The sequence below is a fragment of the Chlorocebus sabaeus genome, chromosome 10 (assembly GCF_047675955.1).
Source record: "Chlorocebus sabaeus isolate Y175 chromosome 10, mChlSab1.0.hap1, whole genome shotgun sequence".
Lineage (NCBI taxonomy): Eukaryota > Metazoa > Chordata > Mammalia > Primates > Cercopithecidae > Chlorocebus > Chlorocebus sabaeus.
In genome coordinates, this window is record NC_132913.1 from 124,842,143 (window position 1) to 124,986,321 (window position 144,179).

The window sequence follows — 144,179 nt, forward strand, 5'->3', positions numbered from 1 at the left end:
CTCCCAGATAAACCACTCACACCCATATCCTTAGTCCCAGGGGCTGCTTCCAGTGGAACCCAAAAAGGGAAACCAGACTGCGATGCTCATGCTCATTTTAGGTCCATAGCAGATCAAGTCAATACGGGGGGATCCCTTGGGAAGTGCAGCACTCGGTCCATCACTATGGGAGCTGGGCCCAGAGCCCTCTGCTGCTCAAGTTCCTGTCAGAGGCTGGTGTTGGGTGCCTGGCGGATTCCACTTTCCCAGGGTTGGTCACCAAGGGCCACCGCTCGGAGCACACTGACCTGAGCACACCATGGTAGCTGCTGAGATAGAAGAGGACTGGGGAGGAGGTCATGGCGGCCTTGTGAGGACTTAGTGGCGCTTCTGAAAAGGACCACACTCCTCTCTCCTTTCCCAATAGACCAACTGGCAAATTCATCCCCTGATTTCACATAAAACAGTTTTGCTGACACCCAAGTTTCCTGTAATTCTACCCTCAGCACTTGTCAGGACATATGTATTTTATCCAATAAGTTGTTTCCTTCGTACGTGGAACTCAAGTGCCACCTGAACATGCATTTGTTGGTTTCTTGTATTATTTCTGAAGACAGAAAAAGAAAAGTCTTTAAGAAAAACAAAAAAATGAAAGATCTTGTGCTTTGTCTTTGAGACTCCAGGAAAGGGGTGGGGGGTCGTGGGGAAACACTGAATCTCTCAGCCACTGCAAGAGGGAGCAAATCAACCCCCTGGGAAAGGATCACTGTGGAGAGGAAGAAGGGAGGAGGCTGAGGCTCTGGGGGCAACCAAGAGTTAAAGGAAAAGATGGAAGCCAGCCTGGCTCTGAAAATCAGAAACACTGCCGGGACTCAGCAGCAGGAACACCTTCCACTCGGCCATGGAGCACTGGAGCGTGTGGGGCTGAATCCACAAAGCGGGGGATGCTTGTCTCCACCTGGTCTCTTTGCACACTGGCTCACAAAGCGGGGATGCTTGTCTCCGCCTGGTCTCTTTGCACACTGGCTGATAAAGCTCTTTTGCCTCCTCCACTGGAAACAAAAGGGTGTTGCCCAGGTCCATGGGACCAGAACCAAGCCCAGTGTCCCCAGCCTAGCGGTGATTCTGACAATCGCTGCTATGGAAACAAGACAGCCAAGAACGCCACACTCAGGAGACTTTCAATATACTTTATTTAAAAGTTTCTTTGTATAAATTTCCTAAAAATTTTAAAATTAAAATTAAATCCCCTTCCCCCTGCACACACACAAAAAAAACACACACACACACACAACATTAGAGGAATGCCAAAAATACTCTCTATTACAACTTTTTTAAATTCTTTAATTGAGGCATTGGTCCCAACGGTGCACATAGATTAAGGGATTTTGCTTCCTTCTGAACTAGATCATTTGTTAGAGGCTTTAGAAAAAGAAAATTAGCTTGAAATCTAATCCAGGAAATTGGGGGCAGGGAATGAAAAAGTTGGCCTCTTGTGTCTCCACGATACACAGGCTTCCCATCTAAAGTCATGCTTAACTAAAAGGGAAAAAAATGAACCAAGCAAAAGTATATAGAGTAGCCGTGACATCTGCGTTATTTTCTAGACTTTACATTTGCCTGCAACAGGCATAACATGAAACTCCAGAGGGAATTTGAATTGATAGGAATGTTCACATAAACACCAGCAGTGGCTAACTGTTACACAACATCCAAAGTATTCGAGAGAACTGCCTGGAGACGGAGAGCGAGGGTCCACAGACACATTAGCACCATACTGATAGGTCATGCAGCAGGATGTTCCCTCCCCAGTTCGAGTGTAAATCAAAGCATGAAATGATACAGTGCAAGGGCATCTACACCCGGAGCTTCTGCAGAGACGAGTTGGCGACGGCTGACTCCTTCTTCTTCAAGAGGTATATGATGTTGACCAGCCACGCTTAGGTTCCCATCACATTGATGACTCCGGGTTTGGCGAGCACTGAGCGTCGAGAGAGGGGGTGGGTGGGGTGGGATGAGGTGAGGAGTCGAGAGAGGAGAAAAAAAGCCACATTACTGACCCAAAAGGGCACTGTCATTATCATGACACAGTCCCGCAGCCTCTGGTTTCCATCACCTGTCTCACTTTTCTACTCAGTACCATTAATGGTCCTCTGTGACCTTCTTGGCCTGGGGCCTGGGGATGTCTGTGAAATCTGATTCCATTCTTTTGCCCTGCACCATCTACCAGGCCTTTATACGAACTGAACTCTCCCCATTCTGGCACTGACCCCAGGGTCTGTTCAAAGTGTTTATTTTATTACCAGTTGAACTGCACAATATAATGGAGATATTGGCTGGCCCCAGTGACAACATTGTTATTTATAGGAAGCAAAATTATTTAAAGATAAATTTGTGGGGGTTATTGATCTTTGGTGTTATCTGTCATTGTTCATTATATTATTTTCACAGGAATCATTTTTGGTGCAATATTTTACAAATAACAGCAACTTAATAACATTTCTGAAGAATGACAAGGGGCAAGTATGTTTTTAGAAACCCAAAATAGGAATTCAAAAAGAAATGTCGTGGGTTGTATTTGTACCTCTTACTTAACTGAGGATACAATTTATCTTCTTTTTCATATGTATTATAATTGCACTTCTACTATTTTTCAAGGTGACTTATTGCCCAGAATCTCTTATCTTATTTGCAAAAGCCGTAAACACAAGGAAGAATCACTTACCAGGAGCGCAAACCTTTTCACATTCTGTCTGTGATCCAAATTTGTTTTCGTTTCCACCACAACCTCCATACCAGAATCTTGCACAGCTTTTGGTGTTTGGATCATAGTACCATTTTAATATGAAATCCCTGCAAGTTCCTTCATCTTTTGGCAACTTGCATATATCTTTAATAACAACATGAGAAAAGGACATTAATGAGAACATGCGTGTTACTCTGCTCCCAGTGCCGGGGCTGATAGTTTGATGAACCTACTGTGGGTAGAAGGAGAAAAAGGAAGAGCTTCCTTCCAGGTGAAAACTCCCTAAACCTGCTCGAATTTCCATTTCCTCACTGCCATATGGACATAGGAATCACTTACAGCATTGTGAGAGATAGATGAAATTGTATCAATGAAAGGACTTCATAAACAGCACTCAGAATCCCAAATGTTGGCAACAGTTATTGAATAATTTTAAATGAAATGAATTGTTTTTCTCCTTTCCAATCACTGGGCCATTTGCCCTCCAAATCCTTCCATGTTAAATCCCCAGAAAAGAAACCGAATTTTAAAACCTCAGGGTTTTATATTTCTTGGCAAAAAGGAAATTCGATTCTGTCGGAATATAGTTCAAAAATAAGGTTCTACCTTTCATTACAAGCCAAGTAGACTGAAAATTAAAGGTAAAGCACAAAAGAAAATCCTTTATGAGTGTGTGTGTGTGTGTATGCATGCATGTGTGGTAGCCAAGGGCCTTTGTGACCTGCCAAATGAAACACGTAAAACGAAGAGCTAGCACTGATGTAAAATTCATGACGGCAAAAATGTCACAGAGCAGAGCTATTCTGAAGAAGAGAAGCATTCTTTTTCCAGTTAAGGAAGTTTGTGTTTTAAATGCACATGTCTGATGTAGCCCAGCTGCAAAGTAAAGCGAAGGTCCCCTCGACACCCGGAGAGAAAAGTTTACAGTTCACACACAGCGCGACTCCTGTTTACAGAGTTTTCTGGCAAACTCCAGATTGTTCTGGGAAAGAGAAGCATTGATGTCAACTGTTATCTGTAAGTTTGAAAACGTAAACCTTCTTTCTCCAAAACTCCCTGGAGCCAATAATTCTGCATGTTCCTGTGAGTAGCTAACAGGCTGGAATTATCCAGCTCTCCCCACAAAGGGCTACTTCTCCACCTCCTTTGTCCCCAGCGAGGCAGGCTGCTCACAGCTGCGGAGGTGGTGAGCATCTGTGCTTCAGATAGACACCAAAAAGGACAAAGAAAACCTAAGTCTTCAGTGGATAATCATAGCTTGGATCACCCACGATGGACTAGACTCAAAGGTGCATAGGACTGAGGCTCAGAATTGGTCTAAAACATTTCCTGGGTGCTGCTGTCACCCAAATGCCAGGCTGGTGGCTGGTGGTTCCACAGTTACAACATCTCCTAGTCGCAGATCCCCTCAGGGCCCAGAAAGCCAGCGGTCCCCCAGAGAGCCTTTGAAGACTCCAGGAAGTCAGAATAAAATGAAGACGATTTACAAAAACAACGTTCTTTCTCTCAAATATGCCAATAACTGAAGGAAAATGCCTGGCTTTCAAGGAAGGTCCTGGAGGGAACTGACAAGGCAAGGTTATTTAACCATCAAAACTTATTCCTCATTTACCTGTGGGTTCCCTGTTAGAGTGTGGCCCGCGTCAGATGATCTCCCTATTCTTCCTTCCTTCCCAGAGTGTTGGCCAATGGACCCTATTTGCTCTATTTTATTTGTTTCAGGTGCACTTCAGTCCTGATCATCTGTGTTTAACTGTTCGGTTCCCAGTCCCCTGGGCTCTGCTGAACCAGTCACAAGAGGTCTGCCCAGACCCTTGGACACTCAGCCTGTGGACGGCCTCGCGGCAGCGTGCTCCACTCCCAGTCTGATGGGCTTTTCTAGCCTCCTTGGATCTCCACCCTAACCCTCTAGTTCCACACCATGGCACTGGCGTTTTCTGCCCTTATTTCAGTGGGAGTCACTGCTGAGACTCTAAGATTTACTAGTGGAAAATAAGGACACTGTTACTGTCGACAAGCAGATATTTGGAAAACCAAGAGAAATATATTAGTGAAGTGAGAACCCAACACTATTCAGAGACAAAAACCTGGACTTCTCCACTTCTAAAGTATGAAAATGGGGGATTTCATGTTCTTAAGAAACCTTCTAATGCAAACTCCACATCATCTTGACTTCTGAGACCCATCGTTTTGGCTGGACTCTCCTCAGCTATGAATGCATATGTTAAAGCAACTGTTTTAAGCAAAAAGAAAAAAAAGAAGAAGAAGAAGAAGAGGAAGAGGAGGAGGAGGAAGAGGAGGAAGAGGAGGAAGAGGAGGAGGAAGAGGAAGAAGAAGAAGAAGAAGAAGAAGAAGAAGAAGAAGAAGAAGAAGAAGAAGAAGAAGAAGAAGAAGAAGAAGAAGAAGAAGAATTATTATTTACGTGTCCTGGAGTACAAAGGGAGATGGCTTGCCCTCGTTGAACTTAACCTGGACTTTTCCCTTGAACCACCTGTCTTTGGATGCAATGGCTGTTCATCTTTTCCCTCTGAAATGAGTTTGCCCCCCAGGCATAACCTGTAGGAAGCTAGAGCCTTCTCTTTATCTGAGAGGAGTGCTTGGCTGAGTCTTCCTTAATTTGCTCTTCCTTACTATTGAGAACCTAGTGGGAGCCTAAAAGACAATAGGGACTGAAAAATATCCACAACTTTCCCCAGTTTCCTAACCTAGAATAACAACGTACATAAGTTTGCTTGGAAAACAGAGAGGTAAAAGGCTGCCTGACTCAGACTACTGTCCACTGAAACTTCCTTACTATTGGTCATTGGGCTTCAGGAAAGCATCCAACTAGAAGAGAGGAAATGGAGGCAAGCACAGTGTTAGGTTAAGACCCTGTTCTGGGAATCCCACCTGTTCCCAGAAGCCACAGGTGCCTGCCTAGAACATCCAAACAACAACCATTCAAAAACAGTGGGGTGCAAGGCACCCTAAGCACCACCGCCCATTTTTGCAATAAATATTTGTGGGAGTGGATGCACCTGTGCAATGCATGCACCTTCCCATGAGCAATAATATTCATAGAAAAAAAAATAGGAAGGCTATGCACTGGGTCACTATTGGTTTTCATCAAAAGCCAGCAATGCTGTCACAATGAGAATCGTGTAACATATCTCTCTGTATGTCCTGAATGCTTTACAATATGTATCTATTAACTTTATAATCAGCAAGAAAATATGTATCCTTCAAAGTGGAAAACATATTGATTGGCAAATCTTGTCTTTTTCATAGTTTGATACTCCCATAGTGTTTCAATGCATTTTTAAAGGCATCAGCTTTGACATTTCCCAAACATATTGATTTCCAAATCACTACGTAAGTACTTCCTTGAGCAAACTGAAGGAAGGCAGACTGAGAGGTGTTTACACTGCAGTCATCAACATGTTCCTCATCAGTTTAATGGTGCCCAAAACAAGAAAATTCAATCACCTTCTCACTAGGCATTGGTGTTATGGTATAAAGTGCTTCCAAACCTTGGATGCAGGTAAGATTTGCCTGAACCAAAACACTTTCTGCCGTCTACATTTTGAGCACTGGTCAGTTCAAAGGGTACCAAGGAAACTTACTAAATTTTTAACTTACTTAATGTATTTATTTATTTAGAGACGGAGTCTCACTCTGTTGCCCAGGCTAGAGTGCAGTGGCATGATCTCAGCTCACTGCAACCTCCGCCTCCCAGGTTCAAGTGATTCTCCTGCCTCAGCCTCCAGAGTAGCTGGAATTACAGGCATGAGCCACCACGCTCAGCTAATTTTTGCGTTTTTAGTAGAGACGGGGTTTCACCATGTTGGCCAGGCTGGTCTCAAAATCCTGACCTCAAGTGATCCTCCTGCCTCGGCCCCCCAAAGTGCAGGGATTATAGGTGTGAGCCATCACACCCGGCCCATTTTTAACAGCTACGGAATGTAGCTGTGGTTAACTTTTGGACCCTTTACTCTTTCAGATCTTGACCAACAGACTTCTATTTTTTAAGACTTCAGGATAAAAAACATCCCTTTGGTCTCATTGTAACCCCCACCCGGCAACTAACCAGAAAACATCCTTACACAGCAATGAACAACAGACAGCCTGGAGAGGACCATTTCCCAAATCCCTGTAGCTATTAACTTACTTCAGCCATGGGATTAGTTTGTTCTTTAAATTATTATTAACATAAAGTCAGATATTTTCCCCAAATATACCATTTTATGCTAATCAGTGATATATATTCACATGGAAATGGAACATGGCTAACCAAATACTGTATTCCATCCAATATAAGATATCTTAATTGTATGGTGCACTATTATTTTATGTTCCACTAAGTAACACAAAATACTACCAATAAACCATGATATGTTGTTGTCAATTCTAAGTCACATTTCAGTTTCAGAAGTGTCCCAATGGGAAAAAAAAAAATGTGCATCTTAGAATCAATAGGTAAAATGTTAGTAAACACAAAATGATGGTTCCTTCAGGGGTATACAATTGGTCCGGTCATGTCTACTTGGACAAAATGTGATCAGTTCTACAGATTGCTAATTTCAAGAATAAATAATAAAGGACATGATGATTTTGTTAGTTATTTTGTCTAGTTTCTGCATTGAAACTTCTTTAACACATGTGATTAAGCCAATAATTTAGGATTCATTTTGTAATATTGCAAAAAGTAAATTTTAACTTAGATTTTTGTTGTTGTTGTTTAGAAACTTCAGAGAGTCTTATCTTTAGTAGTAACATGCATAGAAAATATCTATCCAAAGCTTCCTTAGCTAAAAATGAGAAGAGAGAAGAGGGAGGCGGTAACAAAAGCCTAAAACCAAAATTAGCAACCACATAGCACTGTCAAAATCAGCAGCGGCAAAGCCGGTGGTAGAAAGGCCCAGCACACCCACGCTTTCAGGAGGCCATGGTAATGAATGAAAGATCCATTGCTGCTCCGTGCCATTTACAGGCAGCAGATGTGTGACAGAAAAGCGGCTGGAGTATAATTCTTTTAGATGCTGAGCAAAGCAAAAAGCGGAGTGAGATATTTTTGTGGGGGTTCATTTGGTTTTATTTTTTAAAAATACAAACATTAAGCATTTAAAATCAAATCATGTAATATGGCAAAGCTGGAATCCTGAGTGGTTGCCCTCAGTATATGATGCCCTAGGTATATGAACGGAATCAAGGTCTGTTAACAGAATCAACCTTCATGTCATGTGTGTGTCTCCTTGCCACACAGCAAACAGGGCCAGACCTTGTCGGGGACAAAAAATCCCCTAACCAGACGGCCCTCGCATTACCTGCCTGACTCAAATTCCTGATAAACAAGCGTCTATTCAATGTGATTGTCAAAATGGGCACACATTAACATATGCAAATGAAAACCAGTGGTAACACTGGTCCTCTCCTCTTCCCCTGCCTTAGGTGCCCAGGACTAGGAACCTTTCCATTTCAGAGTGTTTCTGCCCACAAATTCCTTCACAGATTCAAACACAGGTCACCAGGTTCCCAAAATCCAACGTGATAAACTATGAAAAATACGGGTTCTTAAGACAGCATCTTTTATTCGCAGAAGTAAAAAAGCAAACGATAGTGCCTACTATTTAATACTAAGAAATGGACCCATCTCTGTCAATGTTTCTAATTAATAGATGCTGCAGAAAGTGAGAGGAATTAAAATGCACACATGTAAATATAAAAAGTATATTTGTAAAACTTCGTTTTGCCTGAATGGTCTGGAAAATGTATATTTGGAGAAATAATGCATATTGTGGTCATTGGAATACAGATGTAAAATACACATGCAACTCCTGAGTGAGCATGCAGTTACTGTTTTTTTAGGTTATTTAATAAAGAGTGATTCATTGTCACTCCTTTTGCTATATCCAAAAATATATAAACCATTAAAAGATTTTCCCCCCGCCCCAGGGGAAATGGTTAAAACGACAATTACAGGAGACTGTGAGGAGGGGAGGGAGACAGGGTGGTAGGGGGTGGGGGGGATAAGCATTCCTCTCCTAATTCTGGTTATCCATTTTGAATTTTAGACATTTTTAAGTAAATGTCCCATTTATTAGGTCGGTGCAAAAGTAACTCCGGTTGTCACCATTACTTTCAGTGGCAAAACCGCAATTACTTTAGCACCAACCTAATAATTCAAAAAGAGCTCTCAAAAATGGCATGCCTGCGTGTACACCAACATGCATTCATCAGGCCGAGGTATGTTAAGTGCTTGTTTTGTTACTATGAAGTAATTAAATTTAAGAGATCAGAGATCAATTATGCAGGGCCTTGTTCTTTTTTTAAAAAAAAGTAATTTATGTCTTCACTCTGGGCGGGAAAACACACATATGCACGTGTACACACATACATACACACACACACACACACACACACACGGGAAATGGTGAGAGGACATTCACATCCTGGGTCTGAGGGTTTTGCCCCAATTAGTATGAAGGAGAAAGGTTTTATTTAGATTCATCTGTATCAACTACTTGTAGCCCTGAAAGAAACACAAGCCCCAATTTCAAAAACTCTTTTCTCTCTATCACAGGTAGACAGGCGATCTCAGTGTTAAAGGTCTGGATCAAAAGCAACTCGATCACAACTCAATATTAAAAAAAAAAAAGAAAAGAAAAAAAAAAAACCAGCCCAGCCAGACCCTTGCTTAAAGATTTTGTTGTTTATATTAACTAGGCACTTTTTATACAATCTTGTCCCTTCTGGACCACACATAAAAGAATCAAAAACATCCCCAAATCTTGCTGTCTAGTTTACTCAGTATTGATCTCTGATCTCTAGTTTACTCCAAGTCATTTTCTCTCAATGAAGCATTAAATTGGCTAAAAATTTTATATTTCCCACACCGTATTCAGGGTGAAGTTAACCATTGAGTGAGAAATGACACACACAGATTTCAGCAACTTTGAAGTTAGAGTTGAATCTGTCCTGACCCACACCTTTGGGGGAAAACTACTTTGTTCTTTGTGGCTTGTTCTTTGAGCTCAAGCACCATGGTGGGGTCGCCTAACAGGCTCACTCAGCAAACGCCTTTAAAATCAATTACAGAAATGAGCATTGTGAAGAGAAATGCTTTCCTCCTCCTGATGGTAGATGATACACCAGAAAATAATGAACTGTCCCCTCGTTAGCAGAAAGTTTTTGCTTCAGGTCTATAAAACAGTATTGTATCTAAATTCCCATGCAATCTCCATTTTTTATGCTAGTACCATCATTCTTTGCTGACCACTCTTTAACAAAGCCTATCAACTCTTTTAATAATCAGTTTCTCACGGATGAACAAGCCAAGTCCACATTCTGCTGAATGAGAGATTCCAGGCCTCTCAGAGTTTCACTGCCCAAGAACAAAAGCAAGTAACAGCTGTCAGTTCCTGAATTACACTAACCAGTCACTAACTTAGCGCAGACCATGCACACACTCTGGGGCTCAAGCACATGAGAGAGGGTATCACAGACTCACACACTAAGCTGGGGTGTGTGCTTAGGATGTTAGGATCAGAACACCCCGTGGGTCAGATTCAAACCCATGCATTTCATGGATTCCAGCCAGATTTGTCTTGTGTTCTTCTAAGCAGGTTTTTAAACTTAGATTAAATCACTGAGTAAATGAAACGTCAATCTTCACAGCATCACAGACCACAGATCAACTCGAGTCCCAGTATGAGGCACAGGAGAAATGACTAACGGATACATGAATTCTAGTGATAGCCCCAAAAGCACCTCCCATCAATTTTTCACTGAGTCTGGTCACAGGTAAAGTAAGACTCCATTTACACCTGGGATCTTGCAGAATAAGATGACGTTGGGCTGCACAGAGCTGATGTGGACCTTTTCCCCACAGAAGTCATGCCTGGGCTAAAACTTAGAACCCAAGAAGGTAAATTGGAATCAAGTCTTCCAAAGCTTTAACATTTTTGGATGGGTATTTTCTTAGTGCCATTAATGGACCTAATAGTTTCACAACTCACCTGTTTCAGTGAGAGCCAATGGTTCTGTGCTCACCATTAGATTGATGGTTGAACTAGAAGCTGACCTTGCTGGCTGTGGAGGTGGGGGCTGAGATTTCTCTATAAAAGAAAAATACATGCAACTCGTAGGTAAATCAGAAACTGGAGGGCTTGGGAATCCTTAGTGACTGATACAAGGTTGCCTGCTGTGATTAATGTCTTATGTGGGGGAGGGTGATTGAAAGACAGAGATCCAAGACATCTCTACATCCACCACTTATGCTGTGGGCTGCAAGTTGGATCCACATGCTAATAAGCAGCTGGAGGGGATCCCTGCACCTCCGAACAAATCCTCTCCCCTCCCACACAGCCTCTTCTGCTGCTGTCCAGGAAAATAGAGCCCTAGGGTTGACTGGGTCTTTGGACTCATATCTCTATGGGCCTAATCCAGGGCACTGGTGGGAATTCCCTTTCCTCAAGCTGGTTCCTCGATCTGAATAGCATTGGCCTGAAGAAAAGAGGAGGCTTCCCCTTCACATTCCTGGAGCAGTGGGGGTCAAGAAGAATGGGAAGGGGGAACCCAGAAGAATTTAGAAAGATGAGAGAGGGTACCATGAATAATTAAGAAAAGCTGAGACAGCACTCAAATGCAGGCCTCAGTGAAATGGGGGAGCCCTGGGGACAAGAGCCAGCCAAGGGCAGAGCCCAACTATGGTGAGATCAGGGCAGGGAGACTCAGCTATGGACATCCTCCACCCATGGGGCGGTGAGACTTCAGGTACACCTCCATTACTCCCTAAGGGGCCAGTGACTGACTAGTGTTTTCCTGAACATGGAAACCCGGACAGGGTGGTGGGCAGCCAGGAGCCCTTGCCTGGAGACGTGGCCATGTTTCCCGGGTGCAATGTTGGAAAGGGCTGTGCTCAGGTGACACGGATCTGGCTTCCTCCATAAAGTAGCCCAGGACCCAGAGGACTGCATTCCATATGGAATCCCATTTTCCATTCTGTGTTTTATAAAGTTAGGGTGCCACCAAAGCACCCAGGCTGAGTTGTTTCGGTTTTTTGTGTTTTTTTCCTAATTTGTGTTTATTTCAGAATAGATTCAATAAGTAAGTGTCTCCTTTGTGTCCTATTTGATACTCTACATAGAAATCAGGTACTGACTTGTACCGATCATGTACTTACTTGTACTGAAACTTCCGTGGTAGGTGGCTCTGACCTGAGACCTCAGGTAGCAGACCACGGCCACGTGGTACATCTGCCCAGCGAGCAGGCCTCCGATGACGCGGTCCGTGACTGTGAGATTCTGCTTCAGAACCAGGGACTGATCATGGGCTGAGGTGATGGTGAGGTCATAAAAATAAGGACTGGGGGGCTCAGGCCTCTCCCAGTGGAGTCTGGCGCTGTTCTCTGTGATCTCAGACACCTGGACTTCTCGGGACACCTTAACTGGAAGATAGATCAGAGTGTGAAGATAAAAAATAAAACCCTCCACGACTGTTGTGCATGAGCGAGAGAGGAAATCTGAAAGGGGTGTGTTAACAGACAAATTGACTTGAAATTTAGGTGAGGTGGGGAACTAATTTCTTGTTCAAGCCCCTAAAGAATACTGCTCTTATAATCTATCAGCATACATGAAATGTGCAATTCACAGTAATGAAAAATCTCATCATTCATCAACTATCTTTTTTTCTATTAAAAATCTCCACTGTTAAGAAGATACTTTGGAAATACAAGGCCCGCATACTAATCATAAGTTGTGTTTGCTACAAAATGAGCCCCATAATTTAAAATGTATTAAATCATAAAATGTTAGGATATGACATGAAATTCTTTTAAAGGAATTCTGCTTTCTGTCTTTCATACTGCTCATAAAATGAAGATAATTTCCATTTTATCATGGGCCTTCCTTTACAGCTTGTGACATTCGGTAGTGTCTTCCAGTGTCTTCTTTAATAAAACGATAAAATAATATACTCTTGGTCTCATTAGAGCCATCTACCTTTTGTGTCTAATTCAGTCTGAAATATATTAAGTTGGTGCAGAGTACTTGTGGGTTTTGCCATTACTTTCAATATTTTTCTCATGGTCAGTATGCGCATAGATTTCAGCCTTGGGGAACGACTGATGGTCCAGGCTCTCACTTTTCAGGCTACTGGACTGAACACCCAACATTGCCACAGCACACAGCTTAGGGCCCCTTTTCTGTGGGTATGAGGCAGGGACAACATTTGCAGTTGCAAAGGGCTCCCCCAGACCTTTTCAAGTCATATTCTAAGGTAGGCGAGTCCGGCTCCAAACACCAGCCCAGAAACAGCTGCCTTGCTGCCTAAGAACCAACTGCAGGCTTTTTCTTTCTGTCTCTCCCACTCCCTAAATAGGGGTTAAAACCCTATTTTGACCTGGAACATCTTCCCTTTAGTTTAAGACAACTCAGTTTCCAGGTGAGGTGAGCTGTGCCCCCACTGACATTCCAGAGAGAATGAGAGCTTCCCATCCCTACCCCAGGACAGGATTGAGGGCACAGGATGGGGCGTGGGAGAAGGGAGGCGGCAGAGGCTGGAATCCCTAACCAACACCTCTTAAAATACATCATCCAGATGTCCAAGCCCAGATCAAGGCCTGTATTCTGAGTGTGTTACATGCAGGCTTTGAGGAACACACGCTGGAGCAGTAAATGAGGACGTCACAAGACCGCAGCCCTAGCAAGGGCTTTCTTACCCACGGGCTTAGTGGTGGCTGGCTTGGTGGCAGCTGGTTTGGCTGCCTGTGGCCTAGGGGCCTCAGGCTTGGCTGCCACTTGTTTTGTGGCAGCAGCAGCAGGGGGTCTCACAGCTGCTGGCTTTGCTGCTACAGGCTTCGCTGCCGTTGCTGGCTTCACCACCACCGGGGGTCTAACAGTGGCCGTCTTTGTGGCCACAGGCTTGGCAGCCACAGGTTTTGCAGGGGCTGGTTTCGCAGGGGCCGGCTTTGCAGCAGCTGGCTTCACAGATGGCTGATTTACAATAGTTACAGGCTTTGTTGTGGTGGTCACTGGCTTCGTTGTAGTTACTGGCTTCGTGGTCGTCACTGGGTTGGATGTAGGACTTGAAGTAACATTATTTGGAACATTTCTGTTAAGATAAATTAAATATTACCTCTACTTTTGCCTGCTATGTAAAATAAACAAAGACATAACCCCATGAACTACATTAAATTTGTTTTAGCAAAATGCATGCAATAGTTTTTATAGATTATGTATAGTAATGCATATATTAAATTCCTTCTTTTAAGGATCTGTGCCCCCCTAAAAAAATATATGGAACAGCATATTGAAAAATAGAATCATTAAAAATGAAGCTTATATTGTTCTACAAAAACATCTTTCAATTTATAAAATAAAGGCAGAGAGAAAATAAGAGACAATAATAAATAATACCCAACAATGTTCTCATTATAGCAATTAACCAACCAATACACCAAAAATTAAATGAAATCAGTAGTTAGCTACTTACAATATAAGAAAATATCCACTCAATCAAATGCTATGTTGAGCTGGAAAATTATGAAGTTAGCATGTACTATTTTGCTCCATGGCTTATTATTGGGAGTATATATATATATTTTACTTGTCTTAATTTTTGTGTATGTGTGTTTCTTTTTTTTACAATTTCTTGATCCATTACCAATATCTAGAGAGAATAGCAACCTAATCAAACAGACACAACAACATGGACCCACACTTCATAGCTTTCTTGATCTTAAAAGAAAATGTATTATTTTAGAATCATATCTTGCTACATGTCCTAGGAAGTAATAATATATTTTCAAGTTAATATCATAAGACTTCAAATACTAGGTTACTTCATTCCTTCTGTTTTCCAAAAGATGAAAAGGTTAAGTCAATTTTAGGGAATGTTTCAGAGAAATAATAGGAACCATTAAAGCCTAGAAAAATAGAGGCTACAAAGCTAAATGAAGCATCCAGTGCCACGATACAGGTCCTAGTTGCCTTAGCAATGATATTCATTCTTGCTATGCTGAGATTTAAAGCCACTTCTTCTGAGGTCAAAGGAAAGAGCTGAAGGACTTAAGTGGTGATAGAGAGAAGGGTCTGCAGTAGGAAGAGATGGGCTCTCTTTCCCCATCTTGAGAGTCAGCCAGTAGTAAGCCAGATAGTAATTTTCCAAGGATCATTTGCATTCACATCTCATCTGTGCATGAAGTCCAGAATCTGCAGAATCTGCACTTCCCTCCAAAGCATGACCCACTGTGACATTCTCTTAAGGAGCACACGTTGCTGACACACTACAGGAGCTCAGTTTCTGTGGCCACACCGCCCCAGTTAGCCCTTTGTCACATGGCCCCATTGCCCTCTTTGCTCCTAGAGTTGGCACCCGAGATGGAGCAGGGCATGAACCATGGCACATGGGCCAGGCAGCAGCATCAGCATGGGTGCCACAGTCCTGCCCAGTCCCATCCCTCCCTTCAGTCTTCACAGTAGAACATGCACATGGCTTCCTATTATTACCATTATTACATGTTATCACAGCATTAACAATTTTAAGAAGACATGGAGTCCATTTTTTGACATATCCAATCCTTCTTTTATGTAACCATTTCACACCAGATACAGCAGATTGTTTGGACATACGGTCTCAATTACCTACCTTCTCTCTGCCCATGCCCTTTACAATGTAATGTGACAAGTCCTTCAATCAAGTCTAGTTTTCCACCCTTAAATCTAGGTTAGCCTTTGGACATGCTTTGGCCAATAGAATGTGGCAGAAGTAACAGTGTGCCAGTTCTAACCTAGGTCACAAGAGGCCTTGCACACTTCTGTCTTCTCTCAGGGAACCCTGCCAGGTCACCTTGTGAACAAACCCAGGCTAGCCTGCTGAGAATGAGGGACCACATGGAGCAGAGGTGAGCCAGCCCAGCTGAGACCATTCTAGACCAGCAGCTCTATAGCTGACAAGCAGCTGACCACAAACATAAGGGAGCCAAGTAGAAAACAGAAGAACCACCCAGTTGAGCCCAGACAAAAATTGCTAATCCACAGAATTATAAATTAAATAAGTGGTTGTTGGCCAGGCACAGTGGCTCATGTCTATAATCCCAGCACTTTTGGAGGCTGAGGCAGGCAGATCATTTGAGTTCAGGAGTTCTAGATCAGCCTGGACAACATGGCGAAACCCCATCTCTACTGAAAAAAATACAAAAATTAGCCAGGCATGGCAGCATGCACCTGTAGTCCCAGTTACTCGGAAGGCTGAGGCACAAGAATTGCTTGAACCCAGAAGGCAGAGGTTGCAGTGAGCCAAGATTGCACAACTGTACTCCAGCCTGGGCAACACAGCAAGACTCTGTCTCTAAATACATTAATTAAGTAAATAAATAGGTGGTTATTGTTTTAAGCCACTAAGTTTTGAGTAGCTTGTTATGTGGCAAAAGCTAACTGATAAAACAGATTATTTGAGAAGCACGACCCACATTACCTTTGAGAAGTCACATTTTCTGGATTTCAAGGTCCTCATCCCATAAAGTCAGGAGTTGGTTGGAGGACCTGGGCAATCCCTGCAGCACTATAATTTTTAAGACAATAATTATAATCACTTACATTTGTTTGTGACCAAACTTCACAAGATTCTTTGTGGGTTGGTCCCCTTGGAACCAATCACACTGTTTCCTGATATCTGGGGACAAGTAAAAAGCATTTTCGCCTAAAGAAAAAAAAAAAGAAAACAATTGAACTGCATGCTAATAACATGAAAATTAAAAATAATCTGTTAGCGAGTTAAATGAATCACATAACATTTATTTAGCCCATAATCATTGTTGAATTAACCATAGCAGACAAACTATGTCCAGTGATTTTAAACATAAAGTATGATGGCATTTGATCCATAAAACATGGTAAGCCGATATGTTCTATTTGGCAATATTTGGGTGATTAAGTTAAAAATATATTTATTCAATGTGAGGGAGAAGACAGGGATAGAAGAAAAATCAAGTGGAGAGTTTGACAAGTTCTAGTCTCTTGAACATCAGATCATAATCCAACTGCTTTCATATTTTCTCAATGCTTTGTTGAACAAAGCTTCTGTTTTTAATCTTAGGAAGACAGGAATAGTGACCCGTGGGTGAACCTGCTGGCTTACCTTTGCTTCACATTTTTCCCTGAGTCTTTTGGGTGCCAGACCTTCACAAATGTGAATACTGTTTTCATAGACCTCAACATTCCCTTAAATAATAAACATTCAGTATATACATGTTTATTTATACTTTATAAATCTCCCTCATTTGTTCCAAGCCTTGCCTGTACTGACCCTAGGCTGCACACTATACACAGGCTCTGGAAACTATAATGGGCTGCAGCTCCTCAAAGAGCAGTCGAGGGGACCACAGACCCACAAACGAATGATCCACAGGCCAGGTAAAGATGCCCTAAGTAGGGTGTCCGGATTAACCATGAGCAGGCCTTGGGAGCAGGAGCCTCCACGGCGAGCAGAAGCCATTGGAAATGAGCTTTGAAGATGAATATGGGTTTGCTGCTGAAGTGCGGTGGACAGCATTCCAGCGAGGGGGAGCCCCATGAGCAAAGGCCCACTGGTATCCAAGCACAGGACTGGTAGCTAAGCCCAGATCAAAGCAACTCTTTCTAGCAGCTTTCCCCAGTGCCCCCAACAGAAATCACTTTTTTTGCAACACGCCAGCCTATTATGTCATGCATAATAAATGTGCATTTGATCCATTTGCCCACCCTCTTGTAAACTGTTAAGGACACCAAGAGTGCCTTATGGCTAGGAGGTGCTCGGTCAAATGTGGTGGGATAAATGAGTCAATGAGAACAAGGAGTCTGTCTGCATGTTCCCTGCTTACTCTGGCTCCTAAAAGCATTTGTGGCATATGGCAGGTGTCAATATATGTTTGTTAAATGAATGAACCAGTTCCAGTCAACACATCGGTTGTCTTTTCCATGACTGTTCCCACACTCCTCCCGGCCCAAGCATAAAGCCAGGCCAGGGCACATGCTGTGCCACGCAGGACTTACTGCTGACGAAGGATGGCAACAGCCTCCCGAAGCGCATCAAAGGCTCCTCGTTAAGCTCAGTGGACTTGTCCACTAATTTGAAGAAGACATCATTTGGCTCACTGGCGAAGGTGTATACCTCCTTGATGTTCACCTTCCTGCCAATGCCCAGGACCACGAAGAAGTAGCCCTTGCATTTGGCCTGCAGGATGACTCTCTGGGCCTCCTCCAGCTGCTCCTCCTGCACCTCGCCCGTCAGCATCAGAACCACAATTTTCAGGTCCCGTGGGTTTGGAGCACTTTCAAAGACATTCTCTATGGTGTATTCAATGGCACTGCCCAAGGCCCTGGTTCCCTGCAACTGTGTCATTCCCCTGCTGAGGAAGTCCACCAGCTTCTCCTTGGAGCCATAGTCAGTCAGGGAGAATTCCACCTTCACAGGCGACATGCTGGCATTGCCCATGGACTCATAGGGTGCATGCTGCACAACGGCCACTCTGGCAAAGTGCTGGGAGGCCTTGGGGTCTGGGCTCATGTCCAGTTGTCTGACCAGGTACGCTATGTACTTCTTCATCTCATTGAACTGGAACAGGGTGGTGGTCTCAGCGCTGTCTAAGATGAAAGCCATGTCGATGTCCACATCGCTCCCTGCCGCTCTCCTGTCCCTGAAGGAAGGCCTCCAACTGCCAAACCCGCAGGATGGGTCAATGTTGCAGATGTCTAGAAAGAAGCACGTCAGCCCATTTATTCTGTGACACCCACAGCAGGATACACAACTCATCAATCTGCTGGGAGCCTTGGGTGATTAAAATGATCCCATAAGATCAAAAGCGGGCTGGGCGCAGTAGCTCACGCCTGTAATCCCAGCACCTTGGGAGGCCGAGGCAGGCGGATCACGAGGTCAAGAGATCGAGATCATCCTGGACAACACGGTGAAACCCTGTCTGTACTAAAAATACAAAAATTAGCTGGGTGTGGTGGCAGGTGCCTGTAGTTCCAGCTACTTGGGAGACTGAGGCAGGAGAATTGCTTGAACCCAGGAAGCGGAGGTTACAGTGAGCCAAGATTGTGCCACTACACTCCAGCCTGGGCGACAAGAGCGAGACTCTGTCTAAAAAAAAAAAAAAAAAAAAAGAAGCAAAAAGGACCAAAACCAAAACCAATTTATATCTTGCTGCCTTGATTTGATTATGGCCAGATTTCAGTTTCCACCACCTAATACTTAGTAGATGAAACAAATCAGTAACATAAAATCTTTGTAGTACGCCACGTGCTGGCATTTTTAAAAGAAAAGAAACATTATCTTACTTTGCCACTCTTTGAAGCAATATGTTCTAGAATGTCACTAGTGTCAAATATTTTCATTCTAAATTCTAATGTCAAAACTTAAGCAGAACCCACCTCCTCCTTTGTTAACTATAAAATGAATTATCCCCCATCAAAGAGAAGCTCCGTCTTGGGAGGTCCATTTTTAATACAGAAACTGCTGCAGTAGTATTTACACTGGTAAATAGGAGGCTTTGTGAATCAACTGAACTCAAGCTCTTTTTACAGATCATCATTATTCTCTCACTCTCCTATGGATATTATGTTTTGCAATTGCAGCTGAGCAGATCTTCCTGTTAGATAAACAGCTTACCCAAGCAAACATGACACGTGCGGACATTCTCCAGGAAGTCTGTGAGGTCTCTCCCCGCAGGCAGGACAAGCGCATGCCCCACTGCTGTGTTATTGATCTGGTTTAAACAAAAGAACAATTTTAGTAGGGGCGTACATGATCAGTAATATCTGAAAATATGGCAGAGGAGTAAATCAGAGCCACATCAATAAGACAGATTAACTTCCCAACAGGGCAGTATTGGGAATATCTTCTCATGTGGGGTGGGGCTAGACTCTGAGTATAACAGAAAGACATAGGTTTTATTCTAATAGGGTGAGCTGGAGTTCATATCCCCTTTAAATGGGGTTCAGCTTTTTTCAGACATAAAATGGGGGGTAATACCTTCCTAATGGTGTCATTTGGAGGGTTAAATTAGATAATAAATGTTAGTACCTGGTGTACCCTCTGGCAAATAGTAGGAACTTAATCTTATCGTTATTTTTAGCACCAATGTGGGAACTCCATCCCTTCCCACCCTCTCAGGTGTGGTTAGAGCAAGTAACAAAATCACTCCCAGTGGATGCAAAGAGTCCTGTCTATCGCAGTACCTGGCACACGATTAGTAATTATTCATTTAACAAATAGCTAGTCTGAATGAATGAGTGAATCGTTATGAACGAATGAACGAATAATTTTTTGATCTTGTTGAAACCATGCTAAGAAACTCATGTGGCTCTGAGTCCCTCAGCCCACACAAGGACAGATTTATGTGAATGAACCCCCCAGCAAGAGTACACAGCCAGTAGCCCAACTTCAACACTGGATTCCCAATGAACACCCAATGTGGAAGGAAAGACATTAGCAATCATCTTGCCCCAGCCTCAACTTACAGGTGACAAATCTGAGATGCAGGGAAACTAAGTGGCGTGCACATTACTTTAAAAGGGTGGAGGGGAGTGTGGAACCAGGCCAAGGCCTCCTGACTCCTGGCTGGACTCCTTCCTATCCATCACCCATCTGTCTTGAACAGTATCACCAGAACTGCACTGAATAAATATTAATTGATATAACAATTAAACCAGTCAGCCAGGCATGGTGGCTCATGCCTGTAATCCCAGCATTTTGGGAGGCCAAAGCAGGCAGATCACAAGGTCAGGAGTTTAAGACCAACCTGACCAACATGGTGAAACCTCGTCTCTACTAAACAAAAAAAAGAAAAATACAAAAATTAGCCAGGCATGGTGGTGAGTGCCTGTAATCTCAGCTACTCAGGAGGCTGAGGTAGGAGAATCACCTGAACCTGGAAGGTTGAAGTGAGCCAAGATCACGCCACTGCACTCCAGCCTGGGTGACAAAGCAAGACTCCCTCTCAAAAAAACAAAAACAAAAACAAAAACACACACACACAATTAAACCAGTTATTTAATAGAATTACAAGGGACGCTTGGCCTCTCTGTGGGCTGCCCTTGGGGCCTGGCTGAAGAAAGCTTTGCACAGTGGTGTAGATCGGCGTTGCTGAGTTGGCATAATTTTGGGGACCTTACTAAAAGACTGCAGGCCTCCAGGGCCACCCTGGATATTCACCTTCAGAGCTGATTGGGACAGAGTGGAATGGGTATTACCAGCACATGGGTTTCAGAGTCTAATGGACTAGGGTCCTAGCCTCTCACGAGCACCTCACTAACAGCAGGATCGTCCTTTTCCATGAGGTGAAACGGATGACACAAACCTCACCAGCCAGTTATGGGAAGCAAATGCCCAGTACACAATACAGTAAGACACAGCTCAGAGTGTGCACATGGGGCCATCTTGGGAGGAGACAGGACTGATCCAAACGTCCAGGTCCTCCTCACATGTTGAATAAAGCAAACAAGCCACACCACCTTGTTAGTAGACAGAGGGTGTCACTAACACTAGCATCACTAACCGGCAAGAGCTGTCAACCTGTGAGGAGGAACCTGGGGGCAGTGCTACAGGCATGTAGGCGTCCCTGTAGTGCTGGGGCCACGAGGCTGTCCTGGAGACCTCACAAGAGAAGTTCTCAGGCAGATGGCCTCATTGGGGACCTTGTAGGAGCTATGTGACATGAAGCCACCGAGGAGCATGGGCGTGTCTGAGAACCTCCTCAGAGCCCCAGAAGAAAGGGAGATGGCAATAGCACCGACAGAGCACAGACCTGCAAAGCGTTGACGAGCTGCCGGTCTTCCTGGCTCGTAAGGAACAAGGGGGTGATCCCCGCATCTGAGAGCTTGAGCACAGCCTCTCTGAGCTGCGGGGATGCTCTTGTGGGCCTGTTGCTGAAGAAAACGGCCACTTTCCTCATTAGGAATCCGTTCCGCACACGCTTAAATGTGTTTCTGGCCACAAATGACATGGCGGTCTCCAGACTCTGCTGTTTGGATGTCAGAGCCACCTGAAGGTTCTTAATCTTGTCCAGGAGGACCGACTTCCTCTTGGAGTCAGCAAACCGGATCTCTGTGGTCACCTCGTTGTTGTAGGTGACCACGGCCACCCGGGCCCCCCGTGGGCAGTTGCTCTCAGCAATGGTCAGGTCATTCACAATACTCAAGACCACATCTCGCATCCGGCTGAACGTGTCTTGGTTGACCCCCTCGGAGGTGTCTAAAGCAAAGGCTAGTTCTGTCGGGAAGACGGGGCACTCCAGGGGCCCTATGGAAAGTGAAGGGTGGAGGGTTAAAGACAAACCATACTTACTACAAAAGGGAGGCTTCCTTTCCTTAGGAAAAAGTCACCAAAATCAACTTACCATAGCAGCAAGCTAGAAAAGAAACAAAGAGAAGAAAGGGTGAGAGACTGCTCTATCATGTGAGAATTTCAAATGTAAAAATATGCATTGTCAGACAACAGAAAATCGTGGACTTACGACATTTATCTTTGATGCTTTGGATAAGGGCACATTGCTTTAAAAGAAAATGAAAGAATATGTAAGGAGAGCAAATCAAAGGCTCATGAGGTAATGAGTCATTCTGGATACATGCAACTTACATCGATGGAGTCACCTCTGTTGCCCTTGGGACCCTGTAAAACCAAGGAAGGAAAGACTGAGAGGCACAATAGATGGGGAATTTGAAAAAACAGCCTTTGCCCGCCCCCCAAGAAATACACAGAGCAAAACAAAGGGGCCCCTGGATAATCTTGATTATTTACAGCCTCTCCCTATAAACCTGATTTTTTTCTGTTGCAAAACAAAAGAGAAAAGATTCTCAGAGCAAATGTGTTTCCCTGGGAGGTCATTTGGTTTTTGAAATAGCCTCAGGTCCTGAAACCAGGAAGCTCACCACCAATCCATGTAAAGCCCACTAGTGAGCTTGGGTCTAGATTCTCCTTCTCTTGAGAAAAGAGCTCCCTTGCTTGATACGCCCCTGCCGAAGGGGCACTGAGAGATCATTGAGCTGTCCTGGTTCCCTCCGTGTCTAATGCATCCCAGCTTAATTCCACCCCAAGGAGCTCTAGGGACTGACTCAAGGCTTCCCTCAGCATCCTATCCTTAAACCTCACCACCCTGACAGTCCAGCAGGCATCTCATGGGCCATTAGTTGTCTTTCCGGGGGCCATTTCTGCCTGCTTGGTCTTCTGCAGGAACTGGCTTAATGTGCTCCCCGCAACACTTCATCTACTTAAAGACAGCAATCAGACCCACCTGACCAGCCTTCTTTTCCCTAATTCATCTAAACTAAGCCCTGAACCTTTCCTTCTAGGAATGATTTTCCAACTCCTGAATTATCTTTTCCATTATTTTCTGAAACTCATCAATTTCAATATTGAGGGACAATATAGGGAGAAATTCAAATAAGAAAACAAAGGTATTAGCAATAAAGAGATTTGGAAGGGCTATGGGAGGATGCCCTCCTGGCTCCTGGTGGCGGCATGACTAGTGGGCTTTAACCACAAATCAGGAGCTCCCCTGGGGATTTCATAGACCAAAGGAAGCATTGCCAAACCAAGACCTGGCATAATTGCACTGCTTCTGCAAGATGCGAGCCAAAGGCATTCAGATTTCTCCTCTTTGGTTTCTCCTCTATACAAACCTCAAATGCACCTATGCCAGGAAACTATAAATTACAACACTCCCTAGATGACAGGATCCCATGAAACCTATTTTTTTTAAGTTTCTTGTTACTCTAAAATTCAAAATCTCTTTGCTGCATCATGATGTCAGAGAGTTGGTCTGACAACCAAGCAAATACACACAGAGCACACTTTCTTGTGAGCAAAGCAGTGGTGGGAAGTTTTCAGGGACCATGTGTAAAGCACCCAGCCCCAGGTGGCTGGGTCAGAACTGGATAAATACTTACAGCTGGTCCTGGGTAGCCAGGGTCTCCCTTCTGTCCAACTATCCCTGGAGGTCCCGAATTTCCCTAGAGGGAGCAGAACAAACATGTTCAATTGTGTCAGAAAGTGGAGAGGTTAAGGCTCCTATAGTTGGAAGGGATGGTATAAGTGATCTAACCCAAGGTACTCCATCACCAAGAGAAATCTCTCACTTTAAGGGAGCTAAAAAATGTCTCTTAAATTCAAGTTTAGGGACAAACAACCTCAACAAAGCCAATGGGAGTCCCCCACCAACTATGGAGGGATTATGTTCTCTGCCAGGCTAAGGTAAGACAGATGCTTTCTCAAGAACCATTAATATGATTACTAAGGACTCCCAGGAGAATAGGTAACAGACAATGAATTAGCTAATGTGTTCAGTGTAGATAATCATCCAATGTTTTAAAGCTCTTTGGGGTATTAAATGATCTGGTTTGACTGTTTTCACTGATCAAATTAATAGGATAATTATGTTTCTTTTTAAACTACATTTCAGGCTGAAAATAACTGTTAGCAATATTTACCCAGATCTAGGCCACAATTTGCTAATTGAAGACTCTGCCATTTTAGGAGAGTGAGTATACATCCATTGAAAAGAGTAATCTGTCCAGGTGTGGACATGCATGTAATCTCAGCACTTTGGGAGGCTGAGGTGGAAGGATTGCTTGATCCCAGGAGATGGAGGTTGCAGTGAGCCAAGATGGTGCCACTGCACTCCAGCCCAGATGACAGAGCAAGACCTTGGCAACAGAGGGAGACCTTGTCTCTCCCTCTCTCTCTCTCTCTCTCTCTCTCTCACACACACACACACACACACACACACAGAATAAAAAGAAAAGAGCTATCAGGGCCAAAAGTAGCTTAAGGAAGGGGAATCTCAGCACCAATAGGCTGAAAAGCCCATGGCCTTGGCCTGACTCGCTTACAAGCCCAGAGGCATCGGAAGCAGTTTCCATGCCTCATTCACTCCCATTGCCTGACCGTCTGGGTGGGCATGGCCCAAAGTGACTGCACAGACTTCCCAGTCACCCATAATGAGACTGGAGACTGTAGGTGGGTGCTGTGCCTGGAGTGAGCTGGGCTGGCGACCCTGGAGGTGAATTGGAGGAAGAGGAATACACCTGCAGGAGGACAGCCATGGACCACAGCCATGGCGGTGCCCTGAGGACCTTGGTCTGGGGCTCAGGAGTCCCTTCCTTCCACTCTGTGCTATCCCTGGCCAGGGTGCAAGTGAAGGATAATTGTCAAAGCCTCAGCAGTTAATCACGTTGAAACATTCATTCTCATTCCTCACCTGCAGCCAAGGCCCAGGTAAACTTACCCTTCGGCCTCTGATGCCTTTGGGTCCTGGTGTTCCATTTAGCCCAGGCTCGCCGGGGTTACCCTGGGAATAAAGCCGAGAAGTGGCACAGTAAGCTCTGGAACAGAAGATCTCACTGAGGGTCCGTGGGGCAAGACATCCAGAGGACGTGTGGGCCACACTTTTCCAGGGCAACCAAGTGGTTGGCTTTGATTTACTTTTCCGGTGGGTCACTAGTATATTTGTGGTATTTGCAGATAGTCTTCATTTATTTAATCAGTAATGATACTATCATATAGGTTATAGCATTTCACAGCTTACAGAGTACTTTGATTGCGGTATATATTATTTAAATCTCATAAGCACCAGGACAAGTATGTATTGTGACCTCCACTTGACAGATGAGAGAGTGTTTTAGGGGAGGAAGGGTCTTTCTCAGGGTAGCCCAGTTAACTGAGTGGCTGACCCATGCCTAATGCCAAGATATTCTGACTCTCAGTCTGTGGACATACCAGAGCTGAATCGTGATGCAGATTTAAACCAACCGGGGATTATTTACCTTTGGTCCTGGGTAGCCAGGGAATCCTCTTTCTCCCTATAAAAGATAAATACATTATTGAATACTCGGTTCTAATTTAAATTCATCTAAAATAAATTGACCTTGAAAGAAAGAAATGTCTGCAGAGTCATCAAAAGAAAACACTCAAATACAAAGACAACTTTTACAGAAATAATTCTTTTAAAACACAACACATCAGAAGTTGTCCTTGGAGCCTCCTGGCAACAAGGACTCTTGGAAAATCCTCAGCAGATACGTACTTTTCTGCCTCTGCGTCCTTCACTGCCAACTCCGTCTCTCCCGTCATCCCCCTAAGAGTGAGAAAGAGATGTGACTGCAGGTTGCCATGCATGGCACGCCATAACCACCGTCTCTGCCCTACTGCTGCCCTGGGAAGTGGATCTTGAGCTCCTGAAATGTTTCCAGACTAAGGTACGGGAGTAGACACACTTCCTGCTCCTATCCTATCCTCCAAGGGTGAACAAGACCATTTCTGTAGGTGATGGCTCAAAGGACTCCCGTACCAAAATGGCGCTGGCAGACTAACATAGAGAGAACTGCTGGGAGCTTTGGGTAAAGATTCTGTTTGGATGTAGAATCAAAGACTCATCAACCCTGAGAATCTTAGAATTGACAGGAATCTTGATGGTAACTTTGATTCTATGTATCCATGAGTCTTTGATTCTACTTCAAAACAAGAACCCTGAACTCCATCTCTCAGGCCCAGGTCATATTCCCCCTCCCCATATCCCTTCCCTTCCTTCCAAGTCATCACTCCTAGACCCCCTCCTTTCCAACACCTCCCCCGAGCATGCTCAGATCTGTTCCTGTTGCTCTCTCATGTGGAGCATTCAGAACTGGACTTCATTAATTATTTCAAAAGAATCAGAAGAACTTCTGTGAATTGTCCATTACTATCTCTAACATATGTAGGAACTTGCCACTTAGTTGATTTACAGTTTTCAACAGATATCAACAACTAGAGATCTGTTGACCCAAATTAATAGAAACAGAATCAGGAAGAGATTTCCTTCAACGGTTTGAATAGATTTTAAAGTCTGATTTTTTTCCCTGTGCTTCTGAGATTAAAAGTAATACAAACAGATTTGCTTTTAAACTTCAGTTAGTTGAAAAGGAAAAAATGCAAGAAAGAAAAATATTTTAAAGCTTGGGATTAAAACAGTCAGATCAACCTGGTCCTTTTATATGGTGTTTAGGTGTCATGATTCCTTTTGCAAAAAGTCACAACAGACCGTAGATTTCTGTATTCTTTTGTAACGTAGAAATGTACATTACAAAATTATTGTTGGTGAATTGTTGGGGCGTTTTTAAATAGCATTTGAAAAATGAGTTACTGGGGTAATAATTTCTATTCCTAAGATGTCTCGTTCAAAAGAAATTGTTTCCCTCTAGATTGAGACCTAATCAAATCCAATTCCATTTTAACCCAAATGACATTTACTTCTTTGTAGAAAAGCTTCATCTAGTTATGCTTGCGAAGCATTTGCGGGACCTCAGATGAAGGTGATTTAAGCTTCATTAGCCTCTACATTCCCTTGTATCAGGAAAAACACAGGGGAAAAATACATCTCTACCCACTGCCCACACCACCTCTCTAACCCTGCCGATAAAATAAAACTTGTTAATTCGCCATGAATAAGCAGCAAGTTTCACTATTTCCAGCCATATCCCCAATGACACAAGAAGCAAGGCTAATCTTTATTTGGAACCCTCTCCTAGCTTCCTGCACCTTCGAGCAAAGAGTCAGCGACAACCTCGCCCCGAGCGTGCTGTGACCTTACCGTCTCCCCACGAGGGCCCCGGTTTCCAATTCCTCCTTTTGGTCCTGGCTCTCCGGGCTCACCCTAGACATGAGAAACATGGCTGAGACCCTGTGGCCTAAGGCTGGCTTACACTGTGATGCCAAGCCCTGCTTTTACTCTAGGTAAGGGTGCTGCAACATGCTGACTTTACCTTTGAGATTTCAGTGAAATGATTTTCTAAATTGCAACATTCATGTGCAAACTCCTGGAAAAGAATCCAGGAGGGTTTGTGTTTGTCCTTTTCACCAGCGTGGCATGGGGGACAGGCTGATGAGAAGAGAGAGTAACAGCTGGGAGAAGAAGGCACAGAACGCGGCAGACATTGAGCCCAGCATGAAACCTGGCAACACCCTCCAGGCAGAGACCATCGTGGATTCACAGGAACTCATTTCTTTTACAGAAAACATGCAGTCTTTCAGACTGGTCATGACAAATCGTAATTTATCTCAAAGCTGATAGAAAGGAAGTTCTCAGGTAGCCTTCATATAGCAGACTTGCTGTTATCCAGAACAGTCAGGGTCGGGGCTCTTGGATGATCTAAATGTGACTAGCTGAGCCGCTGTGCGTGCACTGCCTATGTTTAAAGACTGCTCATTCCATATTATACTGAAACTGTGCCAAGCACTGCCCGGCTGCTCTGATGGCTCAGAGGGTGCTGCACTATCAGCACAAGCCAAGCAAGAGAGGAGCAGAAATGCTGGCCACTGATGGAGGGCTGTGGCCAGGAGAAAGCCAGACCTCTGAGCAGGGATGGGAGGTGGCAGGGATGGTAGTGGGGATTATGGTGGGAATTGTTGGGGGAGAATAATCCCACTGGCCAAGCCGCAATCAACAGGGGAGGCTGGAGTGGGAACCAGTAGTACTGAAGAGGAGGGACAGACAGACTGACAAAAGAGGGAGAGGGGGCATGTGTGCCTGGCTGGTCCCTGTCCTCAGGAAAGCTCTACCTTTCTCAAGACAAACCTTTCTTCCCAGGGGACCGGTTCTGCCTCGTTCTCCAGGAGCACCTGCGGCACCTCCGCTTCCCTGGAGCAGGAGGGGAGGAATGTGTCAGTCAAGTGGTCAACCATCCAAGCAAAGTTGTCTCTGAAACCTGACTCTCCCCTGCATGGAGGTCAGAGCCCACCAGGGGCATGGGACCTGTCCCGCCTGCAAATCCCAAGCACTCAGCTCTGAGCACAGGAGTACAGACTCAAATATAAACATGCACAGAAATGGCGTGCACAAATTTAAAACATGAGTATTACCTCTCAGTGCCAGTTTTCACAAATTAACGCATGTTGCAGTTATTAATATACACATCCTAGGTTCCTGACTGGATAGCAAGCTCCCAGATTTTATGTGACTTTATCCTGCCTCCCTTTTCACACTCACAATGAGCACCTGGTGCACACAGGTTTGTTAAAGCCTGTTAGGTGAGTGAATAAACTGATCAAAGAAATTGACTCTTAAAATGTGGTACAGTCTACCTAGCCCAGAAATAACTTAAAATAGGTGGTGAAACAGTGCAAATCAATACTTTCTGGAGCTATTGGATAACTATTTCAATAGCTTTGCATCTATACCATCTTAAATTGTTAATGAACTACAAGTTAAGTAAATGTTTTTTTAAAAAACCTCTAAAAATATGTATTTATCAGCTTTCAAGCTAGAGAAGGACTTTCTAAGCAAGTTCCTGCCCCCTTCCACCGTAAAATATCTTTGTGCGTTTATGTAGCAACATATTGAGCTTGTTATCAGTTTATTAGTCATTTTTCGGTAACAAATGATAGGATACCTCCCTCAATATCATCTCAGACATGAGGGAAACTCGAATATGTAGTTCCATGACACCTGATCCTAGCCCAGCAATGACAATGTGTCTCTGCTCATCATTGCTGATAGCTACAATGCATGATAACATCCGCAGTCACAGTAAGTTTAAGGACCATCTTCTGTGCTGAACTCAAGGGTGAACTTGAGGCATTCACTATACAAAATACATAAGCACAAGGGGCTGTCGCCAGGGACCGAAGGTGAAATACCTTGCATAATCTAAGTATGTTGGGGGATTTAGATTTTCCATGATTCCATCTCAAGCACATCCCCTGATTTCCACCCAGAGGCCTACACTTGGAGGGAGCAGAACTGAGACTTAGAGGCCCCTGGAGCACCAAAAAAGGAAACTCTTACTTTCTTGGGGTGAAGTATCCAGTCACTGCAAGGCCTGAGGTTAAATCTGGGGTTTGTGTTGCCAAAGAGGAGAGCTAAAGGGAGGTCTGTCTACAATAGCATCATCCGAGACACTCTCAGCCTGCCTGGCAACGTGCCCTCTGTTCAGCTAGCGAGGGGCCTGGTATTGGGACAGGCTTACCCGAGGTCCAGAAATGCCTTGTTCTCCTATCAGCCCTGGAGGACCAGCAGGACCAGCTGGGCCCTGAGGAAGGAAAAGGCCAACATGAGTGCTAATGAGGTGACTTTCCGTGAGAAGCCTCTGCATGGCATCTGCCCGTCCCAGAGGACCCGGAGCCTCACTTCTGCCGGCCAAAAAAGGCCACCCAAACCCACAATTCTCCATCTCAGCTGCAGTAGCAGCTGCCTCAATCCAGAATGTGAATAGACAAGTGAGCTTAAATGTATACAAGCAACAAGCATTCAAAAAAAAAAAATGTGGGGGAGAATCTTCACAGAAGCATCATTCACAATTGCCAGAAGGCGGAAACAACCTAAATGTCCATCAACCAATGAGTGGATAAACAAAGTGTGCTGCAGCCACACAACGGAGTATCCTTCCACCATGAAAAGGAATGAAGTGCTTCTATGTGCTGCAACGTGGATGAAGCTCAATGTGGAACATGAGCTTCCTTGTTCTCGATCAAGAACATGATGCTCCGTCAAGCCACACACACAAAGCTGCCTAGCAAATCATTCCATTTATACAAAATGTCCAGAGCAGGCAAATCCATAGAGAGAGAGAGATTAGTGTTTGCCAGGGACTCGGGGTGGAGGGCAATGGGGGGCGACTGCTATTAGGTACAGGTCTCCTTTGAGACTATGCTTTGAACCTAGACAGAGGCGATGTTTGCACAGCATCGTGGAAGTACTAAATGCCACTGGATTGTTCACTTTAAAATGGTCAACTTTCCGTGATATAAATGCCACCTAATCATTTTTACAAAGAACTTACCAGGGTATTTGTGAAAATATCAAAGGACATGCAGTCACACAAGGAAGCACTCACCTGTGCACCTCTGGTCCCCTGCTCTCCCTGAAAGCCCGGCTGGCCAGGACCGCCCTTGTTGCCCTTTTAAATAAGAGAAGATGCAGGGAGGAGTCAGGAAGGTTCCTGTCAACATCAGCTCTTTGCTCTACAGTCATTTCTGGGCCAGGGACTTGGAAAGCAACCAGGGAAAATTCAGTTCTTCCAGAAGTAACAGATGATCAAAGTGGTAACCCCAGGACGAGACGCTGAACACAGGAGTCAGCTGTCTCCCTGAGCTTCTACAGTTGTTCCTCACTCTTGCCTCACCTCTTCTCGGACAGCTTTGTGAAACAAGGATCGTTTAGACCTAAAGCAGAGGACGGAGACACTGGGAAGTTGCGTGTTGCCGATGGCCAGATAAGGTGGGCACGTTCTGGAAGAGGCGCCCGCCCGGGACACTACTGCCTCAATCATGTTTCCTGCACTTGGACCCCAAGTTCCCACTGAGCACCATTTTCTCTACACTCTGCAGAGGAGGCTAAGTTTAAGGAGATGGCTGAAAGAGGCTCAGGAGCCATGACAGCCCAAGGAGAAAGAAAAATAAATCTCAGAATCCCAAAATCACTAAGCCAAAGGGAAAAGTCAAGCTGGGAACTGCATCAGACAGAGCTGCCTCCAATTCTATTCTTAAATAAGCTTAAATAAGATAGCTACAAAGATTTCTTTCTTTTTTTTGGGGAGATGGAGTTTTGCTCTTGTTGCCCAGTCTGGAGTGCAATGGCGCGATCTTGGCTCACTTCAACATCCGCCTCCCGGGTTCAAGCGATTCTCTTGCCTCAGACTCCTGGGTAGCTGGGATTACAGGCATGCACCACCGCTCCTGGCTATTTTGTATTTTTAGTAGAGATGGGGTTTCTCCATGTTGGTCAGGCTAGTCTCGAACTCCTGACCTCAGGTGATCTGCCTGCCTCAGTCTCCCAAAGTGCTGGGATTATAGGTGTTAGCCACCGTGCCCGGTCAGACTTTTCTTTCTTTTTTTTTTTTTTTAAGATGCATACCTTCCTCACATTCTGCCTGCAGGGAAATTCCTTGTGGACAAAGGACAGACAGAACTGAAAGTCATCCCTCTGCTAATGGGAGACAAAGACATATCCAATTGCTTCCTTAGCCCTATTTTTCACTAAGCCTAACTAAGGCATAGGTGACTGTTGTAAACTGTGTATTCAACGAAAGGCTAATCAGAGACTCAAAAGAATGCAACCTTTTGTCTCTCCTTATCTACCTATGACCTGGAAGCCCCCTCCCATGCCTCGAGTTGTCCCACCTTTCTGGACCGAACCAATGTACATCTCACACATACTGATTGATGTCTCATATCTCCCTAAAATGTATAAAACCAAGCTGTGCCCCAAACACTTTGGGCAGGTGTTATCAGGACCTCCTGAGCCTGTGTCACAGGCATGTCCTTAACTTTGGCAAAACAAACTTTCTAAATTGATTGGCATCTGTCTCCGAAGCTTTGGGTTCACAGGAGAGAGTATTTTTCACTCCTGGACTGGGCGGCATCTGTGTTTGAAGAGAGTCTCCGGAGGGCACTCCATGAGGCTCACCTTAGCTCCAGGGGGTCCCCTTCGGCCAAAGCCACCCTGTGGAAAAAAAAGTCCCACAAACCGTGAGGGGGAGCATGGGATGCTGGGCATGGGGCCTAGAGCTCTTTCAAACTTCACCCTCTTATTCTGCGGTTATTCAGGGGAATCTTCCCAAACACCCACATTGTGCCAAGAAGCAGAAATCACGCCTCATCAGCCCTGGGGAAACTCGCACACACAGACACCCTTCCTCCACCCTCATCCGGTGAAGTTTTGCTTCCTTACTACTCCTGTTAATCACCCAATGGAAGTTTTGAGAATTACTGCAGACCTGCCAAGCGAAATAATGACTCCTTTTGGCTGCAAGATCCCAGCCAGTTTCAAATGAGGAATGTGAAAAGGGAATGTCAACCTGTCTATTTTTCTTCCATCTTCCCAACTGTAGTGAGAAGTCATGAAATACGTTAATTATAATGGAAGGGAGTCCCGAGTTCTCCAGGTGATCCTGGCCAAACACAACACACACTCGGTTAAGTAAAGTATCTGAAGTGCACACACGTGCACCTAAACGTCTCGTGTACTTAGGTAGGGCTCATGACTTGGCAGCATCTTCCTGGATGCTCCAGAGGTGACCTTTAGTTCAAACATGTGGGCTTACTTCACAAGTAATCCATTAATTTCCACCTCAAAATTGTTTCCTCGGCAGTGGAAAGGTTTGGGGTGGGACTCTATGAATGTCCTGGGCGGTCTTTGCAAAGTTAGGGTTGGTGTTGCAGAGGCTGTGACCCACTAGCTCTGTTGTGAGGCTCAGCCATCTGCTACATCAACCTAGGAACCTCACTCTCCGCTTCCAGTTGACCAGCCCAGTGATCTGCGGTGACCAGTTTGCCATTATTCACTGTAGTGCCACCTGCTTCAGTGGAAGATGTTGGCCACCTTCCATGGAGAATTTCAGAGAAGGGGACACTCTTCTCCTCTACAAAGCAACAATGTGGACTGGCCCCTCCCAAAAGAGACATGCCAGAGTTCCATGAGAGTCCACCAGCACTCAGTGATACATTGCTCAGGCCAGAGGCCACCTGCGGAGACTCTAAAAAGCGGATGTAGGCATGCGGAAGCCCAGCGGGAGAGACACATTTCAGCTTGGCCTGGGCCTGGCACTGTGGTCGTAAGGGAAGGGATAGCAGGCCGTTAGGCCACAAAAAGAAGAACTGAGTCCTCAAGAGCCCGTGACTGAAACCAAATTCAAATCCAGTTTCTACCTTGCATGGAGAATTGAAATTAATTGTATGAACTACTCAATTTTAAGTCATTTCATGAAAAAAGGTTTGGCTCTGCTCACACGCTGAGTTGTAATAGCCCTTTGTAACATTTGATGAGTATTTCTTCTTTTCCATTATATAGCTTCTTTTTCATTATGTAGCATTATTCAAAAATAATGCTCACTTCCAAGCAGTTGATCCAGGTCTTTACGATTTATTAAAAATAAATAAATAAATAAATAGTGCTCAAACTTTTTAAAATGATATTTTCAAAATTTCTATTTTCTTCTGAATTTTCAAAGCAAAATGGTGCCCGTAGTCCTTCTTTTGATTTTGGTGAGTCTCTCCTTTTGAAAGCCCCTCACCCCAGCATACTCTATTGGTCCAAGTGCCGGCGCTGAACATGCCACTGCCCCTCAGGGCGTGGCTGAGGGCCCAGTTCCCAACACCCAGCCCCAGCTTGCAGCCCTCGTGCTCTGTTCACTTCTGAGCAGAGACCTCTCCTAGGCACCCACCAGCATCCTGAATTTCTTCTGAGGGTTTACAAACTTCTACATCACTGCCTCCCTGAGCAGGGGTCTTACCTCCCAGCTACAAGGAAGACCCTGGAAGCTTTTGGATGACTTCAGAAAGATCATTCACATCACTTTAACTTTAGCATTTCTTCAACAAGACTGAGGATTAGGCATACAAGGAACTATTCTGCTACAGGTATTTCTGAAATGTCTTGAAATTGCAAGATGCAATACACCAGAAAAGAAATAAATCTAGTTTTGTTATTTCACTTACAGCATCCCCCCCAAAACCCACAGATAATTACAAAAACAACAGATCTACAACCCCCTCAGCCTTCTTGCCCCTTACTCCCTCCCTCCCCCAGTATTAGGATTTCCATTTGGGTTTCTTAAATATTTAGTTGAATCAAACCTGGCCCGATATTTGAAAGTAGCAAAGATATTCTTTTTAAAAGCATCTTTCAGTATGTTTTTGGGGAGAGCAAGAATTGGGGAGAGAGAAGAGATGAGGCACCAAGGATATTATAAGAATGAAAATAGACTGGAGTAACAACCGTTTCAGAAATCCTTTTACATTCACTCAGTAAAGAGCTGCGGAGTAACCATGCACCATGTAATGTTGGGCAGACCTTAGGGCACTGAGGATTGCTGCAGAGCTCCCCAAAGCTCTAATGGCACTCACATTCTTCCCAGTTTCTCCAGGTCCTCCAGGTACTCCGTCTCTCCCTGGGACACCCTGGTGGGGGGAAAATTAGCATGAGATTCTCATCTGCAGAGAAGAATGTCTAGCTCTGAAATGTTGCACAAGACATTGCAGGGAAAGGGGTCGATTCACAGAGGAACAGCCCGTCTGCAGGACAGTTGCACACTTTGCCAGATGCATTGGACTTCAGTACACTCCCACCTCTACAAGCCTTTGGCTTAACAAGCACCTTCCGTGAATATCTAAGAGGCACAGATTCTGCTAAGAAGCCCCACTTAGCAAGGGTCACTCTGGCTCCCCACGGAGACTTCCTTCATGGGGACTCTGCTCCTAATCTTAGGCTACTCTGCAGTGTTAAAGGCCACGTCTTTGGCCTCTGTGGCTTCTGATGAGCCGAGGACCATGTCCTTTCTCTAGCCCTCAGTACAGGGAGAATCTAGGAATGTGCAGCGCCCTACCATGGGGCCGAGGTCACCGGTTTCTCCTTTGGGTCCTCTCTGCTGGCTGTCTTGTCCTGGGTTACCCTGAAAGTGACATGGGAAAGTGAAATGAGCCACATATGGAAGGAAAGGAGCTGCCACTGGACTGAATGGTCAGGGAAATATGAGCAAGGACCTGCATGCCAGGCTCCGAGGGACAAGCCCGTCGGCCACAGCCCATCCAGGTAACATCCATGCAGCTCTTCCAGAATCCAATCACGCGATCAGCAAAGCACTCTTAGCCCCAAACAGGGGCAATGGTTCTTCCCCAGGGAGGAGGACGCCCCAGGCTCCCTCTTGCTTATCCTTAGCCACAGAGGCAGGATGGACTGGAGGAGGTGGCTAGCATGTACTGCTCATTTGCTTAACAGTTTTACAGAGCCATAAAATGAGAAAAGCTGCAAACTCTTCTCTTTTCCAAAAGCAAATTTAAAGTGCCCTGATACCACATTTTTGGAAATTTCTCAGATATTTGTATAACAGGACTTGCAAATGATTATCTGGTTAGCAACAGAACAAATACATCTCCCCAAACCCCAAAATTGCAAGAAAAAGACAAAGCACATATTTTATCAACATGTTTTAAAGCAATTTCAAAAGTAGAATTCTTCCTTTCATCCCACATTCCCAACAACCCTCTTCCCCAGGCTCAGGTCTGAAATCGTCAATAAAGAAATCTTCTTTACCGGGTCCCCTCGAATCCCAACGTCTCCTCTTTCTCCTTTCTCTCCTCGAGGTCCTTTATCACCCTAAAGAAAAAGCACAAGTGAATGCTAAAAACTAGATGTTTCCATTTTTATCTCACCCTAAAAAATCACATTCTTCAAATCATAAATCTTAACTAGAACAATGTTTACAATTTATTCATTCACCATGAAGGCAAATTCACTTCCACATATTTTTTATTCGTTTAGTAAATCCATGAATATTTACTGAGGACCCACTTTGTGCCAGGCACTGGGGATTTATTTACAACAAAACAAACTCAGTCCCTGCCCTATGGGACGTGATCTCCAAATGAGAAAATGTACTGTAATGTGTCAGAGCTGAGAGGGGATGTCACGGGTGCACCCACAGGGGAAGTCAGGGAAGGCTGCCTGGAGGAAGCGGGATTGACATATATGAGGAAAGGAAATAACTATTCCCTAAATGAAATGTTGATATTCTTTCCATAATAGCAGCACTGTGGAAATACACCTACCCTTCTTCCAGGATTCCCTTTCTCTCCAGAAGAACCAGGCAATCCTTTGTCTCCCTGCCAAAGACAAGGATTAAAGGTCACACCTGCTGCAATTTCTATCATAGACTGAGTTGTTAGTTTCTGGAATCTTCAGAACCAAAAGCAGTTTGGACTTAGAGTAAAATCACTTACATCTTCACCGTCTAGACCATCCAGTCCAATTTCTCCTATTTCGCCCTACGAGGGAATAAGGCAGACAGGTAAGTAGAGAAAGCTATTCTGACAAAGGAAGAAAAGAGAAATGCTGGGAGAGTTTTCCATTTATAAAACAAAACCAAGCTTGCGTACCTTCTCTCCTGGGAATCCCCGAGAGCCCTGGAAGGCAAGAGGACAGGGGAAGCATTAGCTCTTCCTACAGGGCTGGTCCCTTGGGCAGAAGAGGCCGAGGGCTGTTCCCCCGCTCCACCCCATTTGAACGCTGCTGTGTCTGAAAATTTAATATTAGAGTCCCACCCCTTTGGATTCCTCTCTTACCACCACGTGCGGTGTTTTAAAGCTAAAACTCGAACTGAACGCTTGGGTGGTCTTGGCTCCCTGGGTAGGGGGGCGGGGGGCGGGGGCCCAAAACCCAGGGCAAGGAGCTGACTTTGTAACTCTGCAGCCCTTCCCTTCAGCACCTGCCTTCAAACTTCAGCAAACAGAGAAGCAAGTTCACCAGGCTTCAAACCCCCTGCTGTCCTCGCAGTCCACTCCCTTCCCCGGCCGCTCCCATGGTCCAGGGCCGGGCCCGTGGGCACCAGCCTCCCCGCCACCCTGGCCCATGTTCTTTCCTGGTGAGCATTTCCTGGCTCCTTCATGTTTCCATAGGAAACTATTTCTCCACTCTCAAGTTCCCCAGCAGCTGCAGCCCCTACTCCTGAACCCACTCCGCTCAGAACTGCCTTCCGATGAGAGGTCACGGGCTGCTGAATGCTGAGGTCAAGAAACCTGGACCGGTGGCCTCCCTCCCTGGCAGCATCCAGAGAAACTGCGAGTCACCTGACCCCTCCCCACGCTAACACGCCCATCACCCATGCCTCACCTTTATTCCTCTCTGGCCCGGGCAGCCCTGGAAACCTTGAGTGCCATTCACACCAGGCGGACCCCGCTCACCCTATTGTGAGAGACAAAGGCGTTTTGCAAGCTGGAGCCCTTCATCACCGTCTCCGCCGGGCTTGCAGCAGCGTGAAGGTACTGTGAACAGCATGCAGCAGAAAGCAGATTGCACCATGGGGAATGTCGATCGAGGCTACGTGAGCCAGGGAGCCTCTTGGGCTCCTGCATGAGGCTGAGGCCTGGCCTGGAACCTACAGTTCGCTGAAGGAAATGAGATCTGGGAGGGTAGCAGTGCAGACAGCACTGCTCTGCAGGCTAAGAGTGGGCGGCCCCCAGCACCGTGTCTCTGTGGGTGCTGAATCCTGGGAAGACCTACTGGCCTGATAGCTCCTCCAGGTGATGCTTGATTCCCAGTTCTCTAGCCAAGCCCTGCCGGCTGGGCCCTGGTGACTGCACTGTTGCTCGTGGGCCCCTCTGTCCCCTATCCCAGGGCTGGACCTTGATCTAGTGTCCCAAAGCTCCCCAGACAGACATCTATCCTGGGCATTGCTCCCATGGACCCTGCTACTGGGGTCTGTCCATCCTCAAGACCCTCGGACACTGATGATCTGATCCAGCAACACTCCCTCCGGGGACTGCCCTTAACGGGGTAACTCCTACAGCCCTGGTGAGGTTTCCTACTATGCCCTCACCCCTCAGCTCACTCCCATCTTTACTTGCATGTCTTAATCTAGTAGATACTGGGTGTGCAAATTCGGTGTCCCTCTGGCTCAGAAACCAATCAATTCCTCCCTCTGAAATAGAGTAAGAACAAATCCCACCCTTCATGTCCACATTTGTCATGCTTCAATTATCCTACTTAGACATCTGGGCAAAGTCGTTAAGAAAATTAGAAATTAATTTTTCTCCCAAAGGGAAAGCCATCAGCAACTGAACAAACAATGAAATCCACAATGCAATCCCAGTGGGTAAGGATCAAGGAGGGGGTGAAATTTTAGGGACTAAAACAACTTTTACTTACGGGTCCACCCTCATCACCAGGATAGCCTCGGTAGCCGTCTTCTCCAGGAATACCCTGAAACAAAGTAAATCAGGTCCTTTGTTAAATCCCGTGGTCTTCTTTGTTCTAGAGTAAGGATCCCTGGGTCCCCCCTTCATTTGGCAGAGCAGCACTAAAACTCAGCATGGCTTTCCCTGTTACTGCTTTTCCCCTCACTACGCCATGTCATGATTCTCTCTGTCAGGATCTCTAAGGCTCCTGCTCTGCCAAGAAAGCCTGTTAGTTCCTACTGACTCAGAGCAAATGCTACAAGTTCCGGCTGCCATTGGCAGCCAGGCTGCTGTCAGGGATGCCAGCTCACTTTAACATTATTTTATGAAATGAAGGACCAAGATGTTAAAGCACAGATCCCCTTATCCCGTGCAAAAGGAGGGTTCCGCCTGAACCAAATTCACTGGGAGAGGCCCCAGCAGAGCAGCACATGGGTCTGCCCCTCAGAGCTCCTCCTTCTAACATAAGAAATGGTCTCTCGTCTTCTCCTTCATCTCCACACTCTCCTGTTAGAGAAATTACCCCACCAAAGTAATGTCAGACTTCTGATAGCTCATCTCAGGGGTGGGCAAGGGTAAAGCCACTGTACCTTTGGCCCGATGCTGCCGATGGACCCGCGGTCTCCCCTCTGCCCAGAGCACTTGCAGGGAACCCCACAGCAAGCTTTCTCGGCAATGTTGTCCTACCAAAAGGAAGAGAAACCAAATGTTCAGATCTCAAGAAACGCCCAGCAGAAAATCACAAATATGCTTTAAGGGTCAAAATCGGATGTGTGGGGGTTTCACAGTGAGAGATGAAGTCCCTCCAGGTGACATTTGCTGGACGGCTGACCAGCAAAGTCAGGAGGGCCCAGCTCCTGGCAGTCAGGGTGTGGGTGGGAAGTCACCAATGGGAAAGGAAAGAACAACCAAAGTACGATAGATCTTATGCACAATGTCACCTCAGGCTGGACCTTATTTCTAGAAGTTTCCATCGTCACATCTTAACTATAACTTACGTATGTTCCAGTTCCAAAGTGCAAAGCCAAGCAAATGGCAGATGGCCAAGACCGAAGGTGGTTCCAGAACAGAAATCCATGACCACCCTTCCTTGGAACCAGGGTGAGAGTCACGGGATATGGTACCAGCCCAGAAAGAGGCTTCCAGAGCAGCCCTGGCGGGAGCAGGCACAAGTAGTCCTGGCCTCAGAGCCACAAGCTTCTCAACTCCGGGCCACACAGACACCCTCTACATTCTCATCCCATCCGGCCCCTGACCTAATGCGGGAAAGAGCGTGCCCAAATACATTTCCATCTGCGAACTAATGGTGGGCACATGCACTTTCTTCCAATGAGGTTCCAAGAGCTTTCCCTTTCTCCCATGTCCCAGATTTGTGAGCTAACTCAACCTACTTCCACCAGTAAAAAAAAATCCTGATTCTAGCCCTGCAAAGAAGTAGGGAAGAAAGGAAGGAGCAGGGTCCATTCATCCCATTCTCATAGCCACAGTCCACTGTTGCTACCACCAAAGAACCTCTGAGTTAGGCTGGGTGCGGTGGCTCACGCGTGTCATCCCAGCACTTTGGGAGGCTGAGGCGGCCGGATCACGAGGTCAGGATATCGAGACCATCCTGGCTAACACAGTGAAACCCCGTCTCTACTAAAAATACAAAAAAATTAGCCAGACGTGGTGGTAGGCGCCTATAGTCCCAGCTACTCAGGAGGCTGAGGCAGGAGAATGGCATGAACCCGGGAGGCGGAGCTTGCAGGGAGCCGAGATTGCGCCACTGCACTCCAGCTTGGGCGACACAGCGAGACTCTACCTCAAAAAAAAAAAAAAAAAAAAAAAGAACCTCTGAGTTCGCAGCTCAGCCCCACATCTCCTCAGTCTAAACCCAGGAGGTCACACCTCCAGCTGAGAGAGGCTGGCCCTGGGCAGAATTAGAAGCCTCGGAGGGAGCTTCATTGACAGAGGGAAACTAGAGAAGACAATTAAAGCACTTCTCCACCCAGAAACAGCCTTCCTTTTCCTGCATATTCTTGTTTTTATCATGCAAGATTTCAGATGTTCTTGACACAGTTTCCTGTTTGAGGATGGCCATCTCGATGGTTTGCATTCCAGCGATGGTGTTAAAAGAGGCCGTTGCTAAGGGAGCAAAGAAAATGCTAAGGCCACAACCTCAGCGCGCCTAGGACCCCCTTCCAGCTCGCTGGATTTCCAGCGATTTGCTATCTCCACTTCCAGATTCACACATGTTATGGCAACAAGGCAGTTCCCAAGTGAATTAAATAAATTTAGTTATCCACCAAGGCACCCCTCCCCCATTCACCTGGTAATAATTAACTTCATCCTCTTAAAATGCCAAAAGGTGTGGTATCTAAACTGGTTTGTGTATAAAGACATAAAAAACTCACAAGTTGCTCCGCTAGTTCATAATCCAAGTCCAGCAAGTTAAGCCTCAGGGGCCTGTCATACATGAACCCTCGGCCAAACTCCAGATGCATTAGCCGCTCCAAGTTGGCCACTCGTTCAAGGCCCACCAGGATCAAAGCACGGACACCTGCAAAGAAAGACACATTTAATACAGCTCACCTAGGCTGGTGGGAACTGCAATGTCCTTTTTCCTGACTACATTTTTAAAGAAAACTTCAGTGTAAAATTTAGCTTTTAACTTGAATATATTTAATCAAGTTAATTGGCTACTCTGAATAGTTGAAATACTGAAACTTTGGATTCTGCTGAATAATTGTTTCCAGTATGTCAAGAACTAAACCTATTACCAAAACTATAGGAAGTGGCATCCATGAAGTATATTCATGCATTCGTTCTCAAACTCAGGCCCTCTGTAACACGAGCATGCTGTGGGAAGAACTGAAATACTAACACCTCCAAAATCAGATAATAGCAGCCTCATCTCCATTGCTTGGGAAAAGTAAGCTAATAAATAGAACGTTCTTAGGATAAACTGCACCTCTGTAATGGCATCCACTTTCTGATAGTCAGTGCTACCAAATACCAAAGCAAGCGAACAGTCAAGTATCACATCTGATAACAGGAGTGGCTGCTTTCCGGTCACCTTATGTTTGGTACATCATTGCTTACATTATTTTCTTTGTATTATTTAGGTGTGTTGTTATTAAATGTTGAACTGTGATAACTGCAAACCAAAAATAGAGCAATGTATTTTTGTTAGTAATTAATTCCTAGTTTATATGATGAAGATAAATGAATCAATATTTCAAGATCGTTTGCAAACACATCATGCTTTCTGAACATTCTACCACCTGAACAGCCACAACACAGCAGTAAAGCTGTCTAAGTACAAAAGGAATTTTTGTTAGCTCCATCCCACAGCTCCAAGCGGGTGATGAAGGGCCATGATGCTGGGAAGAAGAGTCTCCCAAGACGCGCTGCTCCCTCGGGGCACTGCCTTAGCAGAGAGGTTCTCTCCATCAGAGCAGCACACCTTGCCTCACAGGGGTTAACTTCTCATGTTTAAAAGCCTTGGCACCTACCTTCTTGGCGGAGGTCCTCAGATGCTCTGTGTAAATCAGCCAGATCTCCATCTGCTCCATCAGTAAAATGAATGACCACCTGAAGATAAGAGAGCTGTCAAACCCCATGCAAACGAAAAAGGACTGCTGATAGAAAACTGCTGACTGTTGCAGACTGCTGATAGAAAACTGAGAGATCAGCTGTCTCAAACCCTTCGTTTTACACTTAAGGAAACTGAGGGCCCAAGTTGAGGAATGATTACCCATGTTCACAGGCCTTTGATATTACACTTAAAATGGAGAAGTATATTTGAGTGCTTAATTTATTTTTTAAAAAGACAAGCAGCAATGACAATAAAAGCAATTTATCTCATTCTCACATTTCTAAGATGTAGTTTCTGCAAATAATGTGCGTGTGTGCATGCATGTGTGTGTGCATGTGTGTGGGTGCGTGTGTGTGCATGTGTGTGGGTGCGTATGTGTGCCTGTGTGTGGGTGCATTGTGTATGCATGTGTGTGCATGCATGTTTGTGTGCATGTGTGGGTGTGTGGGTGCATGTGTGTGCATGCATGTGTGTGTGCATGTGTGTGTGCATGTGTGTGGGTGCATGTGTGTGCATGCATGTGTGCGTGCATGGGTGGGAGTGCATGTGTGGGGGTGCATGTGTGTTTGTGCATGTGTCATGGGCTAAATTGTGTACCCTCAAAATTTGTATGTTAAGTACCATAAGAATGGGACTGTATTTGGAGATAGGGTCTTTAAAGAGGTAATTAAGGTTAATGAGGTCATTAGAGTGGACCCTAATCTAATATGACTGATGTCCTTTTAGAAGAGAAGATTAGGACACAGACATGCACAGAGAGAAGGCCATGTGGAGACACAGGGAGAAGACCCCTGGCTACAAGCCAAGCAGAGAGGACTCAGGAGAAACAGCTCTGCCAACATCTCGAGGATGTCAAGCCTCCAAGACTGTGGGAAAATAAATGTCTGTTGCAAAAGCAAGCCAGGCTGTAGTACTTCATGATGATCCCCAGCAAACTCACATGGTGTGTGTGTCTACACAATATATATGCATATATGTACACACATGCATGCATGCACACATACACACAGAGAAATGAAAGTGGAGAACATACCTGACTGGACTATAATTAAACACAAATTAATCACTCATTAATTACTATAATTAAACACAAATTAATCACACAAATTAAACACAAATTAATTCAACTCATTCAAGTTAAACTACTGATTTCCAGGATCTTTTTAGAGCTTAAGTAAGACTACCAAAATGAGGAAGACAGTACATGACATTGGATCAGTTAATAAGTAAGGAATTTTCCATATAGGCACTAACAACCCAGTTAAACATGAAGAGGATTTAATTTGGGGGAAGGGGCTTCCTCCTTTCCAGTAAAACTCTGGAAATTGCCCAGGGAGCACCCAAACCAAGGGGCACCACGGACCTTCACACTGTCCGGCGAGGACTGTCTGAACTTGTTCTGATAGACCTTCAGCGTGTCCGCCGTGAGGACATAGGGGTGCTGATTGCGCATGTTCCGGAACTTCTCGAGCATCTCTGGCTGGTACTCGTCAAAGTCGAAGGCCTCCACCGGGCCTGAGGGCGTGTGTGCCACCACTGACACACGCACGGTGGGCGAGCGGCCGCCGCTGCAGCTGACCCTGTGCATCTGGCTGATTCTGTTCAAGATGGCGTCCACCTTGGACTCTAAGCCTTTCTGGGCCACAAATACATTCTGGTCTCTAGAACCATCAAACCCCAGAATCACATCCAGATTACAAGCTGGAAAGGAGAAATGCAGGTGATGAGTTCTCAGCTGGGGCTGAGGAGATGAACTCTACTTATACCAGCAACAGGGACAACCCAGGCAGAGGACCAGGGCATCGCACTCAAGTGCAAAATGAGATCCTGTGTGTGTGAGCTTTGAGAAGCAATTCGATCCACTCCTCTCACAGACAGAAATGAGGGTGGCTGTTAGGTGCCAAATGGTAAGCTATTTTTTAAAGTTGACTTTTTCGGTATTGTTAATTAACTTTGGAGTAACAATACACCATCAGTGTTTAGATGCATCCCAAGGTTGTGCTTTAAATTAAAAGCACTTGAAAATCAAATACTCTGATCTCAAATACTTGATCTAATAAATCTATAAATAGAAACAGGAATCAATAAATCTGAATTATTTGAGGGACTAAAAAATAGGGGAGAAAAGTAAATCTTACAAAAGCAAAATACAATAGACTTCTACTCTTATCTTGGAAGAACGCCCTAGGTAGTGGTGAGGTGGGTGTCAGGACCAGTCCCATTAGGCATAAGTAAATGTATGAGGCAAACAAATGACTAAGGACTCTAGAAGTCAGCGCCAGGGACCAGACAGCTAAAGAGGCACAAACATCAATAGGAAAGGATGGAAAATATGCATATAATGGGAGTTACCTTTGGCAACGTCAGTCACACCAGGGCACAGGGTTTCATGCATCGCATCATGCAAAGTTTCTAAAACTTGCTCGCTCAGTTCGGACAGCTCCTGGACATTGCCCACACGGAATGCCGTGGCGCTGTTGGATGCTATCTTTCCGACCTCCTCCGAGTCGATATTCCTCACTCCAACTGCAAATACTTTGACCCCTCTCTGGGTGAGGGCCAGGCTCACGTCCTGTGCATCTTCCACCGACTTTCCTCCCGTGATCACAAAGGCAATCTGAGGGACCCGCTGGTCCAGGCGGCTGCCTGCCTCAGGCACGAAGTGGTTCACCCGCAGGTGCTCAAGGCCCACCTTGGTGTTGGCATGTCTTCCCCCTTTGTAGACCACTTTGTTTATGGCGTCGATAATCTGCCTCTTGGTGGAGAAGTCCTTCAGGAAGAATTCGTCAGTGGGGTCAGAGTTGTACTGGACCAGCCCCACTTGGATGGAGTCACCGTCTTCATAAACTGTGTCCACGATTTCAGACACAAAACGAAGCACTTCCTGGAAACTGTCCCTTCTGAAGTTGATGGAACCATCCAACAGGAACACAATGTCTGCTTTCTTCTTCTCTAGAAGTGATTAAAGTGAAAATAAGAAGAGATTGGGTCTCCAGATCCAAAGGTAAAATTAAATAACTGAAATAAAACATTCCTAATAATTTATTCACAGTGAAACCTTAACTCAAATCCGTGCCTCTCTAGTCTGTAGTTCCTGAATTTGCAGCTCCAAAACATGCTAAATATAACAAGATGAATGATAAATCCTCTAAAAAAGGAAAGGAGAAAAATTATTTGATGTCACACTCTGTGAAAACTCAGTGACAAAGAACTTCAGTTATCCCATACAAAATGTCATTGTGACAAGAATTCAATAGGGACCTGGCTTTGACATCTGTGATCTCAGGTGTTTTAGGAAATGCCACTAGAAGCTTCCTTTGTGGTCAAGAATTTTAAACGGTGCCTGGAAGTGAAGAGAGGTGTATTAGGGGCAAGGCAAGGAAGGACTGGGAGAAATAGATTGGAAAATAGGAAGAGATCCCATTAAAACTTGGAGGATGGTCTAAGAGTTTTTTGGGAGCTGGCTGAATATCAGTGATGTCGAGGGTAATCTCTTGATTATAATCAAGCAATTAAGACTGGAGTAGAGAGGAGGAAGTATGAGAGACAGTATGAAGGATGTGAGATGTGCCATGGGCAGTCTGATGGGGAGCAGTGAGCTAGGGAAACAGGCATATGGCTCCCCGCTTGAAGAACCAACCCTAATGGTTTGCTTCAGATGTCTACACGGCAATTGCCTGGAGGAGGGGCAAAGAAAAATATGGGATGGTGGAGAGATCCACTTTGCTCTTGCAGCCCCAAAGGTGAGAACCAGGAGCACAGGGTAGAAGCTGAGGTGGACGGCTGCAAGTCTTCGAGGGAGGTACTCCCTGATGGTCCCACCAGGACAAGGAATGAGGGAACCCAGACTATGGTGGGCATCTGGCCACTGGGCATGGGCCAACTTCAAAGTCATGTTCAGTGGGGCATGGACTGGCTGATTTCAAAGATGTCATCCTATTCTGAGACCCAATGAGTTTATAATTAACTCAGTGCAACACTACAGAACCTTTCAATGGGGCTATGATTAGTCTCAGGAGTGATGGAAGATCAATAATATGCCTCCTTCTGCAATTTCAATGGAACTACTTTTCCAGTATTTAATTTCTAATATTATCTGCAGAAACAACCCAGAGAGAAGAAAATTATTTAAAAATGACTACTGAAATTTTTTAATTAAAAAAAAAAAATGTTGATGTCACATTCTGCAGTCATGGGTCACACAGCATGTACCTGGCCGCGAAGGAGAAGGGGTGGCAACCCCGGGAGGTGCAGGAGTGGCCGCAGAGGGTCCAAATGAGTTCATGATTCTTTCTTCTATGTTGGGAAGCTCTCTGAACTCTCGCACTGTGAAGACCAGTCTGGGGTCATTGGTGATGGTCTGCAGCTCTGCTCTGTCGATGTTCCGGTCTCCTACTCCTAAACTCACAATCCCCGAGGAACGGATCACCTGGGCAAACCTGGACACGTCATCCTGGGATTTTCCACCCAGGACCAGGACCAGGTGTTGGGGCACCCCGTCTTCTATGCGACTCCCCGCAGATTTAACAAACAGGTTTCTTGCCACAAATTCGAGAGCCCTGCCAGTGTTCAGTGGGGACCCCCCTCTGAGCCTCAGGCGCCGTATGGCGTCCAGCACCGGGGCCTGGGATCTGTAGGTCTTCAGGTAGAATTCTGGGAAGACATCGTTGCTGAACTGCACAACCCCAACTCTCACTTTACTGGGGCCAATGTTGAGTCTTCGAACAATCCTGCTAACAAAGTCTCGAATATGTGCAAAGCCATCTGGCCTAACGCCCTCCGAGCTGTCGATCAGAAAGACGATGTCTGCAGCATCACTCTCAACTGCTGCAGATCAAAGAAGAAAAAGGGAAACGTTCAGTGTGTAAGTAGCCCTCGCCTGGGTTTGGTGTGCACCTTGCACCATAATCTTAATCAACCTTAAAATTATATCCCAAGATGCATGTGTTGTTTGTGTCTTGGGCTTTTTGAAATTAGCTGCTAAAAATTGGAACTTTTACACCAAAGCAATTTCTGCTTCTTGAAATATTTGAAGTTATCCAAAATGTGTCTTTCTGAATTTACTCTATTTAAATTTTGGTATTGTGGTCTGGGTTACTACTGATTTCTAAAATGTAAGCAGCTTTTAGAAATCAATCCTGGGCTGCCATAATCTACAGAATCATGAACTGTTGCTACTAGAAGAGACCAAGGACACTGGGGTCTACATCTTTGTTGCACAAGAAGAGAAACAGCTGAAGCCATAGGTCCTTGCCTTGTCCAAAGCTATCACTTAGCAAGCGAGATCCCTGAGGAGCCCAACACCAGCCCAGCGTGCTGCCCAGGCTCAGCCCATGGGAGCAGGGCACATATAACACAGTGCCATATCCAAGGGGTCACATTTATGCTCCCCAGGCATTTGCATCCTCGTATTTCCTTTTTGCTCACACACCTTTAGCATTTATACAAAGTTTTTATTTTTCACTATTATTCTTTCTATTTCCTTTTCTTTCTTTTTTTTTTTTTTTTTTTTTTTTTTTTGTCTGAGACAAGGCCTCTTTCTATCTCCCAGGCTGGAGTGCAGTTGCACAATCACAGCTCACTGCAGCCTTGACCTCCCAGACTCAGGTGATCCTCCCTCCTTATCCTCCAAGTAGCTGGAACTACAGACATGCACCACCATGCCCATGCCTTTATTTTTAAATTTTCATTTAAAAAAATTTTTTTTGTTATTTTTTGAGATGGGGGTCTCACTATGTTTCCCAGGCTGGTCTTGAACTCCTGGACCCAAGTGATCCTCCTGCCTCAGCCTCCCAAAGTGCTGGAATTATAGGCATGAGCCACCGTGCCCAGCTTCCCCCACCCACCCTGACTAATTTTCTTTACATTAGTGCATTTTTTTAATATTATTTTTTTGAGACAGAGTCTCACTCTGTCGCCCAGGCTGGAGTACAGTGGTGTGATCTCGGCTCACTGCAACCTCCACCTCCCAGGTTCAAGGGATTCTTCTGCCTCAGCCTCCCAAGTAGCTGGGACTAGAGGTGTGTGCCACCATGCCCAGCTAATTTTTGTATTTCGCGTCGAGATGGGGTTTCACCATACTGGCCAGGCTGGTCTCGAACTCCTGGCCTCGTGAATAGCCCGCCTCAGCCTCCCAAAGTGCTGGGATTACAGGCATGAGCCACCACACCCAGCCTAGTGCCTTTTCAACAATAAAATTAATCAAAAGATCCTGAGAAAGATGAGCCACATTTTCCTGTTAGTTAGAATTTTAGGTACTCCTCAGATGCCATTTTATTAAACTTGTATGTTGCCACTCCACACATTCCAACCTGCCCTTTGCCTCATACACAATTGGTCTATTGACAGTGTAAATGCAGCACAGTGGAAGCTGAGCAGCTCCTGTGATGGAGCTGTTTATTCTAAGAAAGAGAGAATCAGCCCCGCATTGGGGAGCTGGTCCAGCACACACGGCCTTGGGTTCTTCTGTAGAGCACACATGATCTCACAGAACCCCCACAGCAGACAAGTCCACTGTGTGATCATGACGGGGCAAGATGAAAATGAGAACACATTGTAACCCTATCTGAACACAGACAAAAAGAAAAACATGGTGCAAACCACAAAAAGGACAAAAACACCCCCTATCCTGGTTAATAAGAGTGACTGCTCTTCTCAGTCTATACCAGGGCCATCCTGCTTCTAGATAAGACTTAAGATACAGCTACATAATCACCTCCGCATCTTGACAACATCCAATCCAGGCCAAAGTTCCATTTCTTTAAGCCTTCCACAAAATGACCTGCCACTAGCTCCAGTCCCTCCAGTCCTTCCCGCCACCTTCCTATGGAGATGTCCCATGCTTCGCCACGGTATGCATTCTCCCTGGATTCCGTGAGCAATAGACCCAACCTGCTCAATCACAGGTGTGTCCCGGTGGGGGCTGGCTGCTGGGCATGAAGAACAAAGTGGTGCCGGGCGCGGTGGCTCACGCCTGTAATCCCAGCACTTTGGGAGGCCACAGCAGGTGGATCACTTGAGCTCAGGGACTTGAGACCAGACTGGCCAACATGGCAAAACCTCGTCTCTACAAAAAATACAAAACTTAGTCAGGCGTGGTAGTATGCACCTGTAGTCCTAGCTACTCAGGAGGCTGAAGTGGGAGGTTGACTTGAGCCCAGAAGGCAGAGGTTGCAATGAGTTATGATCATGCCTCTGCACTCCAGCCTGGGCGACAGAGCCAGACCCTGTCACAAAGTAAAAAACCATAAAGGTAAGGGCACACAACCTTTATTTTAATTTAATTTATTTTGAGTACTATGGCCTCTGAGCCTGTTATTTTTCATATGGAAAATACTCCAAGGAGAACTTCCGACACCCGCATCTCACCTGGAGGCGGATAGCGAGTGCTGGCTAGGAGCTGCTGGATCTGCTCTGAGGTCAGGGTTGTGATGGGCGTCAGCAGTTTCTGCTCCAAGCTGGGCAGCTCCCTGAAGGTGTTCACTGAGAACACATACTCGGGGCTCAGTGAGATCTTCACCAGCTCCTCCTGGTCTGCGTTTCTGGCGATCGTCAAAGGGGCCACGCCAAACTGCTTGAGTTCCACTGCCGGGTCATCCACCTCATCGTCGGACTTTCCAGACGAGATGAGGACCAGGAACTGTGGGACGCCCTCTTCGATGCGGCTCCCCAGGGGCCTCTTGAAGATGTTCCTGGACACATACTCCAGGGCACTGCCCACGTTGATCTGCCGCCCTCCCTTGGGCCTCAGCCGCTGCACCGCGTTCTGCACTTCGTCCTTGCTGGAATGGGCGTTCAGCAGGAACTCCACCTTGGGGTCATCGCTGAACTGGATGACGGCCACCCGGGTTGTGTCAAAGCCCACATCCAGGTAGTCAACCAGCCTCTCTATGAGGGTGCGGATGTGCTGGAACTCAGGCCCGGCACTTTGGGAACCATCGATGAGAAAGACCACATCCCTCTTGCCGCCAACACCTGCGAAACAAATGTGAGCATGGCTTCACCTTCGTCATCCCCAAATTCTTAGCGTTCATGAACCACTGCCCAGTTTGTCATGGAGTCACAGGCAGGGGATCCTAACACCAATCACCACTGTTCAAAGTCCAAGAAGTAGGAGTCCTGGTTGTTTCAGTGTTTCCATGTCAGAGAGAAGGGGAGCAAAGGATGAAAAACCCGAGGGAGGCAGAAACCAGAAGAGCTGCATCAGGACTAGTGAGGATGGTGCTTTGGAAGGAGGGGACCTGCACTGCAGCAGGTGCTGCTCGGGGACCTGAGGGTCGGCCACTGGGCTTCACTGGAGGCAGGGACCTTATCAGATGGAGTGACCTCAACTGGAGCACTTGGGGGAGGAGCAAGGATGAATGACAAAGGAGGGTGGGTTCAGAGAGGCTGAAAGGAAAGGAACTTTAGAGTATAGATAAGTCTTTAGAAAGAGACAGGTGCTGCTGACAGGGGAAGTAGAGCATCAGAGAGGGTGTTTATGAGAAAAGAAGCAATGCATTTTATCATGGATGGAACCATCCAGTACAGTGGAGAAAGGGTGGCACAAGAGTAAGAAAGGGAACTGCAGATGGTGCCACTGAGCAGGTGAGAGGAAAGGGAGCAGAGGAAGCGGAGACAGGCCACCCACGGAACCATGGGACGACGTGGCCGGGGACAGCTCTCTTCAGGTTTACTTGCATTTTCTTGGAGAAATGGGGCTCGAGATTATCAGCTGAGAGTCAGCTGGGTCAGGAGAGGTATGAGAAAAGCCTCCAAATGGGAGAAGGGGGAAAGAGGGAGGCCGTTCTGGAGCGCAGGAGAGTGAGTGGGCGAAGAGCCACAGATACATGTTGGAAATGTTGCATTTCCTGTCTTGTGTTGGAGACACACAAAGCACGTTAATTAGGGAGAAAGAACATCTCTTTCACTTTGTTTATCCCCCTGTTGCCCAAATTTATCTGATCACAAACGCTTAGGAACATCCCACAGAAACCTGGTGGGCCACACTGCTCTCTGCCCCGGACACCAGCGAGGAGAAACCAAGTCCCTCTCAGTTGCACCCAAATAGTCCTCCTCACCACCCTCATCACCCACTGTATCCTGTGGTGATTTCCTTTCACTTGCTTTTACTCCTTCCTCTGCTCCTCCCACCTTTCCTTCTTTTCTCTCCTCTTGGAAGGGCAGGCGAGTGAGTGGGTACAAAGGAGCAAGGCCGCATCTGCCTCCTTCACCACTGTGAGCCCCCCCAACCTGAGTACCCCGGGAGAGTGGCCCTTGGAGGGCATTTATGGGGAGGTGGATATATCTTCCCTCCTTCCTTCTCAGCACCAGGGCTCCCACCATTTTTTAGTTTATTGTACCAGGCCTACAAAGAGGGAACAGGAAGAAGGAAATAGAACAAACTATGGTCATAACAGCCAGGTGGTCTTCCTGCCAGTTAAGACACTTACTTCTCAGCACCAAGCAAAGTCAAAATCGTCTTCACACCTTAGATCCGGAGATACCAATATTTCAGAGTCTATGTCCCAGCTTGCAGAGTGTCTCTGGTTAGACCCCCTCCTGCCTCACAGAAGGCTGCTGCCAAACCTACCAGGGGGACTCAGGACTGATATGGAACAGGCATTATCAGTTAGACGGCCCCTCCCTTCAGATATCCAGACAGAAGCCTTCATGCAAAGTTAAGGAGTCTGAACTCCAAGCTGCATATATGTCCCTTTTGGAGAATTTAATTTGCCCTAAAACATGAATCTTAGCATCGCCCGCCTTGAACCTCTGCCATTTCTGCCCAACGAGGCCAAAAAGGGCATGTGGGTTCCTAAATTTTCCTGTAATTTTAGTTTTCACTTCATATGGCAGGAAAAACAAAATTGAAAACACTTTGTGGCCCACAGTCCAGACAAGTAGCCCCAGACAGTGACACAGAGTGAGGACGCAAAGAATTCCCTGCGTACCTGGGCGCGGCAGAGGCTGCAACACCGGCTGCAGCCTGCTCAGCTCCTCACGGGTGAGCTGCGTCACCCTGTCGGAGATGACCTGTTGGACGGTCCCCAGCTGGCGAAAGGTGGGAATGGCCACGGCAAAGTCCGGGATGAAGGAGATGGTCTGCATCTCTGTGATGTCAGCGTTCCCAATGCCAATGCCGATGGGCACAGCCCCGCCCCTCTTCAGGACCACGGAGGGGTTCCGCACATCATCCCCAGACCTTTCGGCCGTGAGGACGATCAGCAGCTGGGGCACGCCTTCTGTTATCCTGCTTCCCGCAGAGCTGACCAGGATGTTCCTCAGGACAAACTCCAGGGCAGCCCCGGTGTTGGGGATTGGCCCTCCCAGCAGGGTCAGCTGGCGGACGGCGTTGACGACGTCCTGCTGGTTCATGTATGAATTCAGGTAGAACTCGGGCCTGGTCCGGTCGCTGTACTGCACCACGGCCACGCGGACCCGGTCCTGGCCCACGTCCAGGCTCTCCACCACTCTCTGGACAAACTCTTTCAACAGAGGGAAGCCACTCCTGACGCCCTCAGAGCCGTCAAGCAGAAACACCACATCCTTTTCGCCTGAAACTGGGAGGAGGACAGCCTGGTAACTCACAGAGGCTTCATATCATCAAGGTGGTAACAACTTCATATCAGCGAGGTGGGCTGTACAACAGCACCCCAAGGATGTCCAAGTCCAAATCTCTGAACTTGAAAAAAGGACTTTGCAGATGTGCTTCAGTTAAGGATTTGGGGATGGGGGAATGACCCTGGAATTAGCCAGGTGGGCCCAATGGAATCAATCACAAGTGTCCTTATAAGATGGGGTAAGAGGCTCAGAGTCAGACAGAAGATGTAAGGATGGAAACAGAGCTCAGAGAGGAGAGAAGGTGCCAAACTGCTGGCACTGAGGATAGATAGAGGATGGGGCCAGGAGGCAAGGAATGCAGGCGGCCCCTGGAGGCTGGAAAAGGTGAGCAGATGGAGAATCCCTTAGAACCTGCAGAAAGAACACAGCCTGTTGACACCTTGTTTTTAGCTTAGCAACACTGGTTTCCAATTTCCAACCTTCAAAACTGTCAGATAATAAGTTTTTTGCGGGGGGGTATTGGGGGCGCGTGTGAACAGAGTTCTGCTCTTGTCACCAAGGCTGGAGTGCAGTGGCGCAATCTCAGCTCACTGCAACCTCTGCCTTCTGGGTTCAAGTGATTCTCCTGCCTCAGCCTCCAGAGTAGCTGGGATTATAGGCATCCGCCACCACACCCAGCTAATTTTTGTATTTTTGGTAGAGATGGGGTTTCACCATGTTGGTCAGGCTGGTCTCCAACCCCTGACCTCAGGTAAGGGCCCTCCTCAGCCTCCCAGAGCGCTGGGATTACAGGTGTGAGCCACCGCACCCAGCCTGTTTTGTTTTTAGCCACTAAATTTGTGTTACTTTGTTATAACAGCAATGGAAAACTAATACACCAATATAGGGACCCCTTTTATTTTTGAACTTTTCAGTGCTTGAAGAGTATTGTTAGCTTTCAAAGGTGTATTCAAGAAAAAACTTGGGATGGGAGGAAAGATATGGGATGGCAGCACCTGCACAGCCACTAGCATTTTATCGATGGGAGGTTTCAAGTGAGTTGCTCTAAGTCACAAGTGGGTTAATGGGAGGAAATGGAACCCAGATGTTAGAGTTACCATCCCAAGCCAATGGCCAACGGGCCCAGTAGTCGAAGGAGAGGCTCTGGAGTCTCCGCTTTTCATCAAAAGGCGTATAGGGGAAGTTAGTCTCTTCACTGCATTTTTATCACCGAATGAAAGTGGTTAAATGAAAAGTCATGGCAGTGTGAATTAGCAGTTGCGGGATTTTAATGCGGAGTTTATGATGGAAATTTATCTGCCTCTTCTAATCCTTTAATTTTTAATGAATGTAATGAAGGACTGATAACAATATAACCATATGATATGGCTTTTATTATGCGTACAGTAAAAACTGTTTTTAAAAAAGGATTTTGACCACTGATATTTAAATCTTTGTAACATGTCTTACTATGAAATAATCTAATGCCCTTAAAAATACTCACCCTGATTCTCCTGCGGGAGCAGCTAGAGAATCAAAGTAAGGAAAGAAATCTCATATTCTATTGTTCCTGCTGAAATCAGCAGGCGATTAATTTTCCACCTTTCCTGTAAACTCAAGGAGGGCTTCTATCTGAGGACCAGTGGCCAGCAGCCTACCCTCAACTCATGCATTAGAGAACCGAGTGGCAGAAGCAACTAGCATTTCTCTACCATACCTGGTGCTGGCGCTCCGTTGTGCACTGATTTTAAGAGATTCACGATCTGTGGTTGAAGATCTCCAATCTTGGGAAGCGACTCCGCAGCCAGGATAAATGCTGGAGACAGCACGATCTGCTCTAACTCAGCAGGGTCCGCATTCTTGGCTTGGAAGATGAAAGGCACGACCCCACTCTGCTTCAGGTTACTTGCTGGCCCGTCCACACGGTCAGATGACCTTCCCGCGACCAGCAGCACCAGGAACTGAAGCACTCCATCCTCAATCCGGCTGCCAGCAGACTTCACAAAAATATACCTCTGTGCATAGTCCAGGGCGTACCCCAGGTTGAGGGCTTTGCCCGTCTTGATCTTCATTCTCTTCACGAGATTCAGGATCTCAGGCTTACTCTGGTGCTCATCAAAACGGGACTCCACCTTGACATCATCGCTGTACTGAGCCACCGCAATTCGGGTCCCTTCTGGCTTCACATCGAGCTCATCGATAATCTTGTAGAGAAAGTCACGGACAACAGGGAACTGGCCCACAAGATTGGCTGAGCCATCAAAGAGGAACAGAATGTCTCGCTTGCTCTCTGCAATGAAGGTAGGTTAGGATACAATGAGGGACAATAGCATAATAGGCACCAAACTGACTTCAGCCCAGCACCATTTGACAATGGGAGTTAGCATAACTCATCTGATGACCACTGTGTCAGCAAGAGAAGAGAAAACCCAAATTCATACCACTTGTCTTGAAAATGTCCTATTTCAAAGCAGTACATATTTGCACAAAACTAGTGACTAGATCAGCCTATCCCAACTAGCATCATGCTTCTTCAAGAAAGCAAGCCAGGGAAAAGCCCCACTGGGTTCTGTTCTTACATCAGCTGGCAATCACTCCAGGAAAACAGATAGCATTTTCAAACCGTTACAAATAAAAGTATTGAAAACATGGCACTTAATATACTTTTGCTCAAAAAATTGATCTCAATCTCTAGGGAAAAAAAGGGGGGCTGATATGAGTCAACCACTCAAAGATAACTGGGTTGCCATGAATCTGCTGTAATTGAATGATCAGATCATTAAATTTGAGGTTACGAGCCAAGACCCACAATAGTGCCCATTATTGCTGTGTGGGTCAGGCTCTTTGTCAGTGCTTCCCAATCTGTTGTAATGAGACAATAGGAAACACAGATGACAGGCCCTATGGTGCCACAACGTGTAATGTAAATATCATTCTCAGTTCAAACAATTCTTAGAACTGTTTTGATTAGGTTTCAAAGGGTTTAGTCTTGCCACTCATCTGTGTGATGTTAGCAGACTGGTAGATCTAATACAACCATATCTTACCACCATAATAATTTGCAATAATAATAGTAAGTTAGGCTTCCCCTAGAAACCATTTTACCATTGCATGAAGACGCACCCTTTGTTTGTTTTATAACAAATAATTTTCTAGATACAGCAGATGTTGAACATTTAAAAATCATGTAAAAATAACAATTTCAATGTTTAAATAATCCCAAGGCATACTCATGTAAGAAAAATGTCCCTCTTTGTCTCTCTCTACCCCATGGCCCCCAACTCTGGATTCGAACTCCAGAATCCTCATAGTCATTAGAGGAAAAAAATCCTTCTGAATAAAAGGTAAGGCAAAATGGACAGAACGTAAGGTGGATGTTCTAGACTTTCTTTCGTGAATACCCTTTAGACAGAGTCCAACCTTGCTGGTACAGTGTCTCAAGTCCCCATCCAAACTATTTCAATGGAAGGGAGACAATTGTCTTTCTACAGTCCACAATGCTCTTGAGTTCAGACTGGCCAACTACCCGCCAGGGTGGTGCCTGAGGAAGAAGAGGGAGTTCCTGGCAACAGGGGAGGTTTACCTGGCTGGGCGAGTGGTACTTCCTCCACACCTCCACTAACATATGTGGTTAGGGGCTGAATCAGCTGCTGAGGCAAAGCTGGCAGGGAGCTGAAATCATCCATGAGATACACCAGGCTTGGGTTAAAAGCAATCTGCTCAAGCTCTGCCTTATTCGCCTGGCTAGCTCCCACACAAAAGGTCAGGATGCCCGCGCGTGTCAAGGCGTTGGCAGCTTGCAAATAGGAGTCCTCAGACTGCCCAGCTGTGAGCAGAAGCAGGAGCTGCGGCACGTGTTCACGGATCCTGCTGCCGCCAGCTTCCGTGAAGTGGTTGGCATGGACATAGCTTAGGGCTGAGCCTGTGTTCAGACCAGAACCTCCCTGGAGCTGCAGCTGCCTCAGGTGACCAAGGATATCTGACTTGGTCTGGTATGTGTTTAAAGAGAACTCCGTTACAGGAGTGTCACTAAATTGCACTAAACCAACACGAATATTGTCATTTCCAACATCAAGGCTGTTAACTAGGTTCATAACAAAGTCGCGCACATAAGGGAAATTGGTTTTTCCAACGTTGGCTGATCCATCCAAAAGGAAGATGATATCCCTTTTGTTTGCGTGAACTGCAGTGAAGCACAGAAAACAAAGTGAGACATAGACAACCACGGAGAGTTTTATCATGTGTGCCTACAACACGTGCACACATGCCAACATTTAAAACACAGAGACAGTGTGGCAAAGCATGCCCGTCTTATAAAATATGGCAGATGGCTGCATATTTTCCTCTGGTGGTGGCTGGTGTTTGTGAGACATATTGGTAGCTGAGTTTACAAAACCAAGATGGCTCAAAGAGAGCTGCAACATCAAAGTTAGAATGTTTACAAACAACAAAAATGATCAGAATCCTTGAAACCAAACACTCCTTCCCTAAAAATGAATTCTATGAAGGTGCTGCATCATTCCACATCACTCATCCCAGACAGATGTAAGTGTGCCTGGCTAGGTCCTCTGGGACTCACCTCTACCCACTAACAGAGGGTCTTCCATCCATAGCCTAGAAGCAGTTAGCCCTCACTAACCTGGGAACATGAGTTCCTTAAGGCTAAAAAAACAGAAACAAAAGTAGTCTGGTCTCATATTGAAGTCTTCTTCAGACTTCCCTGTTTGTCATTCTCTACTGGGACTTTTCTATTAGGAAGTCACAGCCTTGCTAGGTAATCATCCAATAAGGGAATTCCCCCAAAGTGAGATGATGGGACAATAAATACACAGTAAAATAGAAAGAGACAATTTGCTAGGCTTGGCCAAAGTTATACACATCAAGAATAAAAAGTATAATTCTCAAAATAGTGTATTTGACCCAACACATTTAACATGTGCCTTTAAAATTTTATTTTTTTATTTCTTCCCTGATGTCCTACTGTAATTTAGACCTCACAACTAATTGTATCCTAGGTTAAGTTGAACTTTGGCCATGAAAGTGTTGATTGAAAGTTTTAAGAAAATTTTTAGAAGAGAGAGAGAAAGAGATGGATTTAGAAGACCAGGGAGTGTGAAGAGAAAGCATGTATCCAGGCAGCATGGGTCATGTATCAGCCAATCCTCTAGTCATCGAGTCTGCAAGGAGGGAAAGCGTCATTCTGTGATACTCATCTTCTCTTCATTAAGGATGGTGAATTGTATTTCTTCAACTCATTAGCTCATATATCTGTATAATATCTTTAAAAATAACTCTCCACTGACAATCATATTAAACGAGGGATTTGAAGAACCACTAGGTTTGAACTCCACACTTATCCATTCAATATGCTTTCCCATTGAGGGTAATCCCTTAATGAGAGAGAAGAGAGGGATTAAAAACTGAGGACACTGTGCCCTAAACAGCTCAGACTGAGGCTGTTTAGAAGTACATGGTCAACTCAGGAAAGGAAAGCTACATCCTGGTGGTGGGGAGGAGACTGGACAGAAACCACCAGTAGAAACAGAAGAACACAGGGATCTGACAAGCAATAAGAACTGAGATGTGACCTCCTCGGCCAGCAGCTTCAAAGATAGGTGGCCCCATGGTCCTACGGTTTAAATCACATGGTTCTTATCAAATGAAATTTTATCGTATGACATTTCAAACCATACAATCCTCAATCCAGTGCAAAAGGGAACCTGAAATAAATCGTGTTTGTTGCTGTTGTTTTCATCACTTGTGGTCTCTTAGCTAAACACAAACACACTTCATTTTGTTTTGTTCTCAAAAGTCCTGCCTGGAGACCACCCCATTGTGTGTGTGAAGCCATCCCCACCATACCTTCAGGGGTTCCAGTGAGGGTCCTGAGAGGTGCCAGCAAGCCAGGCAGCATGCCTTGCAATGGGGCGGCACGGAACTCGGCTGGGATGAACACCAGGGAGGAGTCGAAAGCAATCTCTTCCAGCTCAGCCTGATCAGCGCCCTTGTTCCCGATGGCAAAGGCCATTATGCTGCTTCTCTTCAGCTCCTGGGCGGGCTGGCTGATTTCATCTAGGGACTTACCACCTGTGATCAGCACCAAAAGCTTAGGAATCCCCTCAGCAGCCCGGTAGCCGGCTGAACTTGTGAACAGGTTGTTCCGAACAAAGTCTAGAGCGGAGCCCGTGTACAGGGCCGAGCCGTCCAGGGGCTTCATTTTCCGCACAGCGGTTATGACTTCCCTTTTTGTGGGATGGGTATTGAAATAAAATTCAGGCCTCACAGTGTCTGCGTACTGGGCCACTGCCACCTGGATAAGATCCTGTCCGATTTCCAGCCTCTGGATGACTTTAGCAACGAAGTCTCGGATGGCATTGAAGTTGGCCAGTCCCAGTGCAGATGTGCCATCCACCAGGAAGACTATGTCTCTCTTGTTGACTTCAATGACTGTAGGTGGCAACATTATAAGGCAATTAGAATGGCCTTACCAAGCACAATCAACAATGACTTTCTACAAAGCTAACTCCATTTAAAGGATACCCCCATTTACTGTGGCCAGTGTGACCACAGGGCCGCCCCAAAGGGAATTTGTCCTAACGAACACATAAGTTACAGTTGCCTCCCCACCTGCTGGCTCCCCTTCCACCCTGCCCAGTCAGTACTTTTTACAAAATAGTTGCACAAAACAAATTTAGTTTTAGTAGCCACCTGTTTTGTATGCTGTCACTGAAAATGCAGTAAGTTCTTTTCTGCCACAAATACACAACTTGGCCAGAGTGAAGCCATTGCTTGAATCATTAAAGAAACCACTGATGTCTGCTCAGAGAACCCTTTGCCTCACAGTCTTGATTTCAAAATGCTCATTGTCAAGTGCACAAGCTGAAAGAGCACATCCCTGTTCTTCTCAGTTCTACATTCCATGTCTTCATTTGACAGGTAAAAGAATTACTTAACATAAAACTTATAAAAAGGAAATTAGCATCAAAGTCAGCAAGTGCTGCAAACGTTTTTCACTTAAGAGATCTGTGCTTTAAGCAGGCACAGTGGCTCACGCCTGTAATCCCAGCACTTTGGGAGGCCGAGGCAGGTGGATCACCTGAGGTCAGGGGTTCAAGACCAGCCTGGCCAACAAGGGGAAACCCCATCTCTACTAAAAATACAAAAATGAGCTGAGCGTGTGGGTGGACACCTGTAATCCCAGCTACTTGGGAGGATGAGGCACGAGAATTGCCTGGACCCGGGAGAAGGAGGTTCCAGTAAACCGGGATTGCACCACTGCACTCCAGCCTGGGTGACAGAGCAAGATTTTGTCTCAAAAAAAAAAAAAAGTCCTGTTTTTAAAGGTCCTAAGTAATATATTATGACAGTGATAACTTAAAGGCAAACCATAAAACAAAAACATCTCAATAAGATCACTGTCTGACAGTGACTGTGAACTGCCGTATCCACGTGTAGGCACCCCACCCATATTGCAAGAACCATGAACTCTATTAGACCACAACACCTAACCCAGAAACCTGACAGAGCTTCCAAGAAATAGAGGAACATAAATGATTAAACCTGAGATAGGCTGTTTGCAAAAGAGTCCTCCGTTACTATATACCATCAGATAGATTGCATGGCAAATTGATTTTGTAAAAGCAGACAAAGGAAACAAAACTTGGGATGAAGCTAAGGAAGAACTTTCTAAGAACCAGAGCTACCTTCTAGAACTTATTTTTATTTTTATTTTTATTTTTATTTTTATTTTTATTTTAGGACAGAGTCTCACTCTGTCACCCAGGCTGGAGTGCAGTGGCACGATCTCAGCTCACTGCAACCTCTGCTTCCTGGGTTCAAGAGATTCTCCCATCTCAGCCTCCTGAGTAGCTGGGATCACAGGCACGCACCACCATGCCCAGCTAATTTTTGTTTTGTTTGGTTTGGTTTGGTTTGGTAGAAATGGACTTTCACCATGCTGGTCAGGCTGGTCTCAAATTCTTGACCTTGAGTGATCCACCCGCCTCAGCCTCCCAAAGTGCTGGGATTACAAGCGTGAGCCACCACATCAAGCCTAGAACACATTTTTGAAATGCAGTTCATTTCTAGTTGTTTGGACCAGAGGCTGGGAGCATGATACCTGGGGTGAGAATCACTGATACATGCCTTAAGAAATCGTTTTAGGACAACAGTGCCTCATCTGGGTGCTCACCTGCAGCATCAAGACGAGGTATATGTTCTAAGAGAAGGGTAACATGTTATGCACCAACATCCTTAATACCATAACCCAGTTGCCTACTGGTGTTAACAATGTGTGCAGAATATCATTGAACCTTTCCTCGATATTTCATGGTCATTGTTATGAACATTGATTCTGGGCTTTCCTTCCTTCATTTAATTTAGAATATGCTGTCTCTCTGGGCTACTCCTTTGATTTTGACTTAAAATATCTTTGCAGATAAAACTTATGTTTAGATGTCTAGAAGACTTCTTATACCTTTGTACCATTAGAGAGAATATACATATGTGTATATATAGATATACACACACACATGTATAGAGACACATATAAATTCCATATATGCTATACCATGAATCTACCACTCATGTATTTACTATGTGTATCACACATGACAGAAAAATAGACAAATACTCATATAACAATGACCTGAGAAGCTTCTTGCTCCTATACCAACTGGCCCACATTGTTATATTATTCTTTATAAGTATCAGCAGTGGCACAACTCTTGGGGTGGGAGAAGATAAATATCATACCCTCCCCTCCCAGGCTTTCCCTCCCAACTCCATGTCTTCCCTCCCCCCCATGTTTTTCCTCCCCCCCACGTTTTCCCTCCCCTCCCACGTTTTCCCTCCCCCACGTTTTCCCTCCTCCCAACGTTTTCCCTCCCCTCCCACGTTTTCCCTCCCCCCACGTTTTCCCTCCCTCACAATGTTTTCCCTCCCCTCCCACGTTTTCCCTCTCCCCCCACATTTTCTCTCCCCACCCCCACGTTTTCCCTCCTCCTACTGCTGCATCACTAAAACTTCTCCCGACGAGCCGGTGGAAGGACTACCTTCCAGATCTGATGAAACAACTGGCCTAGTCTCCTTGCACCCAATATGGATTCAGCTCTGGGAACCCTGAAATGCACCTCTTGTTCCCAGAGGCTCTGTCGCAGAGTCCCCTTTGACTAGGTAAGAGGTCATTTACGTTTTATTTTTATTCAAGTCGTGGGAGCTCATAACAGATGATATACCTAAAACCATGCTTAGCCAAATACAATAAACACTGAAAAATATTGAGTAACTGGAAGAACAACTGAATTCCTGTGTTTGCTTCATGACTCTGACGCAAGTCACCTAGCCTTTACAGAATCATTTCATTTCTCTGGGGGCTGCACCATGAATCTCCTCCGACCTGATGATAAAAACCTTGGGATTCTCACAGCTGACCCTTCCGTGAGCCAGGTCAGGGATGCATCTGCACTTCCTTCCACCTGACATAAATATCAACCCAAACACAGCTGTCTTTTCTCTTTCATGTGGGTCTGTGGGGCCTGACTTCACTGCCTTGTTGGGAGATGAACTTGAAGGTCCTGCTACTCCTCGCCAACACGGCACAACCCTCTTCAGCCCTCCTCCCGCGCCTCTCTATGTTGTCCTCCATGCCTCGTCCCTGCGCCCCCATCAGACTCTCCTGACAAAGCCTCCATCAGGCCCGCGGTCTTCCTCATGCATCACCCAAGAAGGGGACATTTCTGGAGAAGACCACACAACCAGGTACCTGCATGCCACACTCAGAACTCCAGACCCCCATCAGGAGACCTGTGCCTGCCCGCCATCCTCCCATGCCTCCCTGGGAAGTTGATTGTCCTGTCCTCCAGAATGACTGTCTCACGGCTGTGCTCTCTGCTCAGCCCTCTGCCACTGCCTGCACCGTGCCAAGGCCTCCTCATCTGTCTCTGAGAAAATAGAAGCCCTCAGAGGAGAGCCCCTGCCCCCACCCCTAACCCACAGCCTACCTGCCTCTGCCATTGGCTCCCAACCCACAGGCCCTGCTCCCTGTGGCTTCTCATCCCCCTACAGCAGCTGCTTCTCCAGCTTCCACGCATCCAGGGAGCCTGAACCTGGCTCCCTGTCAGGCTCCCTGTCCAGTGTGCTCTGGCTACACTGCTTTCTGACAGTTCTGGGAAGAGACCAAGCACCTTTGTGTTGCAGGGTCACCCCTCCTGCTCTTCCTTCTGCCTGAAGCAGTCTTCCCCTGCTCTCCACGTGCTCATCTGCTTGGGTCCCATGCCTTCTCAGGGCCTTCCATCCACCTGATCTAAAATTCTCTTCCCCAGTCTTCCTATCACAGCCCTGTTGAGTGCCCCACTGCAACTTATCATACTCAGAATATTTTGCCTGGACACCAGTTTATGTTATTATCTCTTTCCCCATTATCCTGTAACAGATGAGCAGCCACATCTGTCTCATTAAGCAGCACCATATCTCCAGTGCTTGGCGTAGTGTCTGACACATGACAGATAGTCAAGGATATTTGTTGAATATTTCCAAGTTAATCACTGATATTAAACATGATGTTCGTAATCAAGGGGTTGAAACTCTACTTAGCTAGGGGAAATCTGAAACAAGGGTCATGTTCTGCCCATTTTCATTAAAAAGTTGAAACTTCTCCTGGTCCAGACATATCTTCATCTGGTGCATCTCCTTTGTCACAAATTCAAGAAAGCAAAACCCAGAGAGGCTGCATTTATTTAAGTTTGAAATAACTTTGACCTGCCCAGGATCACACGACAGGTTCACATAAGACCCAGCTTTCCCGTCTACAGCCATGTCGCATCCTCGGTGTTTGCAAAACACAGGGAACTGTCTGGGCTTCTATACTTCGGGATGCAAACCAAAAGTATGCAAGCTCAGAGAAACCTCGGCAGGTCGTAAATGTTCACTTGACTGTTTTCTTAACTGCCAGAGTCACACAACAGCGCCATGATGGAATGAGCGTGAGCAGCTCCAGGCACCGGGCAGGCAGTCCTGCATGCTGTGTTTCCATTGCTTCTCAATCTCCATTTGCACTCAGAACATTATGCTCAAAATTCTAGTCTCCCTATTAGCTCATCTGAAGAATTTGGGCCAATTTTGTGGTCCCATCAAGTGAGAGGAAAAGCTGGAAAACTGTATGCAGCAAAAGCTAAGCCACACGGAATTGGCCTTTCAAACTTAAATAAATGCTAGGCACAGGCTTCTCCAGAAGGCAATGCTCACATACGCTTTTCTTGCTACATCACCAGATCACAGTTCCAATGTACAGATTAAGTAGAGATGCCATTGCCTGAGCTTTCTACCTGCAATTTTTATTACAACAAAAGCCGCGGTATAAATTCATCTGAAGCAAGTTTGAGATAACTCAGGGTGAATTTTGTAACCCTTGTAAGGAAATGTGGTGATGTTGTCTTTACATGAATGCAGCAACTAGAGCTAATGATTAGCAAGGCACTATTAAGTAGATGTCAGTTCCTTAAATAAATAGATAGTGATGTTTTTCATCAAGACTTTAAAATGTTCTACTCTTAATTTCATACAACAGTATAGTCTCCAAAAGGGTTATTTTAAAATTATTGTCACTCCTTTATCAAAGGAAAACCTCCCTTTATCAATTGTAATTGATACAATGGGTGAAGCAGTATCTTATTACAATATTTATCCTGTAGACCCAGACTTTACTTATAAAGTTAACATATAAGAGCTGTGATAGTGTGTTATTTCACCCAAGAAAATTTAGATGATTTGTTGCAGATGATAATCAGAGTCTTATAGGAGCCTCGGTATCCATTCATCAATTTTCATTGAGCCCATACTCTGGAAGGACAATGAAGAACAAGGTCTTATATTCAAGGACTGATCTTGTTAGAGCATCCCAGTGTGTAAGCAACACCGGAAGTGAGTTGGGTGTTTCTGGAAACTGTTGGGGGCCACTGTGTCCCTAATTTACCAAATGACATCCTATTGGCCTCACCTAGGTAATGAAATTGATAGGTCTGAAAAGTGACTGATGTCTCAGAAAACAGTTCAAAAGGTGGAGGAGGCTATGTATCCTGATGCCCCCACCACACCTCCTATGTTTGTTAAGTGCATATTTGTTATGTGACTTTGTTGGTTTTGTTTGTTTGTTTGTTTTTTAAACCGCTCCAATTGGCTGTTTTGCCAAAGGCCCTCCATTTGAGCCTGTATCCTAATATTGCCACTCAAGAGAATTACTCCTACACTTGACAAGCACAGGAAAAAAAAAAAAAAAACTTCATAAATATTCCATCAAGCGATTGCACTGTTATTTCTTACCTTCAGAAGTGTAACTCTCAGCACCCTAGCACAAAAGGACTTTGAGGAGACACCCTCACTCCATCTGTGCTTTTGGAAAGACACTGTCTGCGAGCACACTTCTAACACTGACTTTTAGAACCCAATGCCATGGTCCTGGAGTAACTTTCTCAGAACTGTAATGAGCCCCTCAAGCCCATTTTTAGAAAGACTGGATTATAAGTAGTTTAATAATCTCAAAGCAACAGGTTTGTTGAATTAGCCTTAAAAGCACACTTTCTCAGCAATTCATACTCTCGTAAAAGCTTTCACTCACTCATTGGTCTTTAGTTTTTCCGCACACTGCAACAATCACAAACATGACATCCAGGACCCAGCTCATCAGAGAAGGACTGGACTGTGGGTACTTACAGCTTCTCCTGTGGCGAATCATGCTGGTGCCCACCTTACCTCTACGAAAACCAACACACACAACACCCCACTCCCACACAGATGGTGAGAAGAGGATACATACCTTGTGTGACAATGGTTGGCGGTTTCAAGACAATGTGCCTTTGGGCCACGCCAACAATGTACGGCAGTAATTTCTCCTGGAGGTCCCCAAAGCTATGGAATTCCGGGACAGTAAACACCAAGTTGTCATCGGTAGCTATGTGCTGAAGCTCTGCCCTGGAGGCGGCCTGGGCTCCGAGGCCGAATGAGAACACGCTAGCCTGCTTCAGTGCTACCACCCCGTAGCGAATCTCGTCACTAGAAGGCCCGGCACTTATGAGGACCAGCACCTGGGGAACCCCTTCCTCCACACGGCTGCCCCCTGCCCGGGTGAAGTGGTTCTCCACCACGAAATCAAGGGCGAGGCCAATATTGGCCAACTCCCCACCAGCAAACCCGAGGGCTTTCACTGCACCCAGAACCTGGGCCTTGGTGGAGTAGGTGTCCAAGGAGAACATGGTTCTGGGCTCATCGCTAAACTGGACCACCCCCACTCGGATCTGCTGAGTTCCAATTGGGAGTTTCTCAAGGAGATTTACAAGGAAGTCGAGAATGACTGCGAAATTGACACTTCCGGTGTTGTTTGATCCATCAATAAGGAAAATAATATCAGCAGAGTCTTGTGCTTTAAAAGAAAGAAATGCAAAAAATGTGAAAGCATTAGAACAAGTGACCACATGCATTATTCAGTGTTCTGACATGTTTCTTTGGAAACCAATAAGAAACACGAAATATGGGCAAACAAAACACATGTTGATGAAGGAATGTGAAATTCTCTTTCAGTTCTGCATTCTGAATGGATAAGAGGCAACCTCTTAGGAATCATGGTGTAAAAAAGGGACATGTATAGCAATTTTTCATTTGTGCCGTCCTCATAGTTAAATTTCCAAACATCATATTCACTTTTCTGAGGGGAGAATCTTGGGCACATATTCTAGAAATTTCCACTAAATTTGTTGGGAAATGTAGTTGCATGAATTGTCCGCTACCAAACCTACTGGGGAAAATCAATGAGTAGGTTAAGAAAACTTTAGAGATGATTTCTAATTTTTGGTCATTTCCCCTGCCTTCTCAAATGATTAGAAAAAAATTTTATACAAATCCACAGCTACAAACGATTTGGTGATTCCTCAGCACAGTATGTTGCTCAATGCCTTAAGCAACTCTTGTTTCTTCTTCTTTTCTTTAAAAGCCAAAATGACCTTGTACATGCAACTTTGTGAATCAGAACTCAAACTACATTTAAAGTTTTCATGTAAAAAACACTTTGATGAAATTTTTGTGTGGTTTTTTTTTTTTTTTTTTTTTCTCAAATGATGTTTAGCCGTATAAAACTCAAATGCAGGTCTGGGATCGGGCAGGATGTTTTGTTCATTTATTTTGTCATTGCCTCTATATTCAGTCACCTAATGCAGAACAATGTTAAGTAGAATGATAGTAAACCAGTCATGACATAATTATCCAACCTTGTTTTTATGACATCCTAAACTAGTTACCTAGAAGGACCATGAGCATGAAATAAACCCCAATCAGAATTAGCCAGGGGTTACACAAAGGACAGAAAAACAGCTGACCAAGACCTCTTTTCTCCCCCATAATGGTGAACAGAGAATTCCCATCCTGATACTGAGAACGGGGATGTACAACAGCCCTGAGGGAGGAATAGGGATCGAGAAATCTAAAACCCAGGGCCAGAGATTTCACAGCCTTAGTTCAAATGTTTAAATTTGGCTGATTTAAACTCAAGGAAGAGCACAATTATTCTAGTCGATGTTTTTGATAACTTAAGTATGTGTTAGGGACAAGAAGAGATTATATGTGAGCTTATCTATTTATATTCTGGGATTCCAGAAAGATACACTCAGGGTATCATTTTTAAATGACGGTAATATTACAGGTAAGACCATTCACTCTGATCTCTGATTTTTCAATGACAGTGAACATTTTATATTTAAAATTAATGCTTCCTTGTGCCAATAAAATTGTTTTTGTTCTCACTGTAGCAAATGATCCAAAGCTTGTCTCACTTTGGGAGTGAGGAGTTCCCAAATTGAGGAGTTCTGCTCTAGTGAAATTACATTCTTACCCAAGCTCTTCTCATTGTGTAAACTGAAACAGATTGCCAGGGTTGGAACTGCTCTCTTCCCTTCCTAATATACACGAAAGTTCCTGACAATATATTTGCAGATTAATTCTTTGCATAGGGAAATATATTAACTGGGCAACATTGCTATCACAATCCTTCTTATAAGATGTAATGAGTAGGATAATTGTTGTGCTACAGTAATTAAGATCTTGTGTTTTTAGTGATTGCCACACAAAAGTTTTATATAAGACTGAGCCCTTGATTAGAGCCCAAAGCATTTGCCTCTGTTCAGCCAAAATATACGATTCCTGAAGGATCTTCAAGAGGCTGTGGTGCCAGGGGGTGTGAATTACACAGAAAGCTGTAGAAATGGCCTACATCATTGTATAATACAGAGGCTCCACAAATCCCACAAAATTCCTCAACATTTCCCAGGCTTAAACCAATGACCTCAAAGGACATGGGAGGGTTTGCCACTTCCTCAGCATATCAAAACATTTAAAAGAAGGATTAAATATGATCAATACAGTCAAGTTTTTTTAAATGATCCCTAAGTCACAGGATAACACTATTTCTTCTCCATTTGTAACTTACTTTTGGGTTGAAATTTATAATAGTGCAAGTAAGATAAATGAACCCTGAGGGAAAATCCTTGAACATTCTCTTCTAAAAGACTGAACATCTACAGTGACCAGTCATAGAAACACGTTGGATAACTTGTCATCACTGAATAACAACATTATCCTCTTACACACACAATAATGGGACATACAAGGGCATGCTTTGTTATTCAGGAGAGCTGAAGCCTCAAGGGCACACAGGGGCCATGTGTGCTTGTGTACAGCAAGGCGGACCAATGACCAATGTTAATGTTACGAGGAATCAGATCTATGCACAATTTGAAAGCTTTAAAGTTGTCTGGTTTTCTGCTTCTAGGCTTTGTGTATCACAGCCTCTATGGTGTTTTCTATGGAAAAGTTTTACAGTGTCCAAGGAAAATTCACAGTTTCCTTCGACATCCCTGGAAGCTCTTTTCCTGAACTCACTGGTGTGGGCACAATGCCTTTCTTAGCTCATGTGATGCCTCCTTTCATTAAGAAAAACAAGTTCACATTCTTATTTCCTATGCAAAACACAAAATTGTAGATATATTTTACAAATTTAAAAATTCTTCATCCTTCACAGAGAAAAGAAAGCTGATACCAAAATCCTCCCTGTCACTTTTAGCTTTTGTTTAAAAATAAAGGTTTTGTATCTCAGGTATGTGATTTTTTTAAAGAATGATAGAGGGATTTTTAAAAACACAACCATTAGAGATCGATTATTTGAGTAGAGTTCATTGACAACTGTGGTGATTGTTCAAATTTTACACATATGTGTGTTTTATAATCAAGAATGCTCTATGGGGAAGTTACCTAGCAGACAGGTAGTAAGAAGAGCAGCCCTAACAAACTGCAATTTCTATAATGCCCTTCTAACTGCCTTTCCAAAAACTATAAGCAGAGATGTACTGTTCTTCCTAGGATTATTATTCTATGGTTTTGCCATGGAACATGCAGTGGGACGTGGTACTAGGAGGAATTGCAGAGTGATGTTAATTAGAAAAGAGACATGAACGGATTAATTTTCTGCCCTGGTGCTGCTAGTGGCTTGGACACTAGAAGACAGAGATGCTTTCTTGGCATAAAAACAAAGGTTTTATCATCTGTGTGGAAACACACGATGTTGGTAGTTTCATTTAACATTCATGATGGTAATCTTATTGTTTGTCCATTACATAATGGTTAAACATAAAGGCAAACTCAGCTATTTTTGTGAGTATAACAAAACGTCAGTAAAAGATGTTCCATTTATCTACTGGTCCCTTTCACTGTTTGTTTGTTTGTTTGTTTGTTTTAGACAGAGTTTCACTCTTGTCACCCAGGCTGGAGTGCAGTGTCATGGTCTTGGCTCACTGCAACCTCCGCCTCCCGGATTCAAGCGATTCTCCTGCCTCAGCCTCCCGAGTAGCTGAGATTACAGGTGCCCACCACCACATCTGGCTAATTTTTGTATTTTCAGTAGAGATGGGGTTTCACCATGTTGGCCAGGCTGGTCTCAAACTCCTGACCTCAGATGATCCACCTGCCTCAGCCTCCCAAAGTGCTGGGATTATAGGCATGAGCCCCTTTCACTGTTTTTTGATAGGTCTTTGTTATTATCCTTATACTCCAAAATGTGATGGATCAGGGCATTAATGATATTGATACTATGGTAACAAGCAGTGCAGTTCATTGTAGATACCCTCTTGTCATTTTCTGGCAACCTGAGTGGTTTGGGGTGCTCTTGGGGACACTCACCTTTTCCTGTCATTTGGCAGGACTGATGCCTGTGTGGTAATGCCAAGGAGGAGGCCTGTCATTTGGAAGCAGGAAACACTTTTCAGTGTTTGAACTGCCTCTCACTCCTTCCTATTGAGAAGTAGACCCACTGGGTAAGGGCATCAGCACTGCCAGCCCCGTTAAAGCTGAAATCAGGGGTAACCACTGGGAAAACCATTTTATGAACAAACTGCTGAAACACCCTGGGGCTGGCTAGTTCTGAAACCCTCTTCTTCACCAAGCTCTGCCTTCCCAAGACAGCTGGTTCCTTTCTGCTGATGTAGGGTCATCTCTCTTCAGCTCCTGCTTTCTGAATCCTTGTTATGAAAAACTGACCTCTGGTACTGCTTCTCTACAACTGCTCCATTATCCTGATTACAATCTTGCAGCTCTTCTGCTGTCCCTCCCATGTGGTCCTATAGAGTGATGTGTGCCTCCAAGCCTCAACTCTCTCTTTCCTGCCCCACCATCCCTGTGTATTCACAAGAGACTGACTCTCCATCAGTCACCTGACCTCCTACCTCCTGTCTCAATGGCTGTCTCGGTGGTAACCATTTTTAAAAGTGTAGGAGAAAAGTCTGTTCATAAGTCTTGCTTCCTATGATCAGTTACCCTATGCCATGTGGTTGCCCACTCATTCTTTTTTGATTCAAAGAATTATTCACTTCCTCATGCCTACTAAATACACAGAAGAGTCTCTAACCTTCCTACGTGATTTAGTTACATCATGTTCAGCCTGCATCCACACTGCAGGCTCTGTGGTCATCTCCAGACTTTGAGGACTGTATGGACAATGCTTGTGAGCACCAGCCTCTCTGGTTTCTGCAGTGGCTGGCTGTCTACATTTCCTACACATCTGAGGACTACACTGAGCACCACTGGAAACTCCTCCAGCCCTGAGATTGGCCCTTGGAGGTCTCCCTGTCTACACACCAGCAGTGTCTCTGACTTGCATACTCAGCTGTCTCCAGGGCTCTCCTTCCAAGCCCTAGCCTCTCATCCTCTGGCTCTTCAGAGGTCTCCTGGCCCATTCTAGTTCTCATTAGCTCCCCACACTGCCAGGACACCATGGCAGGCTATTTTAGGAATTTACTAGCCACCACTCTGGATTTCCTTACTGAGAAAATTTTCTTCTGTCCTCTCTATTGTTCCCTTTTTGCAAGTCCCAGTTCTGGGAACCCTTTTGATCCTGGGAGTGCTGAGACATCTGCAGAAAGGCAGGGATCCACACTAATGGAGACGTCCACTGACTCATAATCTCTGATAGCAACTGGACACCACTGCAAATCAGCAGTTGCTTCCTGAATGTTTTGTGACCCCTCTTCACATCCCTATAGCAGCTAATCAAAAATAACTTCAATCCCTCCAAGACCCCAAGCCCCACTGCTCCCCTCCTTTATTGAGATGATAGATGTCAACTCAACTTGAACTCTCTCTCAATGTGCCTCTTTTCCACCTGAATATCTTGGAAACACAGCCCCTTTTCTCATCCCTTCCCTCCATCTCAGAGAACATGTGTGTCTCCTTTCTGGAGCTCAACTCTCCCCTTGGATTCCTCTCTCATTTCCTGCTCATTCCACCCAGAATTCTCTGCTACCAGCTATCAAATGGCTGCATGGACTGATTTTCTAACAAGGGGAGGGCCCTCTGCTCTGTCCATCACTAGTGAGTAAACTCTGAGCACTCATCACAGTTGCTGTGATATGGTACAGTTTGAAATTTTACTTGTCAAATTCCTTCCCACTGGCCATTTAGGCACTTAGCCCTGGAAGGAGAGCTAATGGACTTAACTGGTTAAATAACCTGTCGGCCAATTGTCTCTGTACATGCAACAGCACATGACACATCAATACAATGTCCACGTGCTCTCAAGACTTCCAGAGTGGAATGCCATTAGAATTAGAATGGCATCTCATCAATGCCATTAGAATTAGAAGAGTGGCTGTGGGCACAGCCATGATTACCACATGGAGGACAAGTAAGAAGACCAGACCCACAGCCCAAATGCACAGCCTCCAGCTCTGGCTGTCACTAATCATCCAGGACTCAATTTCTTCCAAATTGATCTAGACTGGATCATAGCTGAGGTTTCTTGCAATTCCAATTCTACCAACACTCTTAAGTTAACTCCATGGAGTAGAAGAGAGGAGCTCTCTGCTAGTCCACTGGACACAAAAACAGATGCCCTCGCTCCCCTCTCAGTTCATGCACTGTCCAACAGGGAACTTTCCTTAAATGAAACAGATCTCAACACCAGATAGAGGGGTTTGATCAGATGCACATCTCACCACTCTGAGGCTTTCTTTTCTAAGGAAGGCAGAGTGCTTTGTGGGATCATGATATTAGAATGTGGGTTTTTTTAGAGTGAAAATATTAGTTGTTTAAAAAAAGACTCTTCTTGTACGTAGGTGAATGCCCTACTTGGGGAGAAGACTACGGAAGAATATTCCAAATTAAACCTTTGTTTTTAAACCTGTGAACATTCATCTCTTCCCTGGCCCGCGCGCCATCCAAGCTGTTGCTTTAAGGCCAGCAGTTGCCAAGCTCATCTCCCAAGAACAGCAGGGCACGGCGTAGCTTGGTGGCATTGCCATTACCTGTGATGTCTTTAAGGGTTTCCGTGTCCCCAGCCCTTTCTGGACTCACAGATGAATGCACATAGGACACTAAGTTTCCTACTATGTCATGAAGTGAGGTAAAATTCTCTAGGTTGAACACATGCATATTGACTGGTTCACTTGCTATTTCTTTTAATGCTCCTTCATCTGCATCCTCAACTCCAATTGCAAACACGTTAACATCAGCAGACTTAAGTTCCGCTGAGGGCAGAGCAAGGCCATGCTTCGAGTGTCCATCAGTTAACACTACGATAACCTGAGGGACTCCGTCACCGGCCCGGCTTCCAGCAGCCTTGGTGAGGTGGCTTTGCATTACGTATTCTAATCCTTTTCCAGTCTGATTGGTTCCCCCAATATAAGACATGTTGGAAATATGAGAAAGGACTTCTTGTTTAGTACGATACGTATTTAACAGGAACTCGGTATGTGGGTTTCCGTTGAACTGGACCAGAGCAAAATGGAAATCATTTTCTCCCACAGCTAAGGATTTTACAACATCATATAGAAACTCTCGAACAAGTTGGAAATGTTCCTCTCCAATGGTCCAAGAGGAATCCACTAGAAATATTATATCAGCAGCGGCACCATTTTTGACATCTTTAAAAAAAGACATTGGTTTAGATTTTTCTACTATATAAGCAATTACTTCCTATCAGTGCAAAGCCTTCCTAAACAAATTTGGTTTACACTATATTGTAACTAAACACTTCACACCTCACTGGTAATACAGGAAGGTAGACTCACTTACCTGGGAACCAGGGACCTGGGCCCATGCACTCAAGAGCTGCTGGTGCCCAGTCACTAGCCCAAGTTCCATACTCAGAGACCACCATGAATGGGCCAGTAGCATGCTCCAGATTGAGGAAACAATTTCCTGGGCTGTCTTTAACTCAAACATGATTCCCTGTGGCAGTTTGAGCCCCAAGACCCACCTGATTAAACCAGAAGGAAGTCTTATCACAGACAACCAACCATCATTTTATAAATTCATTCTTTAGTTTGGAATATGAAACTGGGCCTTGACAAAAAGAAAAAGTAAAAATTGCTATTTTCCATTCACTAACCCCCAATGCTTTGGGTAATTTGCATGAAAAATAAATATAATAAATACATGTTCTTTAAGAGAGGAGGACCTGTGCAAATGTAGAGAAGGGAAAAGACTTATTTTTTCCAGATTTTTGAGCATGAACAAAAGGTACTCTAATCAGTTACTGCATATTTTTCAGAGCCAGAAAAGTCTTCATAGATGTCAAACATTATCTATCTCGTTTCCAGATGAACCCAGTTCTCCCTCAAGGGTAGGAGCTCAGGGTATCAGGCTGTCAGTGGCCCGCCCCAGGAGGTGCCCTTCTGCAGCTGTGAGCCAGGCTTGCTCCTGGACTCTACTTACCTCGGGCTGACCTGATGCCCCAACCCACGTTCTTCTTCCATTGAAGTGACACTAGACTTCCCCCCATCTAAGAGCAACCTGGCCTGCAGGAGGACTCCCTCAGAGGCCCAGCTCTCTGGGTCAAGGAGTGGGAGACCCACCTCAGTCCTTTCCAGTTTGCAATGCATGAAGCATTTCCCACTTTTCTAAAACCCTGCAATCAAATTCCTAATTGAGTTAATTAGAATCCATGTTTTTAATTCGTTTCGGGAAACAGAAATCTTAAAGATCCAATGATCCTAGATGAAAATGCCTTTCTGCATCTGGAGTTAGAGAGAGAGGGTGATCTTTGTTTTTTTCAGGGAAAATAGTTTTTACTTTCAATCATTGACTTCTCCCTAGTTTATGTGCTCAGAGACCAGCCAATGCCAGAAATGTGGAAAGTCCCTTCAGGTGGTAAAACATTTGAGATACAAACTTTCTGTTCACATCCAATGTAAAAACAAATCATTTTCAAGCCAATTCCAAGATACCAAACCCAAATTTTAATAAAAATAGGTCATCTCTCACTGCATAAAGGGTATCTGAAAAGGTGTGTAAACCCTATAACTATCCTATCTGACTCTCCTATAATAAATGGCTTAGCTGCCTTAAAAATATATCTAAGCTCCATGTCAGTGCATGATGCCTAAGATCTAAAATCAAAGAATGCTATTTCTTTTTACAAAATCAGGGACGTTTCTGGCTCTTACCTGCTTGCTGCTGCTGGGCATGCGTTGTGGGAAAGCCTGAGAGAAAGAGGCAAAAGATGGCCACTAAGGGCAAGTGCCGATGTTTCCTCATTTTGAATTTGTCTAAGCACCAGATATGAACCTAAAAGAGAAAATAGGGCAAAGGGAATGATCAGTTTTTGAATCTCATTATGCAAAACCCATCAAAATTCCATGCTTTCTACGTCTTTTTTTAGACTTCCAAGAGGACTTTGTATCTGATTCATTCTTTGAATCAGCAGCAAAAGGATGGATGATAAATAGATAGATAGACGATCGATCGATCGATCGACAAAAATATATATAGATACATATACATACACATATATGCATATATAAAAGGAAGGAAGGAAGGAACAAAGGAAGGAAGGAAGGAAAAGGAAAAGGAAGGGAAGGGAGAAGAGAAGAAAGTTAAGGGAAGGGAAGGAATGAAGAAGTGAAGGAAAAGAAGGAGAAAGAGAGGGAGGGAGGGAAGGAAGGAAGAAAGAAGAAAGAAGGAAGGAAGGAAGGAAGGAAGGAAGGAAGGAAGGAAGGAAGGAAGGAAGGAAAAGAGAAAGAAACAGAACCAGAAGAAGAAGAGGAGAGAAGGAGAAAGAAAGAAAGAAAGAAAGAAAGAAAGAAAGAAAGAAAGAAAGAAAGAAAGAAAGAAAGAAAGAAAGAAAGAAAGGAAGGAAGGAAGGAAGGAAGGAAGGAAGGAAGGAAGGAAAGAAAGAGGGGGGAGGGAGGGAGGGAGGAAGGAAGGAAGGAAGGAAGGAAGGAAGGAAAGAAGGAAAAAAGGAAAGAAGGAAGGAAGGAAAGAAGGAAAAAAGGAAAGAAGGAAGGAAAAAAGAAAGAAAGAGGAGGGATGGTGGGAGGGAGGTAAAGAATAGGTAAATGAGAAGTGAATAGTCAGAGCTCTCTGTCTAAGGTGACCTCAGATCTCTTCTTGTTAGCAGAATATAGATCACATGTAATGACACTGCTCATTGTCCTCTCTGGACATTCTTAAACATAGTTCAAAGAACACAATTACATTTTTAGAAAGTAGGCATTCCATAGTAGTTTCTCCACAATCTGAAAATATTCTCTTTCTTTTTCAAATTACAAATGAATGAAAATTTTATCCATTATGAAAGATAGTTTTTATTAAACAAATAAATGAGAATTTTTGAATCCAGTGACTATTACTTTGGCCACAGCTAAAAGCTATGCAATTAAACCTTTTTTTCCACCCAAAGTGATGTGGGCAGCAATTTGGACATAGCATATTCCTAAGCAAAGAGCAGAATGGAAATGGGTCAGGAGTAAAGGCACTCATAGGCACAAAAGGTGTCAGGTTTTGACACCCAGCTTAAGTTTGTAAGTCGTGTTTAAAAGAACCTCAGAGGAAAGCTTCAGTTTATAGAGAGAATGGGCTTTGCCCAAATCACACCAAATGCAACCCAACTACACAGCTGGGACCATGTCAAGCCTTGTCCGTATTCTCTATTAATATTTAGCACTTTTCCTCCACAGAAAATCTGTCATATGCCAACCTCCAATCTCACAATGGAATGAGCCCAGGGTGATTTAATTAGTAAGACTGTGAAGGCAGACCTGGAGGCTAACTGCTCTGTTGCACGGTCTCCCATACCCATGGGCCTCTGGGGGCCGCACACATGATGCCCCACCAGCCAAGTTTATGTTGACATGAGCTCAGTAGGTGCATTATCAGACCTTTCCCCTGCCAACACCTTCTCTTCCTACCACAAGATTTTGTGACAGCCTCTTCACTCTCCAATCTCCAATCTAAGAGATCAGCTTGGAGGCTGGGGTCTCCCTTAAGACCCCTCCAGAGAGCTACCCTAGGTCTTTCTGTCTAGGCTGAAGCCCCCTTGCCAAGACAGCACCTTTTTTCTCCTCTCCTTGATGCAGGATTCTGGTTTCCTTTAACTTTTTCTCAGACCACAGCCAGGGCTGCCCACAGGACCCTGTGCCCTGAAGGGCCCCACACTCAGTTTGATGCTTTGATGTTGCTATCTTGGAATTCTTAAAACATTTGAACAAGAAGCTCATTTTCATTTTGCAATGATGTGCATGTCAGTGACTCTTCTTAGCCAGACTGGCCACGGGTTCCCCAGCTAGGAGCTCTCTGGTCAGGGGTTCCCTTTGCAGAGGTTTGGGTAAGAGTACTGGGGAACAAGGACATTGGCAACACAAGCAGGCTAGGATGTTATCAAACCACCGTTTTGGGTGCCATGTTATCAAAAGTTATTCAGCATCTACTATGTGATAATTGCAGTTTTTCATAATTTTTCATAATGTGTCTTATTTATCTTTACATTATCCTTAGAGGTAGATGCTGATCCTCATGCTTACAGGAAAAAATGGAGCTGCAGAGAATAAGTGGCCAACGTGCACAACTATTCAAAGACACCTTGGTGCTCAATAGCACCTGCCACACTGAGGTTCATAAGATGAGAGGATAAGAAGAACGCCGGGCGCGGTGGCTCAAGCCTGTAATCCCAGCACTTTGGGAGGCCGAGACGGGCGGATCACGAGGTCAGGAGATCGAGACCATCCTGGCTAACACAGTGAAACCCTGTCTCTACTAAAAATACAAGAAAATTAGCCGGGCGAGGTGGCGGCGCCTGTAGTCCCAGCTACTCGGGAGGCTGAGGCAGGAGAATGGTGTAAACCCGGGAGGCGGAGCTTGCAGTGAGCTGAGATCGCGCCACTGCACTCCAGCCTGGGCGACAGAGCGAGACTCCGTCTCAAAAAATAAATAAATAAATAAAAATAAAAAAAGAGGAACATTTTTATTCCTCCATGAAAACCCCATGATTCCATAGCAACTTTTCAATCAAGTTCACCAGCCTGAATTTGGGCTTTTTAGGAATCAGAAAAGGAGCCAGTGATGTTGGGGAAAGATAAGGTGCTTGGAATCAGATAAATCTGGATCCTGGATCCATCACACCCTACCTCAGGCAGGTGGTATAATTGCTCAAAGCCTCCATTTCCTCCTCTACAACAAAGAGCAATGCTAGCCATGCCTCTCTTCCAGCCTTCTGTGAGGGGCATGTGGAAGGCTGTTCGGTAAATGCCTGACGCAGAACGGATGGCAAGTGAACTCTAACTACCCTTCTCCAACAACTTAGGTTTCATCAGCATTTTCCAAAGCACATTCCATGGAACACCCATTCCATTAGATGTTCTGAGGGGAAAAACAGGCGTTCCATGAGCAACACAGTTTGGAAAGCGCTGAATACCAAGCTTCCTTCTGGAACAGTTACAATATACATGAATGTATAGCAGTTCTGAAAAATAAAGTAAAGAAACCTGCTGTACTTGATTTAACCCAGAATTCCCCAAACATATTCCATCGACTATTCCTCTCCATGCATCTAACTTTGCTAAGTTCTTACGCCTCTGAAGCAGCAACCAAAGGCATCTCCACTTGCCCAGGCCTCCACTGAGCCCAGGTCACTGGGCTTGCAAATATCTGTTCTCTTGGACTCCATTAACTGTAAGTGGGCCCATGTCCCTTGATGGTGGAGCTCGCGCCTCCCTGTCACCAAGTGAGAGAATTAGAATGGGTAGACAATTGACGTTTCCCCAGAGAAGCCCAGGGGAAGGACCAGACTCAATCTCATTATCAGCATGAACTTTCATGACACTAGTTAATATCGTCATTTTTTCTTACACTGAGTTTCAGGAAGTACTATTTGATATTGGAAATGATATAGTGTAGACTACAGTTAAATTAGAAATTCCATTTGATTTAAGAAACTGAAATACATATAATCTAGGAAGATTGAGTTATCACCATCATTTCACTGTTAGGGTTTGAAGGTTAAAAAGAAGTCTATTTCACAGATTACAGCATGTAAAGGCATTCAGCATCAGTGTGAATGAAAATCAGAAACATCTTTTTGGTTATCAAGTATATGTCAGATTTTGAAATGTGACTTTTTTCATCTTATAATTCTAAAACCCCAAATGCTTCTAAATTGGTTTTATATTCCCTGCATCAGGAATAATTTGGCAATTCCCTGAAGAAAGCAAGCGGAAATGAGAGCAAATCAGGCACGTGAAACTGTTCATACAAGACTTTGGAAAGACTGACAAGACTCCATGAGATCTGTAAGAAGTGAGGACAATAACACACCAAGATACAATCCACCAAGACTGAATCATGAAGCAATAAAAAAAATTCTGAACAGACTTTAAACTAGCACAGGGTTGAATCAGTAATCAAAAACCTTCCACCAAAAAAAAAAAAAAAACAAAAAAGCCCAGGACCAGATGTCACTCTTGGAAAATTCTACCAAACACTTAAGGAAGAATTAACACTAATCCTTCTCAAACTTTTCTCAAAAAAATTAAAGAGGAAGGAACACTTCCAAACTCATTTTTATAAGGCCAGTATTATCCTGAAACCAAAATCAAAGACATGACAAGAAAAGAAAAATACAGATCAATATCCCTGTTGAACACTGATGCAAGAATTCTCAGCAAAATACCAGCTGACCAAATCAACAGCACATTAAAAGGATTATACGCTATAACCAAGTGGAATTTAGTTCTAGAATGCAAGCATGTTTCAACGTATGAAAACCAATCATGTGATACGCCACATTAATAGAATGAAGGGGAAAAACATTATCATCTCAATTAATGCAGAAAACTCTTTGGACAAAATTCAACACTCTTTCATGATTTGAAATAAAAACACTCAACAAACTAGGAATAGAAGAAAATGACTTTAATACCATAAAGAACATATATTAAACACACACAGCTAGCATCACACTCAATGGTGAAAAACCGAAAGCTGTCCCTCTCGGAGCAGGAAAAAGGCAAGTATGTGCTCTCTTACTACTCCTATTTAACTTAGTACTGGAAGTCCTTACCAGAGCAATCAGGCAAGAAAAATAAATAAAATGCATCCAAATTGGAAGGAAGAAGTATAATTAACTCTGTTCATAGATGACATGGTCTTAAATGTATGAAATCCTAAATACTCCAAATATTTTTAAAAAACTATTAGGACTAATAAATGAACTTAGCACAGTTGCAGGATATAAAATCAATAAACAAAAATCATTTGCATTTCTAGTCACTAACAATGAACTATCCAAAAAGGAGATTAAGAAACAATCACATTTATAATACCACGAAAAATAACAAGATACTCAGAAATAAACTTAACCAAGGAAACAAAAACCTGTGCACTGAAAACTATAAAACACTGTTGAAAAAAATTAATAGAGACACAAACAAATGGAAAAGCATCCCATGTTCATGGATTCAAAGACTTAATATTGTTAAAATGTTCATACTACCCAAGGCAATCTACAAATTCAGTGCAATATCTATCAAAATCCCAATGCCATCTTTTGCAGAAATAGAAAAACAATACTAAAATTCATATGGACTCTCAAAGGACCCTAAATAGCCAAAGCAATAATGAGGGGGTGGAAAATAGCAAAGCTTGAGACCTCACACTTACAATTTCAAAAGATATTACAAAATGACAGTAATGAAAACAATATGATGCTGACTTAAAGACAGACATATGAACCAATGGAACAGAATAGAGAGCCCAGAAATAAAACCTCATATATATGATCTTTGAGCTTCAATAAAGTCACACAATGGGGAAAGGATAGACTCCATTGTATAAATGTTCCTCAGAAAACTAAAACACAATTATCATATAATTCGCCTATCCCACTTTTGGGTATATCCAAAAGAAGTGAAAACAGGATCTCAAAGATATATTTGCACACCCATGTTCATTTCAGCATTATTTGTAACATCCAAAAGGTGGAAACAACTTAATGTCCATCAATAGATGAGATGAATAAAGAAATTAATTTATTTCCACAGTATTTTATAGTTTTTAGTGCACAGGTTTTTTTCTTCCTTGGTTAAGTGTGTGTGTGTGTGTATATATATATGTATGTATGTATATATACACACACAATGGAATTTTTGCAATTATGAAATTGATTATAGATTCCCAAGTCTGCTTTATCACAAACAAAGAGTATTCCAGGATTGTGAAGTTCAGTCACACTCTGAGCATAGAGTATGGCAAAATGCCTGTCTGTATCACTGTAGGTGTGTAATAAATATTTGTTAAATTCATTAACTGCTATTCCTACAGCTCTCCTAGGACTTTGCACTGTTATTACACCACTTATGCTGTAATTTTCTTTATTTCTTTTCCTTTTTTTTTTTTTTTTTTTTTTTTTGAGACAGAGTCTCACTCTGTCACCCAGACTGGAGAGCAGTGGCATGATCACAGCTCACTGCAGCCTCAACCTCCCAGGCCCAAGCAATCCTTTCTTCTCAGCCTCCTGAGTAAATGGGACTACAGGCATACACCACCACACCCAGCTGTAGTATTGTTAGTAGAGACAGGATTGTATTTTTAGTAGAGACAGGATTTTGCCATGTCGCCCAGGCTGGTCTTGAACTCCTGGGCTCAAGAGATCCTTCCACTTTAGCCTTCCTAAGTGCTGGGATTACAGGCGTGAGCCACGTGCATAGCCTACTGTATTATACTAAGTCTTATACATGCCACATACAAGGAATATTAGTCAGCCTTATAAAAGAAGGAAATCCTTTTATCTACTACAGCATGGATGAATCTTGAGGATATTACGCTGAGTGAAACAAGTCAGTCACTAAAAGACAAATACATTACTGTATACTTCCATTTATGTAAAAGTATTTAAAGTAGCCAAAGTCTTAGAAAAAGAACTTAGAATGGTGTTGTCCAGGGGCTGTGAGGAGGGGGGCAGTTGTAGTTACTGTTCCATAGGTATAGAACTTCTGTTTTGCAAGATCAAAAAGTTGTAGATATCTGTTGTACCACAAGGTGCATATAGTTAACACTGCTGTACTGTACACTTAAATATAGTCAAGATAGTAAGTTTCAGGTTATATGGTTTTTACCACAATTAAAATAGAAATGAGGACAGGAAATATCATTTGCCAGGTTTTAAAAGCATGGGTAACTACCCCTAAAATGTAGCCATCAATTTAACAGGAATGATGTAAGTGCAGCCTCTCTTTTTTGAGGTATGATAGAGTTTAAGAGCTAAAAGGAGAAAATAACACAACTAAACATCCTAAAGTGTGTCTACATGCTGCTGTATTCAAATAACACAATGTTTGCCCTTAGTTCTAAATAAGATTTGGAAAGAAAAGAAGAAAATATATGTCATGCAAAATGTTAGGGTTTGGCAAAGAAGATCAGAGTCTCATGAAAGTGGGATAGAATCTAATATTAACATTCAGACCTGGTGCAAACATGGCTTCTGCCCTGACTAATATCCTCTGAGCTTTGGAATCGGCTCCACCCAAGGCCTGAGCTTTTGTATCTCTATCTTAACCTTCCTCTCTCCACAGGTGCCCCCATGGGCTCTGCAAGTCTTTATGGTTGTCTGTTGTGTCGCACAGGAATTCCATTTTCCCCATATAGCTAATGAAATCAGGGATGAGGATGATCTAATGTTCTCAGCCTTGCCATCTGAAGTTTGATAGCAGAGGAGAGTCTGTCTGGCTGATGAGTGATGTAACTTTGCCATGAATGGAGCAGTGGACTAGTGTCCAGATGGACCAATTAGCAAAAGTACAGGGAGAGCCACAGAGAGTTACTGAGACTGCCAGTCAAGGACAGGAGCTAAGTGGGTGCAAAGGACACTTGAAGCTCAGTCCCATGGATTTGCCATGAAATTCCTCCTGCCTGAGGTCAGGCCCAGAGGGAGAAGCTGGAGTCCAAATCGTGTGGCCCAGCTATGAGGAAGATGGAACACAGTGTGGGTCCTAAGCCTGACCCGCCAAAAATTGGTGAGATGGAGACAGATGAAGCCATAAACAAGGGAATGAACACCAGGACCCATGTGGCTTTGGGTTTCCAAAAAAAATCAACAAAAAGTACCACCTGTGACGAAACAAATCTACCCCGTGATTCAGATTCTGAGAACTTGAAGGCATGATCTCAGCAGCTAAAACAGAACCACCTGTCAATACAGTGGCCTCTTGGAAATGCATCAACAGTGAGAAAGGAATGCTGTTCTAATGATGCTCAGGAGGCCAGCCATCAACAGAATACATTTCTTTCTGCAACAAAGTGACAGCAATGATTGGTGATAATGGCAGCATTGCAAAAGCTCAGCCTGATTTTTTTGCCTTGCAATGGTCACTGCCTTTTGAACATGGATATATGTTAACACAATGTAGAAGAGCAGTCTCCAGTGCTTATGCTGTGGTTTGACAACGCTCCCAAGTTTTAGCATAGTCCCAGCACAGCAGGGCTCAGGGACCCCTGACAAGCTGGACTGCCCGTTCTCCTCCCTCCACTTAGGATGACCCTACCCGCACTGTGCTACAGCCCCATATTCGCCCCTTCACTCTCTAGGAATCCCTCAAGCCCATGCAACCCTGGGAACCTTCCAGACCTTTCTACCAAGCTCTACCTTTCTTCCCTATAGTCTGTTAGACCCATTCCTGAGTGTTTCTTAAAAAAAAAAAAAAAAAATTGCAATATCTAATTTTTTTGTATGACCTCAATTAATGATACACACTTTAGAATAATATAAAAGTACATTTCATATGTGCTGTTCTTGATTCTTTCTATCAAACTTGACAGTCAATTTTTGTTAGCAAAGGTATAAACTTCCTACTAGATTCTTTCCAGGAAAATGGCCTGTTCTTTCCAAAACAAACTGTATTATTGTAATTGGTCTAGATCAATGTTTTAATATGGGATCAACAGATTCAAAGAGTCCATGATCCTCCCACAGTTGGGTGCAAAATTGCATCTGTGGATGAGGGTTTTTCTGGGGATAAGGGTCCATGTTTGTATGTGATTCTAAAAGGCAATTGTGCCACTCCTTACCCCCCAAAGTTTAAGCATCATTGCTTCAGTTAAAAATTTTAATTCAAATCTTCAGGAAGAGCCAGTTCAATTATTTTAAATGTTTAATCCATGTTCAAGAGGCATGATTTTAAGCGGTAATCTTGTTTGTGAATGAGAACACAAGAGAAGCTCTTTGTAAAGCATTCGGCTTTGTAATCCAGGTGGAGAAAATAGGACATGTGATAAGATGAGAGCTGTCCCCTCACTATTGAGTCTGGGATGGGAAGACTCCTTTGCAGGGAGCATTGACAAAGAGCACAAATGAATTATGCCTTGAGCAAGTTTTGCTAACAGTTTTCTTCACCATTGCCATCCTTCACACAGTGAACACCTTTGAATCCACTGTTTCTGTTACATATAAAGTATTGAGTGGGCTCACTCTGGAGCAATTCCAAAACTACCTTTCTCATGTTCCAGAGTGCTCAATATAATCTAAATAGTTACAAAATAAAATCTAGGAAGTCTTTCTAAGACATCACTCACTTACTTCAACAATTCTGTGAGTAAAACAAACCTTTAGTTCATTGAAAATCATATGTAAAGATTTTTATTTTCAAGATATGAATTTTTAGAAGAGTAACCCCCTCAATGGAGATACTTCCCATTGGAACACAAAGTAATGGGACAAATACACTGTGCACAGGAATTATTTTATCCAGAATATATCCAGATATTGAGGGAAGAGGAGGGGAGGGAAGAGAAGGAAAGGAACCCTTCCAGTTCTGAAAGGGACAGGAGATGATGCCTGTAGGACAATGCGTTATCCAGGCTCCACTGATGACTCAGAACTCATGTGGTTCAGCTGAGCTGAATTCCCAGGTGGGAAAAACGCCTTTGGCCCCACACACTTTCCTGCCATCATGCGGGAAGCAGGTCTTGTGGCTCGTGGACTCCTAGCCCAGCTGTTGAATATTTGCTGATATTTTCATTTGCAATTAACTCTCTTCTATTGTTTATCATGTCCTGGAGTCTCCATTTATAAAAAACGAAATTCCCTGGCAGCAAATTTTGGAGAACTTTTTCATTTAGATTATTAAAAGATGTCAAACACTATCTCCCCAAATGACCACCCGCCCACTTCAACGAGGAGGAATGAGGCAGCCATCCCCGCTCATTGGCCGACAATACCCTCCCCAAGGAAGGAGAGAGGAGAGCGCTAGTAACGCTTCCTGGGCTTCTGTCTTGTGGGTGGGACTTCACATCCTCCTCCCCACTGCCCAGTGGCTGATTTCCCTCCATTTTAGAGCTGAGAAATTGAAACCCCAGCAAGCCAAAGTGATTGTTCAAAGCTACCTAGATAAAACAAGGTAGAACCAGAAACCTAACCCAAGTTAGCATTTCCAAAGCTCATGGGAAGAACCCCAGGAAACCCTAGAGGCTGTGCCAGATTTGACCCAGATCTCTTGTCTTTTGGGGAAGAAATAGACTTCCTTGGTGGTGACACACCACAGATTCTATGTCAATAGAATTCGGCTGTCTGCTATCATTCTTTCAAATATGAAAAAAAGACTCAGAATTGGCTGCTTGAGACCTTAGGTTGGAAGGGGTCTGTTCCTTCATCCTAGATTCTGTGTCCTAAAGGCAACAGATTCAATAACAGACATTCATCACATTTTCATTCTCATCTTTCTGTTTAGGATTATTCATCTTTATGTTTACTCTGCCTCTGTTTACTCTGCCTCATTCTAAAAGGATTCGAGGTGCCTTTTCCCATCTAGTTTCTATCCCTTTGAAATTTAAAAGGATACCTTTCATTACAAAGATTGCCCTACATGGCCCTTCAGCCTGAAATCATATTCAATCATATTCCAATGAATATGACTTCCCAAGCTATTTTGCAATTCTGTAAATTAGTTTTCATTCAGCCTACTCAAAACCTTTTTCATTTTCCATGTCTGGAAATCTTTTTTAAGAAAGAGACACACACATGCACACAAGGAAATAATTTTAAAACAAAGACTCAAATAAATCCAGAGCTCCCATTTTGAAGCCATTTATTTGGTTTTCTCCAAGCACTGCTTTTTAAAATCAGTCTGTCCCTCCTATCAAGTTCTGGAACTTCTGTTAGTTCCTAATTGTCCTGGTTAAAATGGGAGCACTGGAAATAGTCAAAGACCACAGTGGGAGAGCCGTGCACACTGACTGTGAAATAAAAAGTCAAATTTCAGTAAATTCGAGGCACTCATCCACCCTTGCCTTTGCCACACCCATTCCTAGACTGTGAGAAGGAGTGCCCATTTCTTTCTCTTTTTCTCACTCTTTCTCATTTTGCCTGAATCCTGGGAAAGGAGTCCCCATTCTTTACCTCAGGGAGGAAGCTAAGAAAGGATTTATTAAGTCCTGCAGTTAGGGTAGGAGGAGAGTGGAATTTAATATGCTCTTGCTGTTTGAAAGACCCAAAGGAGAATCCTCAAAAGTAAATGTTTTGGAACAGCTCCAAGAAATACATCAAATTTTGGTTTTTTCTGTTTATTTAACAACTTGGATTTCATATTTTTTACTTTTTTTCTTTTCTTTTTTCTTTTTTTTTTTTTTTTTTTTTTTTTTTTGAGACAAAGTATAGGTCTGTTGTCCAGGTTGGAATACAGTGGCACGATCAGAGCTTCCTTCAGCCTCAACTTCCTGAGATCAAGCAATCCCCCCACCTCAGCCTCCCAAGTAGCTTGGACTACAGGTGTGTGCCACCATGCCCGGCTAATTTTTTTTTGAATTTTGGCAGAAACAAGGTCTCACTATATTGCCCAGGCGGGTCTCAAACTCTTGGGCTCAAGGGATCCTCCTGTCCCAGCCTCCCAAAGTGCTGGGATTATAGGCATGAGCCACTACACCTGGCCTTCAAATTTCTATTCTATGAAAATACTCTAGAACAGTAATCTGTTTGACTCAAACTGAATGTGTGTCCTGTGATAGCAACATTTTAAAAATCTTCTCATCAGGCAGGGTAACTAGACCTCCTTTGTCACCTACTGGGGTATTTCGTCACCTACTGTGGTCCTTGTTAGATATGGAGTAGCCAATTTGAGATCTTCGGCTCTTCCTGGTAAAATCTAACAAAGCAACACCTATCCTGCAACTCGTGGATTATAACAAAGCAATGCAGAAAGAGAGGGCCTGGACATCCCCTAGCAATGCCCCCACTCTGTGAACGAGAGCACCTGTAAGAACATGCCAACCTCCGGCCAGGCTTAGGCCAAGCTCCTCAGAGGTGGGTCTCCTTCCCATTACAAAGGCAATTAAGAAACTCCAGATTAATTGCCCAGATATTTGAAAACATTACTTTAAAACATATTCCTAGCATTCAAGATAATAACCATGAAGCAGAAAGTTCCATATCTGGTGTGATTTGAAAAGCTAGACACCACCAGGCAAATGTAAAACACATTCCACATTCTGAAATATATGGCAGCCAGACGAGATTTTGTCTGCGCTTACACTGCTAATTATAAACATCAGGCAGAGACTAGTTCCATTTCAACGTTAAAGAAGAGGGTGCGTTAGAAAATGCTTCAAGAAATATTGCACAAATGCCCACTCCATTCCAACCCCTTGCCACATGATGCTGCTGGATCCAAATTGGAGCTTGGCACTTATTCCTGTCTCTTTCCTTCTTGGCAATGAACTTGGGTGCTACTGACCTTTCCAAAACCGTGGTGTTCCATCGTAAATGATTAAAATGGCTGAAAGGTGCTCCCATTGTAAAAAGAAAAGTTAGATATTTTGTTTGTTTTCTAGTCTAATTCATAATCAAGTAGAGAAGAGAAAATTATTCTTGAACATAGAAACCTTTTCAAAAATCAAGTTGGAACATCTGATAAAATATCATCCATGCTGGATTTATTGCAATAACCTGGGAAATTCTACTTCCTTACTGCCTCTGTCGCAATGGTCGGCCAATCTCTCCCAGCCTCCCTTTTGTGTAAAAGAATGCTCCTTGTCTGTTGCTCAAACAGGCTAAAGTCCTGCAACTGCTCTCTTCCATCTGTTGCCTTGGGCTCTGAGGAGTGATGGGTTTTCTGCAGCCCCAATTAGAAACAGAGCACCCTGGTGCACCGCCGGGCCAGCTGTGAGTTTAGCTGACTTGGCGCTAACTCTGGGTACCAGCCCTGGGCTGCTGAATCAACTAATGAAGATTCCAGAAGTGAAAAACCAGTTTCCTGGAATAGTTTCCCTTGAGATCTGAGTCAACTCCAGCTGCTGTTCAATTTTTAATTTTGAAATTAAACCGAGCCATGAGCTCTTCCTTCCAGTGGCCAATTCCTGATGCTCTGGGTTCCTGAAAAATCTAATGTATAGTACACACGGGGGGTTTTACAGAAACATTTCCCATTGTACTTATCCCTGGCCACTCACATTCTCAAACGTTTCTCTGTATTTCATGAGTTTGAAACTTCAGGAGAGCAGTAGGATCATAGTGTGCTAAATGCTGCCAGACCCCTACAAGACTAACAATTTGCCTTTGGGAGAGGGTTTGGCAGAACTTTTCGTATTTGTTTTTTTCTTCTCTCCTTTTTCTTTCCAGATTTTTTAAAACAACAGTTACTCCTCTGCTGAATCAACTTAAAAGAGGTTACTCCAAGGAAGACTGAGAATGGCAAGAGTACTTTTCTCCACATGGCACCCTAAAATACACTCTGAAAGGCTTGTCCCCCTTGAAATGTCCAGAGTCCAAGATGTCTGCATATTGGAAACATCAGACACTTCTGCTACTAGCTCTGTGGCCCTGTCGCTGGGCATACCTTTCTGAGCTCTCTGTCTTCATCTGAAGTATAAAAGGCGTGGAGAAACCATCCACCAAGGTGATAGTTTTTTTGATATTTCAATTAGCCAAACAGAAATTATATGTTTGCCAACCAGAAGAGAGGGGGCTATGTCTTGGTCATTTTTATCCCCTCCCTGAATCTCAGCGCTCAAGGCCGCGATGCACAATAGGTCTTGTTAAACTTAAGTAAACATGAGAACACCAAGACCAACCAAAGGGTTAGGTTTTTTTGTTTTGTTTTGTTTTGTTTTGTTTTTATTATTATTATTATTTTTGCTCTGAGTTAGAATTCTCTCCCTCAGGTTCTTAACATTGGTTATCTCAAGCTAACAAACATAAATCTGAGCGTCAGTAATTTATATTTGTATTAATAAATATTTAAGATGAGACATTCACAATTATAGCTTGTGTGAATTTTTAAAAATACGTTAAAACCCATTGTCCATTAGGGGAAAGTATCAAAGGACATGTCATGAACACCCTCATAGTTCTAAAATCCAATAATTCTACAGAGATCCACAATGGCATGAATATGCAAACTTACTTTGGTTCCCAAGCACCCAACTGTTCATTTAAACCTCTGTGATTAGATATGGGTAAAATGCTTCCTATAAAATGTTTTAGTTGCTGAATACCCTTGTAATGCAATTGTTTGAGAACCAAGATTGCCTCCTTTGATGGCACAATTTCATCTCAATACACTTACACCTGCGCAGAGAAGAAAAACAAAGCTCTAATGTATGTCCACTTCAGTTATTATGAACAGCCACAATAAATATAATAATGATAGTCATGTATGGAAATGTCAGTCCTAAAGTTGCCCACAAGCTCTGTAGAGATGGTCATCACTGAGTCACTGCAAACCCTGAAACCCCACCCTGGGAGACTCCAGACACCACTTCAGAGATTTTTCTAGAGCTTGCAGAGATACACCTCCCTCTAGAGGAAAGAAAACCAAACTGCCTTTTCAAAAACAGCTAGACCAGGCATGAATGTGCTAACTCAAAATTTCTTTTTTTTTTTTTTTTTTTTTTTTTTGAGTCAGGTTCTTGTTCTGTCGCCCAGGCTCTGAAGTGCAGTGCAGTGGCATAGTCACAGTTCACTGCAGGCTCAACCTCCCAGGCTCAACCTCATAGCTGAGATCACAGGCACATGCCACCATGCCTGGTTAATTTTTTAAATTATTTTTGTAAAGACAAGGTCTCCGTATGTTGCCCAGGCTTGTCTCAAACTCCTGGGCTCAAGCGATCCACCTGCCTCAGTCTTCCAAAATACTGGGATTACAGAGATGAGCCACAGTGCCCAGCCCTCGAAATTTCATCTCCTTCCCAAAATGGACTATAAGACCAGAATGTATTAAAATTATGTTTTTCAAAATTAACAAAGTGAATTCTTGAAGGGAATATCTCTGCAAAATCAGGACCTGTGGAATACACCCTGCAAATAAGACATTCATAACCACACATCAGAGGGGGCAAGCAACATCTTTTATTTAAAGAGTAGGATTGTCCTTTCTTTGCCCTGAATTTTTACACTGAATTCCACCGAAGTTTTGCAGTGGAAGCGGAGAAGCTGTATCTAGAAATGCGAGAATGAAGATAACCATCCTTGTCTAGTTCATAGCCGTCTGAATTAGCAGGAACCTTTAAAGCTCCCCTGCTTTAAATCTGGATGGTTTGTGGCTTTCATTTCCTTAGCTAGAGCTAATAGGATTTTCTTTAAATGTCAGGTCCCTTCTCAAATCGTCAGCTATTTATGTAGCGGCACTGTGTTTTTCACTGCCTGCCTGCTGCAGCCAGGACACCGTGAACATTTGCTCCCTTAAGTCAGGGTGGAAAAGCTGCCTGGTACACAACATCCCCGTCAGATGGAAACCACCTGCGATTCTTCCCCCGAGAGATACTAGATTTTCAGCTTCTTCCGAAAAGAGCAGTGACAAAACTGAACTTTCAAATAAAAATGTTTGCTAAAGCTGCTACTGTGCCTGCAAGGAAGTGTCACGCAATAGTGTTCATGACTTGCCGGTGAATTTTAAATCCTAAACATGGAATTTCACATAAAAGTGGGAGGTGATATCAACCGCTGATGAAGTCTACGCTTGATCCAGTTGTCTAAACCCTCTGAGCAAGGAAACAAATGAAGCCTCACTGGCAAAAAGTCACTGCCAGCTTCCAAAGCTTCCAAAGAAGGCGGTCTTGTTTCAAGCCGGCTTTAGGCATCCGCATCTATGGGTTCCGTTCCTAAAACTAAGGTCAGGATGAGCAGCCTCATTGGAACCACAAATCAACAATCGACTGGAGAGAGGAGCTTCTTCCTACTTTCTCATCGGGGACGTATTAAGTTCTAGGATAGGAAATCACAAAAGGCACTTATGATAAAGTCAGTGCAATTTGCTGAGTCCTGAACGCTTTAGAAATAAAATGAAGTGCGAAGTGAAGACAATTTTTCATAAAGATGCCTATCGCGTATCAAAAATATCACTCAGACCCCCAGGTTTGGACATTTGCCACACATCTCCTCACCTGTGGGCCACAACCATGGTGGGGTGGAACACGCTCCCTGCCAAGCAGGGGAAGAGCGGGGCCAAGGGCTAACATTCTAGAGGCTTCCCCAGCCACCTCCCAGAAAGGTGCTGTGGCCACACCCTCCAATGCCTGGATAGGAAAAGACAGGACAGCCTCACTTCACCCCAACATGGAATTCCTTCCCAAGCCCTCCTCTCCACTCAGTGTCTGCTTCCTGGCTTCTCTCGACCATGAGTGAGGAAAGGAGAGAAGTAAACCTCTGGGTTACAAGAAACCCTCGCCTAAACAAAGCAGTCCAGACAGGCAGCCGTTCCTAGATCCTGATCTCTGTAAAAGCCCCGCCTCCCCACCCCAGGCTTTCATCCTCAGCTACAAACCCACTTCAGAAAGAAGAGCATTCAAGTCCCCTCCCTCGGGGCCCTCCACCGCCAGGAGGTGGCCTGAGCAGGGCGGCCAGCCCCGGTATTCCGGTCACAGAGCCGATGCCCCCTCCCACAGTCCACCTCACTTCTTTCTCAGTTCATTGGTAGAGTCTCAGTGAGCCCCAAGTAGTTTTCCCAACTAGATATGAGTTATTTGGGATCCTCTGTCGCTGGCTTGTCTGCTCTCCTGCAATGGGGAAGGATTTCACTGCCATCTCGGACACTCGCACCATGGCCTAGGCAAGGAATTCCACATCTCAGAGCCCCTGGTTGCTCATTTTGAAAACCAGGAAACAACTACATCAGTGGCTTCTGACCAAAAATCTCTTCCATTATCTTTAGCCCAACAAAAACCTCAGAAGTCCCAGTAATGTCATCAACGACCACCCACTCAGTTTTCAATATAGTTTTGCTTAGGAGCAATGTAACTTCAATTTTAGAGCCATTTCGGTTCAGTGTTTTACAGTGTTAAGAATGGGACCCTGGGGAGCTGGGGGATCCCAGGTTAATCATCCACCGTCCCTGTGAGCTCTGAGCACCCTGCAGCTCTAGCACCCTGTGGTCCTCATCGGGGTGAGCTGTGTGTGGGGAGAGAAGCTGGTCAGCCGGGGCCACAGCCCTGCCTCCCCATCCCGTGCAGCAGACTCCCCTGCGCTCAGTGGGGTTTGCTCCTGGGGTCTGCACCGGCCACGAAACTGGCTCCTGGGGCTTCCTGTGGAAGCAGATTTTTCTTCAACCACCCCCTAGTCCCTCCTAGTGACTCCACCCATACTTCAATCCCCATTCATTTTCGAACATAGTAGGCCCCTTGAAACAGGTTCCCCAAACAGGCTGGCCACTGTCAGTGAACGTGTTCCATCCTCAGCAAGACAGGACTCGAGCCCCACCCTGCATCCTCCAGGCCAGGGAACAGCCCTCGGGGCCTCCCAGCTTGGCACTGGCCTCACCTCTGTGCAGCATGGGCTGGCCCTGCAGCCCCAGGGGCCTTGCCTTAGACACTCAGCATGCTGCCCAAATGCCAAATTCCTTCTTCTTCTCTGACCCCTGCAACTCCTTTAAGCAACCCCAAGGGACAAAGTCTCCAACAGAGACATCAGGTTCCTGAAAGGACGAAAGCCTGATGGCAATGACTGAGTGACCCTTTACTTGGCCCCCATCCTGGGCACCAGAGTCACTCCAATCTCGTGAAAGCAGCCAATGTGCTCCACCAGCACCTTCCCGTGGGCGGCCCTGGGCTGAAAACCCACGCAGGTTGTTGCACCCTAACCTAGTGTCACCACCCAGAGAGCTCAGAAAACCTCCCAGCAGAGCCGCTCGGCAGGGAGCTCTGCTAGTCCTCGGCAAAGACGCTTCTGCAAACAAAGCGGATCCCAAATGGGTTTTAGAAGGCAGCGGTAACTTAAATAAATCATGGGCCAAAACACGCTGCCGCCCGGAATGCACAGGGCGCGAGTAGCAGCCACAGACGCGCGGTGGAAAAGCGCTCACGCTCTTAGGCAAGCATGACCTTAACCAAGTTAAGGAAACCCCACTGCCACAAGGTGAGAAAGAAAAATCAGCAGAATCTTCCAGAGACCTAAAACACGTACAGAAAACTGGCGAACAGCGTGAACATAAGAGCCACTAAAGCTACCTAGAAACGGTCACTTCAGGTTGAGAGCATTTCCTTCCAGCCCCGAATCTGGAAAAACAGATCAGAAATCACACTCACCCCTGAGCAAACCTGAAGGCGTGTGTGTCCCTGGGCTCCTCGACTCAATTAGGTTTGAATAGGATGCATATTTTTCCCACTCACTGTGTCTCTTTTTCTTTTTGCAGCCTTTCTCCACCAAGAAAGTGGAGACTCAGAGCTGCGGAGGAAAACTCTTGCAGTCCTTGCAGGAGGCTGGAGCCCAGGAGAACTGAACAGCCTTTGGTGGAAGACTGAGCTCCAAACTGGACTAGGGCCAGGGATACCAGTCAGGGCTTCCTCCAGCTCCTCCTCCTCCTCCTTCCCCCTCCCTGACCCCTCCTCTCCCCCTCCTCACTGCAGAACTGACCCAAACTGTAAATGAAACCAGACTCCTCCACTCTGTTTCTTCTGGCCCCCGCTCTCGGGCTGATGTCACCCTCTGAATTCTGTCTTCACCCTACAAGCGTTTAGCTGGACTCCCGCAAGCCCCAACTCTTAAAAAAAAATTGACCACTCCTACTCGTCACCTTTTGGGCTGGGCCCTTGGCGTCAAAAAGAATACATTTTGGAATTTCTTCGTGGGTATCCATGGTTTTCCTGCAATGTTTTCCAACACCATCTGAAAGGAAAACAGGAAATGCAGTCCCCCCCTTACCCTCACCACACCCTCCCATTTCTTCTTGAAGTTTCTGAATTGAGACTTCTACTAATAACCTCCCCTTTCAAATAGAAAAACCAGCAATTAAAATCGTCTTGGTTTTCCGTTAACCAAAGCTCTGTTCACCAATGAAAAGGCAAAAAAAGGAGGCTACATTTCTTTTAGTTTCTATATCTAATGATTCTGATTGTGGAGCTTATAGGCCCATTCTAGGCACAGACAGGGGTAATGAAAATGGTTATCTTGCCAAAGCTTCGGAAAATTCTTGAGTAAGAACTTCTGTTTCTAGAAAGCTTTGTACATTTCAAAACACTTCAATACATATTCTCTACTTTATCACAAACATCAACACCCTGAGCCCTTTTAAATAGAAAGATGTCTTTTTTTTTATTAGGTGAAATTGTGGCCCCATTTTACAGATGAAAGAAACAGGCTGGGCACGGTGGCTTACGCCTGTAATCCTAGCACTTTGGGAGACCGAGGCAGGCAGATCACGAGGTCAAGAGTTGGAGACCAGCCTGGCCAACTTGGTGAAACTCCATCTCTAGTAAAAATATAAAAATTAGCCAGGCGTGCTGGCAGGCGCTTGTAGTCCCAGCTATTTGGGAGGCCGAGGCAGGACAATTGCTTGAACCCAGGAGGTGGAGATTGTAGTGAGCCAAGATGGCACCACTGCACTCCAGCCTGGACAATAGAGTGAGACTCCAAGAAAGAGAGAAAGTGAAAGGAAAGGAAAGGAAAGGAAAGGAAAGGAAGAGAAAAGAAAAGAGAAGAGAAAGAGAGAGAGGAAGGAAGGAAGGAAGGAAGGAAGGAAGGAAGGAAGGAAGGAAGGAAGGAAGGAAGGAAGGAAAAATAAAGAAAAGAAAGAAAGAAAGAAAGTTCCGAGAGAGTAAATGACATTGTCATTGTCCAGTCTGGATTAGTATCAGAGCTCAAATGACAACTCCAGCCTTGGCCATCCCCAAACTTCTCACTGCTCTCCCATCAGGTGGTGTTTGTGAAAAGTCCATTAATGTGAAATATCAAGAGACATCCCAAGGGTCTTTTTGACTTTGAGATCCTTCTGGACCAAGTTTGAAGAGTGAAGAAATCATTAACTCCTTTCCATGGACTATCTTCCTCCAATTTAGGGAAGAAAGAAGACAGCACCCCAGAGAGAACGCCTGCTCCCCTCTGCAGCTCGAGGGCTCCCTTCCTCTCCCATAAAGGGGCCCAACCCATCACTGCACCAAAGGGCTCACTTGCAGAGCACTGGGGTAGGGAACAAGGATGGAACATGAATTATGGGGTTCTGAGCGGAGGCTCCGAGTATAGAACCGCGCTGCCTGCATGCCATGTAGAAGGATAACACGCCCCTCCAGGGGCATCCGGTTCTCTGCCCTCATCCTCTCTGCACAGTGCAGGCATGGACTCAAGCCCCTGCAGAGACCTGGGATACTTGCTGCCACCCCCGTGGTTAGAGTCTGCAAGTTCAGCACTAGGGAGGACTATTTCTCCCAGAACATTGTCTGCTGCAAAGAAGACAACCTTTGATTACAACCCCGTGCTCCAAGCAGCTCAGCAAACTGAGGTTAACTGAACAAGCACGTTTTAGGTGTTTCCACTCCATGGTTTCTTGCAAGTACAAATACACTCCTTTTCGCAAAATCTCTAGGCACATGCATTCCTTGGTATTGAAAATTTCTATTACAGTCGACCTTGTATCCATGGGTTCTGCATCCATGGATTTAACCAAATGTGGTTCAAAAATGGTTTTCAAAAGTGGATGATTGCATCTGTACTGAACATGTACAGATGTTTTTCTTGTCATCATTCTCTAAATGACACAGTGTAACAATTGTTTACATGGCATTTACACTGTATTAGGTATTATAAGTAATCTAGAGATGGCTTGAAGTACACAGGAGGATGTGCGTAGGTTATGTGCAAATACTACACCACCTTATTTCAGGGATTTGGGCCTCTGTGGATCTGGGTCTCCATGGAGGATCCTGGAATCAATCCCCATGGATACCAACGGATGGCTATATTTAAATAGCAAGGGCAAGAAATCATTTAGAACAAGATTTAAAGAAATAAAAGCTCCCATTCAGTAGGAAACCATAATCTTTAATATTTAGCTGTACCTAATCATTGATGATCCAGATCCTCTTCAGCACTGCCCATGGCTCTAGAAACTTCCAGAAACTCGTGGTAATCCTCCCTCGTGCTAACAAGAGAGAATTTGGGTTCTATGGCAACTTTCTTCCTTAGTCACCAGTATGTGGATTTCCACTTACATTTCCAGTTCCTCTCTGCCACCCGATCCCAGGAGGAAAACAACCTCAAAAGTTAAAGCTGCCCTAAACGGCCCGAGTCCTGGATCTAGGCCAGGCCGTCAGTGGGACCTCATTAAGTCACAGAATCTCTCCAATCTGTTTCCCCTTCACGGCAGGCTTGAACTGGCCCTGGGCACCTCTTGCCATTTTCTTCCCATATCTTTTCCTTAACTATGCAAGTTAGCAAGTTCAGAACTCCATTTCCCAAGCTCCCTTGTGGCTGTGGCCCTGATGGGGATAAGGCTTCCCCACCCACATAATCAGGTTGGAAGGTGGCCTGAGGGAGGGTGATTTTCTGTGACTTTGGCTGGCCTTTCTCCCGTGGGCAAGGACAGTGTGGAAGGTCCCATGAGTGCCTCTGCAAGAACCCCTGCATATGAGAGTCAAATGCTAGTGGTTCACTCCCATGCCCTTTCCTGGGAGACTGTTCATGGATGCTGGGAATTGTCTCTTCTGGAGACACTGGGGTGTGTAGGGTGGGTGGAATTCTAAGATGACCCCCAGGAGTCAAGCCCTTGTGTAATCCCCTCCTCTTGAGTGCAAATGAAAGCTGAGCCCTGATTCCAGCCTTTGAACATGACAAAGATGAATGGTGTCCCTCCCTGGATTAGGTTACAGTTGGGTCGAGGGAAGTCATCCAGGGATCACAGAAGACTCTGTCCTAGGAAATGGCAGGGAGAGATTATCTTGCTGACTGCTGGGGTCTGGATGTCAGGTCCCCCGAAAATCCATATGTTGAAATTCTAACCCCCAAAGTGATGGTATTGGGAGATGGGGCCTTTGGGAGGTTATTAGGTTACAGAGGAGAAGATCATCATCCCACTGACGAATGGGAGCAGTGCCTTATAAAAGAGGACACCATCCTCCCACCATGTGAGGACACAGAGGCAAGGTGCTGTGCATGAGCCAGGAAGCAGGACCTCTCCAGACACTGAATCTGCAGGCACTTTGATCTTGGGCTTCTCAAACTCCCAAACATGAGAAATCAGTTTCTGTTGTTGAAGCCAAGTGTGTGACATTTTGTTACAGCCATCCAAATGGACTAAGACACTGGTCTTGACAAAGTGAGCTGCCATCCTGTGACAGCCAATGGCAAGGAAATGTGGGGGCCTCTGGGAGCTGAGAGCAGCTCCTAACAAGCAAGGAAGCAGGAACCCCAACCCAACAACCACAAGGGCCTGACTTCTGCCAACATCTATGTGAGCTTTGAAAATATTCCCTGTTTCAGAAAGAAATGTATTCTCCCAAATTGAGGTTTTAGCTTCTGAGACTCCAGCAGAGGACCCAGCAAAGCCAGGCCCGAACTCCTGACCCAAGATATTAAATGCATGTTATTGTAAGTTGCTAAGTTTGTGACAATTTGTTACACAGCAGTTAATAACTAGTACAGGGTTATAGCCCATCTCCCTTGGGGTGGCCCACAGCCAATGATGTCTAATGTGGGATATGACACTCCAGTCCATTGCCTCTGGGCCAGAAAAACTTGGCAAGAGGATTCCCACGGAAGAGCACTCCCATGGGACCAGCCTGACTTCTCAGAACCCACCCCTTGCCTGGCTTCTTCTCCTGCCCTTGTCCTCCTTCCTGCCTTCCTTCTAGGTTTCCCCTGGGAGCTCTCCCTCAGTAATCACTTGCACAGCACCCCATCTCAGGCTCTGCTTGAAGGAACTTGAATGCACACGCAGTCATAGAGAAGCCAATATGAAGACTCCAGTGTCCTGAATGTTAAGAGGCAGTGGCAGACAGTATAGCGGACTCAGCATCTGGGTTCCATCACAGTCTCTGGGACTCAAAGGGAAGTTGCAGCCACAGCAGCAGCACCTGCCACACCCCGCATCTCAGCATCCAGACAGTTGCTGAAGGGTGCCTCCATCTTTATCCTCTAAGCCCTGGATTGCAGCTGTGCAGTGCATTCCTAAATTCAGTCTCTCCAGTACAGGCTCCTGTTTCTCCACCCCCAGAATGGACCAGAGGGTTCTTGCTGGGATGTCCTGGGAGTTATTCCTGGAAGGCCAGCTCAAGTCCACTCTTCTCACCCTCCCAACCAGCTCCCGGTGATGGATCTGCAATCATGTTAATAGATTTGCTTGTTGCAGTGAGGCTGGAGTGTCCTCTTATTGAAGAGGAGGTATGTAAGATTCCAAAATCAGCTTAAAGTAAAATGCTCCACTGAAGCAACTAGGCCTGTTTCAAGACAAGAAGGATTAGAAGCCCAACCAAGGAAGAAGACTTGAGGCTTCCAATGACCCCACAGCCAGAGGGCAACTGGGGTTTTTCATTCCATCCCTGTGCCTGTTTTAAGAGTGGAAAGTTGAGCAGATCTCTGGGAATGAGGCCCTAGTGCCTTCTTTGCTACTAACTCACCACAGGTTTTGGGCACGTCAACTAAGGTTCCTGCAACTCGGTTTTCTCTTCTGCAAAGTGAGTGGTAGCTGTGCTCAATAATGTCCAGAATCATCCAGCAATAACCCCCCAGGGGTCTGGGCTGCATCAACCATATTCATCTCTGCCTCATTTCCAGCCTCAACTTCTTTCCCTGCCCCAATTTGCACATTTCAAAGCTCCCACCTCTAGATTCAGCCCCACCCAGACCCAGGCTCAGGAACAAGGATGGACCAGCTGCCCCTCCCCATTCCCTAAGCACTTCAAATGGACATGTTGGTGTGAATGTTTTCTACTCTATTCTACTGCACAAATGATGCTGTTTCCGCAATTTTTGAGAGTAAAACCAAATAGCACTTCACTTTATGCTACTAAAACATACCAGGCTATGAAGGAAAACGTAGTGCCAGCCATGCACAGAGAGCTGTTGGGCCATGTGTCTAGACCAGCACTTCTCTTATTTCAGGAATGCCCATCCCCTACTTTGACCAGGGGTTCAAATGAGAGCTGCCATCTTCCAGAAGAACCTTCTAGCATCTCCTCTACCGGGTGATCCAGAGTTGGTGAGCTCATCCCCAGGTCTGCCTGCTTTCATCTTAGAGCCAGCCAGTCTTGAGCCCTCTCTGATAATACCAGGAGCTGCCATATTTGCTACCATTTGAAAGAAGCCAGCCAAGGACAGCAAAGCAGAGAGAAGTGGAGAGGAGAGAAAGAGAATGCAACCGGCTTCCTGATTCCAGACATCCTTTCTATACTAGTTCAAGTTAAGTTCCCAACACTTACAACCAAAGAAGTCCTGCCTGATGCACTAATACAATCTGTTCAAAGAAGACATATTTCTGAAATAAGTCCTGGACTAGCAGATCAGTCAAGCCATTACACTTATTCCCACTGTAATTCCACAATTTCTTCTGCTGTGGTAAAAGTGTAGCTATTCTAGATTTTCCTTGACTTTTCTTAAAAACACTTTTCTCATCAAAACAGGCAGGACTAGGAGACCAAGATGGGTGGATTGCCTGAGGTCAGGAGTTCAAGACCAGCCTGGCCAACACGGTGAAACTCCATCTTTGCTAAAAATACAAAAATTTGCTGGGTGTAGGGGCAGGAGCCTGTAATCCCAGCTTCTTGGGAGGCTGAGGCAGGAGAATAGCTTGAACCCAGGAGGTGGAGGGTACAGTGAGCCGAGATCATGCCACTGCACTCTAGCCTGGGCAACAAGAACAAAACTCAGTCTCAAAAATAAATAAATAAGTAAGTAAGTAAGTAAAACAGGCAGGAAGGGAAGTCTTTGCCTCTCAGTAGCACAAAAGCCTGAAATATAAAGTAGATGCCAAATATGTTTCCTAAAGCATCAACCCAGGGAGACATGGGCGAGGACTGGGGGTCCTAAAGTGAGTCTTTGAGTGTATGGGAAACACCTTATGAAAATAAACATTCTTGTGAAGAAAAGTCTAACAAACAATTTTATATTTATCTTGAATGATTAATTTTGGGGGGACATGTGAACCCAGACATTTGAGGAGGATGAGAAAATTGCATTAAAGAGAATGTGCCAGCTTTTAGGTGGCTCTAGGAAAAATCGGTGTAAAATTGCCCAGTTAAAATATATAGCATTTTCCTGGCCAGGTGCGGTGGCTCACGTCTGTAATCCCAGCACTTTGGGAGGCCGAGGCGGGCAGATCATGAGATCAGGAGTTCGAGATCATCCTGACCAATGTGGTGAAACCCCCTCTCTACTGAAAATACAAAAAAAAAAATAGCCAGGTGTGGTGGCACGCACCTGTAATCCCAGCTATTCAGGAGGGCTGAGGCAGGAGAATCGCTTCAACCCTGGAGGTGAAGGTTGCAGTGAGCCAAGATTGCACCACTGCACTCCAGCCTGGGCGACAGAGCAAGACTCTGTCTCAAAAAAAAAAAAAAAAAATAGCATTTTCCCTAGATTTTTGTGAGCTATAAACCATGCTCAGCTGATTAATTTTAAGGCTGTCAAACCCAAATGTGAGAAGATCCAAGAAACTTTTTGCAGTTGATTGGAATTCAAAAATTTTAGCAAGGAGATGTTTGGTTTTATAATTATAGGACGACACCAAAGTGCCAATTTGGCTTTTTTCAGTTTGAAATATAAATTTCCATGTGTAAAGGATGGGTGGACCAGTTCCTTTATTTAACAATCTTAGCCTTAGGAAGAATTTTCTCTTAGGCACAAAGTCAGATGTCTACTCATTTTAGCTTCAAAGTCATCTCAACTCCTTCATTCCTTCACTTATTCAACAAATGTGACTGAGGGGCTATTGTGTGGGGAAGCCCTGCCCTAGGAAGTGGAGGTGATGCCAAGATGAAGCAGGCGTGGACCTGAAGGATCTCATTGCAGACTTGTGGAGAAACGGGGTTAAGGGGCCAGCCGGGAAGGGACGGGCGGATGCTGGGGACGCCAGGAGAGGGCGCCCTCACTTCCACCTGGAAGGAAGCCCTGAGGAACGTGTAAACTGGAAATACGATCTGCAGTGATAACAGATCGCTCAGGAACTGGAGGCTCCCGTTATTATCCAAGACTGAGCTGAGGCTGAAAACACAGGGATGAATTGGGAGTTTCAGTAGGGAGGACTTAAGTCCCTAGATCCCCACCCCACGCAGACCACTCCTCCCTCCTCACCCTGGGATTAATTTCAAGAGCAATTAAACCAGAGAAGCTCCAGACCCGGGGACAACAACCACAGAACAGGGCCTGGGGAGACCTACAGCAGGCACAGAAGTGGAGGGGGGTTCAGGAAAGTGCTTCCCCGGAAGTGGAGGGGGTTCAGGAAAGTACTTCCCGCCGAGCCCCCGCCCCATTGGCCAGCATCCTGGGCAGCAGTGGGCACACACAATCTCTGTGTTAGTTTGCTAGGGCTGCTGTTAACAACGTGCTATAAACAGGGCCACCTGGAACAATAGAAGCTTATTTTCTTACTGTTCTGGAGGCTAGGAGTCTCCCCCCCGCCCCCCCCGCCCCCCCCCCCCCCCCCCCCCCCGCCTATACACACACACACACACACACACACAAGCGAACAGACCAAAGGAGAGGTCGTTTTAGCTCTCGTGATCATGTAAACACTGAAGAATTCTTTAAACAACACTTGTGATACAATTATCAGGGAGAGAGGAATGGCTGACATAAGACAAGGAAATGCTCATTCCCATAGAAGGAAGTCAGAAATATTTATAACTGGAGAAGCTGAGATGAGCAGGATAAGCATTTCACAGGGAGGAAAATGACAGAAGAAAGAGTGAAAAGAACTGAAAGTGGCTTCAGGAAAGACAGAGGGTTGCTGGATTGTGGTTTACTTTTTTTAATCCCTTTTGAAAAGAAAGAGAAAATCAAGACAAAAATTTTTTACAATGTAGCTCCCTGTCAAATAATTCGTTTTCAAAATTTCTGATGATCAAAGGGTGGAAACTGGGGGAAAGGGTCCTAGCAACAGCATCAAGTTTATTTGTTCCCAAGGACTACTTTACCATTTGGAGAGATGGAATTTTGGGCTTAAAGTTTAAAATTTTCTGACATAAATTTATATACACATGTCCTTTTTACCATTTTAAAACAGAAAGAAAATAAAGCAAAGGATTGGCACGTTCTTGAAATCCACCATACCCTTCAAAACAGCAGTAGAAGGAAATTGTGTGCAGTCTCCAAGGCATATTTTTCTGTCTTGATGTCTCGGTTTTAAGGATTCGCCCTATAGGAAGCTGAAGCAAGAAGACCTTTCTTTTAAAATGCCTTTTTCTCATCTGTTCTTATTCTACTGAGTCCCTTAGTCATAAGTAAAACAGATAGATTGTGTTTTCTGAAACGACTCCAACCTCATCACAAACTGATAAGCAAATCCCATCCTTGGTAATTGGAAGAGACTGTGGAGTGGCTTGGGACACTGCTTATGGACTAGAACTGCCTGCCAAGGAGACCCATGCTGTTCACAGGTCATTCCTGGTACTTACACCTACTGGAAGTTTTAGCTGTGCCATGCCAATATGCCTTCCAAAGGTGTTTTTCATCATTCTTTTAAGACACGGGGCTTAGTTAGGGAAGGTTCTGAAGACTAAACTATAAATATCTGCTTTTCATTAATCCTAAATGAACAACCATTCTGTGTTCCCGGGAAATTTTCCTGCTTAGGAAAGAAATCCAAAAGATAATTTGGAGAGTTGCTCCCCAGACGTACCGTATTTTGTGAATGAAATTAACTGTGGTTTTTGTGTTTTAAAATCTGAGACAGCACAAATAAAACAACTACTAAAGAACAGGACGCATGATCATCTCAACTGTGTCTGTGTTCCATGATTCTTTAACTCTTTCAACACACCTTTTACGCAGTAGGCACTATATTAATTGTAGGGATGCAGTCTGGTGAGCGTCCCATCCACCATGCGAAGCCAATCTGAAATCTCCAGTATCTGTGACTTTTCCCCTGTTTACAGGAAAGAGAGGACAACCTGCTGGGTGTGGCGGAGGGTATGATTGTTCCTCTAATAGGCAGCTCCTGCCTGGTAGAAGATTATACATTCCCTCTAATCACCATTGATTTACCGAACCCACCTTTATGCAGATTTTAAGTCTTTTTTTTTTTTTTTTTAAGACAGAGTTTCACTCTTGTTGCCCATGCTGGAGTGCAATGGCACAATCTTGGCTCATTGCAACCTCCATCTCCCAGATTCAAGCGATTCTCATGTGTTAGCCTCCCAAGTAGCTGGGATTACAGGCATGTGCCACCATGCCTGGCTAATTTTATATTTTCAGTTGAGATGGGGTTTCTCCATGTTGGTGAGGCTGGTCTCAAACTCCTGACCTCAGGTGATCCACCCTCCAACCTGCCTCAGCCTCCCAAAGTGCTGGGATTACAGGCATGAGCTACCACACCTGGCCCAGATTTTAATTCTTCATCACACTGCCAGCCATGACCATGTGACTAGCTTGAGCCAATGGAACTTGAGAAAATGTGATATATGAGAAACGCACTACAAATTTCTGTGACTCCCTAACTCTCCTTTCTATATGCTACAAAATGAGTACATACAAAATAGGAGCTGTTTTTCCAGAATACTGGATTCCTGGAGTCCAGCTGCACCAGCCCAGCTGTTAGCGAATCCATAGCCACTTTTTGTGTAACATAAGGAAGAAAGAAATGTTCAGTGTTCAAAGCCATTGAGATTTGGGGGTTGTTTGTTATCACAGCAGAGCTCACTAACAGATGAGGTTAGTAGTACCATGGCAACAGTTGTGTACTGCAAAGATGGTGGAAGACAGTTTCCTAAAATATGAGGATCTTCTCTTTTCATATCCTCTTTTCCTAAAATACATTCAGTCTTGTGCCTCTTAAGATCTAATTCTACTCTTCGCTTTTAATCTGCACCCCAAGATCTGGATTGAGCTCTTTGAAACTTCCAGTTAAATCTAAAAGTCTAGTAAAAGCCCTTATTTTCTAAAAGAAATGATTCTACTTGGGCCAGGTGCAGTGGTTCATCCCTGTAATCCCAGCACTTTGGGAGGCCAAGGCGGGTGGATCACCTGAGGTCAGGAGTTTGAGACCAGCCTGACCAACTTGGTGAAACCCCATCTCTACTAAAAAACAAACATTATTGGCCACATGTGGTGGCACATGCCTGCAATCCCAGCTACTTGGGAGCCTGAGGCAGTAGAATCGCTTGAAGCTGGGAGGCGGAGGTTGCAGCGAGCAGAGATCGTGCCATTGCACTCCAGCCTAGGCAACAAGAACAGAACTCCATCTAAAAGAAGAAAGAAAGAAAGAGAGAAAGAGAGAGAGAGAAAGAAAAAGGGAAAGAGAAAGAGAGAGAGAGAGGAAGGAAAGGAAGGAAGAGAGGGCAAGAAAGAAATGATTCTACTAGGTGTTTCACATATCACCTGACACTCTACTTCGTAATAACTTTCCAAAGAATCTACATATCACAATACCATTTAAGACTTCTTTTGATTTAACTTACCATTAAAAAAATATGGTGGCCAAGAAAAGGTATAATGAACAAATCTTCTGTAGGTAGCTGTTGATAAAATTTAACAAGTTCAAAACAGAAATGAGCCAGAGTATACAGAAGTCACAGCCATCCCTGTGGAAGGGGAGGAGAGCAAGGCCATGCTTGCTCCAAGAACCATCCTTCAGAGATGTGAGGCCAGGTCATGTCTCACTGGCCCTCATTCTTCTGAAGATGGACATTAGGGATGAGCTTTATGAGTCCTGAATGGTGGGCAGGCCAAGGAATCATTGTTGTTCACTCCCACTTCTGAGACATGGACATTACATAGCTCCAAGGGAGTTAGGACTCAGCAGCTGAAAACCCCCAATTCATGCCTCATTAGTGTTAATGTCAGTTCCCACACTTGTTCTTCCAGATGTCTATGAAGTTGTACCAAGCAGCCCCTCCCACATGCCTTACCACTGGGTTCCAGTGGTGTCTCTACTCTGGCTGTGAAAGGTCGTGTAGAGCAGCACAGTGGCCCCTCAGCCATTCTGGGGTGGCTTCGGTTCAACCCTTTGATATGAAGTCCTACACTCATCTCCTCCAAGGTGGCTATCCATCCCAGTCCCTAAAGTTCCTGCATGGCTGCGAGTCTCTTCAAAAGATGCAGTTCTGTCCCCTCTGATCTGCTTGGTTAATGGCAGGACAGCAGGCAAGTTGAGTTTCGGGTCTTGTTTCTGGTTTGAGGTTCGGTTTTGGTGTTGGTGTTCTTCACTACCCAACAATACCAACTACTTCTCTGCCACCAGGTGCCTCCCTGACTCATGATCATGGAGGAGCCCCACTCTCTGGAAAGTGGCCCCAAGGTCAGGAAGCCTCATCTGCTATGGGCTCTGTGCATTCTGTGGGGGGCCCCACCATCTCCCTCAAGTGGCAATGATCAGCACTGAGTGCAGGCTCAATGCTGGGGACATCACGTGCTTTGCTTCTCTAACCTCACCACAACACCATGAGACACTCTTGTCACCATTGACATCTGCAGATGAGGAAAATGAGGCTTGGAGCAGTTAAGAAATCTCCCCAAGCTCACTGTTCTAATAAGTGATAAAACTGAGATTTGAACCCAGACAGCTGAGCCCTGCACAAACTCCCAGGCAGGGAAGATGAAGACAGACTTCAAATAGACCTAGAGTTCAGTCATAAAGGTCCTTGAGACTCAGATGGGCCTGGGCAGAGAGCCCCACAGCCCCAAGCAGTCATTGTGTATCCTTCCTCCATTCATAACTCTTTCTCAATTCTCCATCCCTCTCCCTCCTCTTAAAATATCAGGGCGTTTACTGGGATTATTCTGTAAAGGAGCTGGAGAAAATCAAACTTCCTCAATTCCTAGCATTGAACAAATGCTTTGCCAACAAAAACCATTTCTCCTCACAATTCGATTGGATGTTGGCAGGTGGCAAAGGAAGCAAGTGCTGAGTTTTCTACTCAGTCTTCTGTCTGATGAATGTCCTGAGCCTCCTCTTTCCCATGAGTCTCTTTGAATCACTGGTGCAACAGGAGAGCTTCATGTCACACCAAAATGTGTCAATCCACAGAATTCAAAAATTTCATCATTGAAAGCCTCCTTAGAGAGCATCTAGTGCAAATCTTCATCTTACAGATGAGGAAACTGAGGCAAGAAGAGACCATGACTGGTACAGGAAGGTCTAACTGCAGATCCACTGCAGAGCCTCAGCCTCCAGCTCCCAGCCCTGCCAGTCCCAGCTCTCTTGATGACCTTCTAATCTTTCTGTGGTTCTCCATGTGGGCTGCTGCATACTCTCTAACCCTTAACCACAAACTTCCTGAGGAGAACATTGACTTTTTCTCTATTCTGCCTATTTTCAGCCTCGAAATGCTTTTACTTTTTTTTTTTTTTTTTTTTTTTTTACTATTTTGATCTTTGGTAGAAGACACACTATAAAGAGGCTTCTTCCATATTGTAAATCAGCCTTGGTTTTTCCCTCATGTCATGCACATCACCTAAGTGACACTGAGTCACATCCCTGCAATGTTCATGGGGAAAGAAATAGGTTTCTTCAGCCCTTTTGTCCTTGTTGGCTTTCCAGCCCTCAGCCCATATCCAAGATGCAAACAGTTGAAGCTTCTATACAGTTGCTTGAGATCACAAGTCTCCAAGATACTAAACACATATGAAACTCAAGTTTCAGATTTGAAAGTTACAGGCAGAAAAAGACAGGGTTGAGGGCAAAATTCTTTTATCCTATTAGCCCCAGATGAACCTAAATGTGTCCCTAGCTTGGTGAGAATTTTTTGCAAAGCCTGCTGAGCAGCCCTATGGGACTCTGGGGATTGTTGGTGCCCCGAATCCACTTACGACCCAGAAAGGAGGCACCCAGACAGGAGGCAGGGCCCATGCTCATTGGAGTCCCTCACCTTGCACCACGCCCTCACCTCTTGACTATGCTTCCCATGCCTCTGTCTCTATAGCATCTGATTTTTTTTTTTTTTTTAAGACAAAATCTCACTCTGTCACCCAGGTTGGAGTGCAGTGGACCAATCTCAGCTCACTGCAGCCTCCACCTCCTGGATTCAAGCAATTCTCCTGCCTCAGCCTCTCGAGTAGCTGGGACTACAGGGATGGGTCACCACACCCAGCTAATTTTTTGTATTTTTAGTAGAGATGGGGTTTCACCATGTTGACCAGACTGGTCTCAAACTCCAAAGCTCAAGTGATCCAGCCCCCTGAGCCTCCCAAAGTGCTGGGATTACAGGCATGAGCCACTGCACCTGACCTAGCATCTGACATTCTTAACACTTCTTCCATTGCCATTCCGAGTTTATTCTTTGGGCTTAAGATGATCAGGATGTCAGAAATTTGGATCTATAACAAGGAAAAAAAGAGCTAACTTATTTGTAGAACTTGACAAACCTATTCTAAAATTCGCAAGGTACCCAGAATATCATGTAAAAGTAGAATAGAGCTGAAGGACTCACTCTTTCTGATTCCAAAACTTACTACAAACCAACAGGAATCAAGAGCATATGGGACTTACATAAGGATAGACATATAGATTAATGAATCCAACAAGTCCCAGCAATAGACTCTTACATTTATGTTTAACTGATAAGTAAACCTTTACATTTATGTTCAGCAAGGGCACTAAAACAACTCCAAGGGAGACAATTGTCTTTTCAATCATTCTTGGGAAAACTAGATATCCACATCCAAAAGAATGAACTTTGATCCCTACCTCACATCATATACAAAAATTAACTCAAAATGAATCAAAGACCTAAATGTGGCTTGATGCAGTGGCTCATTTCTACAATCCTAATACTTTTGGAGGCCAAGGTGGGAGGATCACTTGAGCCCAAAAGTTCGAGACCAGCCTGGGCAACATAGTGAGACCACGTCTCTACAAAAGAGTTAAAAAAATTAGCCATGCATGGTAGCACACACCTGTGGTTTCAGCTACTCAGGAGGCTGAGGTGGGAGGAGCCAGAGCCCAGGAGGTTGAAGCTGTACTGTGATTACACCACTGCACTCCGGCCTGGACCATGGAGCAATATCCTGTCAAAAAAAAAAAAAAAAAAACCCTAGTCATAAGAACTAAAACTACAAAACTCCTAGAAATAAATATAGGGGTAAATCTTCACAACCTTAGATTAGCCAATGGAATTTTTTTTAGATATGACACACAAAAAAAGAAACAAATGTAAACATAGAAAAATTGGACTTCATCAAATTTTAAAACTATTGTGTTTCAAAAGACACTTTTAAGAAAGTGAAAAGACACCCCACAGAATGGAAAAAAATATTTGCAAATCACATATCTCATGAGAGATTTGTATCTAGAATATATCATGAGTTCTCACAACTCAAAAAAAAAATTAAAACCCAATTTGTAAAATGGGCAAAGTGCCTAAACAAACATTTCTCCAAAGGAGATATACAAATGGCCAAAAAATGTATGAAAAGATGCCCAATGTCACCAGTCATCAGAGAACGGCAAATCAAAACCACAGAGAACTACCACTTCCAATTCCCTAGGATGACTTAGATAACAAGTATTAATGAGAATACAGAGAAAGTAGAACTCCCACACACTGCTGGTGGGAATGTAAAATGGTGCAGTCACCTCAAAAAACATTCTGGCAGTTCCTCCAAAGGATCAACATAGAGATATCCTATGACCCAACAATTCCACTCCTAGGTATACACTCAAAAGGATTGAAAACAAATGTCCACACAAAAGCAAAACAAAAAATAAAAATGTTTATTTTAGTAGCATTATTCATAATAGGCAAAAAGTAGAAACAACCCAAATGTCCATCAAGTGATGAATGAACAAAATGTGTTATATCCATGCAATGGATTATTAATCATCTATTAAAAAGAATGAAGTATTGATACATGCTACAACATGGATGAACCTCGGAAACATGCCAAGTGAAAGAAGTAAGTCACAAAATATCATGTGTTCTATGATTCTATTCCTATGCAACGTTTGAATAGGCAAACCTATAAAGACAGAAAGGTCAGTAGTTGCCTAGAGCTGGGGAGCAGGAGGCAAGGGGAATAAAGTGAGATGAGATGAAGTGAAATGGAATGAAATGAAATGAAATCATGCATCTTGTGCACTGACCCAACAATGGAGAAGTGGGGGGCACACTGCAGGCTGGGGTCTGTCACTGGTCTGAAGGAAAGGATGTGGATTGTTGGCTACTCCATCTGACCTCCAATTTCTTGGTGGTGAAATGACAATAATGTCCTCATCTTTCTGGCCTCCCAGGGTTGTCATGGAGATTGGTTGAGAGGAGTAAGTAGAAGAGACTTGAAGGCCCCAGAATGTTTTAGCACATGTAACAAATAAAGAGCCTTGGAACTTCACAGCCATTCACACTGTTCTCTTTACCTAGAACATCCTCTCCCTCTTCTCCACCCAGACACTTAGCAATCACTTCCGCTGTGCAGCCTTCCTTGACACCCCAGACAGAGTGATGCCCTCCTGCAACAGGGCTGCCAGCAGGAGTGTGCCCGACCCTTGTGTTGTCACTTGTGCACACTGTGATAAGACCATGTGCCTCTCACAGACAGGACATGAGCTTTCACCTCTCTATGTCCAGCACCCTGCTGACCACAGCACTGCGGGAGGATGAGCCCCTGTAGGAGGGAATACTGGCTCTCTGGGGTAGATAAACAAGGTTCTGGGGAAGGGAAAGGGAGGAACAGAAACATGAGCTCCCTGCCAGGCTGTCCCAGGTCCGGGATGCCATCAGCAAGTGGGCAGGGACAGGCCCGGGGAGATGACATGGCAGTGAGTAAGTAGGGAGGCAGGCGAGCAGAGGAGCCAGGCTCACCTCCCACCCACCCACCTCAGCCACAGACCGGGAGGGGTCAGAGCGCTGCGTTGGGGTTGATGAGCAGACGACTGCCAGGCAACCGTTCACAGGAAATGGCACAGACACACCTTGTTCCAGCTACCCCCCAATCCTCCCTCAGGGGCAAAGTGAATGAGATACTCACCAAGGAAGCCGTTAGCAAAGGCGGCCACTGATTCATGGTTTATAAGCAATGGTGAAGTCCTTTTTCCACTGGCTGCAGCCACGAATGGCCGAGAGGCTATAAACAGTAACGGTAACCATGCATGAGCATCCCTACCTCGCTGTCTCCTCGACTCACCTCTCCAGCCCGGAGTAGGGTCACTGGGCATTGGAGAACTACCCCGTGGCTTCTCACCTGCATGTTGGCAGTCTGCATCCCCAGGAAACACACATGATCACTTGCACAGACACCCAAGACCTGCATCCAATCTGCCAACCAAACTCTGGGAGGGGGTGGCGAGTGGGCTGCAAGCCTGTTTCTTAGAGAGATGGTGAAGGAGAAGATAACGAGGCCTTGAGTTTGCCCAGTAGGCCTTCTGGAGAGCAGCATGTCCAGGAACTTGGTGGTAATAAGGTTGATGGCATCATTGCTTCACTCATTCATTCATGCCACTAAGCTGTCCCTGAGAGCTACCATGTGCCAGACTGTACCACGGGCTAAAGGTGCAGAACACAGATGCCTGCATGTGACTCTCAGTGCAGGCAAAGGGCTTTGGACTCTCAGGATATCCTCTGCACCCTTTTGCCACCTTCAGACTCCCAAGGAAGGAAGCCCATCCAGGTACCGCCAGAGAGAGGTGCCTGGTAATCGTGTCTATTGATGGCAACCATAGTGGAGATTCTGGATCACAGGGGAAAAAAGCCCAGGAACATTCCCTTTCAAGAATTGTCTGGGCCAGGCTGAGAGCTGCCGGATGGCTTACAGCTCTGCACTCTGTATCATAGCTAAGGATGAGGGCTCTGACAGCTATATCATTGGTTACTCCCCCTCCAGCCCCTAGGATTCTTTGTCCATGGGAGAGCCCATCTCCCAGCTGCTGCAGGTGCTACTAAGCACTTGCACAGGTAGCCTTCCCTGGAGAACCATTCCTGAGCAACAGCAGCCCCTCCCCAGAGGTCCCAAGAAGTATGTCCCCCTCCAGGGAAGGCCCAAAGCCAAAGACTGGCAGAGGCAAGGGTGCCAAGCACTATGGGCACACCTAGCGAATGCTCCTCAGCTCCGTGAGAGCCGACTCAGCTGCACTTCCCCTGCACACCCCTTGCCACACTTTCTCCCCAACCTCTCCTGCTCCCCTCCCTCCTGTACTATCTTCTCCCACAGCATGGGCATCCCTTGATCAGTCACTTGCACTGAGAATTTGCTCAGGCACTGTTTCCAGGGAGCCAGACCTAAGACATGTGTAAGCCAAAGGGTCTGGATCAAATCTCAGGTGTGATGAGTAACCTGGCGCCAAGTACTCAACCTCCCCAGGTCTCACTACCTTTCTCTGTAAAATAAGGATAATAGTCACACTTGCACGTAAGGGTGCAGTGCAGAGTGCACGTGTGCATAACACTTAAAGGAATTGGAACATACCTGGCCCATCAAAAGCACCTGGAGGAGACATCAGTTCTTACCACTGTAGCCAGCAGGTTGTCTCTCTGAGCTACAAATAAGACACTGGACACCCTTTTACTCAACCTTCTGCAGGCGATCATAGCCCAACTCAATCAAGCACCTATGTTTCACATTAAGCATGTCCATTTCGGGGTGTCTTACCCAGAGGCTGAGGTTAAAGGATCATTTTCAGGGTGAAAATTGGAAGAACTGATGAAGCTTACAAAAGTAAATAAATAAGCACGGCCTTTGTAGGATGCTTTGAACAGAGCAGTGCTGGCAAGCCTGGCTGCCTGTCAGAGCCACTTGGGGGTGCTTATTGAAACTGCTAGCTCCCCTCCCCCACCACCCCCCACCCTTTCCCCAGCTCCACCCCTGAAGGTCTAATTCAGTCTGGTCAGTTGGGGTCATAAAAGCCTTCCTGGAGAAGACACCTGATCTGGGTCTGGAAGGATGTGTAGGAGTTATTCAAATGGAGCAGCCATGCGGGGGCGGGACATCCCAGCCGAGGGGACTGTGAGAGCCACGACGTGGGCCCTGGAACCCTGTGGTGGATGCAGAGAACCACAAACATTTCCGTGCAGCTAGAAAGCGAGTAGGGGTGGCAGGAAGTGGTGGGAGGGGCTCACGATGCCAGTAATGGCCATATTCAGGGGTACTCCCGAACCCTCCTTCCTCATGCCCCAGGTGCTGCCACATCACCCCGGGAGATAATAAACGAAGGCGTGCACGTGGGGGTCAGGCCCCTGGGAGTCAACAATGACTTCAGAGACCTGAGAGTCTGCAAGAAGCTTCCCTGGCTGCGTCCCTCGCCCCTTTAGGACCTATAGGGGCCGTCTTTGCTGGGTGAGGTGCAGCTGAACGAAGGGTGAGCAACTTTCCTCTGCCGCCACAGGACTCGAATCCCATGGGGCCCCAGGGCAGGCGGGCGGTGGTCTCCTGGCTTCCACATGGCTGTGCTGGCCCACCCTTACAGGGACAGCGTCACAGCCAGCAGAACTTCCAACATTTTCAGAGGAGCTAGAAATTCCACCTTTTTTGTGAGATTTGAATTTTTAAATGTTGGAGCAAATTTTTTCTCTGAAGCAAAACACATTTGCAGAGTCGCGACCTCTGCCAGGGAAGTGGGACAGAAGCTGGAGCCAGAAGACCTGAGGACAGGTCTCAGTTCTGTCCCCTGGCTCACCAACAAGGGAGGGGTGAGCCACAGGGTCTTTCAGTGCCTTCCCAGCTGGACATTTCCGACCCCTCCTCTTCTCCTCTCCTCCAAAATTTAAAAAAAAAAAAAATCCTTAAATTTTCTAGCCACCTCTTGGTGTAATTTTACTAGAGCATTAACTGAATTATAAATGTGTCTATTCAAACAAGGGCCTGGCCAGTGAAATTTTAACCAACTACCAGATTTCCAACTGTTTTCCATTGACCCATATATTAAAATAGTAGAAGGCCTTGGTCTCATGAGGCTTCTGGAGAAGCCTGCACGCAGCAGGAATGACGCCCCGGTTGTGGAATTTCACTAGGCAACAGGCTCCAAACAGAAAATGTTAGCACTTTTGAGGACAAATACAGTGTTTCTGGTACACTCTCCCCCAACCCCTTTCCTTTATCTAGTTTCTGCTCTGTCTTTGCTCTTTTATTTTTACTATTCCTTTTAAAGGTTCGTGTGTATTTTTATTACCTCAACTTCAGTAGTACATACCCACCCCCCCGACCCCGCCAAAATGATCCCGTCTCACTTTACACACTGCTGAAAATGATCATGCTGGCCTCTTCTTTGGAGTACAGCTCTGCCCTGTTGAAATGCTCACCCAGGAGGGGCACCGAATTCTTGCTTTGTCACCAGGGACTGGGTGTTTAAAGAGTCGTTCATGGGGTGAGGGGAGTGTGCCCATGCCACACAGCTGGTCAACCCCAGAGGAAGACCAGCCCCAGGACGGACCAAGACCAGTGTAGGGTCCAGCAGAGGGTTTATGAGCCTGAAGATTGATTCAGGCAGCGGCACCATCCTACGGGAAAAACAGATACAGCTTGAAGAGAAGCTGCTCCACCACTCTGCACCTGCTCTGTGCCACACGGAGGGTAAACATCTGCTAAATGAACGCAAATGAAGAAGCCGCCCCTTCATACCGTTGACTGTCCCACCTGTGAGTGCCCAGGAGCAGACTGGTCCCCTGGAGATCCAGCAAGGTGGCTGTTTCCCTCACAGTCGTCAGTGAGACTCTGCAGAAAACTCCCTCCGCAGGGATTAGGCCGAAAGGAGGATGTGTCAGGAGTTTAGAGGGTGCCATGCATTGAATGGTGACCCCAGAAAGGTATATCCATGTTCTAATCCCTGAACCTTAGAATATGGCCATATTTGGAAAATGGGTCTTTGCAGGTGTAATTAAGAATTTTAAGGCCGGGCGCGGTGGCTCATGCCGGTAATACCAGCACTTTGGGAGGTCGAGGTGGGTGGATCACCTGAGGTCAGGAGTTTGAGACCAGCCTGGCCAACAAGGTAAAACCCCGTCTCTACTAAAAACACAAATAATTAGCCGGGCGTGGTGGCACACGCCTGTAATCCCAGCTACTTGGGAGGCTGAGGCACGAGATTCACTTGAACCTGGGAGAAGGAGGTTGCAGTGAGCCAAGATCATGCCACTGCACCAGCCTGGGCAATAAAGTGAGACTTTATCTCAAAAAAAAAAAAAAAAAAATGTTGAGATGAGATTATCCTGGACTGCCTGGGTGGGTCCTAAATCCACAAGTAATGTCCTTACAGAGGGGAAAGAAAGAGGACTTGCAAGGGGAGCAGGAGGGGAAGGCCCTGTGGAAATGGAGAAATTGGGGCCAAGGAACACCAGAGCCACCAGAGCCACAAGAGGCAGGAAGGATTCTCCTCCAGAGCCTCTGGAGGGAGCACAGCCCTGCCCACACCTGGATCTCACACTTTTGGACTTTAAAACTGTGAGAAAATACATTTCTGTTGTTCTAAGCAGTCAAGTTCGTGGTGACTTGTTACGGCAGCCACAGGAAACTAAGAGAGGGTGTCATCCTTAGAAGGGGTCCCATGGCACCTTGCCCAGTGAGGACAGGAGCTCAACTGGGACATGGGGAGGGTCAGAGAAGCGGCACTGGCTGGGGGTGACCTAAGCACCTGAGCCCATTTCTGTGTGCAGCCCCAGAGTCAGCCACGGTCAGTGGACCAGAGAAAGGCCACTCCACAGAACAGCTTTTGGGGACCCGGGAGCCCGGTGGATGCTGCATCCGTCCAGGACAGCTTGTTAAGGCATCGGTCATCGCCAGAGTGACCCGCAGGCTGCCAGCTCCAGATGGTGTCTGCCAACCATCCATCCACAATGTGCACCCATCAAGGTCCCCATCCACTCTGAGCCTCTCAGATCTAACTGTTTCCGCACCCCGGGGAGACAGCCCCACAGCCCCGCAGGCCACTTTGTGCCTGGATTTGAGGAAGAAAGGAGCTGCTGTACTTAAACTTTGTGGCCAGGCTGCATGATAAACCCCTTCAAAGCGGCATGAGTGCAGAGAATGAACGCTCTGTTACATTTTATTTTTAAATTTCTAATTTAAAAAAATACACCAGGGAGTCCTAGTTTTAGGATACTGGAGTAGAAGCTTTCCCACTCCCAACTTTTCTCAAAAAGCACGTTTTAGCAAGGAGAACAGGGAAATAGGGATGCAAACGATATTTATAACCCCAATTCACAACATGAAAGCAGGAAGCAGGTAAATGAATGGGGAATTTACAGCAGGACCAGAGAGGGTGGGACTTAAGGCCGGTGGAAGAGAGAACAATGAGAAGCAAATCCAGGAAGGCTTGGGAACTGCAGGTGACAGGTACTGTAGCCTGTGGATCCTCCACCCAGGCGGTGAGGAGGGGGGTTGCTGGAAATAGCACATGGTGTAAACATCTGTACAAGGAGCCCTCTGGCCTGGGTTCCACACCCACCCACTCCTGCTGAGACAGGAGGTTTATTCTCTGAGGAAAGTGAACCAAAGGAACCAAACTTACAGGCACATTGGGAGAAAAGAGTGGCTGGACTGAAACCTAGCAGGCAAGGAAACTGTGCATGCCGAGCATGGAAATTCCCAGTCCTGCCGCCTCACCCAGACCACCAGTAGCCCTTGCCCCAACCCAGCTGGCAATCAGAGAGTCCTTTTCTACAGAAACCAAACTGCTCCAGAGAAAACAGCCACAGAGACTGACCACTGGGGGTTCCTAATGAACAAGCCAGCTGGCCTGAAGGTCACCCTGCAGTAAAGCCCAAGTTACTCATGTTTAGAAACCCTCCCACCATCATCCTGAGGCCCCAAATTTACATATGTACCTGCCATAGAAGTCAAAGACCAAGGACAATCAACACATGGGGAGGGGGAGGAGTTAAAGTGAGCAATAAAGAGAGCAGAATAAACTCTCAAAAACCACTATATTTTATAACCTCAAAGAAAGAAAAAATAATGCATTCTTAAAACAAGAGCAAGATGTTATTTTAATTCTTTTAAGGCAGAATATTTAACTGCCACTTTAGTTAAAAATACAAGGATCAAAAGCAAAAAAATAGGCCAGGCACTGTGGCTCACACCTGTAACCCCAGCACTTTGGGAAACCAAGGTGGGCGGATCACCTGAGGTCAGGAATTCAAGACCAGCCTGGCCAAAATGGCAAAACCCTGTCTCTACTCAAAAATACAAAAATTAGCCAGGTGTGGTGGTGGGAGCCTGTAATCCCAGCTACTTAGGAGGCTGAGGCAGGGAGAATTGTTTGAACCTGGGAGGCAGAGGTTGCAGTGAGCCCAGATCACTCCACTGCACTCCAGTCTGGGTAACAGAGCAAGACTCCATAGCCAAAAAAAAAAAAAGAAAAATAGCAAAAAGGATAGACAATAATGTTGAAAAAATCTCCAAGAAGGTGGAACAAAAATAAAAGGAATTTACAATGGAGGGGAAAAGATAAGACCATTAAAGACTGATCTATCTCAGAAGCCTCAAAATGGAGAGAAGAAATTATGAAAGAAATAACACAAGAAAACTTCCCAGAATTGAATAACTTGCGTTAATAGATTGAAAGCATGGCCAGGCAAGGTGGCTCACACCTGTAATTCCAGAACTTTGGGAGGCCAAAGTGGGAGGATCTTTTGAGCCCAGGAGGTCAAGGCTGCAGTAAGCCTTGATTGGACCACTGCACTCTAGCTTGGATGACAGAGCAAGAGCCTGACTCAAAAAAAGAAAAAGAAAAAGAAAAGAAAAGAAAAGGAAAAAGAAAGGGCCTAAAACAACCAACCACTAACTCTTGCTATGCCTCTTGAATCACATATTATAATAGGACATGATGCCCTCGTCTTCCCTCTGCCCCTCCTCAGCACCTTCCACCACCCCACTTTGTGGAATCATTGCTCTTATTTTATTATTTTTGAAAATTTGGTCATATTAACATTCAATGCTGTTTCCATATGGAGTAAATTATTCAAAAATTGAATCTAAATGTTAAAAATCTGTCACCACTACACAGAGATATCACACACAATGTAAATGTGTGTCACCGCACAGCTGAGTAGAGTGCTGGTGTTGCATTTCCTTCTCTGGAAGGCCAACAACACAATTAAAAAGAAATTGTCTCTGGATGTGAGTCCTTTTTGCACTCTGCTAACTGCCTTATATCTTTTCAAGACCCTCCAGGATCTCGATTGCTTTATCTCTTTTACTCTTCCTCCTTTCCCAGAGACTTCCTCTCAGCCCTTCCCTCCAGCCTGTGCCCCACTGCCACCATCCTTGCAGAGAATATGGTGCTCTTACAATTAAATGCACCAACTGGTAAATGTCAGGTCTGGCTCTTTCTTCATTTAGTCTCTTCTCTTTTGGGAGAATGTCCTCCATTCACCTCCCATGGGAAGATGCATGAGAGGTAAACTTGCTTAGCTCTTTCATGCGTGAAAAATCTTTGTTATTCCCTCACACTTGAGCAATAGTTTAAGGGTGTCATAAACTAAAGTCCTTTTCCTTTAGAACTCGCTCCATTGGCTTCTAGCATCCAGTGCTACTGGTGAAGTTTCTGGGAAGCCTAGTATTTATTTCCTCATGAGTGATCTTTGTCACACTCTCTTTCTGTCATTGGGAATGTCTTCCCTTCCATTCTCCCTGGTCTTGCTTGTTGTCTTTTTGAGGCATGGGAGGACAAATTAAGAACAAATTGAAAAACAAGGAAGTGCCAGATGGAAGATAGAAAACATCACCTATATTACTGGGGGAGACCAAGTTAGAGGATGTGCCTCATGGCGAAAGCCAAATGAGACAGCTTCAGAAACAGGACAGCTCCAGAAACAAGACAGCTCCAGAAATGACACAGCTCCAGAAACACGACAGCTTAAGAAATGACACAACTCCAGAAATGAGACAGCTCCAGAAACAGGGCAGCTCCAGAAACTGCACAGCTCTAGAAACTGAGCAGCTTCAGAAACAAGACAGCTCCAGAAAAGAGAGAGCTCCAGAAATGACACAAGTCCAGAAATAAGACAGCTCCTGAAATTGCACAGTTCCGGAAATGTCATAGTTCCAGAAATGAGACACATCCAGAAATCACACAGATCCAGAACTGGGCTGACCCATCCACCCAGTTTCAGTGGCACTGGGGAAACAGCAGACCTCCTGACAGGGGGACAGAGTAGAAAATGCTCCTAGTAGGAGGCAGTTCCCTCTGAAGAGGAAGAAAGATGGGGCTGCCCCTGCCCAGTAACCTTTCAACCTTTACCCATCAGAAGGGTCACAGGGCCCTTCCTAGAGAGAGATCCAGGAGAGGAGCAGGGAAGCGTGAGTGCCACGTCAGGGAGAGAGAGCGGCTGCCCCCTCATTGTCGTCTCTCAAACTGCGGATAGTCAAACATCAGAGCTTCTGGCTTGAGCCTTTGTGGCTTTTCTCCTGTATTCTTTATTTCTTGGTCTTTTTGTACTATTTTCTGGAAGATTTCTCCTACTTATCTTCCAACACTTGTGCTGATATTTTTCCCACACTTTTAATTTCACTGTACCTTCTTGTAGTGACTGTTCTATTCTCACAGCCCTCTATTCATGCTTCATAAATCATCTTTTTACAAAATGCATCTAAGTTGCTCACTCAGATGGGGTTTGAGGATTTGTTTGATTTCTTTTTTATTGTTGTTCTTGCTGGTTGTGTGTATGTGTTGGGGGAGGGAAGGAGAGTTGGGTCATCTGCAAAGCAGACAAGACAGAGTGAGAGAGAATGAGATGTGTTGGCAGAAAAGCCTGTGATGATTAAGATCAAAGGGAGAAGGAGCCTTTCCAGCCTGCCTCCAGATTCTGAGCTGAACCATCTGTAAACCAGGCTTCAACTTTTTGTTTCTCCTCTGGCAGAGCCTATCAGACCCACTCACAGGGCTGTTGGTGCTAGCTGGGGGAGGACACTGGCCCAGCGTGGCAGGGGACATGGTCATCTGGGACCACTGCTTATATAGCTCACTTGTGTCCTCTGGTCCTGTTCAGGTTCCATCCCAGCTGTGCCATTTCCATGTGAAAATGGACTTCCCCAGGCACACCCAGCTATGTGATGTGGTGGGTCTGACCACCAATCCTGCACTCTTAAAATCTTCAAGGCTGACCCTGATCCAGCCTCCTCCCTTCCAGAGTGTGGAATTGTGATTCACTGTCATGGTGGGTGGGGAGTGGAACTTCAGAGCGCTCTGCTTGGTCTTCCTCATCACAATTGCTCTTACTCCATACTCCAAGGATCCAGCATGGGTGCTGTACTCACTGCCAAATATATTGACCCCAATTACATATCTGGGAAGTGAATGCAAAATTAAATACAATGCAGTAATAGCCAGCCATTTTCACCATCCTCATGTGCACTGTTGCCTCTGTATGTTTCAAAAGACCGAATCATCACACTTGTCAGGGCTTTCCCTCTTGAGTGGGACATTTGTCCAAGACACCGCCATTAAAATTGTTACTGCTGGGCTACTATCTTGTGCCGGGGACTATCCATAGCCCCACACCACTTAGGATAGAGTCTCCCTTGCCAACCAGGCAGTGGAAAATCCCGCTCCTAAACCCGATTCTTGGGTCCTCTGCAAACAAAAGCAAGAACAACATCTTTAGATGTTGAGGCAGGTGTGAACCTATGTAAGGAGAGGGAGGAAGGCGGACTGTGATGGTAGGAAGAGCCTCCGCCAGCCCATCAGGGAGCTCTGGTGCAACCACATCCTCAGAGAAGTCACACACAGCTGGGGATGGGTGGCCCTTGTACCACCGCTGTTCTCCATCTTTGGCAGGGGGCTGCTGGCGGAGCATGTGACCTTGGCTCAGAAGCAGGGCGGTGCCTGAAGGCACCCAACCAGAGCTGCCCATGAGCTGCAGGCTCCCTTGGAAGGAGATCAGAGTGGCCCACCTCCGCGGCTGGCACGTCAGCCTCTGCTCGTTTCCTCTGCATTTCTTTCTGAGTGTTTTCCTCTGTTCTCCTTCACGTTGCCAGTTTGAGTGTCTGGCAGTCCCTGGCTGGCTGCTCATTTATTCGAGCAGGTAATAGAAGCTGCCTGGGAAAGGGGCCGATAGCTGGTAGATCTCACTTCAGGTGATGGCACTGGTGCAAACAACAGCTCAGGATCCCAGGACCGGGGTCCAGGAAAGGGGTCGCTAAATGTCAAACTGCACAGGGCTTGGTTCCGGAATACCGGTGCCTTCCAAAATAACTTCTAGACCTCCCAAAATAACCCATTAAATTTCCTTAGAGCAGAATGCTTGCTTAGTTGGTTGGTTAGAGTGGCTGGTTGGATTGGTTAGTTGGTTGGTTGGTTGGTTGGTTGGTTGGTTGGTTGGTTGGTTGGTTGAAGTTGCAGGGGAAGGTGGGATAGTCAGGGGCTGGGGAGAAGGAGTACGTAAATGCCAGGTACCCCAGGGAGAGGAGAATGGGGTGCCCATGTTGCAGGCCCACAGCCTTCTCCACACCTGGTGCTCTGAATTCTGGGCGTCTCTGGGCTCTGCAGGGCTCTGCCCCCTGCGAGTGTTCATATGAGGCACCTCCACAAAACGCCCTCTTCTGCTCTCCACTTTCCCAATATTTGTTGAAATTGCTCATCATGGTTGTTTTTGGAGGGGTAGTGGGGAGTTGGGAGCTGGTTGTTTTTTTGTTTTGTTTTTGTTTTGAGACAGGACCATGCTCTGTCATCCAGGCTGAGTACAGAGGCATTATCATAGCTCACTGCAGCCTCAAACTACTGGGCTCAAGCAATCCTTCTGTCTCAGCCTCCTGAGTAGCCAGGACCACAGGCACACACCACCACACCCGGCTAATTTCTGTATTTTTTGTTGATATAGGGTCTCACCATGTTACCTATGCTGACAAAACTCCTGGGCTCAAGCAATCCTCCCACCTCAGCCTCCCAAAGTGCTGGACTTACAGGCGTGAGCCCCCACGCCCGGCTCACTCATTGTTTGAAGGATCCTCTCCCATCTCTTTATTTTCTGTGGGTTTATAACTTAAAAACTTCTTGACTGCATTTAATGCAGCTGCAGACAGACTAGATACAGCTACTGAGCCATCTGTCATCTCGACGTGAAGGCTTTATCATCGTGCCTTAAAGCTTGAGCATGGCTTTCTTAAGTTCTCTCAGGTCATGTTTTGGAAATCAAGCCAAATTGTTTATATTTCTAAGACTGTGCAATGGTGAAGTTTACAAATTGTTATCTTTTCTCATTGTTTCCTACCTCTTTCCTCTTGACCCTGCCCTTGGCTCCCTCCAGAGATCCAGCCCCTGGGGCACAGCTACCCTCAAAGTCAGTTGTTCTCCTGAAACAGGATTGGGAGCCTCCTCTTGCACCCCATACTACACACAGTCCCATCCAAAGAAACAGTCCAGCTGCCTAAACATGATTGAAAACAGCAGGAATGTCCACGCCTGTGTCTCTCAGAACTGCCCAGGGGAGAATACTCTTAACTCCCAGACCTTCTTGAGCCTGCTGCCCAGCCTGCCTGCCTCCCAGCAGCTCTCCTGCCCCACCCCTTCCACAGGCCCCTCGGAGCTCCTGTGCCCATCACTTCCTCCTCCCTCTGCACCGCCCCTCACCATTTCGGGGCTACCTCCTCAGGCTGGGTCACCACATCCCACGGGAACAATCATCCATTATTGACAAAGCACAGATACCAAAGCCAAAGAGGAGGCGCCATCTCTTTTCTCTTAGAAAGGCCACTTGGCTGGGGCACCTGGGGACTCCAGAGACAGCAGCGCTATTCTGGGTCTCCAGCCAGAGGCAGCCAGTGTGGTCAACACTGACGAAAGTGTCCACAGGAGAGGGCTACACTGGTGAAGAAGGGGACAGTATCCACTGGGGGCCTCACTGCCCACCTGGACAACAGACCAAAGGAGCCAGAGGACACCTGGACTCTTTGCTCAGTCTCCAGCCCACACATCCAAATGTATACAGAGAGCAGCAGCCTTGGGGAATCTGGGGCACCTGGGAGAGAAAGGTTGGGAGGAAGCAGAGCTGGTGGAGTGGGAAGAAAATCATTGCGGCTGGGACACGCCATAGCATAGGGAAACACAGGTATATTTTACAACTATTAACGTGGCGATGTACCAGATGTTCTTAAGTTGATTTCTGGGGGTACATTTTGTCTATCCCAATACTCCCCTACAACACTGAAGGCAGAGCAAAAACCAAGGCTCATGTAGCTTCTAAATTAATCGCTTAATAACCATTTATTAAGCACCTCTAAATATTCAGCACTGGGTCAGGCACAGTGTGAAGACACAAAGACATAGAAAATAATTCCCCCTACCACCAGTTAGAGCATTAAAAAGTCAGGAAACAGCAGGTGCTGGAGAGGATGTGGAGAAATAGGAACACTTTTACACTGTTGGTGGGACTGTAAACTAGTTCAACCATTGTGGAAGGCGGTGTGGTGATTCCTCAAGGATCTAGAACTAGAAATACCATTGGACCCAGCCATCCCATTACTGGGTATACACCCAAAGGATTATAAATCAGACGTGACACATGCACATGTATGTTTATTGTGGCACTATTCACAATAACAAAGACTTGGAACCAACCCAAATGTCCATCAATGACAGATGGATTAAGAAAATGTGGCACACATACGCCATGGAATACTATGCAGTCATGAAAAAGGATGAGTTCATATCCTTTGTAGGGACATGGATACAGCTGGAAACCATCACTCTCAGCAAACTATCACAAGAACAGAAAATCAAACACCATATGTTCTCACTCATAGGTGGGAATTGAACCATGAGAACACTTGGGACACAGGAAGGGGAATATCACACACTGGCGCCTGTTGTGGGGTAGGGGGAGTGGGGAGGGATAGCATTAGGAGATACAACTAATGTAAATGACGAGTTAATGGGTGCAATACACCAACATGGCACATATATACATATGTAACAAACCTGCATGTTGTGCACATGTACCCTAGAACTTAAAGTATAATAAAAAATAAATAAAGAAAAGAAAAGAAAATAATTCCCCCCAACAAGGGGCCCATGGTCCCTTGGGGAAAAGAAAGACTCACACATAAAAAGTTAGATGCTTTCCACCCTGGGCATCTAAAGTATTGCATCTGATACTTTTCTTGAATCCCAAACATTTGCGTGTAATTATATAGCATATAATTCATTGCATCACATGAAACACAACTTCAGTGAACACTTGTGTGGCGCCTTCAGATGATAATCAATGCATTCAAGATTAAAGTGATTCGTAAAGCAATTTTCTGTCAAAGAACTAGCCGTTTTTTAAACTCTTCTTACTTTCATCTCTTTCCACACACCAGCACCCGCAGTTGGGGTTTTCCTTTTTTGCAGAGAAACAAAATCTATGCTATTGTGTGGGAGTAGCTAGGTACCCCCACAGGAGTCTGGGTGGGTAGGACCTCTCAGCCCAGGAAGGCACAGGCTCTGGCACTGGGCAGAGTCCCCAGCTCACCTGGCGCCATGCTCAGGTGCAGGAGCCCTAGGGCGGGGACACTGGCATAAGCGCAAGTGGCCACAAAGAAGAGAGTCCCAGGGTCACTCACCCACAATAAATGTGGATGCTGCATCTGGGCCTTCCCACACAAGCTTGCCATGGGCAGCGCTGACTCAGGTGCCCAATGAAGGAAAGAGCTCCTGAGGGATGGGTTGGCTTACAAAAGCCTCTCAACCTGGGTAGGCCCAACGGCCCCATGGCAGGCAGGTATGGCTGGGTGAGAATTGGCTCACACTCACCCTGGACTTGGTTTCCGGGTCCCATCAGCTGCAACAGCTCCCGCTGGCTCCACCTTGCTGGGCAGCTCTCTGGGCACCAGGCTTCCTGTGGAATGTGGCCTTGCCTGATCCCTCCTGCATGGCCTGGGGCATCGCCACCCCTGCCCCGGTAGGGTTCGTGGGAGGGCCTCACACAGCAAAGTCTTGAACGGCAGGGAGCATGGCGCCTTCGTGGGATAAACTAGCAAAGCAAGAGTGACAGAGCAGGACGGAGAGAGCCTGGTTGGCCCCAGCACTGACTCCAGTCCTGCCCTCCTCAGGGCTTCAGTGAATGCTCACCGATGACCACCACATGGATCACGTTTTTTGAGAAGAAAACTGCATTTTTTCCACATACTGAGCAACTCCCAATCCTGAGGACCTGGTTGGAGGAGGCTCAGATTCCGGCACAGTTCCAAGAAGGGAAGTCCCCCAGCCAGAGTCCCCTGTTGGAGGAGGAACGGGCCTGGTGTGATTGTCATGCCTGTGTTAGGCTTTCTAAATAAAAACATTTCCTAATCAGAGAGGCGGGACAAAGAGGTTTAATATCGAGTCAAGCAACCATCCTTTTTGCTAACAATGTAGAATTCAACTTTTGCACATGAAAGTTTAACATCAATGCACATTAATTGCCAAAGACACCAAGGAGTATTCAAACCTATCAAGTTGCTTTCACCTTATAGTGTTGTACAAACAGAGCCCTTATTTCAGGCTGTTCTAACAAAATGCCATAAATTAGTTGGCCCGTAAACCACAGACATCCGTACATCCCAGTTCTTGGGGCTGGAAATCCAAGATCAAGGCACCAGCACCTGGGGTGTGGTGAGGGCCCACGTTCTGGTTTATAGATGGCGCCTCCCGGCTGTGTCCTCACAAGGTAGATGGGCTGAACGAGCTCCCGTTTCATAAGCACACTCATCCCATTCGTGAGGGTTCCGCCCTTATGACCTAATCCCCTTCCCAAAGACCCCACCTCCTATACCATCGCCTTGGGAATTAGAATTTCTTTATTATTATTATACTTTAAGTTCTAGGGTACATGTGCACAACGTGTAGGTTTGTTACATATGTATACATGTGCCATGTTGGTGTGCTGCACCCATTAACTCATCATTTACATTAGGTATATCTCCTAATGCTATCCCTCCCCACTCCCACCACCCCACAACAGGCCCCAGTGTGTGATGTTCCCCATCCTGTGTCCAAGTGTTCTCATGGTTCAATTCCCACCTATGAGTGAGAACATGCAGTGTTTGGCTTTTTGTCCCTGCGATAGTCTGCTGAGAATGGTGGTTTCCAACTGCATCCATGTCCCTACAAAGGACATCATGAACTCATCCTTTTTTATGGTTGCATAGTATTCCATGGTATATACGTGCCACATTTTCTTAATCCATTCTATCATTGATGGACATTTGGGTTGGTTCCAAGTCTTTGTTATCGTGAATAGTGCTACAATAAACATACATGTGCATGTGTCTTTATAGCACCATGATTTATAATCCTTTGAGTATATACCCCGTAATGGGATGACTGGGTCCAGTGGTATTTCTAGTTCTAGATCCTTGAGGAATTGCCACACTATCTTCCACAATGGTTGAACTAGTTTACAGTCCCACCAACAGTGTAAAAGTGTTCCTATTTCTCCACATCCTCTCCAGCACCTGTTGTTTCCTGACTTTTTAATGATCGCCATTCTAACTGGTGTGAGATACCATCTCATACCAGTTAGATGTGCGATTTTGATTTGCATTTCTCTGATGGCCAGTGATGACGAGCATTTTTTCATGTGTCTCTTGGCCGCATATGTCTTCTTTTGAGAAGTGTCTGTTCATATCCTTCGCCCACTCTTTAATGGGGTTGTTTTTTTCTTGTAAATTTGTTTGAGTTCTGTGTAGAGGGAGTTAGAATTTCAACACAAGAATTTGGGGTAACACAAACATTCTGACCATAGCAGCCCTCTTCACTCTGGAGCAAAATACAAAGACAAATATTTGGAACAGATTAATTAGGAAAAACCAAAACCACTGTCATCAGAAACAACCCCTGAGAAGGCTTACTATGAAGACAGCATTACCTTATGGTTTTGATGAACAGCTAATTTTAGTTGATGAACAACTAAGAAAAAAATTCAAATGCATGTGCTAGTAACTATAACAAAGTTCAAAGACCTTTTCATGACACTTCAGTGTATTCATTATTCCAGAGGGGAGACAACCCATTTTTGGAAATGAAATGAAAATGAAAGAACCAGGTTACCAATCAATGAGAACAAGAGGATGCTCCCATGCTGGTGGCCACCGACTCGCTCGTGTGGCTGGTTTAATTTTCAGCGTTTGGTAGAGCAGAGTGCGGCAGTGGCCAGGGTTCCCCTGGACCTTGTCTGCGATGCTCCAAGGCCTCTCTGGTCCTTAACTGCTCTTGCCTCTCTTGCTTCAGGTGGGTTTTGTGGACCTCCCAGATTTTTCCCAGAGACACTGCTTCCCGGGCTTTCCTGGCAGAGGCGTGTGTATACCATCTTTCTCACCAAGAAACAAGTGTCTTTCAAAGAAGGAGAAAAGGCAGTGGCCTGGGTAATTTGAGCATGATGTGTGGGGAACCTGCTCTTGTAATAAATGCCCCAGCTAGGGCTTCCCCAGGGAAAAGCAACCCACCCAACTCATCAGGTTGCTTTCCATGCTCTCCCACAGCCACCCCTTCCACAGTGTTTGCTCCATCGCCTGTTCCCAGGTTTTCCAATAAAGCAGTTGAGGCTGGAAAAGTCAAGAGATTGGCCTGAATCCAACGACTCAGTAGAAAGTATTGCCCAAGTCTAAGCCACATCTGGAAATTCCAAACGCATTTTCTTTAATCCACACAGCTTTCTTTTAGTCGAGACTTTGGAACTAGAGGTGCTGGGACTTTCTTTGTTTGCCCGTTCATTCCTTGAGTCCTGAGCTGTTCTCAGCCCTGAGGACACAGCCTGAGACAAAATAGGGCAGATCCCTGCCCTTCAAAAGTGACAAGAATCAGACCCCAAGCCCTCGACCTCTCTTGCGCTCTCACAGGCATGGCAGAGGTGGACGCCCCAGTCCTCCCCCACACCACGGCTCCAGAAGATGTTCACTCTCCCTGCCCTCTAGGGGCCCACGCCTCCCCTGAGGACAGCCAGTTGTCCTGTTACCTGGAACTTCTGCGCGACGCTATCCCTAGTGCCATTTGCCTGGGCAGGGAATGAAGCTGAGTGAGGGGTTCAAGACTGGGCAGGACCAGAGGACAGTACGCTGGGCTTGTGGGGCAACATCACCAAAGGCGGCAGCTCCCCAAGCTGCTCCTTGCCAGGCTGTGTCCCAGTTCCTCGGGGGGCCGAAGACATAAGGCTGTGACCTTCAGGTGTTCTTCCTCAAGGAGGGTACTGAGACAAGGGGCTTAAGACCCACATCTAATCCAGAAAGTATTTCCAAGACAGGGTGCAAATGTGGATCTCTCTGGGCTGGCAGAGGGGCCATTTTAGTAAAGTATTTCCAGCCCTGCCCAGGGAAGGGCTTGAGAAAATAGGAAGGGGAGCTGAGTCCAGATGCTCAGGGCCCCCATCACAGCTTCGTCCATCACCAGCAACCCCCGACTCTCCGACGCGTTAGAATTCAGGTGAAGAGGAAGGGCAGAAGCCCAGCAGCTGGGCCACAGTGACTCCAGCCCATCTCTCTACAAAGGCCCAGGCCCAGGTAGCCCTTCCTTCACATCTGGAAGGTTCTGAGCACAAGCAGACCCACCAGTTCTTAATATTTCCTGATCTGAGCAGGTTTTTTACCGAGCTGGAAGAGGTCACTCAGAAAAGAAGGAAAATAAAATTCCCCTTCAGAATGTGCAGATGGGGAGATTTCTCTTTATTCTTAAAAAAAAAAAAAAAAAAAGTGGAAAAACATATGTCTGTGGCCCATTTTGAGTGGAAAGCTTTATTTATTCAACTGTTTCTTGTTATTTCTCTGCCCACCACAGCAGGGTGAGGGCAAGTCTGATCTGTGGCCTCGCCTTCTCCAAGTGCCTCCCCCGACCGTGCTCCTTTCCCCTCCCCACTCCCCGGAGGGCCATGTTGGTTCCATCCTCCCTCAGACCCAGCCAGGGAGCATGCTATGCCCTCTCCTTTCTCCAGCACCTGAGCCTGGAGAGACGCCCCGTGTGCTGGAGACCCCCATGGAATTCTTGACAGCTCCCCCAACTGCCCAGTGTCCACATCAAGATCCTCTAAGTTAGCACTTTGGTCAAAGATAAGAAAAGCATTTTCAGGAAGCCCAAGTGTTTCCTGTTTGGCAGAAGCCAGGCTGAAACGCCCCCACTGGGAGCAGGGAATTGGGCTTGACCTGCGTGTGTTTACAGAAGTCAGCTCAGAAGGAAGTGCGGTCCAAGGGTCTTCTTGTTCGTTTACTGAAAAGGCCGTTAACGGTTTTTGTCCATCTCTGCTGCTGCTGATGATGATGCTGTTTGCATAAATGACACCAACTCCTGCAAACCTTGCCAGTCTGGTGTGTCACTCACTAGAGCACTGGCTGCTCTCGAGCTCTCCAGCCAAGGGAACACACCGTCCTGCCTGCTTTCTGATACGGATCCAACTGGTTCTTCTTGTGCCAAAAATGACTGCATGGTGTCATGTGCATGGCACTCCATTTGATTGTTTATTCACCAAGCCTGTGTTGAGAAGCTTCCCCGTGTTGGATGCTGCTCTCTGATGCCCTGTGAGACAGAAGACAGGCTAAGGCTCCTGCCCTCAGGGAGGTTCCACTCTAGAGAGGGATTCAGATATGTAAGAGAGAGCCTGTTGTGTTAAAGTGAGAAGAGCTAGGACAAAATCAAGTGGGAGGGGCAGAAGAAGTGTGAGGGGAGGGCTGGGATTTTAGAGGGAGAGGCTGAGTCCAGGGAGGACTGACTAGAGAAATGACACAGAAAGTTCTAGAAGATGAGGTGGGAAAGTGGAACCAGCTTGCAGCTATCACTCTGAGTGTGAGAAGAGGCCTCAGGGCTCGTGAGCAATAAGGACAAGGTCTGACCCTGGTCCAGGGGGACAGCTCCAGCTCCCATGTTGAGGCACCAGCAAGGGAAAGGCAGGCCCAGGGAGGCAGGAGCTCCCCAGCCAGGCCCACGGTGCATGATGGCTGTGTACCACGTGACAATGTGATGTGGTGGTGGCCATCTGAGTTCTGATCTCCAGCGGATAACATGGTAACTTTCCAAATCCCCAAGTCCAACAAATTCAGGCACTTTTTCATACAGCCCGTATACTCAATACACTTTTGCCAAAAACATTTTCTTAAAGCAGGCATCATGGTGTTGAGAAAAAGCATAAACGACCATTGAACAGGCCCTAGGGGTTATCCAGGGTCTGGCCCTAATCACGGGTCAGGGGTTGACTGACTGGCCAGCAAGCCCGTTCCTCATCCTACAGAGGGAGTGATGAAGCCCACATCTGACAGACGAGGAGCCGAACACCTTTTCAACACCCACACACGCCTCACCCTTTCCTCAGTTCAGCTTCATCCACCCCAACTGCACAACAGCACAGCAGTGAGGCCAACGGTGCGAGGCACCGGGCTGCCCGGCCTGACACACAAGCTGCGCAGGAGGTGGTGATGCCCAGCCAGGTGGGCACTGACCTCCCCCACCCTGGGTCTCAGGCCAAGGCCACAGGGCAGCAAAAGGAGGTGCTGTGAGGGGCCAGCCTGCACCACGTGCCCACCCTTAGACGAATCCCAGTGACCAGGGAGGAGAGGCACGTGTGGCTGGTGGCCACCATAGTGAACAGGGCCGGCAAATGTTTCCTTCACTGAAGAAAGTTCTAGAGGAAGGGGCAGTGCCTGGCATCCCAGCCCTCTGGGGAGGTCACTCCACTGACATTCTGCATGGAGAGTTCTTTCCATGTTCTGGATACCAGTCCTTTGTTGGATCTGCCGTCTGCAAATGTTTTCTCCTTCTCTGAAGCTGTTCATTATTTTTAAACAGGGTCTTTCCAGAGCAAAAGCTGTTAATTTTGATGATGCCCACTTTATCACTTTTTCACTTTACGGGTTGTGCTCTCGATTCCAAGTCCAAGAACTCTTCACCTCCTCCTGGTTCCCAAAGATTCTCTCCCGTGCTTTTCCTAAGCGCTTCATGGCTTTATGCCTGGCATTCAAGTTCATGATCCCGGTTGAGTTAATGTATAAGATTTGCCCATTTATCCTTTTGCCGGCAGATGGCCATGAGCTCCGTCGCCATTTGTTGACAAGATGAGTTTTGCACCTTTGTCAAAAATCAGTTGGGCAAATTTGCATCAAAGTTCGTGTGCAGCACACAGAGCTGCGGAGAATGACACGAGGAACCTGCGGAGCACTGAGCTCCCCCTGCTATGCGGGGATGCACGCAGCTCTATAGCACACATCGCAGAGGAAAACCTGAGCTCCCCTGGGCCCCGATGAACCCTTAGCCAGTCGACAGCTGTTTCTTCTGGCGTCATCCAGTCCCACTGTGGCCGCTGCAGCTCCTTGGAGGCACACACAAGCCCTCCATAACAAAAAAAGGAATCGGCCAAACCTCTGCCCAAACAAGCATGTCCTGCTGTCACCACCCCCTCACCACGCAGGCCCTCTCTGCTAGTCTAGTCAGTGAGGCATGTGGGGAGGAAGAGGGAGCTGACTTTCCTTCACTCGCGCAGGAGGATAAGGCACCATGCTCCTCCCGGCACCCCCGGGGCTCCTGACCCCTCTCTCCGGAGCCCACATCATATGGCCCTAAAGATGCATCTCTGCATTTTGGGCTCCATCCAGGATCTGTCTCTGGAGTGACAGCATCTCCCTCACTTTTTAAATGCAAGACCCTTCCTGCTGCAGCTGAGGCCCATTTCCTCTTCAGTCCCCTGCGAAAATGAAAAACAGCTGGGAACCATCACTGCAAACAGTGCACTCAAGGCTGTTGGACTGCACCACCCCCACCTCTTCCCGAGAGTTAATGGTGAGTTCATGTGGCTGGTTCCATCTCCCCCTGAGCTCCCCAGTTCCTGCTGGCCATGCCCGGGGAGGTTCACTCCCCTACAGCCTTTTCAAACCGCTTCCTCTCAGATCACACAGGAAAACGAGTCCCACACAGAGAAAGCAGAGAGGGAGGTGGACTGCAGGGAGTGGCGCTCAGCCTCACTTAGTGAGCACCTACTATGTATTTGCCAGGCAGGCTGCTCTGTGCTGCAGGGACAGAGGTGCATTCAGCACCTTGCATCCTTCCTTTCCCCAGGAACTTGGGCCCCAAAGATGGCCAGGCCACAGCTCAATGCCCATGACAGCGGCGGAGGGAACGTAAGGGCTCCTTAGGAAAACCAGGATATCCTGAGGGAGATGCTGGTGCCTGAGGCGGCCCCAGGGGGAGTGTGTCCTCCGAGAGGAGAGGGAAGGAAGGCACATCAGATGGCAGCGGGAGACGAGAAAGGAAAGGCACCGGCAGGGAGTGGGAGGCAGGACACACCGTCCAGGGCACGGGGACCCCACCCCAGCTTAGCCCTTTCACATGGGCCCTGCTTGTGGCACTAGGGTCCTTGTACTCCAGCAGAACTAGGAAGGGTGAGAGATCGCAGGCTCAATCTCACCCGTTGCTCTGGAATGTTGCTAAACTCCAAGCTGAGGGTGGCAGACTAAAGTCTTTCAAAACATTATTTGATGGTAAGTAAAATGGTGATAGATTATGTCCTAGAAAGCAAATTTCACTTGCTTGTTAAGGATGCATGTGAAGACAGTGGAGACATTTCACCCATACCACCAAGCCTGACCCCTGGTGTCTGGGCTGCTCATTCACTGTCCTCCCCAGCTGGAGTTACTTGGGGAGGAAAATGTGAGAACACCAGATTCTGCGACAAAGCTGCGAATGCATCCCCAGAGAGAGGCTGCCTCTTCGGTCATCAGCGGGCACTAGTTCTTCCCCAGAACTGGGAGTGAATCATAGATACCAGCAAGCCTGAGTAACCCTAAGGCCCTGCAGGGAAAGTGGAAGGGCCTTAAGGAACCTGCCCACTGGTAGGTCAGGGGCCAAGTAGATATGGCCCCTCAGGGATGGGGTAGGAGGGCAGAATCCTGGTCAACAAGTTGCAAAGGCAACCCCACTGTGCCCGGGGCAAATTTGGTCAATGTGGGACCCCTTGCTATTCCACACCTGATGCAGGCCAGGCAGTACCTGCCTCGAGATCCCTCAACAGCAGCAAATATAACCCAGCACCTGCACAGCAGGCTCCCCATCACTTCCAAATGCCTCTATCCTCAGTTAACAGGGTTCTCGCCACCAATCCCAGAAACCCCAGCTCCAATGGATGAAAGCAAAAAGACTCACCCAGCAGGACAGTTCGAGAATGGTGCCAGATTTGGTGACAGCTGGGTCCAGGGACCCAGTGAAGGTTGTGCCAGGGTTCTCTCTCTTCCTCTCTCTCTCTGTCTTTCTCTGTCTCTCTCTCCCTCTTTCTCTGTCTTTCTCTCTACCAGTCAGCCCTGCATGGCTCTCCTTGATTTATTCTCCAGGGAAGCCTCCCCAGTGTGACATAGTGACCACCAGCAACCCCACACTTACAGCCTCCTTCGGCAAGGACAGAGGTCTTCTGTCTCCCAGGACCCACATATCAATCCCAGGGGAGACCCTGGTTGGCCCTGTGTGGGTCACGTGCTTCTCTTGAGCCAACCACTGCAGTCAGGAAGAGGGAACACTCCATTGGGCCAGGCTGGGCCATGTGCCCCCTGTGTGGCAGGTGGGAAGTGAGAGATCACAATTAGCATTTCCCTGGAGTTAAACAGGCAGTCAAAATTTATCTTCACATGGACGTTTACAGAGATCTCTAAAATTAACAAAGCATTTTCATAGACATTACCTCATTTCATTCTTGAGACAGAGCAGGGACCCCTCTTAGGGGTCTGCCAGGTGTCTCCAAGCGTGGAAATAAAAGAAAATCTTGAGTTCCTTCAAGAGAATTTGCAGGCGCCTAGCTGGCCCTCAGAAGTAAATAAGCAACCTGATGAGCAAGAAGGTAACAACAACTTAAAACAATAACCAAGGAAGTTAGAGCCACAAGGTGTGTGATTCTAATCAAGACAGCATCTTAACATAGGTCTCTGAGTTGTTTTTCAGAAACCCAAATCCCCACGGAATCCATCTGCTGGCATGCAGCCTCAGATAAGGCGGGAGCTGAGGACTGAACACTGTCCGCAGAGACCTGGAGAAAATCATGACCACGGGCCAGATCTTAATGTTCCTTTCTGCTGACCCCAAGGTTTTAGGCAAAGCTTCACTTCCTTAACCAATTGCAAATAAGGGAGTTTTTGAATGCACCTATAGGAACTGTAAGCCCCCAGGTTTCAAGATATTCATCTTTTTAGGTTAAACCAATGTATAACCTCTGTATTAGTCCATTCTCACACTACTGTTAAACACATACCTGAGACTGAGTAATTTATAAAGGAGAGAGGTTTAATGAACTCACAGTTCCAGATGGTTGGGAGGCCTCACAATCATGGTGGAAGGCAAGGAGGAGCAAAGCCACATCTAACATGGATGGCGGCAGGCAAAAAGAGAGAACTTGTGCGGGGAAACTCTCCTTTATAAAACCATCAGATCTCATGAGACTTATTCACTATCATGAGAACAGCACAGGAAAGACCCACCCCCATGATTCAATTACATCCCACCAGGTGCTTCCCACAACATGTGGGAATTGTGGGATCTACATTTCAAGATGAGATTTGGGTGGGGACACAGCCAAACCATATCAACCTCCATGTATTGATTTACAATTTTGCCTGTAACTTCTGCTTTCCTGAAATTTACCCCAGCCTTTAAAAGCCCTTGCTTGTAAGCCATTGAGGACCTAGGGTCTTAAGTGTAAGCGTCTGATTCTCCTTGCTTGGCGTCCTGCAAATAAACGCCCTCTGTTCTCCCACTACAAAACCTCAGTGTGGATATTTGTCCTTACTGCCCTCGGCGAGCAGACCCCAAGTTTGGTTTGGTAACCAGCAGCAGCCCCTTGAGGTCACAGAGCAGGGATTACAGCTGCCAGAGAGGTTGAGTGGCTTGTCCACCATGGCACAGTGAGGCAGAGGTATGAACCAGTTCTTGCAGTCCAGAGTGGGTGCTCTCTCCACTTCATGACACTGTCATGAATGGCCTTCCATAGCAGACACTCTTGTATCCCACCCAGAACCCAGAACTCCTCTCCCTAGCTTCCCACCAGCTCCCCTGCAGCTCAGTCTGAGAGCTCTCTTTGGACACAGAAGCATGCATGGCCCCCAGGCAGACAGGACAAAAGCACCAGGGTGCTATTCAACCAGGATAGCCTCACTCAGTGACAGGCTGGAGATGGGGACTCCCACTTCCTCAGCCCTAGGGAGGAACAACTCTCGGCCATGCTCTACTCAGTCCCCATAAGGTCCACAATGAGACTGAGCCCTAGCAGGCCACAGTGGCCACCTGCCTGTTTGCACACCCTGTCTCACTGGCCCACTTTCAGGTCCTCCTGGGATCACCGCCCAGATAAACTTGAACTCAAATTCTTGTCTTGATCTGCTTCTAAGGGGCCCCAGGTTAAGATATTCTGTCCACACTAACAAACTGCTGCCAAGAAGGTAGAGATAAGTAAATTATACACAATAAGTAAGTTATGTCTCAACACCCATCAACCCAGGATGGCACATTAGCAGTGCATGGCCATGGGGATTTCCTCACCACCCCCAGAGACAGACATGTCTAGTTGACCATGGCACTTTCCGAAGCTGTGTTCACGCACAGGGGATAAAGAGCATCGTAACCAGTCAGTCACCTCTGTCCCTGTAGAAGAGTTGGAGTGGTGGCAAGTGCACAGCTACTTCTCATCCCTACTCCAGCCCCTGGCTTACTGAGCCCTGACAGCCATAAAACAAATGTCACTCTCATAATGTCACCAGTTCCCAAAATGGCTAATTTTCCTTCTTTTCATTGCCAACCCTGCTAAGAGTCACACGTACAGAAGGATTGGCTGGAAAATGCCACCAAATCCCTCACTGGTCTAGCCATCCGACTCTGGAAATAGAGACAGAATCTGGAGAGCAGTTGGGTGGCGCCGGGCCCACCTGGGTGAGTGGCATGCTAAAAATAGGCATGACTCACATCTGGCTGGGAGGGCCCCAGCACTGCTCCAGCGAGAGCAAGCCCTCCCCCGCCTACAACACCATCTCAGGCCTCCACAGAGCAGAACCATGTGGACCATGTGGACAGCTCCGTCTACACTGGCCCTCGCTGCACACCATGTGGCTCAGGGAGGGCCTTTGGGCTCAACTCCTCGGGTTACACTGAGGACATCTGGAGCCATCTGGCCCCACCACCCGAGCCCACTTGGAGTCCCTGGATAAACACATCCCGTCACTTAGGAAAACAGAATTACATTTTCCATCACGATGAAATGAACCTCTAGGGGGTATTTACAAAAATGTATACTCAGCTAGGGGACAATGTGGTTAGTGCCAATTAGCTAGAAGAGGAAGTCTGGGGATCTTTGCACAGCATAATGAAAAGAAAAACGTAAGAGAAAGAACAAGAGTGAAGAAAGGAAAGCCCAGTTAGGTCCACTTTCAAAATAAACAATTTTTACAGTTACAGACAGACCCTGATTTATATGCAGGCTGAGTTCCAGGACTGTGTTTCCAAGTCAGTTGTTTGGAGTTTGAAACTTGTTTTCCCATAGAAACTATGTGCATTGGTCACAAAGTTAACCCATAGATGTCTCCTTCTTCAATAAAGTATCTGAAATGCACTACCATTTTCACTTTTCCAGTTCCCCTCAACATCATCTATAGCTTTGCTTCCATGAGAAGTTAAATTCTGATGTCCAGATCAGGGTAAGGGAGCCCCTTTCTCCTGTCAGTGAATGGCAGTGAGGAGGGCCTGATGATGGTGTAAGGCACTCACAAGAACATGGGTCAGTGGCCATCAGCTTTGGAGACCCACAATATGGGTGTGACTCCCAAGGCCACCTCTTGTTTTGATCAGATGCTCACCCTGTCTTGGCCTCAGTTGAGACTTCTCAACTCTCAATCACCTCACCTCCAAATAGTCTCCGCCTTATGTTGCTGTTGTTGGGGGGATTAAGTAGTACAATGTACATAACACACAAGGAATGGCAGTTGGTCCCAAACAAGTGCTCTACAAATGGTGGTTATTATCTTTACTGTTGCCTTTCATATGCAGGAGAGAACTTATCATGAAATCTGGGCATCTTAGGGTTTGAGGGGAACCATTAAACGTTCTCAATAAAGGACAGAACCACATCTACTTTGCATCCTAATACGATACCCATTCCTGGCCCATGGCAGGCTCTGACAAGGATTTATTAGATGGATGGGTGGACGGATGGACAGATGGGTTGATGGGTGGGTGGGTGGGTGGGTGGATGGATGGATGGATATATGAATGGATGGATGGATAGATGGATAGATGAGTGGGTGAATGGGTGGATGGGTTGGATGGGTGGGTGGATGGGTGGATGGGTGGATGAGTGAATGGGTGAATGAGTGAGTGGGTGAATGGGTGGATGAGTGGCTGGGTAGATGAGTGAATGGGTGAATGAGTGGGTGGGTGAATGGGTGGATGGATGGGTGGATGGGTGGATGGGTGAATGGGTGAATCGGTGAATGAATGGACAAATGAAGGGATAGACAGATGGATAGATAAAGATCAAATACTTTCTGCTCACCATTGCCTCTGGCTTGAGTCTGGGGTTCTGCTGCCAGTGCCCGTCTTAGCACTACCACAGGCTTTGATACCACTGACTCCCACTCACTAAGTGAAATTCTCTGACCCCAGGCTCTGAGGAATCATCTCTTTGTCTCAGCTCTTCTTTGGTCTCCCTCCCTGATTGCTAGCTCCCCAGATGCCAATTCCATGAAGGCATTCTCCATGACTACACCTCTGCCTTCTCCCTTTCCCTCCACCCTCTCCATAGGTGTCATTCTTTCATGGATTCAGCTCTCACTTCCCCTCTTATGTCCAGCCTTGACCTCTCGTCTGAGCAGCAAAGTTAAATGCCCTCTACCTGATGGTTACTTTCCTATTGAGAGCCCATCAGCACTTGGATCCAAAACTCGAATGCCCTGAGTTTCTTACCTCAAGCAGACTTACTCCTGTTCCTGCATCCCCTGCCCTCATTAAAACCACGAACCCTCTCATGGTCACAGGCTAGGACTCTCAAAATCACTGTCACTTCTCTGCTCTCAGTCTCCTTTTCTACTCAATCAGGCAATGAGGAGAGCAACTGCTGTGTCTGCACATTCTCCCAGTCTTTACACCTTTGCCTGAGCTCAAGGCTATCTCTTGATCAGTATAATGCACTAGTCATCTGCTACTTCAAGGAAACAGACACTAACTGTTCCAACAAACTGCCAAGTCATAGTAGCCAAAATGTCACCAGCTACTCTCTTACTGCATTGGTTGTCTATTGCTATAGGCAAAACATTCTAAGATTTACTGCGACAAAACAACCACCATTCTATTATCTCTCATGATTCTGTGGGTTGGGCGGGTTTTGCTCTGTGGTGGTTCTGCTCCACAGAATGTTGGCTGGTGATGCAGTCCCTTAAGACCTCAACTGGGCTGGAAAATCCAAGATGGTTCACTCACACACTTGGTACCTTGACAGGGATGGCAAGAACACTAAGATAGCTGAGCATCTTCTCTCTCCGTGTCCTCTCAGGTCTTCTCTCTTCCAACTTGGTAAGGTCAGCCACACTTCTTATAAGGCAGATTAAGGCTCCCAAAAGTGAAAAAGCTACCAGGACTTCTTAGGGCTTGGATCCATCTTGGATCCATAACTGGCACAACATCTCTTTTGTCATATTCTGTTGGTTCAAGGGTATCAGAGGGCCAGCTCAGATTCAACACGAAAGGGCATGACACAAGGGTGTGAATATCAGGAGACGTGTTTCAGTGAGGCCCTCTTTGAAGATCAGCTACCATACTCATTCAAGTTAGTCCTGGGCAGGCCAGTGGCCTCCTCCATCTTACAGCTAGCATCATTTGCAGCCTGTGGTCTCCAAAGGCATCATGGCAGAGGAAAAGAGAGAGAGAGAGCTGGAGGAAGTACAATGCCTTTCAAATGCCTCTGCCCAGAAGTGACATATCACTTCCACTCACATTCCATTGACCAGAATAACCATGTGATCCCCACTTGACTATGAGGAAAGCTTGGAAGTTAGAGGAGTGGGTGACTATTTGGTTAGCCTTAACTGTCTCTGCTCCCTCATCTATTTCCTTTGCGGGACGAACCCAGCATATGCAGAGATTCCCATACTCTGTTGGTGGGAGTGTAAACTGGGACAGCCTCCCGTGGAGGACAGCATAACCAACCCACCTTCTTGCTTGCTGTAGGATGGGTTTGGAGAATACATCATGTACAGAGCCCTTCCGGTTGTAAAAGTCAGTGGGCATTACTGAGCCAGAAAATGAGGGCTTAGTAACATCAGAACACCAACCTCTCATCTTCTTTCCAGAGTATTCTGTGGTATTGGCCGGAATGGAGAGGAATTCATTCCTCTGAAGGGTGGAGGCTGCTTGCGTAACTGCTGGTTCCCACCTAGTGAAGGAGAACACACAGCATCATTATGGGAGCCAAAATTGGCCACATTGGGCAAGTCAGTCTGTATGCTCTTTTCACAACACTGTGCCCGATTCAGGATGCTATATTAGAGCAAAGGTGGAGAACCCAGACAGAAATCCAAGAATAACAAAGCCACTTGACCTATCAGTGAAGATGGAAGGGACTGGGATTAATTCACCAAAAGACAGGAAATGACTCAGCATCAAAAGCCTGCAAACAGCAAGTCATGAAGTGTGTGGACATGGGCGTCAAACGGACCTGGGACTGGGCACTGACTCCATCACTTGCAGCTGTGGGGCATTACTTGTGTAGCTCAACTTCTCTGAATATCATTTTTCTCACCCGTGAAATAGCAGAGTCAGTGTAGCTTCCTCAGGGTGTTCTTATGACCATTAAATGAGATGATATGTGTGCCAGACTCATGGTACATGCTTGCTAAATGTGGGTGTTGTTATTGTTGCTGCTGTTGTTCTGATTCCTATTTCCATCATTGGCATAACACGATGATTCCTACAAGTTGTTGGTTTCTTGAGAGAGGAAATTATTAATACTCTGTCAATGACACTGACCATCAAATCCTTAAGTGTGACACAGAAGACCCTTTCATCCCTAGCCTCTGTCTACCCCCCAGCCGTGTCCCTACCTCCCACCACACACCCTATCCATGACGAATGACTTATAGCTTGAACTGGTTAAAGGCTTCTGTGTACAAGCAACAGAAATGAACTTGAGCAAACTTAAGCAAACTGAGGATGTCCTGAATCCAAGGAGGCATGGAAGGACCAGGACTCAGAATGGGCAAGAACCAGGCAGCTCTTGGAGTGGTGGGGACTTCAGAGGCCACTCTACATGCTCTGAGGCTCAGAGATTCACAAGAAAGGCAGCCTAGCGCAGCAGAAGCACAGATGGCCTAGGATCGGTGAAGTGTAACTCAGCAAGGCCATCTGGGGAGAGGGATGGCCACACTAATAAGACAGGGTCAGTCTTCCTGGGCACACAAATCGTGTTGCCTGGGAGGAGGTGCAGGTATCACCAGAGTGCAAGAGATGATCTCTGAGGGTTTAGCTGCAAGCAGGTTTTGTTTTGCGTTAGGGGAAGAAAACCTATTAAGCACACCAAACTCTTGGTCTTATGGGAATTACTACTTAGGAAACCGGAAAAACAGGCTTTGACTCTAAGAGAATCCGTTTTTAAAGTTTTAACCAAGTAGTGTTGGCACATGGATATGGCAAGCCACAAAAGAGGGCTCATGGATGAACTCATGAAGCATGGCCTTGAAGGGATAGTTAGGAATACTAAGATACTTAGGAAGCATCGCCTTGAAGGGATAGTTGTAGTGCTCATTATAAATGGAAGTGGTCTCATGAATCCAGGGATCTAAATTCAAATGTTTGCGGGGACCACGTAGGAAATCTAAATGAGGAAAGTGGGCCAGGTGTGATACAATAGATACAGGGAGCGGTGGAGGTGGTGGTGAACTGGAAAGGGTGTGCTCAGCTCGCTCAGCTGCACACAGCTGTCACGATGAAGACATGCAGGCCTGATGTTGTCCAATCTTTTGTTTTCAAAGAAAAGTTGGATATCTGTGTTCATATGAGAAGTTTTCAGATTTTGACATGCGAGTATCTATCTCAAAAGTTGTGAAACAATAGGTGAGCCACACATAGCGCATCCTGGACTGAAGCCTGCCCGTGGGCATGCAACCTCTGGTCCCACCAGGACGGAAGGCAGACCACCGATACTGCAGACCCTGGGAGTTCCACTGCCCCTCACTGTTTTCTTGGCAAGGAGAAAGAAAAGGCTGTGCAACTGTGCTCCCTTGAGAAGTGGCTGTGCCAGAGGCTTGCCTGCCTCTTTCCACGGAAAGATAAAAATTCTACTTAAAGACGTTTATTTTAAACAATAGTTTATTATGAAAATGCCCAACCATACAGCAAAATTGCAGGAATCTCACCATCGGGATTCTGCCATTAATATTTCACTACACATTTTCTTTATCACGTTTCAATCCATCTCTCCATCTACCCAGCCACCTAGCTGGAATCCTAATGATGTTTTTAGTGAATTCACAGAAAAGAAGTTTTGCAAAAAGCACCTGGGTCATTTCCCTGTTTTCTTTCAGATTCACATCCTGACCTGTCCTTCCTCTGCTCTGCATTGAAGGAAAATACGGTTCCCAGGCCTCACTGTCTCCTGGCTTCTCAATAAGTTTAGACAGGGCAGGCACTGGTGGAAGACTGGAGGGCGACAGGCAGGGAGAAGGTTGGGGTGTTTCTCTCCTCTCTCTCTCTCTCTCTTTCTGTGTGTAGGGTGTGTGTGTGTGTGTGTCTGCCTCTCTGCTTAGGTAGCACCTGAGGCAGTGGCTGCATCTCCCCCATAGCTCCATCTCCCCTGATGCATCCCTCTAGGGTTCTACCTGCCCCCAGACATGCCTGCAATGACTCCAGCTTCCTCCAGACAGCCCCAGGTCCTGGATTCTACCGCATCTTCTCCAGCTTTATCCCTCCAGGCCTGAGAAGAGAGGAACTTCCTGTTCTTACTATTGTCTTCATTGCCTGTTCTGTCTGCATTTAGCTTCTTATCTCTTTCCAACACCTGTATAAATACTTCTCTGTATCATGTCCTCTATTTGAAATAAAGTAGACCTCTTTATCCAAGGGGGTTACATTCCAAGACCCCAGTGGATGTCTGAAATAGCAGATAGTACCAAACCTTATACATACTGTTTTTTTCCTATATATACATACCTATGATAAAGTGTAATTTATAAATTAGGGACAATATGAGATTAACAGCAATAACTAATAATAAAACAGAACAATTACAAAAACAGGCCACCATCACTACTCTTGCTTTGGAGCCATTATTAAGTAAAATGGAGTTTACAAGCACTGCGACACAGCAATAGTCAATCTGATAACGTAGATGGCTACTAACTGAGTCACGGGTCGGGGGTAGCATACACAGGGTGGATGTGCTGGACAAGCAGATGATTCGCATCCACAGTGGGATGGAACTGGATGGCACAAGATTTCACCATGCTACTCACAATGGCAAGCAATTATTCAGGAGGTCATAGGATATGCAACTTCCGCAATTACTCCTGCAGATTGTATTGTAGATTGGCCTTTGGAGATACCTGTTCAGGGTTTGTTTGTTTGTTTCATGTCGGACACCCCTGGCTCCACCTGGACCCCCGAACCCCACTCCCGTGGCCCCACCCAGAAGCAATGCAGCACACAGGAGGACAGCTTCAACCCCTCCGATTTCATCTCCACTTCAACGTATCAGCAGCAACCCTGGTCGCCCCCACCGATTCCCCCAAAACTGCCTTTGAACACCCCCAACCTAGGAGCTTTGGAGGAGAGTGATTTGAGTACTAACTCTGTCTCCCACATGGTGTGGCCAGCCTCACGTCTATTAAACTCCTTCTTTACTACAGTGCCATCGTCTTTCTTAGTGCAGGGAGCAGGAGGAATCGCTCTGGCGGTCACACCGGCTAACATACTCCTCCAGCTCTCAGCAAGTTATTTCTTGGAGAGAGATCCAAGTGGGGCTCGCCACAGCCGCCACAGCAAGCTACTCTTTCGTAAAACACCATCTACATTACATCTTGATTTCATCCTAAAGGAACTCCGCTTGAGTTCAGACATAAACAAGAATAGGGCCTAACCTCAAAAAACTGATGTATATAATTCCAGTGCCAAAAATCTCTTCCCCGTGGACACTTTTAAATAGATCATTAACCATATGAGTCACAGTGGATGGGCTTGTTAAGGCCCAGCTGGGATGAGTTAACTAATCTACAAAATACAGAGAAATCTTTGAGGAGATAAATCTCATCCAGTCGTCAATGGAATATGGGAAACTATGTTCTAACACTGACATTTGTAACCAGGGCTAGCAACGGGGCCAAAAACCTCCCACTTGAATTTTGGATAATCTATTCTTTTTAATCAGATATAATTTGTATCCAAAAACTGCACTCATTTTAAGCGTACATTTCAATGAATTTTGACAAATATGTACACCTATGTACATGAAGTATACATTTTGATGAGTTTCAACAAGTGCATAAAAACATGTACCTGGCTGAGCACGGTGGCTCACGCCTGTAATCCCAGCACTTGGGAGGCCGAGGTGGGTGGATCACGAGGTCAGGAGTTCGAGACCAGCCTGACCAACATGGTGAAACCCTGTCTCTACTAAAAATACAAAAATTAGCCGGGTGTGGTGGTGTGCACCTGTAATCCCAGCTACTCAGGAGGCTGAGGCAGGAGAATCGTTTGAACCTGGGAGGCGGAGGTTGAAGTGAGCCAAGATGGTGCCACTGCACTCCAGCCTGCTAAACAGAGCAAGAGTTTGTCTCAAAAAAAAAAAAAAATAGGTAAAATAAAAAAATAAAACAACAACCAAAAAAAAAAAAACATGTACCCACCACCTCCATGAAGATGGAGAACATTTCCATCACCCAAAAAGGGCCCCTCTTGCCCTTTCTTTGTCAACCTCCAGCTGCAGACAACTACCTATCTAAACTGTAAATTAGGCTGGTCTCCTCTAGAGTTTCATATAAATGGAACCAGATTCTATGTACTTTTCTGTGTCTGGCTTCTTTCACTCAGGATAGTGTCTCTGAGATCCACCCAAGGTGCTCTGTGAATCTTCAGTTTATGTTTTTTATTGCAGCGTAGTATCCCATTGTCTGAATATACCATACTTTGTTTACCTAGTCACCTATTGACAGATATTTGCATGGTTTCCATCTGTGGGCAATTATGCTATGAACATTTGTGTACAAGGTTTCATTTCTCTTACAACCCATTTTTAAACTTTTTACTTTGAGATACTTGTAGACGCACATGCAGTTGTAAGAAATACAGAGAGACCTTATATACCCTTTACTTGGTTTCCTCAGTGGCAACATCTTGCATAACTATAGCACAATGTCACAATCAAAAAATTGATCTTGATACGGACCATGGACTTTGTTTGGATTTCACCAGTTTTACGTGTGCTCATGGTATGTTTGTGTGTGTGTATTTAGTTCTATGTAATTTTATCACATGTACATTCTTGTGACACCACCACAGTCAAGATACAGAATGGTCTGTCACAAGGATCCCTCATGCTACTCTCATAGCCACAGTTACTCCTTCTTTCCCTGTCCCTAACCCTTGGCAACTGCTAGCCTGTTATTCTGCATCTCTATAAATTTTTCACTACAAGAATGTTGCATAAATGGAATCATGCAACAGATGACCTTTTGAGACTGCCTTTTTTCACTCAGCGTAACTCCCCTGAGATCATCCAACCTGTTGAATGCATCCATGGCCTTTTCCTTTTCATTGCTGAGTAGTACTTTGAAATACAGATATACCAAAGTTTGTTCAGCCTTTCACTTGCTAAAGGACATTTGAGTTGTTTCCATTGGGGGCTAGTATTAATACAAATAAAGCTTCTATGAACATTTATATACAAGTTTCTGTGTGAACACTTAGTTTTCGAATTTTTGGAATATATACCCAATAGTGCGATTGCTGGGCCATATGGTGAGGGCTTGTAAGAAACTGCCATATTCTTTTCCAGAGGAGCTGTACCATCCTACATTTCTATCAGCAATGTATAAGTGATCCAGGTTCTCTACATCCTTGCTAACATTTGGTATTAACATTATTTTTTATTTTAGCCATTTTTATGGGTACATAGTTATAGCTCATTGTGGTTTTAGTTTGCTTCTGCCTAATAGCTAATGGTGTTGAATATTTTTTCATGAGCTTATTTGCAAGCTGTGTATTATCTTTGGTGAAATACCTGTTCATGTCCTTAGCCTGATTTCTAATGAAACTGTTCGGATTTTTTACTGTTGAATTTTAAGAGTTCTTTATATATTCCAGATACTAATCCTTTGTTGCATATGTGGTTTGCAAATATGCCCTCCCAAGGTGTGGTTTTGCTTTTCATCCTCATAACAGAGTCTTTCACAGAGCAAGACCTGTGAGTTTTGATGTCCAATTCATCCACTTTTGGATAGTGCCTTTTTAATTGTGCCTGTGGTATCAAGTCAGACAACTACCTCTTCACCTAGCCCTTGGTCCAAAATATTTTCTCCTATTTTTTTTCCCTAAAAGTTTAGTGTTTTCACGGTTTAAATGCAAGTCTGTAATCCATTTGGGGTTAATTTTATATAATGTGTAAGGTTGAAGTTGAGGTTTATATTTTTGCCCCTCACCAGCACCATTTGTTTAAAAGGCAGCCTTTCCTCCATCAGATTGTCCTTGTACCTTTGTTAAGTATTAG

At 45.6% G+C, this 144,179-nt stretch overlaps 1 protein-coding gene across 7 annotated transcripts; it reads right to left on the minus strand.

Annotated features, from left to right (window-relative positions):
• Positions 1-1,302: 1,302 nt before the first annotated feature.
• Positions 1,303-93,182, minus strand: COL6A3 (collagen type VI alpha 3 chain). 7 transcript variants are annotated; one of them, XM_007966765.3, is made up of 44 exons: positions 93,109-93,182; positions 74,453-74,573; positions 72,311-72,928; positions 65,290-65,892; positions 58,341-58,925; positions 56,062-56,661; positions 54,196-54,768; positions 51,890-52,498; positions 49,326-49,931; positions 46,170-46,784; positions 44,310-44,909; positions 43,321-43,658; positions 41,875-41,953; positions 40,774-40,919; positions 38,971-39,063; positions 38,352-38,405; positions 37,317-37,388; positions 36,584-36,610; positions 36,428-36,472; positions 36,257-36,310; positions 35,742-35,804; positions 35,035-35,100; positions 34,556-34,609; positions 32,118-32,153; positions 30,547-30,609; positions 29,680-29,742; positions 28,290-28,352; positions 27,306-27,368; positions 25,764-25,814; positions 25,504-25,539; positions 24,966-25,028; positions 23,629-23,691; positions 22,319-22,351; positions 22,197-22,233; positions 22,080-22,091; positions 21,489-21,982; positions 19,352-19,448; positions 17,734-18,432; positions 16,300-16,402; positions 13,422-13,813; positions 11,886-12,149; positions 10,720-10,818; positions 2,705-2,869; positions 1,303-1,960 (listed from the first exon to the last, which is right to left on the minus strand). In XM_007966765.3, the coding sequence occupies exons 2-44, from the start codon at positions 74,541-74,543 to the stop codon at positions 1,920-1,922; spliced, it is 9,528 nt and encodes a 3,175-aa protein (XP_007964956.3). In that variant the 5' UTR covers positions 74,544-74,573; positions 93,109-93,182; the 3' UTR covers positions 1,303-1,919. The 7 variants fall into 7 exon arrangements, with proteins under 7 accessions (XP_007964956.3, XP_007964957.3, XP_007964955.3 ...); XM_007966766.3 differs by lacking the exon at positions 93,109-93,182 and adding an exon at positions 92,781-93,020 and having other exon boundaries at positions 46,170-46,781; XM_007966764.3 differs by lacking the exon at positions 93,109-93,182 and adding an exon at positions 92,781-93,020.
• Positions 93,183-144,179: the final 50,997 nt, after the last annotated feature.

What these genes read in the sequence shown, in the direction of transcription:
- COL6A3 (XM_007966765.3), bottom strand. Translation starts at nt 74,543, where the DNA reads ATGAGGAAACATCGGCACTTGCCCTTAGTGGCCATCTTTTGCCTCTTT. An exon ending in ATGAACTAGCGGAGCAACTT is followed by an intron (nt 39,064 to 40,773) that starts GTGAGTTTTTTA and finishes TCCTTTTGGTAG; the next exon opens with GACAACATTGCCGAGAAAGC. An exon ending in CCACGGAAGTTTCAGTACAA is followed by an intron (nt 10,819 to 11,885) that starts GTAAGTACATGA and finishes TTTCTTTTATAG; the next exon opens with AGAAATCTCAGCCCCCACCT.